We start from the raw sequence: 137,128 nt of genomic DNA on the forward strand, positions 1-137,128 counted from the left end.
GCGCACGGGCTCAGTAGTTGGGGCTCGCGGGCTCTAGAGTGCAGGCTCAGTAGTTGTGGCACACAGGCTCAGTAGTTGTGGCTTGCAGGCTCTAGAGCACAGGCTCAGTAGTTGTGGTGCATGGGCTTAGTTGCTCCGCTGCACTTGGGATCTTCCCGGACCAGGGCTCGAACCCATGTCCCCTGCATTGGCAGGCAGATTCTTAACCACTGCGCCACCAGGGAAGTCCCAGGAGACTTTTTTATAACTGCCTGGGTACAACTGCAGTGGGAGACTGGGGTAGAGAGCTGGGCAGCAAAGTCGAGGCCACCATGACAGGTTTTGAGGGTCACACTGATGCAGTTACTGACTAAGCAGCTCTTGTCCCCACGGGATCACGTGATGGCCCCTTGAGGGCCTCTCCCAGCCCACCTGCCACCTCTGATTATGGATCATGGTTTGCCCTCAAGGTCGGGTCTCTGCAGCCATCTTCTAACAGGGCTCTGTCCCTTTAACCAGAGTTCATTGGACCAGGAGTAAACTGACTGAGGGGAACCAATCCCTTCAGTGGGGAGTTGGGGAGGGTGGGAATCAGATTTTCTTTTCCAGAAATTGGCAATTAGGACACAGGCATGGCAGTCAGTCTCTGATAGAGACTTTGCCTGTCCTGTAGAGATGGCCAGCATCTTCCATTGTGGGCAGGGAGAGGCAGAGAAGGCCAGCCAGCACAGAGAGAACTGAGTAAATGTGAACACAAAGGGGACACAGAGATGAGGTGACGGGGAGAGACAGAAGGCTTCTGCTTCCTGATTCCAATTTTCATCCGAGGTCCAGGAACTGCCGGGAAACTGGGTTCTCATTTTCTATGTCGATTCTCATTGCTCAGAGTGGTGAAGGCCTTGGACTTGGACCTTGGCATCCATTAAACGGTGAAAACAGTGCTTTCTTTTCAGGTTCTTCTGAGGAATAGAGATGAAAGCATCTGACACAGCGCCTAGCTCAGTTTTAGCTGAATGCTGTTTGTTTTGCGGTGCTTATGACTGACTTTACATCAAAGTGTCCTACTAGTAGAGATTACGAGTGTCAACCATGATGTTGGATGTCCTAGGTTTGAATCCAGACTCTGATGGTTGGGGGAGGTTATTATTAGAAATGTCTTTGCTCTTTTTGAAGACTTTTTTGGGGGGAGGAAAACTTTATTCCATTCAGCATGGACATCTTTACCATCAATTGCAGAGAACCAGCCTGAGACTGAAGCCAGAGGAAAGTAGAGCAGAGAGAAAAGGGAGAGAGAAAGAGAGAGAGAGAGAGAGAGAGAGAGAGAGGGAGAGAGAATATAACTTTGCCTGAGCCCTTGGATCCAGTTTTGCTTAAAGCCAACTATTCTCTCTATGGCAATTGAGAAGATCCTGACTCAGTTTCTTTGTTCTTGTGTTGAGACGTAGACATACAATGTACTAGAAACTAAGTCTTGTATTTCCCACCCACCCAGCCCCCGCTGCTCCCCCCACATGGTCTGAAGGTGGGGTTGAGGAATATGGGATTGAAGGGTGGTTTCTAAAGGAAGTTCAGGTGCTTTAACGATAAAAATAGAAAGGGGGGCTTCCCTGGTGGCGCAGTGGTTGAGAGTCCGCCTGCCGATGCAGGGGACACGGGTTCGTGCCCCGGTCCAGGAAGATCCCACACGCCGGGGAGCGGCTGAGCCCGTGAGCCGTGGCCGCTGAGCCTGCACGTCCAGAGCCTGTGCTCCGCAACGGGACGGGCCACAACAGTGAGAGGCCCGCGTACCGCAAAAAAAAAAAAAAAAAAAAAGAAAAAGAAAAACAAAGAAAGGGACTCAGCAGGAAAACCCATCCACCCCACTTGGAAGGACAGATGGGGGACTCGGGGTGGGGTGGGAGGCGGAGGGGGAGAGGGCTGGGAAGACTGAGACAGGCCATTACTTACCCTTAGAGTGGACTCCACGAAATGCCTTGTGTGGGCATCTGGAAGCTGTGTGATGAGCTGGGTTCCCCAGAAGTTTCTTCAGAGAAATGAGACTAGACTAGAAAATTAAATTTAGTAGGAGTTGTCCCTACTAAAATCCTTTAATTCTTTAAATTAAATCATTTAAATGAATAATTTAAGTATTAAACGGTGAAAACAACACCTTCTTTCCAGGTTCTTCCAATGAATAAAGATGAATCTTTAACCATGCTTGGGCCTCCATTCTCCCAGCCCAGACCTGCACAGCCTGGCTAGATTTCCGTGTGGTCTAGAAGTTTCCTCACGGCTGAGGGGTGGACGGTGGAAAGTCAACAGTCCCATTAATTGTTTCAAACTGAAATTGCCACTTTGTTCCACTCGTGTCCTGGCCGCTGATGCCCTGTTTCTTTCTGAACAGCTTCTTCCCCATGAGGGTCACCAATCATCCCGGTTTCCCCAAGACTGTCTCGGTTGAGCACTTCGAGTCCTGCATCTCGGGAAAACCCTCCTTCCTGGGTGCACCGGGATGGCTGGTCACCCTAGAATGGGGACCTGGTGCTCCTCATTTTGAGAGCAACGTTCTGATGCTGGAAACGTAGAGCTAAATGAGCAAGCTCTGCGCTCAGCCTGGAGGGGCAGGTTGTCCGATAGCAGGGCTGGAATTGAAAACAAGTGACCTCAGATTGCTGCGTGGGACTGAGGCGAAGGCCAGCAGAGGTCTGAGGGGCTGGGGTTTTTGACCTCGATATTGAGAAATGATTATGCCTGTGGATAAGGGGGGTGGTGGTGGTGGGGATGGACATTTCAATATGGCCCAGAGCTTGTACACAGACAGTGTGATGGAAAGCCAGGCATTTTGAGGAACAGTGCCCAAACATTTGCAGGGTTGAGGGCAAAAGCACATAGATGGAGGCGTATATATCATATATCAAAATATTTAAAAGTTATAAATCAGGCTAACAAGTTCTTAATTAAATACGCTCTATTCTCGGGCTTCCCTGGTGGCGCAGTGGTTGAGAGTCCGCCTGCCGATGCAGGGGTCATGGGTTCGTGCCCCGGTCCAGGAAGATCCCACATGCCGTGGAGCGGCTGGGCCCGTGGAGCCATGACCGCTGAGCCTGCGCGTCCGGAGCCTGTGCTCTGCAACGGGAGAAGCCACAACAGTGAGAGGCCCGCGTACCGCAAAAAAAACCAAAAAAACAAAAACGCTCTACTCTCTTCCCTTGACAAACATACTTTCATAACGATCTGAAAGGCCAGGTTTGAATGTGGAATTCCCATCTCTTTGGTGCTCTGGGCTGGAATGAGGCAGCACAGGAAGGGCTGGCCCCTGGTCTTCCTCCCATACCTTCCTACCCTCAGCTCTGCTCCTCCCCACATTGCCGGGGCCCTCATGTGGACCCGGAAACTATATCCCAAACTCTGTCCAAATCCCCTTCAAACAGCTGCCCCTTGCCATCCCTGGGACCTGGCAGAGTGACACTGGCAGAGAAGAGGCCTGAGCAGGCCCTGGAAGCAGACAGGGAATTCTCAGGTCCTGGGTACTCTGACTGCGGCCTGGTGAATGGCGCAGATTCTGGGTGGGCCCATCTCTGTTGGCCCTGCAGAGTCTTTGTCCCGAGGGGAGGAGACCTCTGGAGGAGGCCAGGGCAGGGCCCTCTCACTTGGTGTCAGAATGATGCTGAGTGGTGAGCTGTTCCCAGTGGCTGGAACGTTGTCATATCAGCACGAGCAATAGCAGAACAGGAGGCTGGTTCTCACTGTGATGAGAGACGACAGAAAGCGTGGCCCCGAATTTTCACCTTTGCTCTTTAGGAGGGGAAATACGTGGGAAATGGCCCGCCACTCTTCCCATTCACCACATGTACACAGGAGCTGGGCACATCCAAGTCAATGTGCGGGACCTGGCCTTTTGACCCAGTAAAACTGAGAAGCTAGAAATTAATAGGACCTAAACTATATACTCTCTCAGGTTGTCAGGGTGAGGGAAGCAGGCCACCTGGGAACGAGTCAGCTTCTCTCTAGCAACACCCCATTGCTCCAGTGAAGTGAGTAAGCTTTTTGAAGTAGAGACGTCCTTTCCTTGTCCGTCGGTAGAGGGCCAGGACCTGCCTAAAGTAAGCGACAACCCAGACTTTCAGGGCTATGACATTGTACAGCAGGGGGCGCTGAAGGAGCTTGAAAAACTTCTCTGAGGCTGCTCTACACCTCAGTTCTACCTCTTCTGGTCCAGCTATAGGCTCCCCCCATGTCTGACCCTTTTGAGCAGATGTCTAAAAGTTTTAGATTTTAATTACTTATAGGAAAAACAACATACACACACGTGCGCGCACACACACACACGCACACGCACACACACACAATTCCATTTCTTGATTGGAGAGAGACAAGCAAAAGTAAGAAGTCTTCCATTTGCCTTGGGGCACACAAGGCCGTATTTTCACGCCCAACATAAAAAGAGCCTTGTTTAGATCATCCTTGAAATTTGGTCCAATTTGTACTCTCCTCATTTCTTTCCATTCATAGTATTTTTAGAATTTCTTCCTCTCTCCCAAACTCCTGATAGAACCCCAGGAACTCTCTGGTTCTACTATGGATAATGCTGTTCTCTTAACCACCACAACTTTGCTATGAGAGGTTGTGCTGTGCTCTTGGGCTCTAGGACCCTTTTGCCTCTCCTATCAGTTCCTCTGGAACTCAGATGCCTGGGATTAACTCCACAGCGGCGAAGCTGTAGGACCTTGGGTAAGTTATCTAACTTCTCTGTGCCATGGTTTTCTCAAGGGAATTATCCCTTGCAGTAGCTTGTCTCTAAAGATGCCTGCCATGGGACTTCCCTGGTGGTCCAGTGGTTAAAACTCTGCGCTCCCAATGCAGGGGGCCCGGGATCGATCCCGGGTCAGAGAACTAGATCCCGCACGCATGCCACAACTGAAGATCCCTCATGCCGCAACGAAGATCCCTCATGCCGCAGGTAAAACCCAGTGCGGCCAAATAAATAAATAGATATTAAAAAAAAAAAAAGATGCCTGCCATCGATCCCTTCCCTCCCCGTATGTGCCCGCCACTCCCCTATCGAGAAGTGGACTCCATTCCTCACCCCTATTGGATCTGGGCTGGCTGTGACTACTTTGATGCCCAGTGCAGTCAAGCCCTTAGTTGACTCCACCCCACCAGCATCTGACTACAACTGCATGGGAGGCCATATAAGAACAGGTTGCACTGGTCACTTCTTAAGTAACTTTAATTCAAAATAATCAATATGCCATTGTGGCATATTTTGGGATGGCCTGTCCTGAGCCCAGCAGTGTATATTGCAAAATGATCACCACAATAAATCTAGTTACAATCCACCACCATACACAGTTATAATTTCTTTTTTCTTGTGATGAGAACTTTTAAGACCATGTTCTAAGCACTGGAGACACAGCAGTGAAGAAACACCTAGATAAATACTAGAACCTGGAAACCGCGGCAATGTAAGCCTTCACTATGTGGAACATAGATTCTTTAGCCTTTCCTGAGACACCTCATGTCTGACCCTCCATTTGTGTCTGTCGGAGATTGAGGTCTGCACTTCCTTAAATTAAACCCAGGCCCCACAATTCTTGGCTACAACCCGTCTCTCGCTAGTACTCTCAACTCCCTTGCCACCTCATCCTCTGTTCCGCCCTGTTCCACCAGGTGGAATCCCAACCTTCAAACCCTGGTTGCCTTTGTCTGTCTTTCTTCTCCCCTTCAGAGCTAAGCTTCTTGAAAGAAGAGTCTCCCTCACTATCTCCACCTCCACTCTCTCACCCACCCCTCAGTTCCCACCTGCACCATCACGCTGGAGCCACTCGTGCCAAGATCACCAGTTGAGTCACTAGAGCAGGCTCATACCGGCTCTCATGAGCCCACTGGATGCCTCTCTTCCCAACTTCCTGTTTACTGACACCATGCTGGTGGCTTAAAATCATCCAGGGTGGGAGTATTCACATCACAGACCCTGGCACACACTATAAATAAGGCTTTCTCCCCCTACAGAGCTGGGGTTAACCATTTACCAGCACCTCACTACCAGTCACCTTCCAGCTGCTGAGGGCGAAAGGGCATTTCCCAGACTTTCCTTACTCGACACAACTGATCATTCTCTCCTCTCTTAGAGGTTCTTCATCTCTGGCTTCCTAGGCTGCCACGCCCCCCATTTTCCTCTGACCTCTCGGCCCCTTCTCTGGCTCAGCCTTTAAAGGCTTTTATTTAATTCATCTTTCAAAAAGTGGTGTTTTCCGGGATTCTGTCTTCTTTTTCTATGCAAGCTTCGTAGAGGACATCTTACATTCCCATAGTTTCAACAGTTCTGAAACCAAAAGGTCATCCTGGACCTTTCCTAGCCCTCCTTCCCATGTCAATCCAACATCAAGTCCTGCTGATGTTTTAAATAGCTCTCAAATCCTCCCCCTTCTCTCTATGTTCACTGCCTGTATGCAATCCACACCACCATCATCTCCAGCCTGCAGGAGCTTCCTAACTGCTCTACTCCCGGCTACTACCGTCCTCCAATTCATTCTCTACATTTCAGCAACAGTGATTTTTCACAATACAAAACTGATGAAAATACCTCTTTGTGTCCTAATCTGCTTGAAACAATTCAGTGGCTTTCTGTTGCTCTCAGTATAAGATCCAAGTCCTTAGCATGACCTGGGAGGCCGGCATAGCCTGGCTCCTATCCTGCAGGATCATCTCAGACCTATCTCTCTTGCACCACTGATTCCAGGGCACTCACTGTATTCCCTCTAGAAGCAGACTTTTTGTACATGCTATTCCCTCCACCTGGAAACCCTCTCCCCTTTCAACTCTCATTCATCCCTTAGCTCTCAGCTCAGAAGTTACTGCCTCAAGGATGTCCCTTGGACTCCCAGACTCGGTTAGGTCCCCCCATTAGATGTTCTTATAGCACCATGTAACTCTTCACAGCGTCTATTGCAGTTGTTAATTATTTAGCTTTTTTTTTTTTTTTTTTTTTTTTTGCGGTACGCGGGCCTCTCACTGTTGTGGCCTCTCCCGTTGCGGAGCACAGGCTCCGGACGCGAAGGCTCAGCGGCCATGGCTCACGGGCCCAGCCGCACCGCGGCATGTGGGATCTTCCCGGACCGGGGCACGAACCCGTGTCCCCTGCATCGGCAGGCGGACTCTCAACCACTGCGCCACCAGGGAAGCCCAAAAACGCTTACTTTTTAACAAAGGTACATTCTGAAATATGAACGTATTTACAGACGAAACGGTATGATGTCTGAGATCTACTTCAAAATAACACAGTACAGAGGAAGCAGGTGAGGGTACAGATAAAACAAAATTGGCTGTGAATGGTTGATTGTTGAAGTTGGATGACGGGTTCACTGGGGTCCATCGTACTATTCCACTTTTGCATGTTTGAATTTCTTTAAAGACTTAAAAATCATCTATCCAGAACGTGACCTAGTCTTACCGCTTTCGTTACACCCACTCTTAACCCAACCACTGTCATCTCTCACCTGTACGGTCCCAGCCTCCCATCTGATCTCCCCACCCACCCTTGCCTCGTCCTGTGGTCTCTACACTGCAGTGAGCGAGATTCTTTAAACACATCAGATGGTTTCCTCTCTGCTTAAGCCCTACAATGGCTCATCTTGCTTGGACCTGTGGCACACCTCTCTGACCTCATCTCCTGGCACTCAGCCCCTCATGCTCTCCCCCCAACCCCTGCTATGGTCCTTCTATTCTCAGGCTAGAGAGCACGCCCCCGAGGCCCTGGTGATGTGTCCTTAACATGCCTCTCCTGTCTCACCACCCCACACCCCAGGCTTGCGGGGTCTACACTCACTTGTGGTTTCTTTGTTTTAGTCACAGCTACCTGGACCTGTCCTGACTGGGAAGCCCAGGTTCCATCAGCCCCAGCTAGGAGCTTTGGTTCTGAGCCCCTAGGAGCTCAGGGCTTATCTTGTAATCATCTATTGCCTCCTTCCCCGGACTCAAGTTCCTTGAAGTCACAGGCTACCTCTTCTATCTCTGTAGGCTTGACAAAATGCCCGACACTTAAAATTCAGCACATTTTGAGTAAATGAATAAAATTCTTTGTAAGTTAGCATGTTACATCTTTTAAATATACGTACCAAAGTTTCTTGGAACAGGAACAAAATACTCATCATTACACAGAAGTCATCAAAGATGATTGAAAAACATGCTTCTGACTTCTCAGTATAATATTCTAAATAGAATTACTTGATATCTCAGCCGTCAAGAATGAAATAATAAAAATGTAATCACGTTTCTGCTATAAACGGTTCTTCTTTAGTTGTCTAAATTTGGAGGGCTGAGTTTTAAGGTTTTAAAAATTGCACACCGAGTCAACCTGCCTGCTCCCTTGACCATCTTGCTTGAAGAATCAGGGTCAAAGGATGCAAACTGGGGAGGGAGGGAGGGGTCAAAGGAGCTTGATTAACAGATGTCCAGGATGGGGGGTGGGAGGTGAGTTCTTAGGTAAGGAGGAACTTGAAATGGAAGAAGAGCTGCCTCTGCGAAAAGGAACTGATAAGAGACAGGAAGTGGAACCAAATCAGTCAATAGGGGATGAAGAAAGAGGAAGGTGAGCGATAGGAACGAGAAGACCTGAAATCATTCAAAGAATATGTACAAATAGGACCGCTTTGCGTGATGTTTTTATGCTTTTAATCCAGTTGTTTCCCAACTGTTACGAATTCTTTCAATATTAATTCTGTTGTTTTGATAGATAATTAAGTTCCTTTTAGCAGAGAGGAGTTAAGAGAATTTTTGGAGAATTCAGTTTGGGTTGCTCTTCAAATACAAAATTGATGCTATGGGCCAGCCATTAGGGCTGGAAATTTGAGTTATTTTCCCTGTGCTGCTGATGGGTTGTGCTGCCTGAGCCACTGGCCCTCCTGTCACATCACCCATTGTGACTGCCTGTATTTGCAGATAATTAGCTAAGGTTGCAAGTGATGACGGGACAGATTTTTTCTTTATGTGAAAAATGACTAGTTTATAATAGCATTATAATTTCACCCTGTATTAAAAAAAAAAAAAGTGGACAAACTCTTACAAACTGAGTTCATAGGGCAATATCCTCAAATATCAGAGAAACCAAACGCCCGAAGTACTGAGGCCTCAGTGAGCAAATGAGAGTTGAGTCCAGGGAGGCTGAGCCTCTTTACAGCTGTCATTGTGACAACTACCATCACAAGCTGCATCACAAGCTCTTTTCCTCACTCTCCGTTGAGTTTACGTTAAGCATTTCCCTCTAAGATGCTGAGAAGGAACAAAAACATGGGCTCTGGAGTCAGGCAGCCCTGGGTTGCGATCCTGGCACTGTCTGGCTGTGGGATCTGCTCAATGTCACTATAAAGTGCAGATAATGAGGTCTACTTCCTAAGGTTGTCGGGAAAGGACTGAATGAAATAGCCCACGGAAAGAACGCTGCCGAATACCTGATAGTTAATAAGTGTAATTTGTTTTCTGTGGATGTCCAGAGCAGAATACTTCCAATGCTCTGATTTATCGTTAGATCGGCCTATCCAAAGCACTAAATGATAACAAGAGTTCAGTCTCTTTTATTCTGCTTTTTTTAATGTCATATTCCATTTGAGTCCTAAGCATGTAAGCAGGTACCATGGAATGTAAACAAGAAAGGAAACAGAAATATATTGAATGACTCATATGTGAAACAATGCTGTGACTCACACAGATGAAATAGCTGCTTGGCTGCACAAAATAATTAACACTAAAACGTTTAAGAAGAGACAACATAGGAATAAGCTATTTTAATCAAGCAAAAACAAATTTATATCAATTAGTTCTAAAAATAAAATTAGACTTTTCCAACCCTTAACATCTGTATTTAATAATATCTTCTAACCAAAATACAGATGCTAAAACAGCAAATTACAATATATCTTGTACAGCATACAGTATGTTCACTGTTCACACTTACTTTAATTCTAGTTGGTCGTTATGTACTCAATGCATAAACATCACTTAGAATAAAATTTTCACAATTAACAAAAAATGCGACAAGGCTGTCTTAAAACGGCTCTGCTATAAATTGTATAGAATATACAGGATTACAAAGTCAAGTATTTTTTTTATCAAAATATACACCCCTCCCTGAAACTAACACAAGCTATCAACATTTTCAACGAATAATACAATTATAGAAAATATTTGCAAAATTATTTTTTTCATGTATAAATATTCTGCCATATTTACTTTGGTCTAGAATTATCAGCATACAAGTCCACTTAAAAAGTATCCACATGGAAGGGCTGGGAGACATCAGTACATGTAATCATTTTGTATTTGGAGTTACCTCAAATCAAAGTGACTGAAACACACAGTAATTCTCCTTGATCCATAAGCCTAATTGAGATAAAACAAATTAGTAGATCACAGGATTGCTTATTCAATTTTCTAATCATCAATTCAAAATTTCTTAGGCCCTTTGCAACTATCTTTTTAACAAAACCCAAATGAATAGTGCAGGTATACATATATACAATGTATAAAATAAAGTTGGACTCGTTTGCATTTTTCCATTTTCCTCTATTACATAATACTGTTTGTAAGTGAAAGCAGATGAACAAAAGATAAATGCAAATACAATACTGGGGTTATTTAACAGCAAAGTACTACAGTATAAAAAGGTCAGCTTTGATCATGTCCTTTTCTGGGTGTTTAAATGCTTTCTTGCCCACCCCAATCCTTATTAAGTCTTCTTCATGGAGGTATCACAACGCTTGGAGAGAGGATCTGGAGTCCTTTGAGCTACTTCTTCACAATGGTAACCTTGCAACCTTGGGTCATCTTGGGTTTCCAGCTATCACATCCCGTGAACATGAATGGCCGCAGGTCATCCTTGAACCGGGTCCCAGATTCTGCTCATACTGGTCATCAAAGGGTAAGAACGTTTTCTCTCTCTCTCTCCTATTCTGGCAGTTTAAAAAGTAAGACTCATGACTTCCAGCCTCCCAGGAACCTAGTCCACATGACGGAATAGCCTATAGGGCAGTTAGATTTTGAGGGCAGTGCTGATGGTGTGGGTCAGCATAAAAGAACATTAAAAACGGAAGTGGTTTTTAGCAAGCGGGCTAGACGTCTGCAAACATTAAGACAAGGCATCTGGTTTGTGGATGTATTTCTGAGTCATATCAGTAAGTGACGGAACCTTGTCACTCCACATTCTATCTCCCCACCCCCCAAAGACAAAGCTCTGTTCGAGGCAAGGAAGATCATCACTCCCTCTGCCCCCTCAAGTCATTAATGGGTGGGGCGGGGGTGTGTGTTTCTCTTGTCCTTTTTTTTTTTTTTAAATAGTATGTGCTTGTGGGCTGCATGATCTCCAAGAAGGCTAACAATTGTAGGGATTGGGCTTTCTGTCACTTTCAAGCGCCTGGGAATTCACCACCGTACACATGCTTTGCGCTACATTTCCTGGACACTCCTTCAGTGGCACGGAAGGCGTCAGGTTTCACTTGAACCCTTGAGACTGGTTAAATCTACCTGGAAAGACCTCCATGTCCATGGCCTTGTGATGGATGGAAGACTGCAGGGAGTTTCAGAAGAATCTGACCTTTCTTCATTTTCTGAAGTGAGGCCACTAAAAAGTAATATACAGCACAGCACAGGTAACCACAGGTAACTTCTGGGAAGGCTCTCCCCCATGGATAAGGCATGACCTATGTTTTCTGTGACTTGAGTAGACCAGTTCTAATAACAGCTCAGCCATAACTTCAAGAGAACAGCATTCCATCTAAAAGCATACACATGCTCTTAAGTAATATTCAAAATGCTTTCTACTGATTTTTACATCAGTCCTCATTATTTGCAGATCTATTGCTCATCATTATAATTCACTACAGGGGACATGGACAGTTAAAAGTTAGAGTGATTTATATATGTATTTTACAAGGTTTGTGTTGCAGAAAAGTACTTCTAGATAATGTATGAATGTCCTACTCGGGTTACTCATTTCACACGTATTTTCAACTATATTATTTCGTAGGTATCCATTAATTTAAACAATTTTAATAGAAGCTGGTTGGGAATAATGACTGTCATAGCTCATTTACCTTTGAACTTATTTATGAAGATGACATTTTCATGACATCTGACCCTTATTTTCTCCAGTGACTAAAGACAGTTCAGCAGCCAGTTCCTATTAGCACTTATTAGAAAGTTTTAAATTACGCTAAAATTAAACTCTTTTCTTTCCCCCGACTGGCAGAAATATCATAGCTGAGAACTTCATAAACTTTCACAGGTCACTTGGGATATTGGAAGATTCAGCTACTTTGTTTTTGTGTACTTTGCATGAAGTTAATGCTAAAACCCAAAGTAGATATTAGGATCCTTTTCCTGGAATTTTCACAAATGAGATTTTCTTTGTTACATTTCACTCCTTCATGACTGTTATGTGAACAAAATTAAACAGAAACAAAAGAAAACGGCTAACTTAAAAAAAAAAACAAAAAAAAAACCGAAAAACCCAAACCCACCAACTTATAGTTTCGAAGATTTTTCCAAGTATCACCATTCAAAGGACATTATCAACAACGGTTTGTCCATTATCCTTTTGGTCACTGTCTTCTGAATCAATGAAATGTGGATTCTCCAGGGGATTTGAGTTCTCGTGGCCCGTGTCACCTTCTGTTTTCTCCCGCTGACTTGGGCTTTTGAATAAGTGTTTCTTCTGGTGCATTCCAAGGGCAGCAGCTGTTTTGCAAATTTTGGGGCACTGGAAGCAGGCATAGCCCTTCCCATTATGCTCTCGGATATGCCTCTGCTCATGATTCCTTTTCGTGGAGAGATACAAAAAACTCTGAAAGCAGAACTGACAGTGGTATCGCTTTTCGCCAGTGTGGATTCTTTCGTGGATTTTGAGGGTCTCATTCAACGTGAAGGCCTTGTTGCAATACTGACAGACGAACTCCTTCACGCCCAGGTGGATGCGCTCGTGTTTCTGTAGGTTGCCTTGCACCGAGAAGCACCGTCCGCAGGTCTTGCACTGGTACGGCTTCTCTCCCGTGTGACACCTCATGTGCATCTTCAGGGTGGAGGGGCTCTGGAACTGCTTGGAGCAGAGCTCACACGCATAAGGCCTGGCCGTGAGATGCCGGTGGGGCCTCCCTTGATTCCCGGCCCCCGAGGCTTTGTCTCCGTCACAGAGTTCACACTGCAACTTGGGCATCTCTTTATTTTCTTCTTCCTCGAAGGCCTTCTCCTGGGGAGCCTTCCCCACTGCGCAGTCCAGTTCGGCCGGGTATTTACATTTGCTGCTCGGGCTCCTGTTTTCATGCTCCTTCCTCCAGTTGGCTTTCCTCATTTTTCTCAACTGTCTGGATTTCTTTTTGGGTTTGTAGTTGTAGTAAGGGCGCCACGGTTTATCCGTGGAATCCTGGTCACTGGCATCGTCAAACATCTCACTCATCTCCACGCACTCGGACTGGCAGAGCCCGATCGGGCTGTCTCTGTTGGTTTCCTGTTCACTCTCTCGTGGCGGAGTCTCCTCCTGCATTTGGTACTTGGGCCTCCTCCCTCTTTTATAGAACAATTTAGATCCTAGGATGTGCCTTTTCACAATGGCTTCGTTCCCGATTTTCACTGTTATCTGGCAAAGGGGCGCGACGTTGCTGTTTGTGGAGGTTCCCGGGAGAGCAGGCTTTGCGATGTAAGTTTCAATTTTACTAGTTTCTTTAATGATATTTGTGGTTTTGCTCAATGACCCTCCAGGATCAGCAATGTATCTGGACTCCTCTGGTACTTCTCCCCTGTTACACAGGATGGTTTTCTTTTTCTCCTTCATGCTCTTGGGTCTGCTGACAACCCTCCCCACTTTGTCTGGCTCGGGTTTGCCATCGTCTTTCGGGCTCTGACTGCCAGCCAGGTCTGAAGGGGCTGCGGGGTTGTGGCTGCTTGTGGCAGCAACGGCATTGCTGTGCATTATCACCGATGAAAACTGGCTGCTGTGCACGATGACCGAGGGCGCTGAGCCACTGTAGCTGATCACAGAGGTGGAGTTCTCACTGCCGTTACTCACAGACAAAACGGGCGCGTCCCCTGCCCGGAGGCCCGAACTGACGGCATTTTCAGCAGAAGAAACTGACACCTCTGTTGAATAAAAGTTACTGTCCAGATCAACTTTCAACTCTCCCTTCTCTCCCCATTTGGTACCCTCTGCGTTTTGTGCACTGGTGGAAGTGGGTACATCCTGACGTGCTGGTGTTTCCAGGGGGATGGCTGGACTGCTGGTCAAGGTGTTTACACTGTTTTGGAAATTCAGAGTAGGCAATTCAGAGCCGTGTGGATTCTGAATAACATAGGGACCAGGTGCAGACTCGTTCATCTGACTGTTTTCTCGAGTATTTTCATAGGAAGAATGTCGGTAGCTCTTGTAAGGAGCCCTCTTGCATTTCATGGGCAGGAGCCTATAAAGCTTATATGGATAGACACTAGGCTTCAAGCCCCCGTTTGCTGTTTTTTTACTGATGGAAAGTCTATGATCGATGGCATGGAAAGACTTCTGGTGGTTTTTGAGTATATAGTAGGTCATGAACGTTTCCAGGCAGAAAATGCACTGATACCGCCTTTCTCCTGTGTGCCAAATCTCATGTCTTGTCCTATACTCAGCCAATGCAAATACTTTGTTGCAGTAATGGCAAGGATACGTTCTTCTCCACGAGTGAACATTGGCATGTCTTCGGAGGCTGGATAAAGTCACATAACTACGTTTGCATACTACGCAGCTGTAGAGCATTTGCCCGTTAACAAATTTAACCATGTGTTCTGTTTCTGGCAAGGTACTTCCGGGACTGGAAAATTCACCAATCCTATTCTCAGATAATAAAGGCTCTGGACCTGTGAACGCACCTCCATTCTGCCCAATGGTGGGATAGTTTTCTAAGAAGCGCTGATTCCCTCCAGGAACGGGCATGTGGCTTGACCTCATGCAGATCTGCTCGTGCCGATCCAGTCTGTTGAGGGTGCTGAACTGTTTGTTGCAATGCTTGCACACCAAGGGCTCCTGGGTTGGCTTGTGAAGCTGCATGTGGGCGCTGAGCAAAGTGCTGCTGTCGAAGGATTTGGAACAACAGCTACAGTTGTAAATGAGAGGCGGCACCTCTGTGGCTGGCAGTGTGGGGGCATCGGAGGATTTATTTTCCTCTGCCCTGGGAAAATGGACCTCTCCTTCGTTGTTGCTGGGAGATTTTGAAAGGGAAAGAATTGCAGCTGGCTGTGGACTTCCTTCTTGATTCATTTCCAAGTTGGTTGCTGGAGGGGCGGGTATATTTTCTGGAGGTGAATCCGAATCCTGGGGTGCGGAGATTGTCTTTGGCTTTCGGCATGTTTTCGGTTTTGCTGCAACCGCTTCGCAGTTTTCTTTACCTGTTTTCCCAGGTGAACTGCTGTCCCGTTCCCGTACAGGCAGACTTCTGTAAGCCTCAGTCACGGAAGACACGGCGTAGGAGTGCTCGGCGAGGGTGTGCACGGGCTCCACCTCGTGGCAGACGTCAGTCCTCTCCAGGCAAAGGCTGGTGGTTCTCATGGAGTCGGAGACCTTTTTGAAACTTGCCCTCAAGTCCAGTGGAGAAAACATGTTATTACTATTTTCCGTTTCGATGATGGAAAATGCATTTGTGATCCTTGGCCCATTAGTGATGGCTGGTTCTTCATGCCTTTTTTCATTTTTTTCTTCTTTAACCACTCCCTTTTCGGTAATGCAGAATACATAAGGACCTGGGGAATTTGAAAAGTTGCGATCGGTAAGATCTTCCAAGAAGGATATTCCCAGCTTTTTTCCTGCAGCTGCAAGATCAGTGACTGTTTCTTGTCTCTTGACGACGACTGTGGAGCTGTAGATATAATTAAGGATTTCTGTAAACACTTCGGCTTTGAGATCATCCAGCTCCAGGACGTGGCTGGAAATACAGATGGTGTGACTCCAAAAGATATTTTTGAAATAAAGGCTTGAAGCAGCCAGGACATTGCTGTGGGCTTTAAATTTGGTGTCTTCCACAATGATAGTGACATCACATAAAATGCCCCGAATGCGCTGCTCATTCAAGATTGAGAGCACTGTGTCGCTGTGAAAGTCGTCCTTGAGGTCCCTGGAAAGGGACATGACTGTCATCTGAAACAAGAGGAGAGAAATGGTCAGAGACCCTGCCACAAGGAGCTCCTTTATTTGTAGGCCGTTTTCAATTTCTTTGAAAAACGTTTTTTGTATGAAAATAATTGTTTTTTTTTTTTTTAAATCTCATTCTGTTGCTGCTCCCAAGACTTGGAGTCAACCTTAGAAGTTTAATCTTTATCTTGCCCCAGCCTGTTCCTCATACCACTGCTAATAGTTGTTATAGTTGGAAATCCTCCCAGAACTCTTTCTCCTTCTTTCTCCAAAGTTGTAGCTTGGAGAAAGGTTCCCCGGCCAAATGTTAAAGGTCTCATCATCACGCAGGGCTGCTGCACTGAACTCTTAAGAGTCGGGCAATGCCATGGTCCTACCACAAGCCTCCTTATCTATTTCAGAAGATCGCCCTGATGATCTGATCCAAACGTAATTCATGAAGCAGGAAAATGATTTTTTAAAAGTCTTCCCTAAGTAAGCAGTACCTGTGAGTAAAGGCATTGGCTGCTCGGGAAAGAAGAACTGGAGGAGCCACTCCTGATTCGTGGCTCCGAAGGGTTTCTCAGTGTAGTCTCAGTCTGCATGACCAAGTCTGACCACTAGGGGCACTCTGCCCTCTGGCCCTTCCTTGTGGGGACCCATCCCGTTCCTTCTGATTTCGCTTTTATCACAGCCAAAGTAGACTGGGGTGTTCAATCAAAAAGGAAACAAAACAAAACAAGGAAAGTATATTTCTGAGTTTACAATACCGTGTCTAGTCACAGGTTCCTAAATTAGCACAATTTAAAGGCACTATGGCTCTTGTTCTGGTCTGAGGATGCTACCTCCGTTGTTCCCAGAGCTCTGGTCTTGTTATCCTCTATGTTCTATAATGAGCCTAGAATGGCCAGAGCCTACCCACTAATATTCTAGTGAGGGACAATCCAAAGCAGTGGCTTTCATAGTTACCCACAGTAAAAAATACATGGTACACAGTGACTTAAGACAGAAATGAAACTAAAACTTACCCTTACTATGTGTGATGCAGTCTGTTCTGTCCTATTCTCTTTCACTTAAAAAATGCTAACAGCAACTCACCAAACTAATTCCACTACACACTAATGGATCACTCCTGCACTTAATCTGTACCCACCCCAAATACCCGCTTTGGTCTAAAGGATATACTACCCAGCTATTCATCAAGTCTACCTCTAATCACACAATGTCCAGAAAGCCACGTACCTTGCTGCTATTTCTTTAACTCCCAGTGGCAATGTATCCCTAGCACTGGAGTATAATGTTTAGCCCACGGCATTTATTCAGTTGGAAAAGACCAGATGGCCACATAAAGGATCTCTTTTCACCTTTTTGTAAGGATTATAAGCTCTGCCCATTATGTTATTTAGACAGTCCTTTATACAAGAATCCATTCGATAACTTCCTTTTATCTCATTCAGCCATTGGAAAAAGAGCATTTCTACTAACAAATTCTTCATTATTCAGATAATGAGAACAATGTACTCACCACGTTTATTCTCTCTTAATTCTCGACACGAGGATGCTTAGAACTAACGTTTACCATCGACTGTTGTAGCCACTGTGAGCCTGGGTTTCTGGTGTGACTACTGTCTCACTTTCTTGATTTAGTGATAGCTCTTTTCCTCTTGTTTTCCCTGCCTTTAAGTGGAACCTTCCATGAATCTTTTCTAGGGATGTGGGGGATTAAATCTTTAAATAAAATTAAATGAAAAGGGATCTCTGGGACTTCCCCGGTGGTCCAGGGGCAAAGAATCCAACTTCCAATGTAGGGGACTTGGGTTCGATCCCTGGTCGGGGAACTAAGATTCCACATGCCACGGGGCAACTAAGCCTGAGCGCCACAAATACTGAGTTCACATGTCTCAATTAGAGTACAGAGCCCCTGTGCTCTGGAGTCCACGTGCCACAACTACAGAGCCCACCCACCCTGGAGCCTGCATGCCAGAGAAAACCCGCATGCCACAACTTGAGAGAAGCCTGCACGCCACAACTAGAGAGAAGCCCACGCTCCACAACTAGAGAGAAGCCCGAGTGCCGCAATGAAGATCTCGCATACCACAACTAAGACCCAATGCAGCCAAAAAAATAAAGAATATAAACTTAAAAAAAAGGGGATCTTTATGGCTTCCTCTGTGCCCCGAAGGGAGAAAGGTTCACCCCTGAATGGATAGCAGCAGCCTATCCTTCACTGGCTTATAGATCAATAACATACTTGGCTGGTGCTTATTTGGCCTTCCTTGAGGTCTCTCTGTTCCGGGCCCCTGTAGGATCTACTTTCTTTCCTGACTCGTACCTTCTCCTGTTCGGAAGGGTCAGACCAGACCATAATGGGCTCTAGAGGACTCCCCACAGCAAGTTTTATATTGTCAGTACTAGTTATCATTAAAAGTTATCATCAGATTTGAGTTAAAAAAAAAAATCACTCAGGATCACTTAGGCTGCAGTGTGTGGAAAGGATCCAAGGGAGGCCAGCTGGTTGCAAACCAGCTAGCGAGGCCGTCCTAGTGGTCCAGGTAAGAATTAATCCATCCACCCCAGACAGAGGGGGAACCTGGGAAGGAGTGATGGCTCCACCCACACCTAAGAAAGTGAGGCCGGGGGAGTTAGTATCTGAACTCAAAATTTACTTTAATTCCCTCGACCAATATTTATTGAGCAACTGCTAAGTACAAGGCATCAGGCTAAGTGCTACAGGAAGATAAGAGTTCATCTCTCCGTTGAACAGATGTTTACTGAATACCTACTTCATGCTTTGGGACAGTAGTTCCCAAACCTGGCTAGGCATCAAAATCAGCTGGGAAGCTTTAAAACAGTACAGGTTTACAGATTCCCCCTACTCCGCCCCTGCAGAGATTCTGGTTTGGAACAGCTGGGGTGAGACCCCGGAATCCGTATGTACTTTTGTACCTTATTTCGTGAATAAGTAATACATTCATATGATAACAAGTTGGAAAGGCACACCGAGTAAACACTGACAAGCCTCCTTCCCACATTGTCTCAGAGGCTCTTCAGGTGGTTTTATATCAACCAGGCAGAAGCAGGCCTGGGGGCTGACACTAAAAGCCAGGGCCGCTAGAGGAACAAAAATACTGCCCCCAAAGGTCTGTGGTACAGCAGGGAAAATAAGATGTGCTCATGAAAAGCCGTAAAACACAGATTCCCAGGGAAGGTGAAGGGTCAAGAGCGCTGGGAGAAGGTTTCAGGGGTCGGGGGGAGAGGGGCTTGGGAACGGGTGTGAGCCCAGCAAAACCTTGCAGATATGGACAAAGCTGAGGAAAAGGAATTTCAGTCAGAAAAAGGCACAGTCGAGAGTTTTACGCCCTCAAGAAGCTTGTAATCTAGGAGTCGGTGTAACACTTTATTTTTATTTTGTTGTTGCTGTTTGCTTTTTGTTGTTTGCCACACCATGCGGCTTGCGGGATCTTAGCTCCCCGACCAGGTATTGAACCTGGGCCCTCAGCAGTGACAGCGTGGAGTCCTAACCACTGGACCACCAGGGAATTCCCAGTGTAACAGTTTAGGACAAAGAATCCAAATCCGCAAATGCAAAGTGAAAAAGCGGTGAAAGTTGTTGAAGATGCAATTCCAAGCCATATTCTGCCTGTCCAACATGCAACAAAGAAATAAGTTAGAAGTCTGTAGGCCAGAGGGGACCCATCGTAGGCCACAAGCACACCTGGTCCCCACACGCTGTGTTTGACTCCCATGGTTTTTGGAACCATGGTTTTGAAAAACTGAGCTCACGTTGAAAACCAGTAAGATTTAACGTAAAAATCAACATATCTTTTCTTGAAAAACAGGAAGACTGGACAGCGAAGGGGGTGTTGGCTGCCTGGCAACCGCGTGGCTGTGTCCCTGTGTCACTGTCACCTGCACGCACGTGCTACCTGTCCAAGTACTTACCGCCAAGCGGCTTCTCTCAGTAAAAAGCCCAGCCTGGCCCCTTCAGGCAGTTTGGTTTGTGCAACTGATAAGAACATTAAGCAGAATCACTTTGCACCCACAGTTCTGAACAGACATACTTAACGATATCCCTAAAATTAGAATTAAGACATAAATGAGCTCGTGGGGGGAGGCAGTCATTCTCACCAAAAATAGTATTCTTTGACTTAAGAAAAATTAAAGTGATCTTCTCTGTTATATTTCTTCATTGAGAGTAAATGAAAACAGAAGTCTCAGGAGTTCCTGCCAATGGAAAGCCCACAACAGACTTCAGAAAAAGAAACAGAAGTTGGAAAGCAGATGAAATTCAATTTACACGTAATTTTCTAAAACGTGTTCAAAAAAGCAAGTTTCGTGCAGTATATTTATTATTTTCAGTAGTACTGCTGAGATGGAATAAATAAGCATGAAAAAGGCTAACAAAAATGATGTAGAGGCAAACATTTTGGTAAGCCAATATTTAAAAAAAAAACTAATTTGTAATTAGGTAACTGTGGTCATCTGACTTATGTTACTATTTCCCTGAGTTGGTATTTTAGCTGTAATAGCTTTTAACATACACCTTCTAAACACATAAATACACACACATATATATCCATGTGCACATACCAATAAATCTATGACTATATAACTATATGACCATATGCTGTATGTAAATATATTTTATAAGCACATCAAACAGGATGAACTTTTAATTCAGCATCTAAAAAACAGGATACTTGGACTTCCCTGGTGGCGCAGTGGTTAAGAATCCGCCTGCCAACGCAGGGGACACAGGTTCGAGCCCTGGCCCGGGAAGATCCCACATGTTGAGGAGCAACTAAGCCTGTGCGCCACAACTACTGAGCCCGCATGCCACAACTACTGAAGCCTGCGCGCCTAGAGTCCGTGCTCCACAACAAGAGAAGCCACCGCAATGAGAAGCCTGTGCACCGCAACGAAGAGTAGCCCCCGCTCGCCACAACTTGAGAAAGCCTGCATGCATCAATGAAGACCCAATGCAGCCAAAAATAAAATAAATAAATTTAAAAAAAGAAAAAATAAAAAACAGGATACTTGCGAGAGAAAGGGGGTGCAACTAATAACCATGCCAGGGCAACAGGTATACATTGGGACTGTACCCTGGGAAATGAGGATGAATGATCATCCTGTTTTCATATACATAAATATATAAACAAAATATATATCTCTATATAAATTAAATATAAAATTCTAAAGTTATAATTACATATATGTACATTTACATAAAGTATACTTTATAAATATGTAAATGATTTTAAGAATTTTATAAATATATGATAAACATACTTTATAATTATACTTCATATAAATGCCACTGGGAAATTCTACTTGATTAGCATATTTAGAATCTGCTGCTGCTTTTGTCTCCTGCCATATTCCAGCCTTATACAATACACATTCATCTCATGCAAAGGTGGGCACTTAAATAAGATGCTTTTGATGATTAAAATGACTGTTCTTCACTTACTTGTAGAATTAACGTTTTAGAAAAGTAAAATAAATCTATGCTGATGGTAAAATATGCAAACAGTAGAGAGGTGGATTAAGGTACAAGGCAGAAGGCCCCCTCCCCACACCAGCCTCCTCAGTACATCCACAGCACAGGCAGCACAGGGACTCCCTATACGGGTCCTTTCCTCATCACTCGGGAGGATTTCTACGCTCTGTATGAAGCTTTAGAAGAAAAACTGTATTTCCTCTTGAGGTGGCTCTTCTATCCTCGCCCCTAGCTCCGCTGCCGGGCAATTCCTATCATTCACTCATCTCAGATGACACCTCCTCTGGTCAGCCTCCTTCCTCACGGATTTCTAATTTGGGGTTCCTACCTTCATAGTCGCATGTAATGCTGTGCGTCTGTCCACATCTCTATCTTTCCCTGTTTGCTCCTTGAGCGCAGGGACAACCGAGCTCATCTTGGTACCCTCTGCGCCCGCAGGGCGGGTAACACACTGTTGATGTCGACAGTGAGCAGAAACGCACTGGCTCCTCAGACCCCGGGCAGCAAATGCCTTAAATAACATACTGTGCTTAGAAAGCTTTCTGGTTTAAAGCTTTAAAAATTAGACCTAGGTGAACCCAAATGCTACTCTAGAGAAAGCAAAATTACCAGGAAAATAAAAATAAATTCCTGTTCTTCCCCCCACCCCCCCAGCTTCCTTCTAACCTGGCGGTTCTCAAAGTATGTTTCATGGACCTCTGGGTCTCCCAAGACCCTATCGGCAAGCTCTTGAGGTCAAAACTGTTTTCATAGGGGCAGGACAGGAATAAAGACGCAGATGTACAGAATGGACTTGTGGACACGGGGAGGGGGAAGGGTAAGCTGGGACCAAGTGAGAGAGTGGCATGGACATATATACACTACCAAACGTAAAATCGATAGCTAGTGGGAAGCAGCCGCATAGCACAGGGAGATCAGCTTGGTGCTTTGTGACCACCTAGAGGGGTGGGATAGGGAGGGTGGGAGGGAGGGAGATGCAAGAGGGAGGAGATATGGAGATATGTGTATATGTATAGCTGATTCGCTCTGTTATAAAGCAGAAACTAACACACCACTGTAGAGCAATTATACTCCAATAAAGACATTAAAAAAAAAACTATTTTCATGACAACACTAAGATGTCATTCATCTTTTTTATCATGCTGACATGTGCATTAATGGTGCAAAAGCAAAGATGGGGAAAACTTCCGGCAACTTAACAAACATCAAGCCAGTAACATTTGGATTAAGGAGTAAAAATTATTCATTTTATTAAATCTTGACCCTTGACTGTACGTCTTCTTACTGTTGTGTGATAAAATGGGAGGTACACTTCTGGTGCATACTGCCTTGAGAAAAAGCACTTGGGTGTTTCTTTGAGTTCTGAGTTGAACTAGCCAATTTTTTTTTTTCATGGAACACCATTTTTACTTGAAAAAAATGGTAAGACAAACCATGGCTATTCAAATACGGGTACTTGGGCAAACACTTCCCTGAAAATGAACTAAGTGAGTCTGTCATTTCAAGGAAGTAGCCATTTTGTTGCCAGTAACAAAAGACTTTGAAGCAGAAACAGAACTTTGGAAAACCTGCATCTACCACAATGAGCTCAACACTCCTCAGTACATAATGATTTTTCTGATGATGTTGGTGGTGATGTAATGAAAGTGGTTTCTGGATACTATGCATGGCTCAGTGAACCGACACTTTCCAAATGACCAATGCATATTACCAAAAAAATCATGCAGGGGCTAAAATGTGTGAGAGAGAGCAGTGGATTTAAATGTAACAAAGTACAGAAAGTTCATTGATACGGATTCCATGTTGCAATTAACCTTTAAGAAATTCCCACTGGTAAGTTCTGGTGTAGTATCAAAGAATATCCACCATTAACTGAAAAGATTATTAAAAAACTTCTCCCTTTTCCAATTACCTAGTTGGGTGAGGCTGGATTTTCTTCGTATAACTCAACTAAAACAACACGTTGCAGCTGAATCCAGAAGCAGATGTGAAAATCCAACCGTCTTTCTCTGAAGTCAAATATTAAAGATACAGCGTACCCTTGAACAATACAAGTCTGAACCACTCAGATCCACTTATATGCTAATGGTTTTCACTAAGTACGTACTATAGTACTACACGATCCGCGATTGGCTGAATCCACAGATGCAGAACTGTGGATATGAAGGAAGGGAGACTGCGAATTTTCGACCACATGGAAGGTCTGAGCCCCTAACCCCTGTGCTGTTCAAGGGTCAACTGTATTTGCAAAAACATAAAACAATACCATTCTTCTCACTATATACAGATATATATATATATATATATATATACACACACACAAAAAAGATATTTTTCATGTGGACCATTTTTGAAGTCTTTATTGAATTTGTTACAATATCGCTTCTGTTTTTTATGTTTTGGTTTTTTGGCCAAGAGGCATGTGGGATCTTAGTTCCCTGACCAGGGATCAAACCCACACCTCCTTCATTGGAAGGTGAAGTCTTAACCACTGGACCGCCAGGGAAGTCTCTCACTATATTTTTTGCTTTAGAAAATAGTTATTTTTAAAATACATTTTAAAATACATATTTTAAAATACATCATTTTATCATGTAACTGGGTTTATCACAGTTAATTTTCATAAGTTAATAGTTTTAAAATTCTCATTTAAATTTTTGAATATGATAAATATTGATAGATACAATTCAGATAAACAAAAGCTCCTTGGGTCCTTAAAGATTTATAAGAGTGTAAGGGGGTCCTGGGAATAAAAAGTTTGAGAACCACTTCTCTAACCTATAAGACAATGCTCAAAATCATTTTTAAAGAAACTATTTAGAAATTATTTTACTCAATAAAATAAATCATCTATAAGCCTAAAGGAACTAAAGACAAAATAAATGAAAGTGTGTTGAAATACAAAGCAGGAACGCCCAGGAGACAGAAGGAAAATCCAAGGGATAGAGAAACAGACACACCTACAGTCACACAGATACACACCCTCTACAGCTGTCTTTAATTTTCCAAGCGTGAAGCGATTGCTATCTATCACTTGAGTTTGAACAGGGCTGAAAAACAGGTGGACCAATTTGCCTAGTGTGGGCCTGCCCCACTACACACTCAGGTGAAAATTGTTCCTTGGTATGCAGGGCTGCTGCCTATATTCTGTTTGCACAATCTATCATTGCTCGAATCCTTGCCTTCCAAATCTCAAAGGTTAGCTTGGTCACAGCATTCCGTTTGCCCTTACAATTCTATCCATTCATCTATTAAATGAGCCCCTCCCCATTATATCCTGGATACTCTTCCTGGTTTTGAACTTGAAATCAAAGGAAACAATTCCTGACAATGATCCAACCAACAAATTCCAGTATTTCCACCTTAATCAAATCTTCTCTCCCCAAATTTGACAAGGCAATTTTACTGAAATACAGAGAAGTCAAAAAACTTAAAAATGATAGTTTCCATAAAAATTTTAACTCTCACAATGTCAACCAAAAAAAAAAATTGATAAACCTCAGGTTGTTTAACCAGTGTAACTATTATATAGAACTTTATAGACCTTGTTAATGAAATCTGGTGTACTTTTATTAGCAAATCTTTAAGACATGACAGATGGAAAGTGAAGTAACCCTGTCCAGTCTGCATTCTTAGTGAGAATTCGAAGTCACTTATTCAAGGCCACTCTCCAGGGCCAGACTGATTCCCACTTTTCTGTATCTTCTGATCAGAGAAAAAGCCAAGAGCCCTCTTGCAGCACCTTGGCCGCTCAATTCCTAACGTACATAATAACGAAACTAAATCAACAGAGCAACTTTCTCCTCTTTCTACTACAAGTCTTCTATAAAAAGACACTTAGAAATAAAACCCAACTAAAAAAGAACACGCTATATTAGGATACTGACCTGGAATCCTGCAAAAGTCAAACTCACAGTCCATTTTGGGCCAGCGCAGGCCCCATACTGAAGTGGAAGCTACTGCATGGATCTGCTATTCTCTGCAGAAAGTGTTCTGACAAAGGACACTGCTTCAGTGATCTGGCTCCACCATCCCACACACATCTTTGCAGTGCATTTTCTCATAGTCATGTTGGGTGGCTACGTCAGACCTCCTCACGTGATGGGGTGTTAGAAACACACGCATCAGATCTCGAAAACAGATTACAAAACAGAAGCCCTTTATAGAGTTCAGCTACGTCTAAGAAAAGGAAAATCCTCTTGATTTGCCTTCTAAATGCAGCCCAAAAGGAGAAGAGAAGAGCTGCATTTATCAGACTTTCATGCATTTAAGCTATCAGATTCAAGAAGGTGTAGTATAACAAAGGAGGTTTGTTTTTCATCTGAAATTCAGGTGGTTGGAAAGACTAACTTCAGGAAGCTACTAGAGTCCATCCAACAGAGAGGGGGATTGACTTGAAACACCTTTACTGAATACCTTATTTTGAATAGGTAAATGTTTGGTCTCCAGACTTGCCGTTGCGTGCACACAGACTGTGAGAACGAGTATTATCAGATTCGCAGGTGATGCAATGTGCCCAGTTAAATATTTCCAGTTGCTAGTTTGGAAAGGTGAAAGGGGGAGAAGGTGCTTTCTTTTTTTCTTTTTGAAACACAGCAATGTTTAGGGTAGCCCTTGGGGTCATCTCACCATCAAGCTTGCCTGGACACCTGCTTGCTTAAGGAAGCTGGCAAACGGGCTTAGAGAGTCTATCTCTGAGGCCCTGAAGTGCTGCGTCCATTTCTTGTCTCCACCAAATTCCACTGACATTTAGAGATGCTAATGTGAAAAGGCATTTTAAATCGGAATGCTGTGCGAACTGAGTTACCAGAACGACAGGGACAGGGGTCTTATCCCCTGGAACTTCTCATTTTAGGGGTGAGCTTATCATCTAGAGTTGGTTTCAAAAGCCAAATACCATTTTCTTAAAGGGCCAGCTGACTGAATGGGCCTGTTCCTCTCAGTTGACCTCTACCTGTCAGGGAGGGTGGAGGGAAGAACTGTTGTACATTCTGGCTTCTGAACAACAATGAACCTCCTGCGGGTCACAGGATGGGTTATCCTAAAAAAGGACAGAGACCAACTGCTGCTTTGGTGTTAAATCACCTAAATCCACCTGCCATTGCACCCTTGTTCTCCACCCCAGGGTCCCCCTGCACCCCAGCTTTTGGGGGACTCCTGCAAGACAATGAATCACAGTTTGCATGGACTCTTTCTGGACAAATCAGAAATTGGGCAGAGAGGAGTGAACCAAGAAATGCCCATGAAAAGCACCACACACAGTGCTTGGCACACAGCAGGGGTTCAATGAATGTGGGCGGGAATCAGCTTGAGAACTGACTGTGTCCTCCTCACGTGTGACTACGGGGAGGACTGCTTAGGCACACAGTGCGCAGGGCGGCCTTTTAACAGCACAAAGGAGATCCAAGTCAGGCCCTACTTAGAGCCCTTCAGTGGCCATCCCCAGATGTTAGGGTAGAATCCAGACCCTTCGCTGTGGGCTGCGAGGCCCTGCACTGCCCACGGGTCCCAGCCACTCTCCCCAGACTCACCGGTCCTTCTGCCCCGCTCTCTGTGCTCACACTCAGGCCTCCCTGGGCTGACTCCACCTTTCGAGTCTCTCCTGGCCCTGGTTCCGGTCCCGCCCCGGGGCTGGCTCACTCATACTTCAGGCCCAGCTCAAATTCAACTCAGAGGCCCACCCCATCTCTCTATTTGCTCCCGGCTTTACTTGCTCTCGCATCACCTGGTTTATTTCCTTCATGTCACACACCTCAACCTGCAATTATCACATGTACTTGTCTGCTTGTTAACTGTCCACTATACCTGCCAGAAAGTAAACTCCAGGACGGAAAGGACCTTATTCGTCCCATTCACTGCTGTTGTCTCCAGGCCACAGGGCACGGCAGGCACTCGGGAAATATTTGAAAGCAGAGAGACTCACCCTGATGAGAAAAGCGACCTGCACTCCTGGCCCCCCTTATCTGTTCTGCCTGTTTCTCGTGCACAGCACTCATAACATCCCCATACACTACACAATGTGCTCATTATTCATTATCCATCTGCCTGCTAGAACTTAAGCATCGCGAGGGCAGCAATCTTTGATTTTCTGCACTGACGTATATTAAGCACCTAGAACAGTGCCTGATACATCGCAGGCCCTCAGTACATATTCATGTACTAAATGAACGACCTGTACTAGAAACAGATACACGTTTGTGAATCAGCACTATAGACGGACAGGCACGGTGAGTACTGCGAATTACAATTTTCATCTGTGTGAACTGCCCCAATCCATTTTGAATAAAATTACTTTCATCTGATACATTTCAGGTTGCAAAGCACTTCACGTTAAGTTAATCCCCTTCATAATCCTGCGAGGAAGGCGCAGAAAATGGAGACACTACGACGAACTCACAGGGTTAAAAGAATTAACAGAGTCAGGGCTCACCATATGGAAGCTGTTACTCTCATGCCCACGGTACAGATGTGGAAACTGAACCCGGAGGAGTGCCTCGCTTACAGCGGAGTTGTAATTTCTGAGGGCGGCGCCGTGCCCGGCCTCCTGCACTCTGCTGCGTCAGGAGCATGCGCACACACATAGCAGGAGGGAAGTCAGAACAGCTGACTCGCCGTCTCCAGCACACAATGGCTCTGCCCCAAGTTCAGGCTGCAGGCCGGTGGTACAGGATCACCACTGCAGAAGCCCGCGGCCGGGAACAGGCCCAGGTGAGATTTAAGAGCTAAGGCCATCGAGGGCAGCCTGCCTGGGTCCCGTGCCGAGAAGTCACTGGGAAATGTTGCCTGACATGAAGCAGAATCTGCCAGAGGGGTCCCCAGAAAGGGCAGCTGAGGATCAGAGTTCAGGCAATCAGACTCCTGGCCACGGGCGGCAGGTTCCCGGGGCAACCTGAACACAGGCAGATGATGCGCCAGGGGCTTGGGGCCCATCACGGCCGGCCGGGTGTACAGTAACGGGGAAAAAGGCGTTTTCAAGGTGCCAGATGAACACGGAGTCAGCCATGGTGTTTGCCCCACAGCCCAGAATTTGCTAAACACCCAACGCCAAGGCCTTTACGCTATACTCACACGTTGCCAACTTAAAATCTGTAGTATTAAAAAAAATCTGATTTTTAAAAGTTTGTTGCCAATTCAGTCCAAGCGCTCGAGAGACAAAAGCCAAGGATGTGCACTGCCAGGATTTACTAATCTGAAGCGAATGCATCAGGAAGATGAGCTTTCACTTTCATTTCATTTGGGTACTCACCCACCACGAGTACTTAGATTTAATCCTTTCATTATGGGCCGGGGGATGATATGGTCTCGGGGATCATAAGGCTCATGCTGGGGACTTGTCAGGCAGGATAAAGCATGAGACCAGTGGGTATGAAGCATCAGGGCAGCTCTAGAGGAAGAAAATCTCCAGGGTGGGGCCAGCTTTGGGAGCGAGCCTTCTCCATGACAGAGAAAAGAGTCTCCTGGTCGACACGGAGCTGAGACATGGCCAGTGAGGCTCATTAAAACCCTAAGCCCAAATTCCAGTATCTTTACTAAGGCACAGAAGGTCCTCTGTGATTTGACCTCACTTCCTGCCACTCCAACCCACACCGGCCTCCCTTCTGTTCCTTAAATGTGTGAGGATCTTCCCACCTCAGGGCGTTTGCACATGCTGCTTCTGAAGCCTAGAATGCCTCTGCAGCCTAGGCAGCAGCCTATCCTGATCTCTATCCAACAATCCCTTCCTCCTCAATCAGGTTCATCTGTCCTAGACTCTCAGCATACTCTTCTTTCACACTACTTACTACTATTGTAATTAAGTATTATTTGACAAATGTGTGCTTTACTGCAAGAGTATAAATTCTGTGAGGGCTGTGAGGCTGTTTACCACAGTCTCCCCTAGCTCCTAGCACCACACTTGGCACGTAACAGTGCTGATAAACCTTTATGAAATAAATGCAAAAACAAAAACCACCCAAACAGTAAGCTCTCTAGAGCCCACCATACCTGGCACTATTACCAAGCTTTCTGGATCCAGCATTAGGTCAACGTGAACTTCCCTACTATTTGTCACCTATGCTAAAAGGGAGAAACACCTTTGTTGAACATTAAAAAAATCGAAAAGTCTGTTCTGACATTGTAAAAGGAAAAAAGAAAAAAAAAACCACACACACACACATATCAACTCTGCTGGCCTAAAGCTGAGCTGGATAAGACAAGCCAGGGCCATCCACTGCTACAAAGTATTTACTGCTCACACAAGTTAAAACAATGAAACATAGCTTTGAAACACTGAAATTGCTTACTATTATTACTTTGGCTCAAAGACAGGAAAAGAACACTCCTTTAAGCTCTAATGATATGCTTTGTTCTGTTAAAGACAAAACAACAGGCCCAAAATGGAGTTGCTTATGCTAAGCCCCATGTCACCAAACGGAAACTTAAAGGTTTGGCTCTTCCGGCAAAACAACCCTCAACTAGGTATCAGCTTAAATCAGGAATAGATGATCAGTACTAGTTAGGTAATCTGCCTGACAACCCCCGTCATCCCCTATAAGGAAAGGAACCTTGCAATACTCAACCCACCTTTTTGCCTAGTATAATTTCCTTGTTCTGTTCCCTTCCTCCAGTAAAATCTCTCACCTTGTACAGCTCTTTGGAGCTCCATTCTATCTGCTAGACTGCATGCTGCCTGACTCATGAATCACTAAATATAAAGCCAGTAAGATCTTTAAAATGTACTCAGTTGAATTTTGTTCTTTTGCCTTTAAGCTCCAGGGATTTGGCCTTTTGTCTACTGAGTGCTTGGACGGAATTAGCAACAAACCTTTAAAAAGTTAACTGTTTTTTTAAATACTAAAAATTTAAAGTTGTCAATATGTGGGTATAGCATAAGGCCCTGGTGCTGGGTGTTTGTAAGGACCCTGTTTCTGTATCTGTCCTCCCTTCAAGCACTCCCAGAGGTGTCCACTCTCTGTAACCACTTTTCAGTTCCTTCCAGTGTTTCCCTCACTCAGCTTCCTCTCATGAGAAGCTGATCTGGAGAAGGTTCTGGGCTAAGGGAAGCACAGCTGGGCTGGTGGCCTGCTTCTGGGTCCCCAAACTGTGGATGCTTGTGCTTCCTGGTACACCAGTCTGTGACCCACTCCAAAGGCATACACAAGCCCTCTTCCCCCATCAGGCAACCAACAGTAAGATGGAAAAGGCATTGTAATGTGAGCTTATAATGGTGGGTCTCGGTGGAGCCGCACCTCAGGCTCACCTGTGGAACCTCAAGAAGAATATGTGCCAGGTGACACTGTTGACACTGAATCAGTTTCGGGAACAGGGTCTGGGCAGGCAGGCTTGTTGCATCCTGCTGAAAATTACCCAGGTATGTTATGCACACAAGCTGGTCCACGACTTCTAATTACATTTTGAAGAATCAGGTCACTGTGTCCCCTGCTTGTGTTGGAGCCCCTCTGGGCAGCCTTCCTGAGGGCTGCTTTAAAGTGACATCGACATCCCGCCACAAATGCGCCAACATCCCCAACTCGACTCATTCTGTGAAGGAAGAAGTTCACCTAAATACGCCAGCCACGTGCCATGCCCCCAACACCAGACGAGCGCATCCCTGTGCCCGGCACTGTTCTACACACTCCGTATACACCATCCCGATGAAACCTCACAGCAACCTTATTTTGCAGATGAGAAAACGGAGACTCAGAGAGACCTTGTAACTCGACCAAGGTTATTTAGCCAGTGAGTGGTAGAGTTGGGATTAAAATCCGGGCAGGATGCCCCCCAAACCACACTCTTCACTGCAGATTCAGGAGCACCAAGAAAGAAAACACTTAGCTTTTCCAGCTCTTTCTCGGTATCAAAGGCTCCTATGCTCACGACCCCAGCCTACCTACCGGTGTGTGAGTGCTTTGGCAATCGGTAGCCTGGACTTGAGCAGGGCTGCCATGTGCAGGGGGACAGGTCATGTCCTGTGGTACACTGTGAGGGTAAAGGGCGGGGCTGAGAGCCAGTCCGCGCTCTGCTTGGCCAGGCATGTAACCTGGGTGAGGGCTGCATCCCCCTGCCAGGAGAAGCCATTTCCCCAATATGCACAAAGACTCCATATGGACCACCAGATGGCCCTGGGGTGAACACTTCAGGGAAATTCAGAATTTTCCATAAATTTCTACTTTTACTTTCTCAAGAAAAGTAAACTTCAAAGTAATAGCTGGCACTCATAAATATTATCATTTTGCTCCACTTCCATTTGAAGGTAATATTTATCGAATGCCTTACCACCCACCAGTTATTGAGTGTAACACAGGGGCTACCACGAGAAGTGGGCACAGAAGGGGCAGAGGGGGGAGATTAAAGCTACTGAACTAAGAGAGCTGAGGGACCCCAGAGCACTGTATTAGTCCACTCCTGAAACAGGGCTCCCCCGAAGGATAATCTGGGACAAGGCAGCCCATGTCCAGTCTGGCACCATGGCTAAGAGCCTGAACTCTGGTGTCAAGTGGCTCTCGTCACATTCTGGCTGTGACCTTGGGCAAGTTTCTTAAACTCTGCACCTCAGCTTCTTCATCTGCAAAATGGAGCTAATAATAGAATCTACCAGGTTAACGTGAGGATTAAATGATAATACCTATAAAGTGCTTGGCTTTATGTCTGACACGAAATCAAGCTTAATAAACATTAGCTATTATTAGTATTACCATTACCAATTAATTATTATTAGCGGTAAATGTCAGCCGGAGCAAATACTACCAAGTCTTGGCCCCCAGGCCCCAAATCTAGGGCACATGAAATTCCTCAATGGCAGGGACAAGTATTCTATTTCACTGTGCACCCAGGGTTCCCCAGTCCCCACCCTAGTGTTTAATACCCCAGAGGGGCTCATTAACTTATCATTCTTCTTTAATGCAGAGAGCAGTTATTACATCTGAGCCTTAGCTCATATGTGGGCATTTAGTTACAAGTATCATTGAAATGATTTGCTTTTTTCAGTTGCATCATCTGTTAGCACTTCTTCTAAGCCTATGGAAGAAGGCATTAAAATTTTAAATAGAAATGATTCATGTTGGCTATTGGCAACTTATTAGCAATTCCAGTAAAAAGCTTGATAGAAAGGAAACTAAAATAATGTTTAACACAAATACTTAAATCATCTATACATTTCCAGTCTGTGCACTTGTCCTTTCAGGTCAGAAGGTCACTCAAATCTGGCTGTATAAACACGGCCAGGCGCTGGCTGCCTGTGGGGTCACGTTCCTATTTTCGATGGCGATATTCTTTTATTTCACAAGAAAGCCTCCCCTGGGATCTGCTTCGTCACCTCTCCTGTCTCTTTAGACTCCTGGCAGACCACATTTGCTCCTTTGCCCTCACACCAAGGTTTTGCGGGGATGAAGTCTCGAGACCTCCTCTCTCTTATTTTAAACTAGGAACCTAATGATAGGTCAGTTTGGTTATGATTTATTTTAGAGAACATCCTGATGTTTCAGTTTTTTGATTTAAAAGTCTTTTCAGTTTATGTCTCAGTTTAATGGATTCATTAGGTTGTGGCTGATTCAGTATAAAAACAATGTTTTTAATTTGGGTTCAGTCTGGGGTTTTGCACATTTATGTGCTGATTTTGGATTCTGGTTCAAGCTTCCACTGAAGTCCCTGATGAAAATTTTTGACAGCTGTCAGAGGTAGTCAATTGTTCCGAGCTTTCCCCTTCCTGTTCCCGAGGGCCGTCCTTTCTCCCCCTAAAGATATAGAGACATCTTTATCCTCAGAGGGTAGAGCAGGGCCCCTGCTTACATACTCCTGGGTTCAAACTCCAGTTCTGCCACTTAGTAGCTGTATGAATTTTAACAAGTTAATTAGCATCTCAAGACTTGTTTTTTTTTTAATCTATAAAATGGATATAATAGTGCAACTTAATTCTTAATAGGATTAGAAGAGACAGTCCAGATAAAATGTAGTATCTCATTCTATTGCTCTTTTTCGCCCTGATAATTTCCCATGAAAATTCCAGAAAACAAAACAATTCCTACAACCCTTTTCTCTGGCCCACCTCATTATGATAATAGCAACCAATTTAACGCTTGTTGGTTGAAAGGGTGTTGGAAGCAGGGATCATTTTGTAAGTGGGGATTTCCCTGGGGCTGAAGTGGAGAGATGAGTGGCCTGGAGAGTCCCCGGCTTCCAGGGCTTCCAGGGCTTCCACGGAGCCTGGGCAACTTAGCTCTGGGCAGGCTGGACGGTTAGGAGCTATGGGGCTCAGGCCAGGCTGACCCCAAAAGGAGGGAAGTTAGAAGAACATAATTGTGGAAGGTAAGTGCAAAAATAAATATTTAGCAAAATAAGGGACTGTGGGTAATTCATTAAGCATTCCTGTACTAAGGTCTTGGGAGAATATGTTAATATGGGTACAGAAATGTAATTGAAAGAACAAATACCTCACTTTTAAAGAACAGGTACATGCATCATGATGTAACAGTATCAACAGAGCCAAAAACTGTGTGTTAACAAATGCAAAATCGGTGACTCTTATTATTTGGGGGAGCCCTGCATGCCTTTACACATATTCCCCCAACCCCCTACCAACCCCACTGTGAAGGATAAGCAGAAAAGAAGAGGCTGGGGTTCTGAACATCCAGAGAGAGCTTCTACCCTCGAGCGGCCTCTCTAGGGCCACAGGTTGCTCTTTCCGGTCTGGTAAAGGCACTGAGCAAGGCTGCCCTCGACCGTCATCTTAGCCCTGGATGAGATTATTACTCAGTTTCTTCCCACACAGAAATAGCAAGAACATGGATGTGGCTAGCCTCACCAGCATTAGGAGACAGGGTGGGGGAAGGCAAAGCATTTTTCAGCCCGAGTGTTCTGTTCCCTTCACACCTTCAATCTGCTCCATGCTCACCTCTTGGGGAAGGGGGCCTTTAAGCACCATAAGGTAAGTTATGCTCTGAGTGGCAATCAGTACCAGCAAGAAGGAGAGGGGGCAGGGCAGAGTCCTAGACCTGAGAGATGAGGCCGGATGCAGGATACAGGGGGAAGGAGGTCAGAGGGGAAGCGGCTCGGGGCTCCCTCTTGAGGAGACCTCTGTACTGATGCCCTCTATCCCCTGCCCCAGAAACAGGACCCTGGCTGTACTGTACCACAACTCTGGGAAGGTCCGGCTTACTGTGTCACTGAGCCTGTCCACTCTGCTCTCCCAGGTGTCATGGGCATAATAATAGGGTTAGAGTCATAAAAGTAAATTCCCCAAGGCAGATCCTACCTCTGAAAGCAGGCAGCCCCTCTTCAAAACATGATCCCTAGACAGAGCCTTTCCCAGGCAGCAACTCTTTCAGGACTGTGTCCTGAGGTTCCTTTACATTTGATGACCAGAGTCCATTCCCAGTTCACAGAACCATGTCCACAAGATGGTGCTGAGTCCACACAAAGAGATGCTCTTGGGTCTTGAGTAACTGGGAATCTAGTCCGCCAAACCTTTCTCAAAATGTCAGATGAGGGAGCCTCCCTTCAAAATAAACAGACCTTGGGTGTTCTGGATAACAAAAAGCAAAGGGAGCAAGCTTCTTAGTGGAGCGCGCCTTCTAACTCCTTCCTAATTTGCCACAGATGGATTCTAGAGATTCTGCAGACCTGGGGTAAGGACCACTCCACCCAGTGTGGGAATTTCCTCCTTAGGGGAGCAGTCCTCACGGGGAGCCCTCAGCTGTCAACTCTGCCACGCGACAGCCCTTGGAAGGTTTGTATGTCCCTTTCCTGGGCTAAGCATCTCCCATTCCTTCAACTATGCCCTAGCAAAGAGAATTTTATAAGATGAGGAACTTTAGATTGTTTAGTCCAACGCTCCTATTTTAGATATGAGAAAATGGAGGGACGGAGAAGTAGAATGACTTGCCTAAGGTCTCATGCTGTGACCAAAACAGGTTTCTACACTTCTGGCTCCGCACGCCTTAAAATGCACCATACTCCTCAACTGGCAGCTGCTGGGACCCGCTCACTGACAGCAGGACTTTACAAAGTACCTGACCTCCCTAAGCCTCAGTCTCTTCACATATAAAATGGAGCAAATCATACACACCTCCTGGGGTGCTGGGGGGATTCAACGAGTATAGGAACACCCAGGCAGTGCAAGTGAACAGCAAATGGTACGTGCGCGGTAACTGATTTTATTTATAATATACAGAATTTCTTTTTGGCATGGAGCTCTTCTTTCTGTCCTCATGTTCTTCCTCTTTGGCTTGCCAACTTCCAGGACTGAATTTTTTTAACTGATACTCAAAAACTCACTTATTCGGGTCAAATTGAATGGTGTTCACTTGGTCCATTATCTCTAATCTGTTGGAATATTTTAGAACAGTTCCATCTTAAAATATACCTACTGATTCCTGAAAAATGATATGCTGACTCCCGCTCCAGGAACTTTCAGATAAGTTTAGGGTGGTGACGTCTGTGACAAAAAAGCTGTTTGCTATGCTCTCCTCTGGAGAGTGGCAGAATGGGATTCAAGTTCAGAACTGTTATACCGATGACGACTTAGAAAATATTCTTCAGTCTATTAGAATAAAAGAGACAAAGCCGCGGCTTCATCTTTAAAGAGGAAGGAGGTTGAAGCCACACAGTCACGAAGTCACCTTGACCCTGTGAAGAGAAACTCCGGCGTCTTAATACATTAATATGTTTGGAATGGAGATGCTAGGACCTCAGGGTAGGTGAGCTTTTGCTCTGAGACCCAGAAAGCCTCAGAGCTGCTGGGGGTGAAATTGCTGGGAATAACCTACGAGTAAAAGAACAAGACATCAAGCCCCTGGAGCTGATCTGTGGTCTCTGGGTTGGTCCTTGGTTACAGGTGACCCAACGCAAAACCCTGACCATTACATTCTCTCAGCTCCATTGTATCAATAAGCACAGCAAGACTCTAATTTCCAACCATCCTTCTCCTTCCACATTCTCCCTAACTAGCCTGGGCCACTTGTTTTTACCCATCCCAGCATCCTCAGACCCTGCCGCACCGGGGAATTCAGCCAGCCCGCAGCTGTTCCAGTGCCCATATCCGCTCACCCAGAAAAACACCGCCTTCCCTGTCCTGACTGTTCCCAAACGCCAACTTTCTGGACCCAAACGCAGCACAGAGACAAGAACTCCTCCCCTTAGTCCTGGTTAGCCCTGTATCATTTACAAATCACTTTCATACACACCATCTCCTCTCCTTTCTCATAACACCCCTGTGGGCTGTGAAATAATATTTCCATTTCAGAGATGAAGATGCTAAAGCTCAGAAAAATTAAGCCAAAACCCCAACACCACGTGGCCTGTAACTGGCAAGGCTGGGTTTTCAACCCTGATCTTGTGACTCTGGGTCACAACTTCCTTCCAGCACACTTAAAAGGAAGACTATATTTATGCGATTCCAAATGTTAGTAAACATAAACCACCGTCTCATTTATGATTGATACGTTTAGTGGTTGTGTCTTTTTTATGCCAAATTCAGCTTCGAATGTGTACTTGCCACTCAAAAAACTACACATTAGCTATTTTTACCAATAAAACCAGTTTTTCCTGATCAGTCGATATACCAGACATACGGCTGACCAAGTGGTCATCTACACATTCCCCTTCATATTCTCTGCCATTCTGCATTACCTGACCACACAGCATCTTGTTTAATTCATTCTGTAAAGTGGGAATGATACCTGAGATGATTACCATGAGAGTTAAACGAGGCAATGACTACAGAGACCTCAGCTAGCAAGTGTTCACTTAATGGTATTACATACTACTACTACCACCACTACTGCTACAACTTCATTACATTCATTAAAACCAAGTAGTTTTGTTTTCTAAAAAGTGCCTGATGAACCAGAAGGCAGCGTGGATACAATGATTCAGAGAAACAGAAAAATGATTTTGTCTCCTCGGCCTTGTTTAATCCTTTCTTTCTTTCCCTTTTCAGCAGCCTCCTGGAGCCCACAGTCCAATGGAGGAGACAAGACATGCAGACCAACAGCTCCTCCATGATGATGGCAGTGCTCTAGTGAGCATGCCCAGGGTTCTGGAGCAGGCAGCCTTAGGTTGGGTTTGCGGAAGGCGAGTCAGGGAGGGTGAGGTGGAACTGAGTCTTGAGAGATATGGAGCATTTTTTTGGAATCCAAGAGGGAAAAAGGCATTCTATTCTAGGGAAAGGTCAAGCAACGGCAAAGAAACAGGAAATGGAATGACGCATCTGGGGAAGGGCAAGGAGGTGGGATGTCTGTGGCATGGGGTGTGTGGGCAGGGCTGGGTGGGAGATGGAGGGCGAGAGACTGGCAGGGACCCAGTCGTGAAGAAAGCATCGACTTTGGACCTGATCCTCTAGCCCAGTAGTTCTCAACCCTTACCTGCACATTGGAATCACCTATGGGAACCTGAAAACATACCAACAGTCGGGCTCCAACTCGAGATTCTGGTTTGTTTGGTCTTGGGTGGATGCTAGGTATTGGGATTAAAAAGAAAAACAAACAACTCTCCAGGTGATTCTAACGTGCAGCCTGCACAACAGTGAGTCATTTACGAGATCTGAAGCAAGAATCATTTGACACATTTGCAGACACGTCATTCTGGGAACAGTTTGATGAGAACGATGCCTGGAGGGGATCTAGAAAGAAGGTAAGGAGACAGGTGGGGATGACAAGGAGAGAAAGAAGTGAAAGCTATTTGGATGGAAGCATCAACTAGTTGGACCTCGGAGGAGAAAGAAAGAGGGAAGAATGAAGGTTGACACACCAGTTCTGTTGCCTACACGTGCCATTAACAGGTAAGGAACCAGACCAAAGAGCTGGTTTGGAAAGAGGATGAGGTCTGTGTTCCCTCTGAGGAGCCTGTGGAAGACGCAGCTGGCACTCTCCAACAACGGGCCTCCATGACGGACTTTGATGATGAAAGGAAGCTGGGCTGAAGGTTCAGCTGTGCCGTGCACTGACACACAGGAGGTGGCTGCACACACAAGCCTGGATAATGCCCAAGGAAAGCGGGTAAAAGGGAAATAGGGCAAAAGGAGGAACTCGAGGACTACCGATACTGAGAGGGTAAATGGATCTATCAGATCACCTGGAGGATCTTACTAAAAATTCAGTTTCCTGGTGCCACCCCAGACTGACTGCATCGGAACAGCCACAGGGTAAGACCCGAGGAACTGATTTTTCACAAGTTCCCAGGCACTCCTGAATCAAGGCTAGGCTTGACACTGTATCCATTTCCAAACACTGCCGTAACAAACTACCACAAACCTGGGGACTTAACACAAGAGAAATTTATTCTCTCACAGTTCTGGAGGCCAGAGGTCCAAAATCAAGGTGTTGGCAGGGCTGAGCTCTCTCTGAAGGCTCCAGGGAGGAGAGTCCTTCCTTGACTCTTCCAGCTTATGATGGTTCCAGGGTTCCTTGGCTTGTGGCTGCACAACTCCAATCTCTACCTGCGTCTTCACATGGCCCTCTCCTCTTTATGTGTCCCTAGTCTGTGTGTCTCTTATAAGGACACTTGTCATTGGACTCAGGGCCCACCTGATAAACCAGGATGAACTCATCTCAAGAGCCTTAAAAAATTTCCATCTGCAAAGACCTTTTTTTCCAAAAAAGGTCACATTCACAGCTTTGGGGATTTAGACGTAGCTTTGGGGATTTAGACGTAGCTTTGGGGATTTAGACATAACTTCTGGGAGGCTACCAGACGCCACAGCAATAACTCATCTGGGTGGATGGGAGAGGGGACTGGGGGCCAGATCTCCAAGCTAAGTTCCCCAACAGTGGCAGGAAGAGGTGGAAGAAAGAAAGAGAGAGCCATTTCAGGAACTGCTAAGTATACAGTTCCACTTCCGAGTCTCATGTAGCCCTAAGGACCCCAGGCCACTAAGTGTCCAGTGCCTCAGGCCATCTGAAAGTACAGTACAGAAAGGAAAAAAATCACCACAATCATAAATTAACAAAATACTAGACCACATTACCCTCAAAATACAGGCGAGAGCTTTGAGGGGCTGAAAAGGCTTTTAGTTAATTCACTTCCTAAACTAAATGAATTTGATATGAAGCTAGGATTTCATCTCTAAGGTACTGTGGCCATTTTCTCCTCACCACCTTAGTAGTTTCCGGTCCAAACAATATGCCACCATGGCAGCATGGGATCGGTTATTTCTACTTTTCAAAGTGTGTCTTAGAAGCAGGCAATACTCTCGGTCACCAACATTAAAAAACGTTCAGTGGGCTTCCCTGGCGGTGCAGTGGTTGAGAGTCCGCCTGCCGATGCAGGGGACACAGGTTCGTGCCCCCGTCCGGGAAGATCCCACATGCCGCGGAGCGGCTGGGGCCGTGAGCCATGGCCGCTGAGCCTGCGCATCCGGAGCCTGTGCTCCGCAACGGGAGAGGCCACAACAGTGAGAGGCCCGCGTACCTCAAAAAAACAAACAAACAAAAAAACGTTCAGCTGTACCTCCCTTCTCATCACCTACCAGGGTCCCAAAATCTTCACTGAGACTGGCTTGCCCCTCATTTTTACACCGATATATGTTCTACCTTTAAAGTTCTACATTTTTCTATTTGTGTCGGCTCCCTGATGCACAAAGGTTGTCTGTCCTCTAATATAGGAATTTCCCTTCTTGGCAACAGGGTTTGCATGGCCAGAAGGTCAACAGGGTTGGGGGAGGAATCAGGTACTTTGTTGAGGTTAAGGTCACAGCCAGGGGACTGAAGCCTTCAGAATCAGATTCTTAGTGTGGTCAAAACCACCCCGTCATACATCCCTACTGTATAATGTCAAAGGCACATCCCTCCCCAGCGTCCACCCCTAAGACTGTCCCAAAGTACCGTCTAGTTAGCAAGTCCACAGGGACCAATCTCTATGCAAGCCTGTGTCTGTACTTCACCACGGTGTCTAGAGCAGTGCTCCCCAAACATCAGTGCACAGGAGTGAGCTGGGGATCATGGGAAGTGCATTTTCTGACACAGTGGGTTATGTATGTGTGGTCCATCTTCCTTTATGTCAGGGTGCTGGTGGCAGAGGTACACAACCAAGTCTAAGGTTTAAGGAAACCAAGTTTCCGTATCCACTGGGGAAATGACAAGAGTTATAATGGCGGACATGATGCCAGTGACAATAAAAGCTAATGTTTACTGAGCACTTTCTACATGCCAGGCCCTGTGCTAAGTGCTTTGCAGACATTATGACTCACTTAGCGCCAAGAGAGCTGACGAAAACGAGAGTGATTAAAAGCTGTTAAAAAAAAGGGAAGACGTTATAAATTCCAGGATGTGCGGAAGGTCAACAGAGTGTCAACAGAGAGAGAGGACAATTCTCACATTGTCCCAGCCTAGGACGAGTTAGGAAGTTGCTAACTGCCTGATATTTCAGAAAGCATCCTTGGGCCAAGAGGTCAATATCAGAGACCAGGTATATCAAGATATGCCCGCTGTCCTCTGCTGTCACCCTATGGCCCAGTGCCATCCAGGGTAGCCTCTGCAGGCCTGGCTCCATTCAGCTGCCCTGGGAGTGACATGGCCGGGTAAGGCGGGGCTTCCACTGGTGGGTCCTTTCTGTTCCGTCCTGAAATGGGCACACTGAGCGCTGGGCAGCTTAGTCAAGGCTGCTCTGTCTGATGCCTCTCCAGATGTCCTCCGACATACAAGCTGTGTTCTGCTGCTGCAAATCACTTTGCCTGTATGACATGGACACACTTCATATCCAGAGTAGCTCCTTTATTTGCTGTGACGTGGAGAAGGTTCAACAGCCATGAATTTTTCTTGGTCTGGGTCTCGGAGAGCTCCACGCCCAGTGCTCTGCAGGAAGACTGGGCAAGCTGCCATTGAGGAAACCCAGCCTGGTGGATGGAGTCAGATGGTGTAGCTCTATAACTGCCGTGCAGAGCAGCAGTCCAGAAGCTGAACTCGGCCTGCAGACCCGTTTCATTCAACCCCAGAGTATTTTAAAATGTTTTAATGCCCTCCAGTTTGCCATGATCTAACCATTCTTATCTTCCTATACCCAGCCCACGTCGAACATTTATATTACCCTCCTGTCCCTGGATGTATCTGAATTTTAGACCCTAAACTATAACATAAGGATAGATCACTTAAGCCTGTAATATATCAACCTCCATACAGTGATTCCTAGCCCTCCTAAAATTTAAATGGTGAGATATCAGTATTCAAGCTTTCAAAACTACCAAAGTACTCCATCTTCATGAAGAAGGGGTGGTGAGAAGCCTTAACACGGAATATATTTGGGTCACATAATATTTCTTCAGGATGCCTCCAGTTTGTTCATTCCCATGTGGGAAATTTCCTACTGAGTCCTGGGGGACAGAGGGACGGGTATCAAACTCTCCACTTTGCTTCAAAGTCAAATTTTTAAAAAATATTTATTTTTTTGGCTGTGCCGCACGGCTTGCAGGATCTTAGTTCCTGACCAGGGATTGAACCTGGGCCCTGGCAGTAAAAGCACCTAGTCCTAACCACTGGACCGCCAGGGAATTCCCTAAAATCATTTTAATGATACAGTCTGCTCAGGCTTCGAGAAGGAGATGATAACTCCTAATCAGCCCTCCACAGAATCAGACTCTCACCCTCAGAGGCACCCAGCTCTCCATTTTAATAGAGCGTTCGGTTCCATAGTCATCGTACGCAGGTGATGTAATAAGGGAAGCAATAACTGCTGAGAATGCATAGCGGCTTAGCGGGTCAGGGTATTCTGAATTGATATCATGCCCCATCACAGCGTCACAGAGACAACAAGAAGTCTAGAAACTAGATCACAGAAATGGAGCCTGGAGGTCAAATAATGGGGTCAACACAATAGAGCATACCCAGCAAGATCACAAGTGTCCTCGGGGAATCTCAGAGAAGCATTCCATGGGACAATGGCGGTCACGCCCAGGAAGCAAACCCCGCTCTAGGGACGTCGAGGGGGCTGGTGCAGAGCCGACCCACTTGGTCTGGGGAGCGGTCTAAGCATCTGTCATGCTGGGGGGACCTCCTGGAGAAGAGCTGCTGATGCTTTTTTAAAGCTATACTTTATTCTTTTATTTTATTTCCTTCTTGGCCACGCCACGCAGCATGCAGGATTTCAGTTCCCAGACCAGGGATCCCACCCACGCCCCCTGCAGTGGAAGCAAGGACTCTTAACCACTGGACCGCCAGGGAGGTCCCGAGCCTCTGGTGTTCTTGCCCAGCTCTGCCATGCCTCTTCCCCACCATCAACAGACAGCCCCACGTTCACAGTGGTTCCCCACCTGGATCCAGACACAAAATGCCAAGGCACAGAGACCACTTTTATAGACCTGGGCTCCCAGATATTTAGTTGAGTCCATGTACATACTTTCCTTGCACACACATTTCCTTCTCTTCTGTTTTCCACAATCCTTCCTCCCATGTTTTCCATCACTTCTCTTCCACCTCCCACTTTTCCAGTTTGAAGCCACTGCTGGCAATACCGCAATCTCTGGAAAGAGGCCAGCCATGACAGCACAGATCTCTGAGGCAGCACGGGATTGTGAAAGTCACCGCAAACTAGGATTCAGGAGATGCAGGTGACCGGCAGGGCCGTCAGGCGAGCCCACCGGCCAGTCTGACGTACAATCAGAGGCAAAGAAGCTTTTCTGTACTGCGGAAATGCTACAAAAACTCTGGCCAGACACACAAATGGATGCACGATGGTTTAGACAAAAGAAACTGACTGGGGAAAACTGCTGGGCGGGGATGGGGGGCGGGGGGGGGGTGCAGGGAAGAGTACGAAAGGAACTAAGTTCCAGTTGACTTTTGCCAATTTTACCCCCAAAGAAATTTGATTAAAACTAAATGAAGGTTTCTGGCAGTAGATATCCAAATAGTTCCCCTGCTCACCTGTTTTCAGAGTGAAATTATCTGGGGGTGAGGGGAACAGGGAGCAATTACATCAATAAATATGCTGTCTGCATTTAAAAAAAAGTAAAATTCCCCGAACAAACGCAAACCCACTGTAGATAAAAACCCACAATAGACTGTTTAGAAAAATTATGCTTTAGATACACTGATCTAAAAAAAAAAAAAAACATCTAAAGAACAGGCTGTTCTGTAGAACAGCTCGAGTTTCTGCCTGTGCTTTCATTTTAGAAAACAAATGCTCATAGACTCCACAGGGGGAGGAGTTTAACACAGGGATTCAAACTCACAGAAAATGGCCACCGGGTTTTAGAAACCTGAACGCAACAAACAGGGGCACTCTGGGGACCTTCTGGGAACACAGGGCACTTACCTTTCACAAGAGTCATTGTCTAAAGGCAGATATAGCCTCTTTTTCCGACCAGCAACATAAATCATGGCCTCCAAAGTATTTGTTTGCTGAACGCCACAATGACTAATCACCCGACTTTTATTTTCCTCCCTGAGTCAGGAAACCTCATGGGGGGAAAAATAGGTCATTTTTAATGGAAGGTAGCTGCTAGGATTGGATGTAAGACTCCCGTTTAAGCTTCATAAAAGAGAAACAATTAAAGGCCTCGAAAAGTATTTCCTAAAATAGAGAGACGCGCAAGTCATATTGGAAATGCCTATCATTAAATAGAAAAGAAAGTCTTAACACAGATCATTCGAACATGGTACAAAGCTCCTGAGTGGTTTCCTGAAAAAACGTCAAAAAACAAAGATGAACATTAAGAATATTAAATAGACAACAAAACCAGGTAAGAACTCACTTCGCAGTGCCTATTCATTTAGAGAAAAACACGCTGTCCCAGGCAATTTCTGAGGGAACATTTCACTCTTTTCCTGTGCAAAAAGTCAACTTGCAGGGCACAGGGGCTAGAGGAACGCCAGAATCGCTACCTTGACAGGAAAAACTTTAAAGGTCAGGCTTTTTCTTTTTTTTAAACCTGATTTAGCACAGCACCCGGGGTAGGCCAGTTCTCTAACATCTGAGAGAAACCCCATTCGGGGCTTCATTTCACTGCCACGTCATCCCTTTTTCCATGTATCCCAGAGCCTTCTGCTTCCTCAAAGTGGTCCTCCCACCCCTTCCCGTTTTAAAGCAAAGGTGGAACGTGCATTGGTGCAAAGGAAAGGGCAGAACACACCACAGGAGGAATCGGCAGCAGGCACCCGGGACGCAGCCGCTGCGACTGGCTACTGCCTACCCCCATGAGCACCAAGGGCCACCCGAGACCCCGGCACCCCTGCTCTCCGAGTTCGGGTCAAGGACCACAAGACCAGAATAAATAGGCCTACGCAGGGACAGACCAGAATGCCGAGTAGGTTTTGGAAACAGAAAATCCTCACTTTGGTCTAGAAGCGAATCAGCATTCCATCAGAACTAATCAGAAATCTCCATGCTTGCATGAAAAACGCTTATACGTTTGGGGAGACTGACTCTGAACGCCAGTCTCTCTTGTCTGGTAAGATAATAAATTCAGCTTTGTTTTTACTGAATCGCTGGTCTTATTATCTAGTGGTAATCAACTCTGCAAATAGTCAGAAGTTGTTCTAACACACGAACAGGAAAACTAACACAAACAAAACGGGACCTAGAAACAACATCCAACTCACAAAGCAGGAAGTGGCAGCTCCTATCTATCTCACCTGGCACAAAGCCGGCCTTCAGGGGTTACTGAAATAACCCCAGGATGTCCCTGTAGCATTTGTACAGCCACTGGATTTCTCGTGACAACGGGGCACCCTGCGATGAACACGCACATAGGCGTGGCCAGCAACGTGGGGTGTGTGAGCTGGGTCTTCCTCTTCATACTCCCTGAGAAAATGTTTCATTCCTCTTGAAACTACATTATTGTAGATCTTAGCAATTTTCATTTAAATAAGAGAGGGAAAGTGCTTTAAAAAACAGGAGACAGCCTTCTGCCTCTCCCAGATTAAAAAGAAATGTTCTTCATTATCTTAGTTGACAAGAAGCCCAGGGCTTCGATGGGACAGAAAGTGTGCACTGTAGTGTCCTTTTAGCAATGTCTGTGAGAAGCCCAGCAGGCATGATAGGCTGCTCTCCCCAACAGAATAGTTGTGGAGTGCCAGTGCCTCCTTAGGCTTTGCTTACTGACTGCCACCTCCTGCTCTCCTGATAATCTGTCTTAGGACAGGACCTACCTGTTTCTGCAGACAGCGTACTGGACGGGCAAGGGACACTGGCTTCTGTTCCCAGTTTGCCACTAGCGGTGTGACCCTGAGCAAATCCTATGACTTCCCTGCACTTCCGTTCCCTTATCTGGAATGCAAAGAGGTTGGGCTAGTTTCTAAGGTTCTTCCTAGCCATAAAATTTCAAACCGTGATTCCCTACCTCCCATTTTGTCACCTTTTGATTGATTGCCAGCCAGTAAAAATCCTTATTTCCTCCAAAGCAGACAATCTCTCTCACTCTTAAATTCAGGCACTTTCCTCAAAAGCGTATGGGGTAAAGGCAGAACCTGAGATCTGGCCAGTACTAGTATCTCTTTGCGGACAGTCAGAGGAAGCTCTGCAATCCGGGACCCCTGGCATGCCTCAGACGTGAAGTTGCCACATGCTCGCTTCAGCACCTCTGTTTAGGGGCCTTTGCCATCACTGAGCCAAACCTTCTCCAGTTACAGCTGAGGAAATCAAGCCTGCAAAGTTACGTGACTTTCTTTCCCAAGGTTGCACAGTGGGTCACGGGAAGAACTGCCAAGCCTCCAGTCCTGTCTCATACACGGTGGTCTTTTGACCTCTCCCCAGACCCCCTCTGCAGGGCTCTGGGCTCCTTCCCTGGCCCCCTGTAGACTTCCTCAGGGTCTCAGAGGGTAATCAACAAACACTTATTGTGCACCTCCGGGCAATCCCCTAAGGAACTGTTTTAAACTTTCGAAGTGACAGAGCGACTCTGGGAACACTTAGCCCCACACAGGGACCGGCACAGCTATAGCAAGACACAAATCTTGATCTTATCAGTGCAGAAATCCATTGGTGTTTTCACTCTAAAAGAAAAGCCTGCAGTAGCACTTGGATGGTAGATAAGAATAGGTGACAAAGATAGGGAGGGCCCACGAGGGTGGAGTCCTGATCTGGTACCTGGCACATAGTTTATATTTGTTGAACTAACTCAAGTTTGCACATTACCTTTGTCCACTTGCTTCTTGTCAAAAATTCTGAGGTTACTGTAATACCAGGGACAAGGGTCTCTAAGCCACAATCAGGAACAATGATCTATTTCATAGTCTCACTATGTGGGGTGTGGAGAGAGGAGGCTGGACTTTGGAGCCAGATAAGAGCCCAGGGCGCGAAAATCTCATCTCTACAACATCTGCCGCATTACTGAACCTCTTTGCCTCAATTTCTACCACACCGGGTTATGTGGAGATTCTAATAAGATGGCTGAGATAATGCATATAAGGTATAGAATGGACTTCATGAAATTCAGTTCTGTCTTCTCTCCTCAAGGGCTATTGGTATAGACGGAGAAACCCTGATTCTAGGCAAGGCTCCAGGACATTGGCATCCTGTTCCAAAAGAAGCAAACCATCAATGGAATGCCGACAACAGTTATAAAATGACTCAGTATTGTTTTTTAATAAACATATCCCCACTGAGTCATCTGATTTGTAAATTACGTACAAGGAACGTAAAGTGCAATTTAATATACACAAGTCAAATATGTTTTATATTCTCCATACATAGCTTAACACCAAGCATGTTTATATGTCTCAATCCTTTCCTGTGAATAAGCAAAGAAGAGAGCTGGGACTAGGAGGGGAAAAAAGGATAAATTATTCTCTCATCTATAAAATGAGGTCGGGAACAATGTGAACTAAAAATTATATGATTCCAAGATGCGGAGAACAAAGGATATATAATGACACAGATGTTTATCAACCAGAAGACACAGAGTCAGATAGACAAATGCATCAAAATATTTTAATGGCGTGATTGTGCACCGTTACTGCCATTAAATATATTATCGGTAACAACATTTAAAGTTACGCTGGTTTTGCAAACTCTGGGCATAGCGACAGGGTGTCACCACTTACTCTGCAGGGAAAAGAAGATGAGTTGGGGGCTGTATGTCACCCAGTACTGCCGTGGATATACCGTGGATGGCGATAGTGAGGTGCGATAAGACCACCGTTCCTTCACATCTGGGATCCATGTGTTTTTATCTCATTGCAAATATAATCCGTAAACATGAATAACACAAATGTAAGAATTTCGAGCACAGGCATATCTTCATGGAATTGAAATCAGCCTATCAAGTCTCAGGTTTACACCCTTCCTCTGCTTCCTAGAAACTGGCATTTGTTAACCTTCATCACAGCAGTGCTTGTTTAAAATGAAGATTCTCAGGGGTCCCACCTGAAATTTACTGAATTCGAATCTCTGTGCTAGGGACCTGGGAACCTACATTTTAATAAATTCCCCAAGTGGATTCTTATCCGTACTAACCTACTGGTCACTTGAACTCTCACAGGATAGGTTAGCTATCGTGGGAGGTATGCTCTTTCCATGACAAAACTAAGGCTTTGTGTATAGATGAATATTATGCAAAAATATATATACCTAAAAAAAGTTTTAAGGGGAAGGGAATCAGCATTTATTAATTGCCTACTATAGTATAGATCCTGAGCAAATTATATATTACTCAATCTTCAAAATAATCCTATTTGAGTTATGGATGGAAAAAGTTAGGCTTAGAGAGTAACTTTTCTGAAGTCACAACCCTGGAAAATGGCCCAGCTAGGTTGTGAAACTACATTTATCTGACCCCAGCCTTCTCATTCCATTGTACTAAGCTCATATGCCCATGAAAACACACACTCTCACTCACTCACACACACACACACACACACACACACACACACACACACACTCTCTCTCTCTCTCTCTCTCTCTCTCTCTCTCTCTCATGTCATACAACAGCCATATGGTAAAAGGCAAAATACAAATTTAATTACTGTTAGAAACCTTTGCGTCAACAGAAATGTAGTTTTCAAAAAGCTTTCTATCAATGAATCGTCTTTGGTCAATCTGTTGACAACAGAATAAAGTGGATGACTACCATTAAAACCACATTTAACAGCCTGAATTTTAGTAATCAGAAATGTGTTTTGGGGCTTGCAAGGATCAAATTTAACAGTGACTCTTCATTTGCGCAAGCTACGAGTTTTTTGCAAATGAAACCACTTGATATTCATTCTGCAAGGAAAACACCAACAAAGGAAAGGAGAACACCAACAAATGTGTGATCTAGCGCTTGTCAAACCAATGGCCCTCCTGGGCCTCAACCCTCCTCCTCCTGCGTCTAACACTCCAGGCTCCCTCCTCTGGGAAACACCCTGCTCTGGCTTCTGGAGCCCTGTTCTCTTGTTCTTCCTCACTCTCTTTTATTTTGCGGTATGCGGGCCTCTCACCGCTGTGGCCTCTCCTGTTGCGGAGCACAGGCTCCGGACGCGCAGGCTCAGCGGCCACGGCTCACGGGCCCAGCCGCTCCGCGGCATGTGGGATCTTCCCGGACCGGGGCACGAACCCGTGCCCCCTGCATCGGCAGGCGGACTCTCAACCACTGAGCCGCCAGGGAAGCCCTTCTTCCTCACTCTCTTGCCGGACTTTTCTCTAGGTCCTCCCTGGGTCCTTCTTTTCTCATAAGGCTCCACCCTCAAGCTTTGCTTCCCTAGAGTCTCCCACCGGAAAAATCTCCTCTCTCACCTCTCGACTTTTTCTCACAACCCAGTGTCTCCCAAACTAGCCCTGGCCTTCCTCCGGGGTACAAAGTCCCTGATCATCTGGGGGACATCATACCTCAACACTTCAAACTCAGCCCCTCTAAAATGCAGCCCCTCACCTCCCTCCAAGTATCTTCATGGGTGCCGCTGCTTTGGAAATCTCAGTGTCAACTTTAGCTATTTCTTCTCTACTCAAGATTTCCAATTGAGTAGATTGGAAATCAGATAACAGATTGTGTCAATTTTTCCCTTCGTGTCTGTTCCTTTCCTGTTTCACTGCTATCACCCATTTCCGGTCTTCCCTGAGTTCCCCCCAACCCTGCCTTTTCCTTGGTGGACTGTGGTCCTTGTCTTAACTGGTCTCCCTGTCTCTGCCCTGCCTTTCCTTCCGATCTCATAGTAGGTACTCGATAAGTATTCGCTGTAACATTTATAGAACTCCTAGAAGTTTGCAAAGCACATTCATACTCAACATCTCCTTTTGGAGTTTCAAACGTTTTCCACTTGGAGCTTAAGTTTATTACAAGTAGCATTCAAGGCTTACAGCCTGATTTCTGTTACTTAATGCAATCACTGGAGCTACCTCTAACTTTGTACCTTGTAAATTAAAGTAGCTCTTAAATTGCTTTACTTCTGAACATTCAGTGTCTTGTGCGGCCTACAAGCTAAAAGAGGAGAGCATTTCAAGTCAAAGAAAGCCCCCTCGCCAAACTGCTTTTTCCTCTGCCGATAGGTTAAGTGGACAAAGAAAAGGCCTCTATGTAAAGGTGACAGTAACAGCAGAATCAAAAAATTAAAAGAAATTCCTTTCTGAAGATTTTAAGATTTTAAAAAAGATTTTCCTACTTATCCAGTTGGAATCCTATTTATGGGTTAATCTCCAACATCCTTGCAGCCAATATTCTAGCATGTTAACAGAAAAATTCTAATAGTTGAACGATAATTCCTTGCTAAGAGAATGCGCATGACCGTTATCATGACTGTAAAAACACAGTCATATGTTTGGTCTTGAATACCCAAGTAAGTGCCTTGTAGGAGCTCAATAAACATTTGTTGCATGAACAAATAAACAAATGAATTCAGAGAAGCCCTTACTATTGTTTATAAATTAAAAGCGTATATATTCACAAGTGGATGGAAAGGTATGTTAAATTTGAATAAAATGAAAATTTGCATTGAAGGGCCGGAAGTATGATGTATCAACTACTCTGGTCTCTTCCGGATCCGCTCCAACTGACTGCCGGCGAAGCAGGTGAAGGGGGGAGAAGCTAATGTCAGGCATTGCCCACCTGACTCCACCTCTCTGGAGTTAAGGTTATAAGCTCCTAGAGGGCAAGCACTTTCCCTTGAACTTCACGGTGCTAGCACTGTGCTTTACATACCTAATGTGCATCCTAAGTGTGGTCTGAGATGCAAAGCCCTCTACGACCTGCCTGCATTTTCACATTTCAATCCTTCACATCTCTTCTTCCTTACTTCACAGGGTTATTGTGAGGAGTGAGTAAAAATACAGCACTTAAAGCCCTTAACACACTGCCTTGCACTCACACACAAAAGTGCTTGATAAATGGTAGTTGTTATTATCACTATCTGGGGCCCTGTCTATGCCTCAAAGGTGAAGTTTAGTGTTCTGGGCTGTCGGTACTCATCTATGCAAACAGTGTGTGTCCTGGGGACGGGCTCTTCACGCTTGTATCCTCAGCGCCTAGCACGGTGGTCACCCTGCAGCAGGCCCAGAAGCTGACTGACTGAGCAATCGAGATGCGAGCCCCAGGCCTTTCCCCACCCAGCCCACTGGGTCTCTCTGAAAAGTCATTTAACCTCTCTGGGCCTCAGTGACGTCTGTGGGTCCTTCCGGCCTGAAGAAGAGACCTACAGAACCTCCCACGACAGTCACTGACAGAACTGGAATGAGAAGCCCTTAGTTCCCCCTTCATGTCTCCTTAACAACAGCTCGCCTAAATGTCATTGTCACTTTGTAATCCCCAAACCTGGTGGATCGCTGGCAGCAAATCATAAGCTCCTTGGGAGTGGTTCAGTCCCTCAGAAAAAACATTTCCTATTTCACGTAGAGTACGGAGAGATGTAAATTCAGTTACCTCAGTTAGAACAGAGCAGGCTTAACAGAGTTAGTTTCTCGTGCTTTGGAAGAAATCACTTGGAAATCCTTGGTTCTGAGTCTTCCATCTCCACCGCATCGAGATCTAAAAAGAAGAAAAAAAGCAGTGTCCCATAACTGGATGCCAGGACTGAATAGATCAGCAACAAAAGTGATTGCAATTAGCCTGTGCACTGAACACCTACTGTAAGTAAAGCACTGGGCAAAGTGATTGACACATGCGACTTCATATAGTCCTCACAGGAGACATTCCCCCATTTTTACAGCTACATAAAGAGGCTCTGAAAGGTCACGGAATCTATTCAAGGTCACAGAGCTAGTTTATGTTAGACCTGGGACTTAAATGCAGGTTCAACTGATTCCAAACCCTGGGTTATTAACCTGTTAGTCAGGGTTTAGAAACTTTGACGGTGACCCACCGTTTTTAAAAATCATATTATATAAAATGAAACCCCAAAGCCTAAAAAACAATGCTTACTCTTATTATGTGCAATGCACTCTGATATTTTCTAGTCTACTCTATTATTTTTTATATTGCATTATATATTCTATATCTTCAAAAAAATCCGGTAGTAACCCACTAAACTGATTTCACAATCTTCTAATGGGTCTCTACTCTTGTTGGAAAAACACTACACTCAGAGATAGTACCTCACCAGAAGTTTCTCTGAAACCGCGGACTTAATCCTATGCTTTTTAACCATGAGAACCTGACCGAGCAGTTGAGCTTGTTAATTAGGAGAAAACTCTTTAACCTTTAAAATATGTATAAAGCACCGTAATACGTATCATCCATAATGGATCCTGAGAAGAGATATTCAATTTGGGCCAAAGTCCAGAATGGAATTAGTCACTTACCTATAGCAGAGGAGTTATAAAGTGGCACCGCGGACAGACTAAAATCTCAGGTGATTTATAATATACCCTGCAAAGAAGTGGCTAACAGCGGGCGGTCATGTTGTACCAATAGAAGAGACCTAACTACTGCCGAAGTAGAAGGCTGAGATTGCAAGCCCCCGGGGGCAGGGCCCTGCCTTTGCACGTCCCCTTCAATTCCAGGGGCTCTGGTGTTCGACCAAGGAAATGCTCAGGTTCCCGATGGGTCAGGACCGGGGTCCGAGTCGCAGTCCCGGAGAGGGGAGATGCGGCTGTTAGCGCAGTTCCCAAGCCAGCTGGACTGGCGCCCGTCACGTCCCCAGCCCTTGGGTGCGCATTTGTCCCCGGCCCCCCGCCTTCCAGCACAGCCGCGCAGATGGGCCACTCGCTGCGGCGTAACGTGCCCGACCCTGCGGCTAGACCCCCTCCCCCAGGGCGCGGGCCCCGGCGTCCCGGCACCTGCGGGCGCCGGGTCGCCGTAGCAGCTCGGCTCTCCGACGTCCGCGGAGCTCCCAGCCCTGCGCCAGCGTTCCCCTGCCGGGTTTCGAGGCTCCCTCCTGGGAGAAGAGGGGGCGGGCCGGCCGCGTCTCGCCCACCCGTCCCGCATACGGCCCCTGCGGTGGCACTTACAGGGCTCGGCCGCTGCCCCGCGAGCGCGTTCCCCGGGGGTCCATGGCGCTTCCGGACCCGCGAGTCAGGCCGCGGCGTCTCGCAGCACCGCCCAGAAAATGGACGCCGGCGGCTCGGCTCGGCCGGCCCGGCCCGCCCCCGGCGTGGGGTTGGGGACGCAGCCTGGCCGGGAAGAGGGCTCCCCGGCCTTAGCTGCGGGCCGGATGTCGGAGCGTCAACGCGCCCAGGACCCGGCCTCGGGACGCACTACGACCCCGCGAGGCCTCAGGCCCAACCTGGGTGCGACTGGGGGCGGGGTGAGGGGAACCCACGACGGCCCCAAACGCCAGGAATGGAGCAGCGGCCTCCGCCTCCCTCTCATGGGGGAGAACACAATTCAGAACCTGCCGCGAGGGCAGCCGAGTTAGGGGCTTTACGGCCACAGAGCCTAGTCACTATCAGAACCAGGCCTGGGTCCGCAGAGGGGTCCCTGGGTTCTGCACCCAGATTCCAGAGAACATCCAACCTTTGTACATTTAAGAGTCAGGCTTCTGAGAAGTCAACTGCAGTTTTAATTTAAATTCTCAGGAATCGAGTGTCACCTGCGCTTTCCCACGGCTGACAGGAGAGGCCTAGATTGATTTTCCTAACGTGCTATAAAAGCTAGTTCACGCAAAAGACCCGGGCCTCTGCCTGAAATAAAGCGCACTGACTGCCTGCTAGGATCTCTCGTCCAAGATTCAGGGACTGCTCATTGAGAAAGTATTTACTGAGGCCTGCCACAAACTTGCCCTGCGGAGGAGCTAACAGCCTAGTGCTCTAATGTACAGGTTTTGTTTGCTTGTTTTCTACAAAATCATCCATGTTCCCTGCCTTTTCGTAGTATGAGTCTTATTTTAAAATTTTCTTTTGAAAAGATTCATTCCCAGGTTACAATTTATCAAGGATAAGAAGTAGGTTCTTTGCACGCCTTACATCCTGTTTTTAGCTTGGAATACAGCGTACACAATTCTGCATCCTAGTTCCTGATCACGTTTTAAGATTGTGATCATTCTGATGAATAAAGGAGATTCCAATATTGCATACAAAGAGGTTAAAACATTTTAATAATCACAGAGAAATATACTGACTTAAAGTCAAATTAAAGCATCACGTAATTTAAAAATAAAGACAGGGTTTTGAAGGTTGATAGACTGGGCAACCTGCACACACACGTACACTAGCAGGTCGCAACCTCCTCAAAGCCAGTGCCCTTTATTCTTTCTCCGTGGGTCACGTTCAGAAAGAGCTATTCCACTAAACTGCATTTATTAACTGAGGATTCATCTTCATACTTAAAAAAACCCAACAATCCTGCAATGTTTTTGTATACGTAATTGCCAATCAGCTACAAAACCTGAGCGAACACGTTGTTAATCATGGATTCCAAACTAAGGAAATCTGTGGTCTGATTGCAAGTTTATGTGTTTCCACTGAGGCTTTTGGGAAAACTAAGGCATGGGGATTAGGAACTTCTAGTTGGGAAGTGCCAGTATGAGGTGCTGTTCTCTGTGCTGCCCAGCGATTGGAAGGTGGGAGGTGGAAGAGTGAGGCAATTTGGCCTTTGGATTCTGCCTGCCTGGGTTTAAAGACCAGCTTTGTCAATTACAAAGCTACTCACTGTGTGACTTTAGGCAAATTATTTAACCTCCCTGAGCCTTGGCTTGCTCATCTGTAAAATGGGGCTGATTTTCATATTACGCTTACCTCGTAGGGCTTTTTGACAGTTAAATGGGATAACACGCGTGAAGCATCTGCATACGGCTGTCGGTGCTCGAGGTCAAGTATTCAAAGTTCCTACCATCCAACCAGTAAGAATCGTAGTTCCCATATGTAAAGCAACTTTTATACCATGGAAATTTTCCATGGGTAGGCTGCCAGGGTCACATGGGGAGTGACATAAAGGGATTTTAAATATAGGTCTGACTTCACTTTCTGTGCTGCTAACATGTTTCAGGTGATACCTTGATCAGATGCTGTCAACAGCTTGCTAAGGGTGAAATCGGCTCTGGCTTTCCTAAGAGGCTTAGCAAGTGAATGGCTCCTTACATCCACTTTGGAATTCATAAACAGTGGCATTTCTTTCTCACTAGGGCCAAATGTTTCTCCAAAAGCGAGTAGATTTCCCCTAAATTGTTATTAATAACTAAAATATCACGGCAACAGTTTTAAACACCACAGCCTAAAACTTACATAATCAGACTGTCCTTCAAAATTTTCCACCCTTCCTCATAACCGGTCACAGATTCTCTCTCTTAATCATTCTTCTTAGTATGGGGAATTATCTGGAAATTTCCAAGAACGTCCCAACTTGTCATAATTTTATTCTTTTCTGTAAAAATGTATTCCTTTCAAAACAACTAAATGTGATATATTTTTATATCCTTATAATATTTGTCATTTCAATGCATTTGCAAATAAGAAAAAAATATCCTAAGACTTTTAAGATTCTCTCCTCTCTTAAATTTCTACTAGTTCTTCAACATCTCCACAGCATGGCCCCTGATCCTTTTCTAGCGGCCTTTTCTAGGAAGCTGTCCTTGATTTGTACCTCATTTCATTTAATCCCCACATGATTTCTGTTATGTTACAACTGCCTGTTTCAGCTTTCTGATTTAAGACTCTTGGCCAATTTATTTACTGCCCCCCTTCTTTCTCTTTTTTAAGGTTTCAATGTTATCATTACATAGGAAAAAATCTAAAGTGTATCCCTTTGAAACCCACTTGCTTCCTTTGTTTCCCACCATGGGTTAGGAATCTGTAACTCGTTCTGCCTCCCATTCTTCACGCACTATTAATTTAATTTATTGTTTTACATCTCTCTTCCCCTCATCCTGGGTACTCACCAAGTTCTGTCGCTTGGCTCCCTCTTATATGGCTGCTTCTCTCTTTCCCTTTAAGCATTTTAAGAAAGTCCCTGTCCAATCTCCACTACATTCCTGAAAAGCGTCCTGTGATGTCGTGTTGAGAAGTCTACCAAGGGCCTTGCAGAGGCAGTGTGCAGAATGCAGGTGGCAGCTTCCCGCCCCTGGGAGCCAGGCAGGAAGTAGTAGGAACTGGGGCCTACAGGATCATTCATGTCCCACCTAAATGGGGAATGGGGTTGTCACTACCCAGCCCCAGACCAATTGTTGCCAGGTGGTAATGCCAGATCTGCAGAATTTTCCAATGAAGCCCAAATCAGGATTTTTATATAAAATATATTCTGTGTCTTGATCAGGTCTCTAGCTGTAATGACCATTTTACAGAAAGTCTCTGAGACAGAGGAACATGTAAAGCAGTTGGGGGACGGGTGGTGGGATGAAATGGGAGATTGGGATTGACATATATACACTAATATGTATAAAATAGATAACTAATAAGAACCTGCTGTATAAAAAATAAACAAATAAAATTAAATTTAAAAACAACAAAAAACAGCACCAAGGAATGTAATCTGAAATTTCCGATTTCGGGAAACTCTATGAGTCAAATTGTTTCTTCAACAAAATTTTTATGACAATAGCAAGGATGAAAGAAAGAGAGGGAAGGAAACCTATAGATTAAGTGAAATTTAAGGGAACATTAATTGGACTGTATGGACCTCATTTGGAATTGTGCTTTGAACAAGTTTTTTTTTTTTTTTTTTTAAATGACCTAACTGGACAAATCTGAATGCTGACTATGATATTTGAAGTTATTAAAGAATTATTGTTATTTTTTGGTGTGATAATGATGCTGTGGTTCTTTTTCTTTTTCTTCTTCTTCTTTTTTTTTTTTTTTATATAGCAAGTGTGTACATGTCAATCCCAAACTCCGTAACTCTCCCTACCCCAACCCTTCCTCCCTGGTAACTGTAAGTTCTCTGTGAGTCTGTTTCTGTTTTGTAAATAAGTTCATTTGTAAAGCGATATCATGTGGTTATTTTTCTTTCTTACTAATCAACATTTTTTTTAGGATTCCATATTTTTAAAACTTTTTATTTAGAACTATTTCAAAGTTATAGAAGAGTTGCAAGAATAGTACCAAAAAACTATATACACTCCAATCATATCTTTTTAGCTATTTTTATTCTTGAATCATTTGTAAGTTGCAAACATTCTCTTCCACACCTAAATACTTTAGCATTTATTTCCTCAAAAAAAAAAAAAGCGTCTTCTCTTAGTATCCTTGTCTTTTAGAGAATCATATTAAAATATTTAGCAATAAAGCGATATGATCTGGGATTTGCTTTAAAATAATACAGGAGAGGATTTACATGAAACAAGATTGGCCAGCCATTGAGAACTGTTGAAGCTGGGCGAGGACTGTACAGGGGTTCATTAAACTAGCTTTTTCATATTGTACGTGTGTTTAAGATTTTCACGATAAAGTTTTAAAAGATCATGTTAATGAGAGACTTTAAAATGATATAAAATGCTTATGATATGATATTAAGTAAATAAAAAGAAGATACAAAATTGTCTATATAATCTCAACTATTAAAAAAATCGCCAGGCATAGATAAAGGACTGAAGGAATGCACGCCAAAATGTTAACATTCCGAATTAATTCAAAGTAGATATATATTACTTTTATAATTAGAAGTAAAAAATACAATTCAAAAAATAGAAAACAGAAAGTTGGCAATGGATTCAATTAAAATTCTTGTTAGAAGTCAAACAAAGTACATATATGGGTTGGACTGACCAATGGGCCCCCAGTTTGCAGCTTTTGTCTTAGAAAATGGGTCCGCAAACTACGTCCTACAGGCCAATTTTGCTTGCCACCTGTTTTTGTACAACCTTCAAGCTGAGGATGGTTTTGACATCTTTAAATGACTGAAAAAATAAACCAATAGTAAAATAATATTTCATGACATGAAAATTAAATGAAATTCAAATTTCATTGTCCATAAGTGAAATTTTACTGGGACACAGGCACAGCCAATCATTTCTGTATCTATGGCACTATGTGTGTATATATATAAAATATATATAATTATTATTATACTTCATATTATATATTAGTATGTTTTTAATTTCATCAATAAAGAGTTCATAGAAATTTATTTTCTTTGTTGTTATATAAATACCTACATATCATCCTCACTTTTGCCTTGATCCACAGAGCCGAAAATATTTACTATCTGGCCCTTTACGGAAAAAGCCTGCCAACCTCTGGCTTAGAACTGGGCTTCCCACGTGACCTAAAAGCACCTTGGTTTAGCAGAAAGTGCACTGGACTGGGAGTTAGGCGTGGCCACTTAACTCTCTGAGTGACCTGGAGAAATCAGAACTTCTCCAGGCCACAGTTCCCTCAATGACAGAATAAAGTGAGTCTAAGTTTCACACAGCAACTGAAGTCTGTGCTTCACGTTCCCGTAAGAGCTAAGCAAGAAGTACCGGCTGAGTAATATTCCATTGTATATATGTGACTCAGCCATAAAAAGAAACGAAACTGAGTTATTTGTAGTGAGGTGGATGGACCTAGAGTCTGTCACACAGAGTGAAGTAAGTCAGAAAGAGAAAAACAAACACCGTATGCTAACACAAATATATGGAATCTAAGAAAGAAAAGAAAAAGGTCATGAAGATCCTAGGGGTAAGACGGGAATAAAGACACAGACCTAGTAGAGAATGGACTTGAGGATACGGGCAGGGGGAAGGGTCAGCTGGCACAAAGTGAGAGAGAGGCATGGACATATATACACTACCAAACGTAAAATAGATAGCTAGTGGGGAGCAGCCGCCTGGCATGGGGAGATCAGCTCGGTGCTTTGTGACCACCAGAGGGGTGGGATAGGGAGGGTGGGAGTGAGGGAGATGCAAGACGGAGGAGATATGGGAACATATGTATATGTATAACTGGTTCACTTTGTTATAAAGCAGAAACTAACACACCATTGTAAAGCAATTATACTCCAATAAAGATGTAAAAAAAAAAAGAAGTACCGGATGATGGCGGCATTACGTGCTGGTGTGCCAGCAGGGGCGGTGCTCCCGGAGACCAAGGAATTCAAACAATCAGAATATCCACTGGTTATGGTTTACCGGGCACTCAGACCAGGGCCTGGAAAGGTGGGTGAAGAGCAAGGAAGACAGGCTTTGGGGGCTCCAAAAGCAGAGCAGCACACCTGTGAGGCCAACATGACTTTGGGCAAAAGAGTTTCTAAAGTCTGCTGCTTAAAATGGGTATTTGGGGTCTATCTCCAGGCTGAGCTTTGTGGAAAACCAAAAGCATTTAGTCACAACCCATGTAAAAATCTGCTCATTTAAAGTTTAACCCAGCTCTAGTCAAGTGACGGCAGCAGGGCTGGGGGGTGGTCTCTGGCATCCTCAGCATGTAGAATAGGAGCCTTGGGATAGAGACTTCATAAGCTTCTGGGATAAATCACCCTTAAGGATGCCAATCTGCAGGCTTTTCATAACAGTCAACGTGGGACAGTTAAGCCCTAAGGCCAACATTGCGGCCGAACCAGACAGAACATGAGAGCACCCAGTCCCTACACAGCAGGCCCGCAGCCTGCATCTCGGGGGCTCTCCCAGCCTCCTTTTACTCGTTGCAACCCCTTCCACTCCTCCCATGTACCCCACGCCCCCATCTTCAGGGTGCAGCACAGCAGCCTGCCTCCTGACTGCCCGCTTTGTTCCCTCCTTCTGATTTTCCACACACCCCTCCCCACCTCCTTGCTGCCCTCTCCCCACTTTGCCTCCTAGATGGCCCTTCCACAGTGTTTCCCGAATATCCTGCATTTTCTGATCTTTCAGTGATGCCCCTCTCTTTCCCTACTAAAGGTCCCACCCCCACCCCCACCCCGCTTCCCTTCCACAGCTCAAGAAACAAGAGAAAAGGGGAAAACATTACAAGGGCACTGCCCTTCTGGGATTTAACCACATTCTCAGCTGGTGGCTTTTGTTTTCTCCTCTCACTGACTTGTAAGGCCCTCGGGGCAGGGACTCTACGTCATGCTCAGTGCTGGGGAAGATGGGCAGGACTGTGAGGCCTTAATTAGAGTAAGGCCTCAGACAGGGTAGAAGATTTGAGCAGGAAAAAAAAAAAAAAGAATTTCAAAATATCTATTTGGCGGCAATAACCACGGGGTAAAGTAAGAGGTTTGTTTAATCATATAAAAAAAAATCATGAAAGTCTTCACAGCATTCTATGAACGCAGAAAAAATATTTATACTGGCATTTTAAAAACAAAACCAAACCAGAAAACAAACTTCCTCCACAGGCCAAATATAGTGACTGCAGAGCCAAATGCTAGTCTCAAACCCTGAACAGGAATAGCTGCAGAAGCAAGAAGGTCATTAAAGGAAAAGATGCAAAATGAATGACAAGATCAAAAGAGCCATTTTCTGGTCAATGAGATGTTTGGGCCATGGCAGTGCCATGCTGGGATCACCTAACAAAGACAAGGGCTTTGGCAATTGGTCTTTGATTTACCTGCTTCCCACAGAAGCAGAACAGCCAGCAGGGAGACCCCCACTGTCTGTCAGGGAAGGTGAAAAAGCAGAAGCATCTTGCCTGCATCACGAATTCACATTTTTGCATTCAAGGCCTTCTCAACTTCACATCTGCTCATGAATGCGAAAGAGTGGCAACCGTTATGGAGGTCACCTGCTAGGCCAGGCAGACCAGCTTGGAGAAGGGCAGCCAGACATACAGTGGCTTATCAGGAACCAGGACATTTTGGGAAGGTGATTGAGGATGAGACACAGAGTCCCAGGGAAGAACCATCTTTTCCATTGGTTGAGATGCCCCCAAACTGAAGGCTAGCCTTCAGGAAACAGTATAAAAGGCCACGAAGAGAGCGGCATGCCATTCATCTCTTTCTGGAACAGAGAGGATATACAATTGTACCTGTCCCTAGCCTTGTGAAAGTGGACATGAGCTTCACAGGGAATTTCGTGTCACATTTCCATTCTGCCTGGGTTGTAGCGGTGCTTGTCACACAGCAGATGCTCAACAAATATTTGAAGAAGTGAACTGAACAGTTGAAGCCCCTCCCCACTGATGGGCAATATTCTACTACAAAGAACTAGAACATTCTTCATGCAGTGGAATGTTTTATGGCTAGTCAAAACCAAACAAAGTATAGGGAGTCAGCCAGGCCACTTCTAACTTGTGATAAGGAAAGCCCACTAAATTGTGAATCAGGGTTAGAAGGTGCTTCTGAAACATTGAGAAGACTCTGAAGGGTCTTATGGTTTCTAAGGTGTAGAGCAAACCTATCCCTTTGTTCTTGGAGCTTTATGAGCAGACGAACCTAAAAGGCATGAAAGAGTTCTGGTTCCGAAGAATTTCCTTAGTATTATTTGTTCAAGTAGCGAAAGAACACTCCAAGCAGTGAGGTCTTTAGAAAGCCACCAACAGAGTTCTGCAGAAACTGAAGCGTTGGAGGTGTCAGAGGTCAAAGACAATTTACTGGCAAGGTGGGACAGACCCTTCCACCTCTTGCCTTTGAAAACAAAAATTAAAGGAAGTGGCTCTCTCAATGTTTTGCCACAAATTGAAGTTCTGGAGTTCTTAAGAAAAATAAAGCAACAGGCTTCCCAGAAATTTCCTTGCTCCGGGATTCCTTTCTTCTGTGGATTTCTTGGGCTAGCACTGAATCTGTGCCCAAATTTCAATACCACCTAGGACTGCAAAGTCCAGAACTTCACTGCACCTTCTGAGGCCGTGTTGCGGTGGGTCTGAGTCAAAGGCAATGACTCTGCTGGCACTGAGTCCTGGGAATCTGACTAAAACCAGCCATGCGGGCCTGGCCCACCGTCTCGCTTCGGGGGCAGCTTACCTAAGTCAGGCTCAACGCACCAAGTCCTCAGAGCTGGCTCTGATATTACGGCAGTTACTCGTAGAAAGGAGTTTTGTGGTCTGAGCATGAGCACCCCGCTTCCTGGTAACGCTCTCCATCAGCCCTTCCCCTGTCTGCATCCATGTCACCATCCAGGTCTCCACCTAAATACCTCCTCCGGAAGGAGTTCCCTGGCCAACCACTCTAAAGTTGCTCTTCGGGCTTCCCTGGTGGCGCAGTGGTTGAGAGTCCGCCTTCAGATAAAAGGGACGCGGGTTCGTGCCCCGGTCCGGGAAGATCCCACGTGCCGCGGAGCGGCTGGGCCCGTGAGCCATGGCCGCTGAGCCTGCGCGTCTGGAGCCTGTGCTCCGCAACGGGAGAGGCCACAGCGGTGAGAGGCCCGCGTACCGCAAAAAAAATAAAATAAAATAAAGTGGCTCTTCGCCTCCCAACAACACACCCTTGTTTTTTTTAATTTTATCTTCTCTTTCTCCTTTGCACTTGTCTTCTCCAATTAATTGTTTACATATTTATTTTTGTGCCCCCGGCCCCTACCACTCCACCACACTAGGGGTGGGTCTATGAGAGGCAGGCCCTGGTCTCTCCTGCTCATTACTATATTTCTAGCCTCTGGAATATGCCTGGTATGTAGTACGTACTCAATATATTTGTTGAATGTTTAATTACCAAGAAAGACATTAAGAACAGCATTTCCCTTGGAAGGGAGCTGCTAGAATGAACCATATGGTACCAAGGAACTCAAAGGCTTAGCATATTAAAGAGAAGATCGTCTTTCTAGATCCATCTCCCCATATCAACCAGCCCTAAGATGTGGTCTGGGTACCCATTTCCTCTATGGGGGATCCATGGAAATCGCTGAGGTAGATCAACATCCCTCTAGTAGCAAGAGATGCCATCTTGGTAATCTCACTGCGTTAAGGCTTGGAAAAACAATTCCTATTCTCCGAAAAAAGAGTTGAGAATTTTAGACTACCAATCATTCAGGCAGAAAACCACAGATTTGCCCATTTTGTTTTGGTGGGAACAAGGCAGTTGTTTGCACGTTCTTCCTGTCGCACCTGCTCTGGCCTGCCCAGTGTAAACACCTTAGCCAAAAAGTATAAATGGGTCAAGCACTGCCTTTCCAACAATGAGAAGGGATAAGTGCTATGCTCTACAACCGGCAGGAAATCCAATGATAATTGTAAATGGGTAAGTTTAGAAAAGCTTTGTGCCTGGTGAAATATGAAGGCAAAGCATTAAGGCGAAACACAACAACGTAATAAATGATAATTCTTCTTCCTTTCACTGGTCTATGAATTACAATGACAGTGGTACAGTATACTTCCCAACAGTCTTATTTGGCTTTCAAGCTCCTTGACTTGTGTTTAAAATTCTTTTAGGAGAGGCCAAGAGCAACATAAATGAATAATGCCACAAAAAATCATGAGGTATGAAAACCTATAAGGTAACACAACCACGCTTGAGTTAAAAACAAAAGGATCGACATTTTACAGAGAAGAAATACACTGTTGAATCTCTCAGGCATTCAATTGTAGGGTAAAACAATTCCATTGAATCCATCTAATCTTGTGATTAAGATTCAAATGGGTTCAAAATGATTAATTTGTACCGGCCTATCAAAATAGAAGACATTGAGTTGTAATCTTTCCGAACAGCAACAGTGTTTTAATTACAAATGCTGGGCTCATTATTTGCTCAAGAACGAGTGACAATTAGCTTGATCCTACTGCAACTGTTAATGCTACTGATACTGAAATAAACAAGCAATGCTGAATCAGGGTTCCGACATTTCCCTTCAGTTTACGATCCTCTGATTGATGCTATATGCAAAATGTACTTAGTCTTTTTAAGTCACAGGCAAGAAGGAAAATGGCTCCCAAACAGCAAAAAAAAAAAAAAAAAAAAAGGTATTGCAGGAAGGATATTTCATGGCAAGCCCAGAGAACAAAATCACCGTGAGATGAATCATGTTCTAATATATTGAACCAGAGAAAAAACTCCAAGCAAAATATTTAAGTTGGCCTCAAAACAACAATACAACAACAACAACAAATCTTTAGCCCATTAGAGGTTTGATTTGATAGACAGTGCTTTGGAATATTAGACAGACTGCTAAGATAAAGCAACTATTTACACAGATGGTTCTGCAGCTCAATGTTCTACATACTGGAGCAAACCTCAGGGAGGTTTTGGGTTTGGCAGCATCTCCCTCCTAACACACCTACAAAGATGGTTGCACAGAGGCTCCATGTGCACTTATAGTTGGGGCTGGGGTGGGCTTGGGTTTGGGTCCTTCTCTACTGAGAGCTCGGAGGTTACCAATGGAGGGATCAGGCAAAAACAATAGCATAAGCATTTTCTGATTCTCAGAATTTCTGAGATATCTATTGTTTCAGTGGCGCTGGTGAACTCGTGATAAGAAACTACACCTTTGCACAACAAGCCTTGACCAGCATTCTGGAGCACATGACAAAGAAAACCTTAATTTTGAAAGTGCTGAGCACAAAGGGGAAAAGAAAAAGCTCTTACTGTGCAAGGTTTCTATGTATAGAAATATGGCTTAATTTTTAAGGCTTGAAGACCGCATTTATAAATGTCTAAAACCAGTTCAGACTCTACACAAGAGGAAAAAGAACTGCAAATTTTTCATGAAACATTTTTTTTTAAAGACTATCTTTTGCATATCTGTTACTGCATTTTAAAATAAGATGTGGTTACTAAAGAAACAGGTTCTGGCCCAGTGTTAATTTGAAACTAAAATCTATTTGAGAAGTTGAGCTCAAAGGAAAGAACCCATGAATTTATTTTGAAAAGTGCTAGAATTTGGTGCTTACAGAACCACAGCTGTATGGTTTGCAATGAACCATTCTAGGGACTCTTTCATTCAGTGAGGCTATTTTTCTTCTAACAGAGCCATCTATATTTAATAGTTCCCCCTTTAAAATTGTGACTCCTCATCTTCCCAAATAATAGATATACAAATAATACATTTATTCTTGTACATTATCTAAAATTGATTTTGGAAGCCTCTAAGTTTTTATTTTCATCTCTCATATAACACGTTTAAAGACCGCTTCTTAAAATTTAAATATTTTAAATGTTTCTTATTAAGCTTATTTGCGCTGTTCAAAATTATCTCCAGAAACCCATTTATTTTTAGTTTCAAGCTAAAATGGAGCTGAATCCACAGACTTTTCAAAAAATTCTTTTGTGGTCTAATGGCGCCACACCTATCATATATATGATTTTTTAGGAAGAATCATCTCACTTTTATAGCAGAATCATTTTACAAGTTTATAAAAGCTATATATTTGTATAGTATCTGAATAGGAAAGGCCATCCAACTGAATACCCTCCCCTCCCAATTACAACTGTCTTATTTAATTTGTTTTAAAAGTCATATTTTAATCTATTTAATGTTCTTGCTACATGGCTCAAAAAAAAATCTATAAAACATGCAAATTTCAACCTACCTGTATGTATCACTTAATGCAGTGCTAGCATCACAAGACATTCAGCCATTTTTATGTAAAGCGATGGAGACCAACTGATTTCTCCGTCTTCTTGCTCTCAAGTTTTAGATGCAATTGTCACACACACACAAAACCATACGCAGAACAGCTTGAATGTACTGTGATCACGAGAACTGAATTTATCAACAGGAAAACAGGTTTGAAAAAAGAAGTTTCTCATCCAAGGTTTCTCTGAGGCTGCAACCAAGGAAGTAGCGTGTTGAATTTTTTTCCCTTCCTCCTCTGAGAGTTCAAAGCCTGGAGCTGACCACTGCAAAGGCCACTGTCACATCTGCTGAAAATCAAACCACTGATACCAGTACTGAAAATACAAATTTGAGAACCAAGTTGTTTGTACACCATGGAGTGCATAAGAGTTAAAAATAGATTCCACCTTGCCTCCTACCCGCATAATAAACATGTAAGTTTCAAGTGTTTAATTTGATATTCACATTAATTAACAATACAACATACATTATTTAAAAGACAGCAAATGCAAGAAGAAAGGGGAGACACCATCTGGTAGCAGAGTTTTGTTGTTGTTTTTGTTTTTAGTGGGTTTTTTTTTTTGCCTTTGTTAAAAAAAAAAAAAAGGTAAAATTCTATTTTGAATGTGATGAAAAGCAAACATCCGGAAGCAAATGAATCGGAGCTGAAAGGTGATGCTGAAATAGCTAAGGCTGTAATGAGGCAAAAACAAGTCTTCGCTACCAGATGATATGGCATCCCGAGCATTTACATACTCACATCTGAAATACTAGGCAACGTGTAATGAATTCTATACACAGCATGCACACACACAGCACAAGCACGGCTAATCCTGCCTGCCATCTTAGGCTCGCAGAAGCAAGATACGCACTGCAGGCAGCACACGAGCACTGGGGAAGGAGGAGGCAAAGGACAGCTCACCTTAAATGCAGTGTCTGATTAATGTTGTAAGTGACATTGCATATCAGCCTCAGAGTCTTGGTTCAACTGGGTAGGAGGGAACAAAGAAAAATGTCATCAACTGGTGATGCAAGATGAGCCCAATCACTAAACACTGTTTAGCAAACTCCAAATTCTGCAACCAGACAGTAGAAGGCATTTCATACAGTTCAGCAGAGCTGCTGCACAATGAATGTGCCCTTCTGCTTCTAAGAATCAGACAATCCTTTTGCTAAGGAAGAAAATAAGCTGGAACGAATACTGTCACATCTTCTTCTTGAAGAAAGCTTTCAATACAGTATGTATCTGGTTCGGGATGCATTTTATAGACTGTTAATTTCATAGAATGGCTAGCAACAATGACAAACACAAACCTTTTAAGCTACTGCAAAGTAAAGAATAATATTATAAAGGGTGTAGCATTTCTAGATTATTTTTCAGAATCCTAAATGGTGCCGGCAGGCTTGTAGAAGAATGCATGATCAGCTGTCTGTATCCGTGCTATAACCTCTAACCACAAGCCGTGTAAATGTATTCTGCTAAATGTATCTGCTGTACAGAACGGCAGATACCTCCCCAGTCGGAATGGTATTAAAATGTGAATGAATTTGCTTAAACTTAAAAGCAGAATAAAAGCACTTACAGAAAAATAAACTGATGCTGAGTTCCTTTCGATGTATAGCTGACCATCACGAACGATAAAATAAAAGCTGTCCTTAGGACGCTGACCTAAATAATGTTAAGTCTTGCAACAGCATACTGTACTTGCTCAGAACCTAGGAAATGCAAAATGATTTTTCTCCTTCCTCCCCCTCCAAAAGCTAGAACGTAAAGTAACAAGCCGTTAACAGGAATACCAAAAGGCTTTGTGTATATATATTGTACATAGTGTAAGGGAAGAAATGGTGTTGAGCTGACATGCAATGTTTCTTTGTTTTACTTTGAGGCTTAGCTACGCTCCCACGATGACATTGACATCACGGAGGTCAGGGCTGACACTGGGGTGCTATCTGTTTTATGAGTGAAATGTTTTCCGAAAATTAAATCTCATCTACTCAAACACCGAATTTCATGTCTTCTTCAATATCCCCTCCCTACTGCCGCTGCTCAGGATTGATGGGCTTTACTTTGGCTGTATGTAATAAATTGGAATCACCTTCTGTAGAGACTCCAATACATAATCGTAGGAATTAATTTTTTAAACAAAAAACCTTCAAGAATTCTTATACATCCCCTTTCAATCTTTCCTATCAACACACACACACACACACACACGCACACACATACACAGACGAAGCTCAAATTGCAATGAAATGTTTAACATGTGGAACAAAAAAATGTGGAAAGAGCTGCTTATTCAGGATTTTGAAGAAATGCCTAATAAGCAAAGGCTGTTTTGCTACAAAACCAGTGTCACCATGTTGCCAAAGAGAGGAAAACAGAATAGCCTGCTAGCAAAATTTCCTCCAGATCCTGCCGGCAGGTAAAAATCAGAAAAGCATTTCATTTACCATGCTGTATAAAACATGAAGTCTTTTATTTTTAAGGAAATGGAACAGATTCTTTTCTACTCTTTCTTCAGCTACAAAGAAACCATACCCACCCCCAGCCTTAGATCCTGGACATAAGCCAACATTTTTAGAAAATGTTATGAGACTGATTTTGAATATATAATATGTACGTTTTTCTTCTTCTTATTTCTCCAAAAGTCTTTAATTGCCTATTGCATCACTAAATATGCTAATGTTAATTAATTTTAACACGTGCAAAAATGAATTAATCTTTTCTGGGGTTGTCTCTTTCTTCTGTAAGAACTGGCTGCAAATAATCAGGTTAGCAACACATTTAAGTTGCCCAGAATATTTTTAAAGGAGAAAATGTATTTGAACATCTGAACTTAAGTACTAGGTTTCACAGCCGGATCTTTTGTTTCTAGCTCTCATTCTGTCTCCTTCCACCGAACCCAAGTGATTTTTTAGCTCAATGTGTGGAAAGTATCCAGCCCACCTCTATCCCGTACACTTTAGAGTCTCTGAGCTGGGTTGTCCAGATGGTCGGTCATACCTGAACCACTCCGAGCCCTCTTCGCTTTGGAGCACATCTCTCTCCCACAACTATTTCAGAAATAAACGTGGCTTTAACGGAAACAGTAGCTCCTGGTCTAATCCCGATGGTGGACCCATCTTCCCCGCCCCCACCATCATTGCTCTATGAGCTCTGGTTAGCATTGACAGCGACGGAAAATTAGGATGGAGTATCCCTAGGCTAATTCCTCCTTCACCATGGAGGTTGAGAATTAGTGAGCCTATAACGCTCAGTTGCAAGGTACCAATTTAATATATGGTCATCTATAAAGCAGGGTCCTTAAAGTGGGGCTGGAGGAGGTTGAGGTGAACACAGACATTTGATGCCCTTGGTGTCTGTCCAGATAGTCCTCATTAGTAACACTTGAAAGTTAGACATTCACATTAAAATACTCACAAATTATTATCATGCAAGCTAAATATACACGATACGGAATCTACTCTGACCACATAGAATGAAGTCGCTGCCTCCTCTGCCTGAGATAATAAATGACAGTGACAAGGACAGTAATCCAGATCAGGCTCCCACAGAATGAGTGAAGAGTGTTATGTCCGCTTTGCAGGGGCAGGATGGTGAATGCGGTCAGGTCCCTTACTGGTGCCTGTAAGCCGGATGCCAGGGCAAGTGGTTTCCAAACCTCCCAGTGGGGTTCTCTGTCTACCGTCTGTCAAATCGAGCCTAAAAGCCACGTTATCGGTTTATTTTGTGATGTTCCAAAACATTCAACAAGCAAATGTGGCTTGTTTACCGAACCTGCTTGTATTAAACAAATTTGAGCTGTAGCTGAAAGCATTTACATGGATGAACTTGTTTAGACAGACATTCTCGACTAGTAAATCCTGTTTTGCACATTAAAAAAAAAAAAAACCATGGTCATGCCTGAATTACTTAAGCTTTGTCATGATTACAAGTGGCAAGGGTATGCACTCACTTATGATTTTTAAAAATTGTGTGCTCATCAACCTCCTCAGGGCATAGGCACACACATGCATTTAACAGACAAATCCCTTTTCCGTGATGAAAATTTTAACCTGTTTTTGCCTCTTTGATGAGTCAAGCACAAGGAACCCAAAATAATCGGCAGGAGCAGCCTGGAGAAGGGCAGAGCTAGCAGTAAGGGCTGCCTCTTTCACGTTGATTAATGCCCTTACTTGCTTACAGTCTCCTTCTGCAGTCAGTCTGAGCTCATTCTCTTTTCACTCCTGTGGGTTAAAGTTAAATTGCATGACTTATGCAAAGTACATAATTCAAGTATGAACAAAGCTTGACTCTCTGTTTAAAAAAAACATAAAGTCAGGGCACTGAGTCCCCGAGGAGTCCTTGGTTTAGAAACATTTGGATTGGTTTGCACATTTCTTTGCTCCATTCACTGCATTAAAAACTACAGCTGGTTTCCGTTTATACCTAATACAGATATTCAACATTTGTGGGTAAAATTTGTTATCAGGTTCAGCTACTATAATCTTGATTTTTTTTCCTAATCTCGACTTTTAAAAATAAAATGTTTACCAGATGTAACATTTTTGTTTAAGTTCTTAGAATTTAAAAAGTTTAAACATTTTTATGAGGTTGGTTATTACATTTGTTTGTAGGATATTCATGGAAACAATATGGTGACTTAATTTATCAATGACTAAAAATGCCTCTGAATGATATTTTAGCCTAAAGTTTTAGGAAAGTCCAATGCTACTTTGAACATCTACATCTTGCCTAGATATCAGGGCAGGGGCTTCTGCTTTCTACTTTGATCAGAGCTAAGTCTATAGTAGCTACCATTTATTGAAAACCTACTATGTACTCAATATTTTAGCTATATTATTTAATTCTAACCCAATAATCCTGCAAGGTGGGTATTAGTTATCATCAACTTTAAGTGAGGAACTAACTGAGATTACCAGTCACACATAGCAGAGCTAGGATTCAAACCCAGTCCAATTGATTCCAAAGTCTGGGTCTTTCCACCAATCCTAAAAGGATAAAACCTCCTCCATCCACATTGTCCTGATGTATCGATAGGAATCTTCTGATTGTGCAGACTCCTGGTAGAGGGGACCCCTACTCCCTGGAGCCAGGACTACCCCTGTTTAGATGAACCAGCCTCAACTCTCCAAGCCCTGGGAATTGTGGGTACCAACTGGAGACAGTTTGGACCAGCAGGTGGAAAAGAATAAGAGAAGAGGAATTAACTAGACCATGTTGGAAAGTTAAGGATAGAAAGCAGGATAACAGTTTTGGTCAGAGATTTGTCATAATTTGGAAATGTTTTATCAGGCGAAATAAGTGGAAAAGCTTACACATCCATCTGAGCAAACTACTTCACCTAATGAAGTCCAGTCTTTTCATGGTACAGATGAGGAAACTTGAGACCATGAGAGATCTACATATTTGCCCAAGATCACACACTTAGTGAGTTTACCCATTTGCTGTATTAAAACTCTTCTACAAGCCTGCATTTGTGAATAAATTTGTTAACCAGTTGTTAGATTATTCTAATCTAAATTATCAAAGAGGGATTTCCCTGGTGGTCCAGTGGTTAAGACTCTGAGCTACTATTTCAGGGGGCACGGGTTTGATACCTGGTCGGGGAACTAAGATCCTACATGCCGTGCGGCCAAAAAATAAATAAACAAACAAACAAATAAATAAATAAATAATCAAAGAAAACTCAGTATAACAATCAAGACTGACCTGGTTTCAAGTACTGTATGCTAACATATATATGGAATCTAAAAAAAAAAATGGCCGTGAAGAAACTGGGGGCAGGACGGGAATAAAGACGCAGACCTACTAGAGAATGGACTTGAGGACACGGGGAGGGGGAAGGGTAAGCTGGGACAAAGTGAGAGAGTGGCATGGACATATATACACTACCAAATGTAAAATCGATAGCTAGTGGGAAGCAGCCGCATGGCACAGGGAGATCAGCTGGGTGCTTTGTGGCCACCTAGAGGGGTGGGATAGGGAGGGTGGGAGGGAGACACATGAGGGAGGAGATATGGGGATATATGTATATGTATAGCTGATTCACTTTGTTATAAAGCAGAAACTAACACACCATTGTAAAGCAATTATACTCCAATAAAGATGTTAAAAAAATAAATTAAAAAAAAAAAAGACTGACCTGGTTTCTACTCACAAATAGTGTTTCTGTCCTGAACAGACAACTTAAGTCCATATGATGAGTTCCTTCCCCAACATATTTTAAAAATGGACTTTTGAAAAGCCTAACTTTTGAGTAAGAGATTTTCCAAGCTTAGTGTTTCAAATGCATCATTTTTTTTTTTACTTGAAAATTCAAAATACATAATTTCAAATGCAACATACAATTTTCCTTTCTTGATACAATCATGCAAAATAGGATTGATAAGATGTCCTGTGACTATAAAGCACAAATCTATAGCAGTATCAAAAACATGTCAGTGTATGAAGTTGTATGATTTATGCATCCAGGTATCAGTAAGAAAATCAAACAATCATATTATAGAAAAGGATAAAATATATTTCTTGTTTTAAATTGTAGTTATCTTTGTTAATACAACTGTTGACAGATAATTTTTTAATGATTGCCTCTCTATGTGAACATCTGTACATTCTGCCCCCATTTAAGATCCCTTCCAGCTCTGAAGGTTTGTGATTCTAAACAATCCAGCCCCACTTGCTTGCTTTCTAGGTTGGTTAGGCCAAGAGCTGGACTCCAAGTCTCCTGCCTCCTGGCTAGGTGACCAGATGACTGTCTCGCTCATTGGCAGTAATTTTAAATGCCAGCCAGATGGCTTGCAAAGGGGGCTTTCAAATCAACTCCATCAGCTCCACCCTGCTCAGAATATGAGAGGAGGATTATCTCTCTCGGTGGTCCTGAGGCAGTAGAACAAAGGCTTGGGTGAATGATCATGGGTGAGGAGTTTGAGCTCCAGGAAGCCTGCTCCAATTCTTAGACATGAGGTTTCTCACTTCCATCCATTAGCACTTGTGTAAGATGAGGGCAAGCAGTACACACTTGACGGCAAGGGCCAGGCAGCAAGCCTTGGGGACCAAACTGAGGTTACCCTCGAGGAAAGAGTTGGAGGGAGAAGGGAAATGTGAACCATGTGGTTTTCAACCGAGAAAAGTGGTATGTGACTTAGGGTTGCCCGGGAGACTGTGGTAGACAACAACCCACCCCAAGCTAATTCAGCTCAGACTCTCCCATGGGAACATCCTCAGCATGGCTCACCACCATTTTCGATGTCACTACCTCAGCTTTAGCAGCAGAATAGCCCCTGCTTTCATTTTGCAGTGCATTGGAAATGTGGCACTAATAAAGACCTTGCGTGCCCACGGAGATCAAGAGCATTCCTGCATCTCTAGTCACATGTTCATTTGCAGCCATCACTGTTTGCCACTCCCCAGATGGAGAGCAAATGAAACAGCAGGGTCTTCTAGATCCTGAACTGGCAAAAGACATTCAGCAAGAAGGCTGAGTTTCTTCTTTCTAGAGAGATTAGCAGGCAACTAGGTTGAAGAGGGAAGGTGGTGACGTCAATGAAAGTGGAGAAGGAAGAATTCTTACAGATGGGTAAAATCTACCCCATGTGAGAACATAATCCTCTCCTCATATCTTTCTTCATCCTGGGCAGCAGATATTCCAAGACAACCTGGGAACAAATTCATTTGCTTTCTCTTCTCTCGGATGAATGAATTTGTAGTTCGGAAAGGTCACAACCATGAACCTCTTCTCACCAGAGCAGCCTAGCAAACCTCAGCGAATCTCCACTTCCTTTGGACTAAAGACAAAAGCACAATATGTTTTTGTCGTGTTGAATTACCTGCCTTTACTCACGTCTCTGGCTGGCATCCTGTGAGATCTCTGTATCTCCCACAGCACCTAGAGCATTGCCAGGTGCAATGGAGGGGCTTATATGGGTAGGATCTTGGTTAACCAACACCAGATTAGGGGTCCTTTCTCTGCTCCCACCACTACCAGTGGAATCTTCAGCTTTGTCCTTTGAAACCACTTCCTAAAATTAGAGAACTTGTTCCATGAGTTAAGGAACGGATCTGGAGACTAAAAATACCTATGGAAGTCTTTCAAGCTCTTAATCACTTGTTTACCAAGTCGGGGGGTGGGGTGGGGGGACAAGTTGTCTGGCCAGCAGACCACAGGCTTTGTTTACATCTGTCCCTCCTAGAACAGGGAAAGGGGACACAGAAATAAGGGTGGCTCGACGACCACACCACTGCCTCCAAAATGTGCCTCAACGTCTCCTCGGGCTCTCAATGGCATAGCCCATTTCACAGTGTTATAGGATAGGCAAGGCACTTCAGATGGTGTCATCTGAACCCCTTCTTTCTTTTTCTTTTTAGAAATAAATTTCATTTATTTATTTATTTATTTTTGGCTGCGTTGGGTCTTCATTGCTGCGCGCAGGCTTCCTCTAGTTGCGGTGAGCGGGGGCTACTCTTCGTTGCGGTGCGCGGGCTTCTCATTGCGGTGGCTTCTCTTGTTGCAGAGCCCGGGCTCTAGGCGCGTGGGCTTCAGTAGTTGTGGCTTGCGTGCTCTAGAGCACAGGCTCAGTAGTCGTGGCGCACGGGCTTAGTTGCTCCGCGGCGTGTGGGATCTTCTTCCCGGACCAGTGCTCGCACCCGTGTCCCCTGCGTTGGCAGGTGGATTCTTAACCACTGCGCCACCAGGGAAGCCCCTGAACCCTTTCTCTGAGGGAGGAGAACATCAGATTCAGAGAGAGTGTGATATCTGAAGACCTCAGCAACCAGGATAAAAGCCGTATTCCTCAATTCCTAGTATTCTGCTCTTTATGATTCAACACACTGGCTCAATTAAAAAAAAAAAAAAATCCACTTTTCACCTAAATAGGTGCCTGACAAATGGTTATAGAATAAGTGAACTAATGAATAGATTCCAGTATAGAGGGTTTATAACTTCTTGCCCAGTTCCTCTCAGAAGAAAATGTTATAGAATACTTAATTTTTTTTAAATATAATTTTTAGCAAAATAGTAAATATTAAGCAACATATCACCTGGGACCAAGTGTTATTTGAGAAGTATCCGACGTGATAGGCTTGATTGCTATATTAAGTCAATCAGATTAAGTTCAGCTGGCTGAAGTAGGCTTTTATCCTATTTGGTTTGCAAAGAAAAATCTCATGAGTTAGCATAAGCAGCTAAAAATAAGTTGCAGGTTTCATTTTCTGTTGTTCAGTATGGTTTTGAAACCAGAAGGTGCAAAACTAGGAGATTCACCAACGCCCACTGAAGATCAACAATTCGAATAGTCCCCTTTCTGGCACAGCAACCTGATGACAGCTCACAACCAGGCCTAAGACACATACACCTATGTCCCTCTCACCATGGTCTCTTGAGATGGCTGCCCCTAATGAATAAGGCATGGCAGGAAATTAGGGACTGAGGCCAGTCCTGGGGGACAGTGGCTTGTGTGTGTGTGTCTTGTCATATCCGGACAGGATGCCGCATAGACATCAGCCCCATACGCACAGCCTCAATTTTAGGTGGTGCTGGGGACCCCTCCACAAAACAAGGGAATAAATAATGCTAGAATTTCACTAGGATGAGGTCCTGAAGGTAGTGAGCACAGCGGGTACCCCTCGACCTAAATGCCCAGGGCCTTGTGCAATTCCATACTGCAAACCCAGGGGGCTCACGATAAGTTTAATTTCAAAACTGTCTTCCCAGGGCCAAGTCTGGCAAAAAGGTGTTTGACAGAGGCCTAAATGCTTCAAAGGGAAGGCAGCCGTCTCACATTGGAGCGTTCAGCTGCGGCATGGGGCCCGGAGAGAGCAGAGCTGGAGAGAGGAAAGCCCTCAGCGGAATGAGATTGAGAGGGGGCAGAGAAGGGTTAATCTCCTTCCATTAGAGGAGGGGCCATTTGGTGAAGGTGAAGAGAATAATCGTACGAAGAGCAGGGAAGACAAAGAGCCATTCCAGAGAAGAAATTACCGTGCAAGGGTGAGAATGATGATTTGTCCTAGATTTTTCACCGTGAGACCATTTCTTAGATCTGAGTCTTTGAAGTTACAGTCTCAGGGTGGAGGAGGGGAGAACATTCACACTCAGTGCTGGAAGACGAGCTGTGATTGGGTCTGAGATGGGCTGACTCTGATTAACTCTGAGAAGCAGAGGGTGAGGCCAAAGCCACCAGGATGCCGCCGTCGACGCCTAACCATAAATTAGAAAGCGGCAAAGTAAACAATAGGAGTTGCTCATGAAAGAGAAGCTGGTGGAGTGGCTGAATCCCCCTTCCGTGGGGTGAGGAACAACCTCCCCCTTTTTTTAAACCTAAAATAAAACTTTTAAAAAGTTGCTTTGAATAATTTTTGGGGAAAGAGTTGAAGATTCACAAGAAGTTGCAAAAATAGTACAGTAACTGTATGATGTCATCTGTCTTCCCAGAATGGTATTATCTTATACTGCTGTAGTACATTCTCTAAACCAAGAAAGTAATATTGGTACGACACAGTTAACTCAGGTACAGACTACTACTTCAGATTTCACCAGTTTTTACATGCATGCTGTGTGTGTGTGTGTCTGTGTGTCTAGAGCTCTACGAAATTTTATCACATGTGGAGATTAGAGAAGCCATCAACACAATCAAGATATTCCATCACCACAAAGAAACCCCTGTGCTACCCCACCATAGTCACACTTTCCACCAGCCCTAACCCCTGGCACTGATCTGTTCTCCAACACTGTAATTTTGTCCCTTTAAGAGTGTTATGTAAGTGCAATCATGCAGTCTGTAACCCTTTGGAACTGGCTTTCTTTCACCCAGCAGAATGCCCTTATGATCCATTCATGTTGGATGGGAAGATGTGCCTTTTTGCTGCTGAATAGCAATCCATGGTATGGAGGTACCACAGTTTGTTATCCACTGAAGGACACTTGATAGGTGTCCAGTTTTAAGCTATAACAAATACAACTGCTCTGAATATTCATGTACAGGTTTTTGTGTGAACCTAAGTTTTCATTTCTTGTCTGTAAATACCCAGGGGTGGGAGTGTATGGTAAGTGTATGTGTAACTTTATTAAAAACGATCAAACTGCTTTCCAGTGGCTGAACCATTTATACTCCCACCAGCAGTGTATGTGCAATCCGGTTTCTCTACATCCTCACCAGCATTTGGTAACATCAGTATGTTTTATGTTAGCCATCCTGACAGAGGCACAGGGGCTCCTTTTGATGGTGGACTGTCTGGCATTTCGATGCCAGCAATGTGGGCTGTCTGGCATTGCGATGATGGAAAATGGGGCTCTTGATATGGGGTGAGGTTTCAGGTTTGCCTGGTTCCTCTTGACGGCAGTAGTGGGACATTGCCATCTGGGAATGCTGGGCTTCTTTGAGGCAGTACCTCTTGGCCCAGCAGGCAGACTTGAGATCAGTGATACTCGCTCCCATGGGGTAATATGAAGGCCATGATATGACGGTCAAGGGGCAGTGACGGACTTTGCCTGGGCTGGCGTCCTCCTGCAGCTTTGGCCAGAGACCGTGTAAGTGCTTTTTATTCCTAAAGTTGGTAACTTATTAGCAGGATGTGTGTTTGTTCCGGATGGCCGGGGGGGACATGGAGTTAGCACAGACAGGTAAGGATGGGACCACCAGTGGCACTTGTCAGATGTCACAGGCCACACTGAACACTTCTTGCCCTTGGACCTCCTACTCTGTTGACCACTCAAGACTCTCCAGCAGCACGTGGACACTTTGTCTGGATGTCATGGAACTCTGACTTCCACCTCCTGGCAGTTAGATCTGGAGGCACTGCTGTCACCACCCCATGGATCTTCCTAGCCTAGGGATCCAGGTCCTGCCAGCAATTAGAATTCCGTGTGCATAGCAGAAGGTGTCTCAGCCAGGGAAGTTGTTCAGGACACCAGGGAAATGGGCTTTGCAAAGGGCCAACGTCATTGTGATGACTCGAGCTGGTCCAGCCATGTCTGGAAAGTCACCTTCCATCGGCTGTACCCCGGATTCAAGGGAGGCTGTGGACCTTCCCAGAATCCATACCCGTCATGACCTTGGCTCCACAGGTTTGGACCAGGAGGCCAAGAATCAGGAGGGCAGTGGTCCTGCATGGGGACAGCCAAGAGATCATGGAGATCACGCACAGAAGCAGGGGAGCTCTGTGATCCTAGGCAAATTCCTTCACGCTTCTGTGTGCAGGATGGGTGCAGTGAACGAAGGTTCTCCTTTGGCTTTTGTCTCTTGTGCTTTACCTGGTGCATTCACAGGACGTGGACGTGAACTTGGGCATGGAAGAACCTAAATGGTGATATATAGAACATGCCCGTGAACTGGGGACTGCTGGGGGCTGAGCAGACTGTGGAGGCTGAACCCAAAAGTCAAACGATATGATAGTGGCCCTCCAGAAGTTGACGTAGTATTGATACAACGAGTGGAAGGGCAGCCAGATACCATCAGGTGACCAGTGGGTATGGTCTGATGGCTTTGAGCAGAGTTATACAGACAGGGTGGATAGTCACACTTCCTCTCTGAAGGTGGTGAGAATTGTCAAATTTGGTTTTTGTTTGTTCACTATGTTCTCTGGTGTAACAGAGAATTTTCCAAGTTTCCATTCTTGGGTACCTCTTCTGTGGCCCGTTGTCCTCGTTCACCCAGGTTCCCCTACTTATCTGCTGTCAGAAGGCAGCCCAGCCCACAGCACCTTTCGGATATAATGAGGCAGGCGCAGACTGGGGCAGTACCTTGCCTGACTGTGAAGCTGGGTAATGAGACTCCATCCTCCAGGCTGAACGCACGGCAGCTCCCCCCAGCTCTGGCTTGGTCTTTTCAACTCACGCTGCTGCGACCTAACTTTTGCCACAGTATGAGTCTTGCCCTTGCCTGCCCCTGCTCTGTTCTCTTGGCTTCTGATTCTGGACCCGACCTCCTACTCAGCCCTCATGGTCTGGATCCGTGTGGCTATCCTATGTCCTCCTTGGTCTAAGTGTTACCACCTCAGGGTTCAGGGCCCAGAGTGGTCTCATGAGGTGACCCTTGCAGGGTCTGGGCTGCCCACACATGTCCTGAGGTATATGCCCTGCCTATCAGAAGGCAGATAAAAATTCCCTGGTGGAAGCAGGTGCTCACTTCAGGAGTCAGTCTTCTCTCGGCGCCTCGTCTCTACTATTGTAACAGAGAAGAACAAACCTGACTCCATAGTGGATCTATTCCTTTAGCTCTAACCTTTGTGCTCTGTGGCCTGTGCTTAGTCATGCTGGCTCTGCACCTTTTGTAAAACAATGTTGCCGATAGCCTGAAATATATGTGATAGCCCATTCTCAAGGCTCTGACCTTTAAAGGTATAACATTTCTCCATTCACATAGAGATAAAAAGTTGCAGAACAGAGAATAACATTTGTCTTGTTGGAGGTTTATGGGAACATTGTGACCAGACCTACGTGGACAGCTGCAGGACCAAAGGATTGTGGCACCAAGAAGTTTGCAACAACTAGCCACATCTCCTCCCCTTTTAGTATAAAAGATGCCTGAATTCTAACTCTGGTAGGCTGGTTGTTTGGGACACTAGTCCACCATCTTCTCAGTCTGCTGGCTTTCTGAATAAAGTCACTATCCCTTTGCCCCAGCACCTCGTCTCTCGATTTACTGGCCTGTCGTGTGGCGAGCTACTGCTACTACTACTGAGCTTGGACTTGGTAACACTACCCAGAGGTTGGGTGGATCCGGGCCCTTTGTTTATTCAAGTTCTAGTTCTACCTTTGCCACTAAATCTTTGGGTAACAACCATAAGTGAGTAAATTAACCATTCTGGGGCTCAGTTACCTCGTATTTACGGTAAGGTTTCCTAACTCCCTAGCTGATAATCTTTCAACTATACCAAACCACGATTAAGGAGAAATTAAAATTCAGAAGCCAAAAAGAGCCTTTAAGTTAAATTCCGGTTTAGATATATTAGCTTAGGTAGGGTTATCTATTTTCTGTCTAATAAGTGTTGCTGAAAATGAATGTTTATTGAATTGAATGCAGCATTAACAATAATTCTCAGGCCTTAATGTGCATAAGGATTGGGAGGGTATATTAAAATGCATATTCCTAGGCCGCCTCCTCGGAGCTTTTGATGCCACTGGGGCCTAGGAGCATGCATTTTAATATGAGAAACTGAAGGGGACTTAGGTTTTGAAATAGACTTTGGTAATTTTTTAGAGGCTAATTTATCAATATGCATTAGGAACTTTAAAAATAGGTCATTTGACCTACTGATTCAATTCTCGGAATTTTGCCTAAGGTGTCCACCAAGATTTATCTACAAGAATGTTTTTGTGTTTATAATAGCAGAACACTAGAGGCAATAAAAATGTACATAAAAAAAGAATGGATAAATTAAGATATATCCATGCAATGGAAACACAGCCATTAAAAATGAAATTTTCGGGCTTCCCTGGTGGCGCAGTGGTTGAGAGTCTGCCTGCCAATGCAGGGGACATGGGTTCGTGCCCCAGTCCGGGAAGATCCCACATGCTGCGGAGCAGCTGGGCCCATGAGCCATGGCCTCTGAGCCTGCACGTCCGGAGCCTGTGCTCCGCAACAGGAGAGGCCACAACAGTGAGAGGCCTGTGTACCGAAAAAAAAAAAAATCGAATTTTCAAAATCATTTAGTGACTTGAAAAAATGTTTACAACATAACGTTAAGTGGGGTGAAAAAAAGCATATAAAATACCATTTCAGAAATGTTTAAAAGAAGAAAAGAATATATATGAAAAATTGAAAAGAAATACATTGACATGTTAATATTGAATTGTTGCTTGGTTGTTGGATTACTAGAGATTGTTGGTTGCTTCTTGATATTTTTCTGTATTTTCCAGATTTAGATTTTGTATAGTGACTATGTTATGGGTCTTTTTACAAATTTTTTAAAAGTAAAGAAAAGGAATTTACCTCATGTAGAGTGAAAAGAGAGGGAAGAGAGGCCTCTTGGGAGCCCAGCCCAGCCATGGCCTCGCTGCTGCAAGAGGACTTGGAAGACAGATAGACTGAGTCCGGTGCTGGGGTGAATTTTAAGCTACATTCTCTTTTGCAAAGTACCTTGATATAGTCGATGCCAAGGAATTTGGGTCAATGAGAAAGTCCTTTTCACTAGATACTACTTTCCTGCTGCATTTGAAGATAACAGACTATAGGAACTGGAATGTGGAAGGGAATTCAGTTTCCACAACATCTTTACTGCTCTTGGGTTGACCTCATGCTTGTTGCCTCTGTGTGTAATCCCCCTGGCCCCTACCCAGAACACCAAGCAGAGAGACTGCACTCTGCTTAGGGGCTTCTGGACAGATGATGGGCTCTATTCCGGCTTGGGAGATGCCACCCAGGGCCAGTGCTTCTGTGGAGTGCTCTCAAAATCTCCTCTGGCCAATGCACTGGGAGCCCCATCGAATGCCAGGAAGCATCTTTTTTTTGGCAGAGAGATGGCTCAAATCTACCCTCCCTCATGGATCTTAGTGAGTCCCAGGTCAAATGTCTCTGAATAAGATTAGAAGCTTCGCGGTTAGGCCTCTGGCCTAGAGTCAAAGCTTTTCAAATGTCCTTGAAATTTTTACACCACATGCTTTGGCTAGTTAGGAAGTGGTGTGGGGACTTCCCTGGTGGTGCAGTGGTTAAGAATCCGAATCTGCCTGCCAGTGCAGGGACATGGGTTTGGTCCCTGGTCTGGGAAGATCCCACATGCCGTGGAGCAACTAAGCCCGTGCGCCACAATTACTGAGACTGCGCTCTAGAGCCTGTGAGCCACAGTTGCTGAGCCCGTGTGCCACAACTACTGAATCCCGCGCGCCTAGAGCCCGTGCTCCGCAACAAGAGAAGCCACCGCAATGAGAAGCCCACACACCGCAACGAAGAGTAGCCCCCGCTCACCGCAACTAGAGAAAGCCCGCGTGCATCAACGAAGACCCAACACAGCCAAACATAAATAAATAACATATATATATATATATATATATATATATATATATATATATATATATATATATAAAGGAAGTGGTGCTAAGGATTTCAGATGAAAGTCAATTTAGAGAGACCAAAAAAAGAAATAAATAAAAATGATGATACTTACAATATTAATAGCAATATCAAAAGCCAAACGCCAATGCTGACCATAACTATGGTACTTGTTTTCATCAACATCTTGACTTGCCACACATTTTCCTAAGTTGCCCAAACCATTTCACATATATTACCTTACTTATTCTGACAGAATCTCAGTTTTACATTTTTTAAAAATACCATTTCGGAAGCGGGAGGAAGCTGTAAAGTTCTGATGAAAACCAGAGGCTTGAGTTAAAAACAAAACCCTGAAGTCTTCAGTGTGGTGTTTTCCAACTGCGTTCTTGACAAGAAGTCAGGGGATTTCAGCATGAGAAATTACGAAGCCCCATTACCGTGAATTCTTCGCTTTGGTGTCTGTGACGTGGCCTGATTGCAAAATCCTCCAAGGGGAGTAACAGGACATTCATAATGCTGACCCAGAGCAAGAGGGGAGCTTGTACTTCTGTGCCATGAAAAGTATAAAACCTCTGGGGTTAAAAATAACCAACTGGTCCAGGCACTGCCTACGTCAGCCAGTTGTGCCCAGACCACATCTGCGTATGACAAATCAACAGGGATGACCTAAGCGCCTAAAAGACTATGACCCCAGATTTGAATTCTACCCCTCCTATGGAATTAAGAACGGAAAAAAAAAAATTTTTATATAGATAAAACTGAATCACCTTTCTATACACCAGAAACTAACCCAACACTGTAAATTAATTATACTTCAACAAAAATATTTTTTTAATAAAATAAAATATAAAATTATAAGTTAAGGAAGCTCAAGAAAGTCTAACTTTCCCCATAATGTCTACTTTGACGCTTTTTTGAAAATGTCAAAGATCAAAATATTTACAAAGTGTGTATTTGTTACCCCTGCCTTGCTGGTGGGTCCGCGGTGTCACCCAGTGTGCTGTACCAGTTCCCTGTGGAGGGTTCGTGTTGGCGGCAGTGAAATTTTGATTTGGCGGCCGCACTCCTCTCTCTGCCATGCTAGGCAGCTAGACATTAAAAATCAGCAGGTTGTTTGTCAATTCCTGCATACTTAGTGCTTTGAGGAGTCATTATCACATGGCAGTTGAAATTAACAAGCGATGACTAAAGAGTCTCCCCAGTGAATGGACCCTGACTCCTTTTCCTCCTTGACCATGGCCTTTGGCCCTGCCCTTCCTAGCAGACTCCTTTAGGCTTGTACATGCAGCAACAGATCGTCCCCACTTGGCTCCAGCTTTTGAAACCTGGTACTTGTTCTCAACTTACTCCTCCTGGCTGCTCCCTTGTTACAGGCACTGTACTCTCCCGTTCAAGCTGGTCTTATCTTTAGTTTACTCCGCTAGCCCAGCCAGCTCTCTCTGCTCAGTAGACACTTCTGGGACCCACCAAACCAAGAAAATGGACTTTCAAAGGTTGAAGCACTTTTGCAATACGTAACTTGTTTTTCTATTCCACTCCTCCTTAGCCTGCTCCAGATGTGAGGGGGCTGGGCAGAGGCGAGGCAGCAGTAATAGGAGATGAGGCCAGACGTTAGGCTGCATGAGAGCCTGAGAGCTGTGTTAAACCAGCCAGTAGCTGGTCTTCCCGCACAATGGACAATGTATATTCTTCAGGGTGTGGGTGTGAGTGCCAGAAATGTCAAGTCCAGGGGTAAAATATAATCAGAAACCGGACTGTCCAGTCAGATATTGACAACAAAACTAGAGAAGTAGGTACCAGGCAGCTCAGGCAAGGACTGGAGTCCATTTTTACAGTGTGTGCTGTTGAAGTGAGCACATATAGTCTATTTTTATTGGAGGTCTTTATGATGCCTTGGGAACATCATAAAGGCACCACCATATGGTTTCTGATATTTACCAGTGAGGGGGATATTGCACTAAGACCAACAGTGGTGAAAAGGCTACATAAAATATCAAATTAGTTCAGGGTTCTTCAGACAGGGCTTATAACCTTACCACTCATTATTTCAGTAAATGTTTTGCAACTTTTCCTGAAAAGAAAAAGCTAGAATTATATATGAAATCCTTTGGGGAGCATTAATCTCCCCAGCCAGAGCCATCTTAGTCTGCTTTTACATGTTTCTCTAATAGCTTGAGTTGAAGATCCCATCTTGTCAGGAATTCCCTCCACTACCTCCCAATATTAAAAAGTATGCCGAGATCTGGAGGAGGGTAGCTTCCCAACACCCCCAAGAGCAGACAGAACCATGAGTTAAAGAAACCATGAGCTTTCCTAGTGACCACTGGTGGAACAGAATTCTGTTGGACAATTCGAACAACCATGACTAGACCCAGGACCAGGAAACTGAGCCAGAATAGTCCTAGACCAAGAGGACCTTGTGGGGGGGAAAGGGGGGAAGAATGTCCTTCGTGGTTCACTGGCCACTGGTGGCCTGATGGTGCTCATGTAAATGCTTAGGGTCAGAATGGACCGAGGCATCTTGAAGAATCTCACCCACTGCTCCTTGCCCACTCTTTACCTAAGAGTGTCTGTTAGAGAATTCTAAATACCTGATCACTATTTATTTCTCCCACTGCTTCATTCTGCTGTCCTATCCTTGAGCATCTCTAAGTTCCTTATTATGCTCTGCCAGAGAGGACTACCTCTTCTCCAGAAGTTCTCCTGAGCTGTCACTGGCAAGTGGCTGCTCCCCACCCCAGGGACTACATTTCCCAGACCTCTTTGCAGTCTGATGTGGTCATGTGACTGGCATTTTAGCCAATAGAGTATGAGTAGAAGTGTTGTGCACCACTTCTAGGCAGGGGCCATGAAAGTCTCCATGTGCACCTTTTCACACTCTTTTTTTCTTCCTCCACTGGGAAGTGGAAACAGTCCCAGGTGACCTTGGAAACCACATACTGCAGAAGGTGGAGCCTCTCTCAACCCATGTCTCTGAATGAATGCATGAAAGAGAGTTGCCCCACTAACCTCTACTGTTACAAGACCAAGAAATAAACTATTATGTTTGAGTCATTATACATTTTTCGGTCTATTACAGCAATTAGCCTATCTTAACTATTCCTATTACCCTCTTTGATACAGCTGTTATCATTGTGTGCAGAAGTCCCTGTGCCTTCTCCCCTTTCCTTAAACCTTACTGCAAAGCAAAAGAATAGATTTAGTAAACTAAGCAGCCATTAGGGACAAATGACACTCACCAAATTAATGGTCACAGCATTCAGCTCTTACAGCCAGAAGAAGAGTGGTTTAGCAGAGCCTCACTTCAAGACAACCTGATATACGAAAATAAAACAAAAAGTAAAATGTAAGACCTACAAAACAGATATATTGGTGTGCCGTGGTTCATTTCCAAAGAGTGTTTTCAGTTTATAAAGGAATCTGCCACTCTTTTTCAGTAAGCAACGAGCTTCCCTATTGCATTCATAACATAAGATACATTTTAAAATACCCTCCCACCCCATCATTATAAAACTGAATTTATAAAGAACAATTCTCCTCTGCTAAGTAAGCTGTACAAAGACTAGATAATGACTCAGGAGATGACTTTGGAAGCCAGAACTGGGTATGATTTCTATCTCTGTGTGCTCTGCAGTTCTTATGTGCACGTTAAAACTTTTCTCTCGGGAATTTAACTCTCTTGGGTAGAAACTTCCAGAGCTTGTAAAATTATAGGCTATGCAAAAACTTAAGATTTCTTTAGGTGAAATTAAAACAGACACCAAAGATACAATATAATCTGTCTTTGTGCTTAATATCATCCCAGATGCGATGGCACACGTAGGAATGAAAATAAGCTCTCTGTAAACGGGGCAGTGAGACAGTGGAGGTGTACACACCAGAACGACCACAGGCAACCAGAAACGCGCTGGGTAAAGGCAGCTGGTTGTGGTCGTTTTCTTACCAGAGCTGCCATCTTTTAACAGGTTAGGTGCGAAAATACCATTTGACGGCATAGGGCACGTATTTGCCTAGAACAGGGTTTATTTTTGTGTCGGATTACTTGGTATAAGATCCAGGAAGCAAATAGTTCAGAACTGAACAAACATTCTGGCTGTCCAAAACAGAGCACTAGGGCAGAAGGAGGAAGAGGAAACAAAACAAGAGCAGTGACGGGGTGGGAGGCACGACGTGGGCCATTTTCCCCAGAATTCAGCCTTAGTGTGTGTGTGTGTGTGTGTGTGTGTGTGTGTGTGTGTGTACACAGATACACACACACACAGATATATATATATATGTGTGTGTGTGTATATATATATATATATATTTTTTTTTTTTTTTCTTCTGAGAGGAAACGCATTCTTGTCTGGTCCTGTGGAGAAGAAAAAGATCAGAGAGATCCCTTTGGTGCCGTATTCGGAGGGTCTCCCAGATGCAGCCCTCATCCTCCCCTCCGGGCTGGGGCCTGCCAGACACAGGTGTCAGGGAACAAGATGGCGCCCCACAGTGAAGGGTGCTGAGTGAGGGGGTCTGGGGGTGGCCTTCACTTACTCGGAGGCGATGGCTCCTCTGAAACCCAGACGCTGCCAACTGCCTGGACTCAGGAGTTATAACCGCCTTCTTGCTCTGGGTTCTTCACTTCTTGTCGAGATCAGCTCCACATATCTTTCTGATGATGTCACCCATTCTGACTTCCTACATTTTGAAAGTTGATCTATAAGTAAAACCTTCCGTGAGGCTTCAAAAAAAAAAAAGAAAAGAGCAGCAGCAGAAAAGAAAAGAAAGGTGTGCTGTGGGGCGATGGAGAGGAGGAGGAAAGAAGCAGTTGCCTCCTTATTTTGAGATTTGCTGCAGCCTGCGAGTGCCACTCCCCAGCCAGTTTCCTGGCTGCAGAGGGAGGCCAGTGGCCGGGCGTGGGTGACGTCAGGGCCAGGCCTGAGTCATCGCCAGTGGCCGGTCTGCCCTGCCACTCGGAAGGGGACAAAAGGAATCTTTGATGTCCAGAGGCCCTCCTCTCGGGACACTCGCCTGGACGAGCAGCAGGCCAGAACATTCCTGCCGCCTCCCCACCCCCGGCCGCCCTTCCTACTTCCGGAACCATCCCAGGCAGATTCAGCAAGGCCTCCCCAGGGGACATCGCCCTCCTGCATGGCAGAGGCATGGCCGCTCTCTGCCAAAGAAGAAGCAGGGGAGGGTATTTCTCTGGGGATTTCTCACCTCACCCTCCAGCATCCCCCCCCCACCCCGCTTCCCTGTGGTACCACCTTACGCAGGGAGTTGCCGTGGTACTCAGAGAGATCTGGAAAGGTAGCAAGTGCTCTTGTCACCCACCCTGGGCAGCAAGCAGAGCTCAGTGTCTATTCTCTGTCTTCGTACCATGACCCTGGGCCTCCGCGCTCTGCTCCCTGGCTGGCAGTGTGAGCTTGTACACCCTGGATTGAAGGGGGGCCCTCTCTTTAAGAGGGGTATTTATATCCCAGTGCCTGCCACGGGGCACAGTAAACACATGATGTATAAGTGAATGATCATTTTAAAATAAAATAGTAAAGAACATGTATCGAATACTTGCAGTGAATGTTGGAGCCTCTGTGCTAAGTGCTTTAGCGATTATTTTGTTTATTTTTATCATGACAAAGCTACGAGGTAGGTACTATTATTATTCCTAGTTCTACAGATGAGGTGCTCAGAGAGATTAAGACACTTCTCTAAAGTCTCATAGCTAGTTAGTGGCGGAGTCTGCATCATCTGATCTCAAATCCTGGGTTCTCAACCATGATGCTGAGTGGCTGAGCGAACGAATGAATATTGACCAGAAGTAGCCTGTCCAGGTGAGGGGAAATGAGGGTAATGATGGGGCTTGAAACCAAATCCTATGAGGAAATAGCGGAGCAATTAGGGATGATCTGTTTAGGGTAGTAGGCCTCAAGCTCTTTTGATGGGTCAATACGATGTCTGAAGCTTGGATAACTCAGAGTGGCCAGGGGGATGGGGCAGGGGGCGGGCAAGTCTGGTCGGGTTCAAGCGGCGGTCAGGAGCTAGAACCAGAAGACAAAGCTAGGGAGGTCCGGTGGTGCGTGGTGGATGCAGTGTCTGAGAGCACAGTGGACAGAGAAGCTCAGAGGAGCCAGGCCCAGACTTGTCTTTATTGCCCCCTGGCCTCAGGGGTGTGGGTGGGAGGGTGAGGGCAGCTAAAGGTACAAGCCTGCGGCAGACATGAAGACAACGGGGAAGAAAGACACGAGAGCATTCTCAAAGACCCCGAGACTTGGAGAAAGAGCTGGAACTGCCATGTGGTTTCAAAGCACCAGGAGGGGCTGGAAGTGACAGGTAAACGGAGCTGGACCTGCCAATGGCAGTCACTGCCCTGAGCGCCGCCCTACCAAGAATCAGCTACCTTTCTGGGACGGAGTGAGAGTCCCATCAGTGGCTGTACTCAAGCCAAGGCGAGGAGGGCTGGCAAGAAGAGAACATCCATTTATGGGGGTATCTGGGCCCTGGATAAGAATGACCTTGGAGGTACCTTCTCCCCCTATGGTTCATGATTCTGTGGTTTGTACTTTTCCATGATTCCAAGAGGAAGATAAAAGCCAGGACTTTCCAGCTCCTTGTGGCAGTGGGCAGAGAGGTTCTGGCCTCCTCAATGATGCCACTCCGCGGCTCTCCTTTCCGCTGTGGGGCAGGGTGTCTGGTCACGGGATCCCTCTCCTGGGCTCAGGAAATCAATCCCTCTGATCGTTGGGGACGCCGTTACTTTGTTCCTGGCACTGCTGCCAGTTGCCACTCTGAGGACTTACACTTGTGCTGTGGGGTCTGACTCCCCAGGCAGGAGGAATCAGCAGAGGTGACTTTCAGAAGAGAGAAAGCCACGTGCTTTGGATCAAGGCAGCAGCAACCCGGGTCACTGTCAATGTCCGCACAGAGCCTGACCTTGGGCTGAGGAGAGCGCTTTAAGTTCCAGGCATTTCTGGCAAAGGCTTTTTGATGCTTTTCTTCTCTCTGCAGAAAATGCCCCTGGGCACCTCCCTGCTGTTTCCCCAAAGGCTCCATGGCCTTGCTTGCTTCATATACACGGGTATTTATTTCTCTCATTAGACCAACGGAGTCTGATTCTTTTTCAGTCTACCTTGTGGGACCAGGATAATGTGAGGAGAAAGATAAAGCAAAGGAGAAATGACGAATAAGCTTAAGTGAGATGCAGCTCCTTGCACTGTATGCTCTGGGGTTGATTCTAACAGTGAGGATAAAATCAGAGAACTGGGCAAAACATCTATTTGAGGACACAGAGATGTAAGTACAGTGACACCCCTAACCTCTACGCCATCTGGAGAACCCTCCTCTTTGGTACAACAAATGCAGTTATATACTGGCAAGTTAAAAAACAAGAAAAACTTAGAAGACTTGTCTGTACTTGCTGCCTCCAATTTTTCTCATCTCAATCACTTTTTAAAAAACAATTTATTATTATGGTATAATTTATATGCCCTAAAGTTAACCTACTTACAGTGTACAAGTCAATGGATTTTAGTCTATTTGTAGAAGTGTGTGATCCATAACCTCATGTTGGAACATTTTTATCACCCCAGAAAGAACCCTTGTGCCCACCAGCAGTCATTCCTCATTTGCCTACACCTCCCCGCAGTCCTGGGCAAACATTAATCTTCTCTCTGTCTCTGTAGATTTGCCTCTTCTGGACACTTCGTATAAATGGAATCATGCAGTATGTGGCCTTTTGTGTCTGGCTTCTTTCATTCAGCATAATGTTCTTAAGGTTTGCCCATGTTGTAGAGTATATCAGTACTTCATTCCTTTTTATGCCTAAATAATATTCCATTGTGTAGCTATAACCACATTTTGTTTATCCATACATCAGCTGATGAACACATTATTTTCATTTTTGGCTGTTACAAATAGTGTTTCCATGACCATTTGAGTACAAGTTTTTGTGTGGACATATGCTTTCATGTCTCTTGGGTGGATACCAAGGAGTGGAATTGCTGGTCATAAGGTAACTCTATGTTTAACATTTTGAAAAACTGTCAAACTGTTTTCCAAAGAGCTGTACCATTTCACATTCCCATCAGTGATGTGTGAGAGCTCTGATTTCTTCACATCCTCACCAACAATCTTATTGTCTGTGTTTTAGATTCTAGCCATCCTACTAGGTGTGATGTAGTATCTCATTTAGGTTTCGATTTGCATTACCCTAATGACTAATGATGTTGAGTATCTTTCCATGAACGTATTGGCCATTTGTATATCTTCCTTGGAGAATTAGACAATTCAAATCCTTTATTAATTTTTTAATTAAATTATTTGTCTTTTTATTTTTTACTTGTAGGGGTTCTTTATATATTCTGGATACAAAGCCTTTGTCAGTTATATGTTTTACAAATACATCTCCCTGTCTCTAGGTATTTCATTTTCTTTATAGTAGTCTTTGACGGAGAAAAAAATTTTAACTTTGATGAAGTCCAACTTATCTATCCTCTCTTTTATCATTTGTGCTTTTGGTGTCACATCTGAGAAACTGTTGTCTAACCCAAGGTCATAAAGATTTACACCTGAGTTTTCTAAGAGTTTTATAGTTTTAGTTCTTACATTTAGGTCTATGATTCACTTGAAGTTAATTTTTATGTAAGGTAGGGATCCAAATTCATTCTTTGCCCACGGATATCCAGTTGTTCCAGAACCATTTGTTGAAAAGACTATTCTCACAAGAATTCTGTATATCTAAAACAGATCTAGAATTTTAAAAGTTATTTAAATATAGTCTATTCTTTCCCCCAACGAATTGTCTTGACCCCTTTGTCAAATCTCAACTGACCACAAATATTAGTTTATTTCTGGACACTTAATTCTGTTCCACTGATCTAGATGTCTGTTCTTACACCAGCACCACACTGTTTTGATTACTGTAGCTTCATAAAAAGTTTGGAAATTCAGAAGTATGAGTCTACCAACTTTATTCTTTTTCACAGTTATTTTGGCTATTCTGGATCCCTTGCATTTCCATATGATTTTCAGGATTATCTTTTCAATTTCTGCAAAAAAATCCAGCTAGGATTTTGATGGAGATCGTATTCTACCTATAGATCAACTTGGGGAGTATATTCCCAAATTTATTAGCTATATGAGTTTAATGTTACTTAGCCTATACCAGCCTCCTTTTCTAGTCTGAAAAAAAAAAAAACCCCAAACCAAAAAACAACACCACCTCATGGGTTTGTAATGCAGATTAAATAAGATAGTGCTTATGTAACCCTATTAAGTCCATGACCCACCTGGGCCAGTGTCAGGATGATGTTATAGTCTGAGAAATCCAGCCCAGTCACCAAAAAGTAACTTCAAGTTAACTTATATTCAATACTTGCATTTCTCAAACATCATACAGAGGCCCTTGCAATTCTTCTTAACAGCCTTTTCCCCCTCATATCCAAGCCCTTTATACCCCCACAGCATTAGCCTCCCCTTCTTTCTCCCAAGCTCCCTACAAAGCTTTTTCTCCAGCCCTAACCAGTGTTCTTCCAGTCCCTCTACTTCTGTCCAGTTCTTCTGATGGGGCAGGAAAACAAACTGAACAGGCAAAGCCAGAACTCTTCTTGGTGAGCAGGAAGAAAGGAAAATCAGGGAGAACTCAAGCTTAATTTTTGTCCCATCACTTATATAAAGTGTTTTGTGCAATGTCTGATGTATAAGAAGGGCTCAATAAAGGTAGGGGTTTTATTTTTTGTTGTGGTGGTGATTACACCACGCCCATCCAGACTTTATGTTAATGGTATGGGGTTTAGATCAGGACCTCTGAGAATCAAGCCTGGAGGCTACTGCTCAGTGGCCCATCCTCACTCATTTAGGTGAATTTGGGATTTTTGCTCTTTTTTCTTCCTCCTCAAAGAATCAGGCCCTAGAAAAATGTAAAAAGTTCATCTTTGAGGCTCCCTGAGTCATGTTTGGGGGCCATATCTCTATTTCTTCCCTTACCCAGCACCAGGACCCTATGTTTCCTCCTCTTCTCCCATGAAAACTTCTGGTACAATGCTTTTAAAACTGGAAGTCAAGACCCACTGTCTATTGTGTCAAAACGAGCATTGGTTTCCAGTGACAGAATAAAAGAAAACAGAATAGAAAATTTCCAAGTGCATTACACGTAAGACTTCTGTTTCAGTTTTATAACGTGTGTGAGCTGGGTCTCTCTGCGAAACCTATTTCTTACTGTGGTTCAGGGTTTTTACAAAGTTTAAAAATCAGTGTTGGAGTAGATTTCTTTTTTAATTAATTAATTAAGTAATTTTTGGCTGCATTGGGTCTTTGTTGCTGTGCGCGGGCTTTCCCTAGTTGCGGGGAGCGGGGGCTACTCTTTGTTGTGGTGCGCGGGCTTCTCATGGTGGTGGCTTCTCTTGCTGTGGAGCGCGGGCTCTAGGTGCACGGGCTTCAGTAGTTGTGGCACGTGGGCTTAGTTGCTCCGCGGCATGTGGGATCTTCCCGGACCAGGGCTCGAACCCGTGTCTCCTGCATTGGCAGGCGGATTCTTAACCACTGCGCCACCAGGGAAGTCCCCTGGAATAGATTTTTCACTTTCATTAAGGTGTTTAAATATCTCATAAGAGCGTAAAGTAACACCCCTCCAAGTGGCCTGTTCATTTTGATGGGGATTGAAACCTTATGTCCTGTCAGTAGTAAAAGATTTGGGGACATTGAGGCCTTTCCCTGTCATTTATAACACTTTGATGGAGGAATATCTTCTGTAACCTCTTTGGACCTACCTTCACCCAGTTCCCTCCCCCCATCCTCCACCCCCACCAGGCTGTCTCTTAGCTATCACCTCTTCTCACTCCCACAGTATCTGCAAATCCACACCCTGAACTTGCATGGTGGTTTCTATTTTTCAGAACTCTTTCACCTACTCCATCTCATTTGATTCTCACCACTATTCCAGGAAGTCGACAGGTCAGATCCAAATCCATGCTTGACCATTTAACTCAGTATTTAACCTTAAGTAAGTAACTTCTCAGCCTATCTCCTCAGCTCTCTTATATATAACCAGAAAGGTTAAGAGACTTGGCCAACATCACACAGCCTGGAAGTGGCAGGACCAGGAAGAGAACTAGATCTTTCACCTTTTAGCCTCGTTGTTCCACAGACTCTCCTCATGGAGAGGCACAGCTTCTTTTTTGTGGTATGATTCATCTAACTGCCTTACAAAGAATGTTGAAAAAGTAAAGAACATTTTGCACTCTTCCACCATATCTAAAACAACGACTTTTATGGCTCAAATCACAAGACAAATAGCTCTTCATGCCTCGTGGTTAAGGGTTATCACTCTCAACATCAAAGGCTATTTATTAAAGGCTGGGGCGTTGGGAACCGACAGCAAAGTCCAAGGAGGAGGGGCAAACAAGTTCCCCCAGGCCCTGTTTTGGCCTTTGTATTGCAGAGTGCTCCCCCTAGTGGCTCTGGAGGAAAACAGCTTCTGGAAAGCACATTTCTAGATTCCATCCAGGTTGATGCCATCAGGGAATGCTGGTGCTTCAAGGGAGCGTGGTGAGCACTTCGTTCAAGGTCTCCCGTCACTGATGAGAAATTGAGGACTAGAGCAGTGATTCTCATCCAGGGTCATTCTGCCCCCAGGGGACATTTGGCAACGTCTGTAGACATTTTTGGCTGTTTTTTGGTTGGGGCTGGGGGGATGTTACTGTCAGGGATACGTAGAAGCCAGGGATGCTGCTAAACACCCTACAATATGCAGGACAGCTCCCCCATACCCCCAATAAAGAATTATCCAGGGGCTTCCCTGGTGGCGCAGTGGTTGAGAGTCCGCCTGCCGATGCAGGGGACACGGTTTCGTGCCCCGGTCCGGGAAGATCCCACATGCCGCGGAGCGGCTGGGCCCGTGAGCCATGGCCGCTGAGCCTGCGCGTCAGGAGCCTGTGCTCCGCAACGGGAGAGGCCACAACAGTGAGAGGCCCGCGTACCGCAAAATAAATAAATAAAAAAATAAAATAAAATAAAAAGAATTATCCAGCCCCAAATGTCAATAGTGCTGAGGTGGATTAGAGAAATGGTGTGACCCTCCCAAGAACTTGCATTTTTTCCTCCCCCCACCCACCGCCCCGCCCCAGCTGTATTGAGATATAATTGACACATAAACAAAGACTTGCAGCTTATTCACAGCTTTTGACAGCTCAGGCTAAGTGCTCTCATTCATTCCTTTTAAAGCGTTTTTATTAGAATTGAGAAAAATTCAAAAGCAATACATGCTTATAATTAAAAGCAAATGTAATAAAAGATTTTCCATCACTGCACATAATCAATGTTAACATCCTTAGTGGTTTATTAGGTGGGACTATATTAAAATGTCAACTTTAGATCATTTTTGACTTACAAAAATGGCAATGTCCTGTGGTAATACTTAAGGTATTCATGGGACTTCCCTGGCGGTCCGGTGGTTAAGACTCCATGCCTCCAGGGGCACAGGGGGCACAGGTTCGATCCCTGGTCAGGGAAATAAGATCCCGCATGCTGAGAGGCCAAAATAAATAAATAAATAAAAGCTCTTTTAAAAAATCATATTTAAAAAAATGATATTCATCCACTTCTCCATGTGCTTACCACAACAAACTTCAATCCATATACGCAGGGTTCTTTTAACTTTGCTTGTTGTACAAAAGCTGGAATTGACGACAACTTGCTTTTTTTTTTTAATTTAGTAAATTGTGAATCTCTCTTCAGAGGCTTCAGATAAGGATCTCCTGTATGTTTCCAGAAGTTGGGGATGCTCGCTACTGTGGGCTCCAAGGAGATTAGATGGCCTATAAAAGGGCATTTAATGACACTGCGTCACGTGGTGTGTGTCTTTACTATCTCTCTGACACTTGAGAGTTCACTGTTTTGTAGAGAGCTGGGCTCAGCATTAAGATCTTCTGTAGGCCATGCTATCTAACTAGAAATGAACAACATCCTTTTGTTGTTGTCGTATTAATTATTATAGATACTTTCTAGTTACAGCAAGTAATATTGGTTTTCTATTGACTATGGTGCTATAAAAACTTCATTTCATAACAAATTCCCACGTACTGGTCAATTTTATGTGTCAGCTTCACCGGATCACAGGGTGCCCAGATATCTGGCTGAACATTATTTCTGGGTGTGTCTGTGAGAATGTTTCTGGATGAAATTAGCATTAGCATTTGAATTGGTAGACTGAGTAAAGCAGATGGCCTTCCCCAGTGTGGGTGAGTATCAGACAATCTGTTGAGGGCCTGAATAGTACACAAAGGCAGAGGCAGGGAGAATTTGGCCTCTCTCTGACTTTCTGCTTGAGCTGGGTCATCGATATTCTCCTGCCCTTGGACTGAGACCTATACTGTGGGCTTTCCTGGTTCTCAGGACTATACCACTGGCTTTCCTGGGGCTACACCTTGCAGATGGTGGAACATGGGACTTCTCAGCCCCCATAATTCTGTGACCAATTCCTTATAATAAATTCTCTCTCTCTGTGTGTCTCTCTGCCTCTGTCTCTGCCCCCCCCCCTCTATATATATGATAATATAACTCCTTTCAGGTTTGGGAAACAGTGGTCTAACTCTTGGTATGGCCAATCATATGTTACTCACTCATTCTGATAGACAAAGAGGTTTTTCTTCCAGATATTTTTGTTCATTTGTTTGTTTTGCCATTAGAGTAACGCTGCAATAAATATCCTTGCACTTATACTTTCATATTTTATTCCTACGGAATAGATTGTCCAAAGTGAGATTGTTGACTCAATTTTTTCGTGTGTATTTTTAATTTTATAGATATTTCCAGATGGTTTTCAAAAAAGCTGAAGCAAGTCGTACTCCTACCAGCAGTATATGAGACTGAACATTCTCTCACATCTTTGCCATCACTGTGTATTATCACTCTTTTTAAGTTTTACCAATCTGATGGGTAAAAATTGGCATCTCGCTTTTGTTTTAATTTGCATTTCCCTGACTCTAAGTATAGTGGTTAAAAGCAGAGTCTGAAGCCCAAATATTGACACTTAATGGCTGTATTCCCTTAATCAAGAGTCTTAAGATACTTTTCACATCTGTCAAATGGAGATAATCGAAGTACCCCCTTACAGGGTTGCTATGAGGATTACGTGAGTAAATATATGTAAAGCTCTCTGAAAAGTGCCTGGCTTATAATGAGCACTGTATAGGGGTTAGTATTATGGGTGAGTTTGAGTAACTTATAGTAAGTTTATTGACCATTTTTATGTCTCTTTTGTGAATTGCCTTTCCATATGCTTTGCCTATTTTTCTATTGATTTGTCATTTTCTTATCCATTGGTAGGTGCTCTTTGATACCTAATATAGGTCTCTTTAGGCACATATTAGCTGTGTGTTGCAAATACGCACTTTTCTCTATCATTGGTCCTTTTTTTTTTTTTTTTGCAGTACGCAGGCCTCTCACTGTTGTGGCCTTTCCCGTTCCGGAGCACAGGCTCTGGACGCGCAGGCTCAGCGGCCATGGCTCACGGGCCCAGCCGCTCCGCGGCATGTGGGATCTTCCTGGACCGGGGCACGAATCCGTGTCCCCTGCATCAGCAGGCGGCCTCTCAACCACTGTGCCACCAGGGAAGCCCTATCATTGGTCTTTTGACTTTGTGTGTTGTATATATTTACATATACAACACATTTAAATCTGTATGTAGTCAAACCCTTTCCTTTATGGCTTCTGTGTTTCATGTCTTGCCTAAGATCCCTTTTGCTTTTAATGTTAAACAAATGTACTCCTAATTTGGAAATATATTTTTAATTATTTATTTTACTCCACTATTTAAATCTCCATGATCATGACCTATGGTAGTGAGAACAAAAACCACAAATTAGCATCTCAATAAGTTATCTTGTTATCCACAGGAATCTTCCCATCTTTAAAAACACTTTTCATTTGATCCTGTTGCCCGATTTCTCTCCTGCTTTCTCTTTAAAAGGTCCCATTCTTTTTTGCCATTTATCTCCTGTCTTCTCAAAACTCTAATTTACTATCTTCCTCTTTCCTGTTACTGGAAGATAGTAATTAAAGGTTACCAGTAACCAACTACTAACCAGTTCCATCACCTTTTTCTTGGTTTGATCCTTCTTGCCCTCACTGTGGCATTTGACCCTACTGGTCACTCCCATCGCCACTGTCCTTTGTTGGACTAAAGATGCTGGTCTATCCTGACTCTTCTTTGGCCCTTATAGCAAACATCATTGTTTGCCTACCCAAGAGCACCTCCATCTCCCTTCCTTCTTGCTGGCAGAGACCACCACCCATCACAGAAGATGATAATGTCACATAGGCACATCTTCGGCCTACCTAAGCTAAGGCACAGGTATATGCTGTGGTCTTGACCAGTGGTCCATGAGGGAAAGTCTTTTGGGTGGGCTACAGGGAAAAAGTATGCTCTCTTATAAAACAAAGATGCATATTTTATAAGCAACTATATGAAGAGGTGACACCTTAAAGAGCAACAAGGCATCTTGCAACAATGAGGAGAAAAGTCAGAGCACAAAAGCCACGACACTAAGATGATAGAGAGAAAGATGGAAGAATGTGGGTCCTTGGCAACACTGGTAAGCCATGGATCAAATCTAGAAACTCCCATCTCCAGATTTCCTGTGAGTAAGATAATATGTCCCTGTTACTTAAGCCATTTATAGTTCAGTGTCTTCTTACTTGCAGCCCAAAGCTTCCTTACTGAGCACTCACATGACCCCATAACAGCTACTTACTTTTATGGTCTCATAATGGCTCTCCTTGGCCTTCCAGCCCCCTTCTACCCTCCTGCATCTAGAACATTCTCTCTAGAGCCACTTTGATTGGAGAATTCTGTTGCTTACACCATCACTGGTAATATTATACCAAGCAAAAGAAGCTAGTTACAGAAGACCCCATATTATATGATTCCTTTCATATGAAATGTCCAGAACAGGGAAATCTATAGGGACAGAAAATAGATTAGTAGTTTCTTAGGTCTAGGATGGGAATGGAGGGTTAGGGGGCGACAGACAAAGGGTATAAGATTTCTTTCTGAGGTGATGAAAATGTTCTAAAATTGACTGTGATGATGGTTGTACATATTTGTGAATACACTAAAAAACACTGAACTGTATACTTTAAGTGGGTAAAGTGTATGGTATATGAATTATATCTCAGTAAAGCTATTTAAAAAAATAAAACCTTCAGTGGTCATCCATTACCTAGAGAATAAAGCATGACTTCATTACCTTGGTATTCAAGGCTTACCATCCTCCAGCCTCAAACTACCATCTAACTTAATCCTTCGCTACTTCCCTATAAGGCAGACAATCAAACAGATCATGAGTGGTTCCAGAAATACAACCCATGCTTTTCTGCTTCTCTGCCTTTGCTGCTATGTTCTCTTGGCCTAGAGGCCTAGAACCTCTCCCACCACCTTGGTCTCTCAAAATTTAACTTGCCTTCAAGGTCCAGTTCAAATGTTCTCCCTCATCTTCCCAGGCAGAATTGTCCCTTGCTCCTCTGAATTCACAGAATTCAACATACTTCATGTTTATCTGTCCCTTTTACAGGCTTATGGACACACAACCTCATTGACTGTATTAGCTCCACAGTTTCCAAATCCAAAGTTGGGTGGTAACAATGTGTCAGGAAGAAAGAGTATTGCAAATCAAGACCATTTCAGAGAGTTTAAGTTATGCGGTTGCCTTAATAGTCTTCCCACGAGAGCGGACCATCTCTGTCAGACATAGACTAGTGCTACATATCCTTTCCTCCCTTGCAGAGTGTTCACCACTGTCTCTCAGGTGGATGAAAGAGCTTCGTTTCCCTTTTTCTCCAGGATGCATGGAAAAATGGGCTTAGGTGCTTTTAATGAATGGTCTGTGTTAATGAATGGTCTGGTGGTTAATGAACCCCTGTGTTATATGCCACATAAGTAAAAGCTAGGTTGATTATACACACAGTTTTAAAGACTATAAAAGCCTTTAAAAAAATAAAAGAGAATATTTTTTATAATCCTATGGTGGAGGAGACCTTCCTAAATAAATCACAAAATCCCAGGTGCCATGAAGAAAGTCAGTGATGGGGGCTTCCCTGGTGGTCCAGCAGTAAGGAATCCGCCTTACAATGCGATCCCTGGTCAGGGAAGTAAGATCCCACATGCTGCAGGGCAGCTAAGCCCGTGTGCCACAACTACTGAGCTCGCGTGCCTCAACTAGAGCTGGCGTGCCACAAACTACAGAGCCCACGCACTCTGGAACCCGCACGCCACAACTACAGAGCCCACGTGCCCTGGAGCCTGTGGGCCACAATTAGAGAGAAGCTCACATGCCGCAACAAAAGATCCGGCATGCCTCCATGAAGATCCTGCATGCTGCATCTAAGACCCGATGCAGTCAAAATAAATAAAATAAATAAATAATAAATAAATATGGGGGAAAAAAAAGTCAGTGATGGATTTCTCTCCATAAAGACCTAAGCCTTCTGGATGGCAAAATATACCATAAACAAAGTTAAAGGACAAATGACAGACTCTGAGACGATATTTTCAAGAGTTATAATAATTAAAAGATGAATATCAGTACTAACTAAAAAACAACACATTAAAAAGGGCAAAGAATATGAACAAGTGATTCATAGAAAAAATAGAAATGACAGTGTATGAAAGATGCTCAACGTCGTTAGCATCAGGGAAATGGAGACAATGCAATGAAGGTCTTTTGCTTGTCAGATGGACCACCATGGAAAAGATTGAGACTATCCGTAACTGTCAAGCATATGGGGAAAAGATCAAACATACAGTAGTGTTGCATATATATTTTAATATGTATAATTTTGTGTGTGTGTGTGTGGTACGCGGGCCTCTCACTGTTGTGGCCTCTCCCCTTGCAGAGCACAGGCTCCGGACGCACAAGCTCAGTGGCCATGGCTCACGGGCCCAGCCGCTCCACTGCATGTGGGATCTTCCCGGACCGGGGCACGAACCCGCGTCCCCTGCATCGGCAGGCAGACTCTCAACCACTGCGCCACCAGGCAAGCCCCTAATATGTATATTTTTTAAAGAGCAATTTCGTAGGATCTGATTATTTTCCGCCACGAACAGGTATTACATTCATAATTCCCAAATCAACTTTTAAAAAACCATTCTTGATGGTAAGTGAAGGAAATCTCAAATCCTTCCTATCCCAATTTCCCCATTCTAAGAGGCTTATACTGAGTACACTTTTTCCTTTCTCCCTTTCTTTCTGTCTTTCTGCGTTGGGTCTCTGTTGCTGTGTGCGGGCTTTCTCTAGTTATGGCGGGGGGGGGGGGCTACTCTTCGTTGTGGTGCACGGGCTTCTCATTGCGGTGGCTTCTCTTGTTGCAGAGCACGGGCTCTAGGAGCATGGGCTTCAGTAGCTGTGGCTCGAAGGCTCTAGAGCACAGGCTCAGTAGTTGTGGCTCATGGGCTTAGCTGCTCCGCGGCATGTGGGATCTTCCTGGACCAGGGCTCGAACCCGCGTCTCCTGCATTGGCAGGCGGATTCTTAACCGCTGCGCCACCAGGGAAGCCCCTAAGTACACTTTTAAAGATAATTTTCAGGTTGCTTACAATACTGAATAAGGAACCCTGGCAGGATTAATCGTTTTGAAAAGCCCTACTCTATTTCTTTAAGTGAGAAGTTAATTTTAAAATTCTCCTTTGTTTGCCTGAACTGATATTAGCCATATTACCTGGCTGCTTCTTAATATGGTGCATAACCAACTGACTGACTCTATGGGGAGGGGCAAGGGTGGGGGAGGGACCGGGGAAGAGAGGGAGGAGAGGATGGGGTAGCTACTGTGTCCCAATTTCCTTCTGCCTGGCTTCCCTTGATCAAGGGTCAGTTGTATGGATGCTTTTCATTTCCCTGCTGTTGGTTTCCCTGCTTTAATATAAGGTTGGGTCTCAGTAAAGAGGTTTATAATCTTTACCGTCCACCAAGTACACCGACTTTTCCTGAGCCTGGTATATTCCTTTATCCCACTGTCCTTCCTAAATAGGGCCATATCAGTCCTGTAACACATTTGATGAGCTAGAAAAGGGTGTCCCCTCAGGCACAGCCCCCTGCCAGGCTGCAGGGCTCTGCGAGTGGAGCACAGGGGGTCTTCAGGCCCTCCTGATCCCCGAGCCACTATACTAGCAGCCCTTTTCCTCACACCAGCCCTAGACCAACGGCTGCACAGGAAATCTTTGCAAATTGCCGTTTCCTCATTTCGAATGGTCACAGGACACAGTGGCACCTGCTACAGTTAATGCTGCAGACACGTGGCTTGGGTTTCTTTCCTGGCTGCTCCTGCTAAGCTGCCCTTTGAGATTTCATCAGGAGTCCCAATGTCCTGCGTTAATGCTTTTAGCCACTTCACTGCTCCCCCCAGCACACACACAAACACCCCCCCCACAGGCTCAGTGTTCACCCATGAAACAGAGAGTGACGGAGAAGTCAATCGGTGTCTTATCCTTTTTACTGTTGTGCCCTTATCAGTGAAAAAGAATGATAAGGTAATTTTCATCTCAGCCTTCGGTTTTAAGTTCTGGGCTTGTCTTCCTCAGGGGAAAAGAAATAGTCCTTTGTGCTTCGGAGTCTTAAACAGAGATATTTCTAGGTCCCAGGTGAAGGTCCTTCACTCAGATCTTCGGTTGGAAACCAGTCATATTAAGAAGAATTTTTCAGGATGGCGGAAACAGTTGCTGTTTTGAAAGGAGGGATATTTGGCCCAGGCTTATTGGTGGCTTCCCTGAGATGGAGAATTGTGTGTGTGTGTGTGTGTGTGTGTATGTGTGTGCGCATGTGCATGTGTAGAGGTAGTGGGTGCAGGTTTCCAGGGTGGCAGGAGGGTCTGTGTCCCACCAGCCCTGCAGGAACTCAGGTGAGAGGCTACCTGAAAGCCAGCGGGGGCTGGACACCACACACTCCTGCTTTGAGAACCTGGATGGGTGTTTCCATGGATACCTGTAGCCAGTGGCAAGAGGAACATAGCAACAAGAAGCCTCTCCATGGTCCTCCAAGCCAGAAAAGGCCAGCACATGGGGTTGCAGAAGAAGCAGTGGTAACCATGGCGCCCTCCATGGCCTACGAATCAGGATATCCCCTCTTTCCCGGGCCTGTGAGAGTCTGGGAGCCAGGGACAGGGAGACCCAATAACCATGATATTGGACTCTTCCCCAACCTTGGTGAGTAAGAAATTTGAAGCCAAGTTTAATTTGATTTTAGAGAAATAGAAAAATGTAGCATCCTTTGCACCTGGGTATGGTGGAGCAATTCTTACCTGTCACCTGCATTTCTCTCTATAATGTAATCTATGGAATTTCCCCTTGGAATGAGAGGGGCTCCTACGTTTTGACCAGAGCTTCCTTAACTCCTTCCTCTGATCATAATCTTCACCTCTTAGAAATTCTCTCTTGTCTAAACAACATGCAGGGGACTTCCCTGGTGGTCCATTGGGTAAGACTCCACGCTCCCAATGCAGGGGGCCTGGGTTCTATCCCTGGTTGGGAACTAAAATCCCGCATGCTGCGCAGTGCGGTAAAAAGAAATAAAAAGAGAGTGAGAAGAATCATGAAAATGGGGTCTGGAATTGGGGACACCAGCCTAGACCTAGATCTTGATGACACTAGTAACTCTCCCACTGCCCAGGAGGTACAGCTGGGGACAACTGGATGAACTGCAAGTCCCTACACAAAGGGATTTAGTTCCTTTGAGTCAGAGTTTTAAATTAACACTCACTGCACAAAAAGGCAACGTGGTACGCACTCTGCAGATACAGAGAAGTTAAAGATATGGTCCTTCCAGGAAGAAAGCACCAGCTCACTGGAGATATAAGACTATGGGCCATGAAATGCAGAATGGGGCCGAGGTGATAGGTAAAACACAGGGAGCCCAGGGAAGCCACAAAGACTGGATGAGTCAGGGAAGTCTCCCTGGAGGAGGCGTCCTGGGAGGAAACCCTTGTCCCATCCAGTTTCCTGATTTCAGTTGGCTGGAAGAGAGAGGTGAAAGGGAAGGAGAAGTTTCCAGGGACTTGAAAAAGGGACAGAGGTGAGAATGCTCACTGCTTCGTTGTGAGATAGATGGTGATGTTGGGAGTAACAGGGGAACACGGGAGTTCGATCTGGGGGGTGGGACCAGATCGTGGATGGCTTTCAATGCTGGGCAGCAGAGTTCAGACACGAGGTGGTTAAGTTTCCAGCACGAGAATTATATGATGAAAGCAGAGTTTAAGGTGGATTAGCAGGCAGCTCTCATGAGAGATGCCAAGTGTTAGAGGTTCTCTGGGTTAGTAACGATTTTTTTGTAATGATGCCCCTGGTATTCAAAAAAAAAAAGTTGACTTTGAGACGCAAGCATTGTGTGTGTTGTGCATAGAACTTCTAAAGAGGTTTATTCCTTGATGTGACTTAATCCGTACTATTAGTAAAGGAGAGTAAAGGGATTGTTGATTTAGGAAATCAACAAGTCCAATCAGGAGGGTCTGGGTTGGAGAAACCTGAGGACTAGCCTAAGACCAAGTGCCCCAGTGTTAACTTCATAAGGTGGTCATGAGAAACTGCGGAAGTTGGCTGATGACCATGCTGTTCTGCAAGACCACACTTGAAGGAGGAATAAAGAGAGTGTCCCTGGAGACAATTGCTGGAGTCCAGCACAGCTTCCGAGAAACCACCCCAGCTAAAGGTGAGTAAGTGGCACTTGGGAGCAACCTCACTGCACTGTCTGATTTTGCATGTGACCTTGCTCATTCACTCATTCACTCAAATGCACTCCTTCATTCAGGTATTTATATGCACTAAGGCGCTATGGAAGGTGCAGATTCCAAGAAGGAGACAGACATGCACAGGAATGATGGTAGCTCAGAGCCACTGTTCGCTCTTTCCTTCTTCCCCCTCTCCTTTCCTCACCATCTCCACCCACTGGAAAACTGAAATCACTCTTGTATTGGTAGGTGATTGGTTCCCAGTTTTCTTCCATGAGTTCCAATGTCAACTCTTGCTTTCTGTCTAGTAACGTAAGTGAAGACATTCAACAAGAAGTTTCTAGAATTCCTTCCTTCTCTGTTCCTTCTAAGGGGTGTGGGTAGGAGGAAGGGTCTTTGGTTTGTCTGAGCTGAGGTAAGGGATGCAAAATGGAACAGGCTGGAGAAGGGGGGATTCACCCTTGGGGGAACGGGGTCAGATCTCCCTGAAAGAAGAGAGGATTAGGGTTGAGTAAAAGAGGGAGAGGAAGGAGGGAGGAAGAGAAACAGTGAGGGTGATGGAGACAGAGAGCTTGGCGGGGAGAGGAAGAGAGAGAGCGTCTGAGTAGTCCTGGTGAGTGAGCAGAAGGGTGGGGGAAGGGACTGCTGTCTCTCTGGAGGAAGCTTTGCTGTGTTATGCTGTGTTGCGCTCCCACCGTGGCCTGCACTGGGCTACTTTTCAAGGCTCTTGGGTGGGGAGGAAGGTTTTTCCATTGTTTGGGGGGGTTTTGGGGGGCTGCAAATCAGTACTAAGACAGAAGGCAGCTTAGTCTTATTTGGGGGTATTCCTGCTTCAATTATGTGGTCAAGTTTCCTCAGCGTTCTCTGTGCACGTTTGATGTCTGAGGCCATTGGCCTGTGGGCCTGTAATGATTACAGATATGACCTTTATGACGACAGCATGGCTTGAAGTTCTTCCCCAGGCCCCTCACACACCAATACTGTTGTTTCTGCCATTTTTTTTTTATCCCTTCCCTCTGCTCAGTCTAGCCAGCCATCCCTTGATGAATGTTTCTTCCACTTCTGTTTCCTTCCTCATCTTTCTTTCTACTCGAAGCCCTTCCACTGACCTTCTCCTCATCTATATATCTTCACTCTGCAACATACTTTGAATCCTAGGATTCCATGAAATTTGGATTCTGAGAGGTCAAAAGATCACCTGGTTCTTTCATAGCCTATACACACCTCGAGGACAGAAATATAGACGTTTGTGTGTCCCCAGAAGCAGGCAAGGTGCTGGGATGATTCTCCTTCCCCAAGACGACCACATGGCTCCTCCCTCACTGCATTCCAGTCTTACGGGCGAAAAGCAGCCCTCCTGCCCACTCCTCAGCTCATTTTCCTGCTTTATTTTGCTTTATCACCTGATATATTATACATTGGTTTATTAAATTGCTGAATATCTGTCTTCCCTGCTCCCCTAGAATGTAAGCTCTGTGAGGGCAAGGACCCCATCTGTACCTCAGGCCTAGGAGTATATGAATTCCTGGTAGTTTCAGGTACACAGTCAATGTGGAACTGAATTAAAGAATTAGAAGTCTACTTCTTGAAATATGACCTCATAAAACGAGGCTTTCACTTTGTGTTGAAATCTTGAGCAACCTGAGGCTCAAACTGCATCTTCTCTTTCTTTTCCATGGAGATTTTGAAAACCCTCAAAAAGTATCAGCTTAACTCAGATAAAGATAATACATGGTTAGATGAAGATTACACTTAATACTTAATATTTTCAGTTTATGATATTGAATCTGAGAGAAACAAAAAGGGGAGATGGATGTTATTTATAATTTTTTCTAATTGTTTTGTTTTGTATATTGGACTTGGACTATGTATTTAAATTGGCCTTTGGAATGAGAGTATGTCATATGCCTTTTTTTAAAAAAGTGTGACTCATTTGTCAGAAGAATTCATGAAACATGTAAGTGTAAATATAAAGCAAAGACTTTATACTTATAAAGGATAAGTGTAAGGCAAGCAACTGGTTAATCGCCCCCCCCAAGTCAAACGGCAGTGAGGTCAGCTCTGCAGGAGCCCCCAGCATCCCCTTCCTGAGTCCTGGGCACAGCTCTCTCCCTGACCCAAAGGTAACACAATTCTGACTTGTGTGATCATCTTTCACCTGCTTTTCTTTACAGTTTTGCAACCCATGTCTTATAATTTTTAAAGCTTTGTCCAAATAATCATGCACATTGTTAAGAAAAAAATAAAAGCCATGGTTTTCTGTCTTTCCCAGTCCCACTCTGCAGAGGCAACCATTTCTTACCTTCCAAGACATTTCTTCTGGTAGACATCTCCATATCTTTTAACAATATGCTTATGTTGCTATTGCATAATGTACCCATTTTAAGAGGGTGAGAGTAGAGGAGAGAAGTGAGCTTACCAACAGAACAAAAATTTGAATTATATCTGACCTGTCATTAGCAACACTGGATGCTAAAAGACATTGGAGCAATTTTTCAACATTCCCAGAAAAAATATTTCAACGTAAAAATCTCCTCCTAGCCAAGGTATCAATTAAATGTGAAAATTGAATACAAGGTGGAAGAAAATTGATTGCCTACACATCCTTTCTAAAGAAGTTACCTGAGGACCTGCTTCAGTAAACCAAGGGAGTAAGACCATAAAGAACAAGATGTGGGGTCCAGGAAGCAATTGAATCCAGGGAAGATACCAAGTGATTCTGGTGTAGGAGACTGGAGAGCAAACTGTCCAAATAGGAGTGTCTCAGGAGCAAAGAAGGGGATTTGAAAGAATGCCTGATCAGGTAAGGAGATTAGGTAGACTTGAGAATTAAATAATGGCAAAGATTCTCACAAAGGCAAATACAAACTCCAGGGAGGGAAAAAAACCAAAAAGCTATACAGGAAAAGACATATAATCAGAGAGATTACTAGCCCAATGGCACACAATATTTTCACAGTCACAGTAATGTAGACCCTGTTACTCATTTTCAACTTCTAGACTATTGAGAGAGCATGAAAGACTTAGTTTTGGTCTCAGAACAGATTATAAACATCATAGAGGACCTCTTCTACAACCTCGATGTGTAAAATTTATGATTATATGTCTAGAAGTCTCATGCCCTTCACCTCTGGGAAACATCTTATATTTCACATTATCTAATTTTTCTTTCTGTAACTTCTGTTGGTCAGATGTAGCCTCTAAGACTTTTTTCTCTTACGAATTCGATCCCTTTGTCCTTTCTCTGGGAGATTTCTTTGAATTTATATTCTAATGCTTCTGTTGAATTTTTTAATATAAATGTGGTTTTTAATTTGAAGGGGCTATTTACACTTCTCTGATTATTTCCTTTTCGTTCATTGTGTCCTGTTCTTTTACGATGAAATATCTTTTCAGATTTCTCTGAGGACACTACTTGGAGGTTTCTTTCTTCCTTTGTGTTTCGTGTCTTTACTCTTTCCTCTGGATCACTCCTGTGTTTATTTCCATCTAGCTTTCATGTTGTGACCTCTCTTCACAACATCCTCAGTTGTCTTTACTTCAGAATGAGGCAATAAGATGCTCATTGGTACTTTTTTTTTGCACGTGGATGGGGCTTATTAGTTGCGCGTTTACATTGTGGTGATCTAGCTCTGCCAGTTACTTGCTGTGCGACCTTAGGCAAGTTATCTAACCACTCTGTTCTTCAGTTTCTCCTAGAGTAGTTGTGAACATTAAATGAATTAATATGTAATGTATTCATTACAGTGTTATATAATTATTTACTGCTTCTATTACTTTTACTATAATTACCTGGCAAAGACCCAGCTAGGGAACTCCTAAATCCCAGCATGTCAGGGTCTTATCTCTGGGGCCATTACATTTTGTAGAGAGAAGAACAAGGTTGTTGTTTTTTATTGGAAGGGGGAATATGTCAGGGGCGGCCTATCTGGCTGCCAAGTGGGGTGAGAGGCCAACTGCTCCTTTGTGCCATTTTATCAGTCACCATAGTTTCAGCCCCATCACTCTTACAGCTGCTGTTTAAGAATTGCCTAGTATCCCAGGTTCTGTCTTGCAAAAGATTTCCTTCTCTGTTCTATCTGCCTTCAAATTCCCACTCACATAATATAAGTTTAGCTTCCCCTATTCTCTTTCTTCTGCCATCACTCCTCTATAAACTATCTACCCTCCAGAAATTCTTTGAAATCTCTTATCTGCTGAGAGTCCCTTTGCCATTACTGAGTACTTATCACTATTTTAAATGTCATTATTATCATTTTAGTGGGGTTTTTGGTGAGGATAAAATCAAGCATGCTTCATCTGCCATCTTTAATCAGACATCCATACTCGCTCTTGATAGATACAGTGCCAGTTTCTGTGTTTGAAATCCTGGCTCTTTTACATGCGTTTCTTTCACTTGTAGGGTCCTTTAAACTTGGGCAAGGGACTTCCCTGGTGGCGCAGTGGTTAAGAATCCATCTGCCAATGCAGGGGACAAGGGCTCAAGCCCTGTTCCGGGAAGGTCCCACATGCCGCCGAGCAACTAAGCCCGTGCACCACAACTACTGGGCCTGCACTCTAGAGCCTGCGAGCCACAGCTACTGAGCCTGCATGCCATAACTGCTGAAGCCCGCACGCCTAGAGCCCGTGCTCCGCAACAAGAGAAGCCACTGCAACGAGAAGCCCCGTGCACTGCAACGGAGAGTAGCCCCTGCTTGCTGCAACTAGAGAAAGCCTGTGCACAGCAATGAAGACCCAACACAGCCAAAAATAGAATATAAATAAATAAATAAATTTATAAAAACCAACCAAACAAAAAAAACTTGGGCAGGATGCAGAAGGGAGGGAAGACAGGAAGTGGTAGCCAAAGTGACTTGCTATAGTTCAAGGCTCTTAGAAGATAGTCTACTAATGCGTTCCCCTCCTGGAATGATACAGTCGATCTGAATTTGCAGTCAGCAGCAGAGAGGGTTTTAGGCAAAGGTTCAGGAAGGATATTGCAAGTAGTGATAAACGTAAATCACTTAGAGAGGGAGATATAAATTACTTCCCAGTTTCAATGTAGTTATTATGAGTATTTCTTTTACTGCGACTACTACCAGATCATTCCTCTGTGATATTATTGCTGGAAGTCAGTATGTACATTAGCTCAAGAATGAACGTGAGCTATTTTTGCAAAATACAAAATAGTGGTAGTTCTATTTTGAAAAACAATCATTCGTGGGCTCATGATGCACTATTTCCATTACATTTATCCTATGAATGTACTGAGTAAAATTAGGCCACTGCTTTGAAGCTCAAGATGGTAGAATTCACAACCATTTATTTACTTAAGCATTTTAAAATGCTTATTACTGGCAAATGCTTATTACTGGCAATAATAACTTCAATAGATTCTGAACTGCTCTTCAAACAAATAATTACAGATAATAATACATTGGTAACCACAACCCTAATTAAAGAATTTGCTAGTGGCTAACTTACGTTAAAGAAAAATACTTTTTTTAATTGAAGTATAGTCGATTTACAATGTTGTGTTAAAAATACCTTTTAACCGTGACATATGTTATCAGTCAGGGTCTACCCGGAACAACAGAAATTACCACACATATTTATAACAGAGGGAATTTAATGCAGGTAATTGGTTACACAGTTGATGGACAATCTGAGAAGTTTAGATTAGTGACCGTGGAAGTCACTGCCAAGCTTGGGCCAGAGGGAAAATCAGAGGAGGTGTTGTTACCAGAGCCCAGCGACTGGGGTCACTGATGTCGGCTGGAAGCACAGCTAGCCCTCCTGGCCGGAGCTGGAGCCTTGCTACAGCTACTGTCAGAAATGTCATAGAAGGGCCAGAGGCTTCCTGGGAGAGAAACACCCTGGCCTTTCCCTTCCCCCGGCCCAGTGTTTCTCATTGGCTGAACCCAGCTGGAACACAGGTGACCTGGCAGCCTGGAAAAGCCACAGTGTCCAGTCCCCCTGAGACACAGAGCAGAGCAAGGGAAGGTAAGGAATGGATCTGAAACCAATGGGCCCATGACATGAGCAACATGTACATAGCATTATACATAGTATGGACATTCTTTAGGTTAAATATATGTGTCTGTGTATAATATGAATATATATGTGTATATCTCTGCAGCTCTGTTTGCACTCAGATTAAATTGGAGCCATAGTCTTGGCCAGTCGAGCCAGAGTTATCTTAATGTGTTAAGATCAGGTTCAAATGGGCCATAAACTATTGGTAATATAAAAACTATTGCCAATTAATTGACACTTTTATTTTTTAAATCAGAAAACATATCAACCAGCCTTTGGACATGGAAACAATTTCTTTCCTCTCGTTTTATCTCTAATCCTAATTCTAGGAGCATATAATCTAAGATGCACAACTACAATTTCCATGATGGCATAAATGCCCACCCACACAGAATGCACACACCGTATGACTTCTAAACCAGCACCACCAAGTTTAAGATTCTTGGGGCTTCCTTGGTGGCGCAATGGTTAAGAATCCACCTGTCAATGCAGGGGACACGGGCTCGATCCCTGGTCCGGGAAGATCCCACATGCCACAGAGCAACTAAGCCTGTGCACAACTACTGAGCCCTAGAACCCGTGAGCCACAACTACTGAACCCGCGTGCCACAACTACTGAAGCCCATGTGCCTACAGCCCATGCTCTGCAACAAGAGAAGCCACTGCACTGTGAAGCCCGCACACCCCAACGAAGAGGGGCCCCTATTGCTGCAACTAGAAAAATCCCACGCTCAGCAACAAAGACCCAATGCAGCCAAAAATAAATAAATAAATAAATAAATTTTTTTTAAAAAGCTTCTTCGGTAAATGTCATGAGACTATGAAAGAATAATATTCTGAAACCCAGGCTTTGCAACAAAAATGAAGGATAATTCTTTGATTCTTCCTTTATAAAAGCTAGTAGTGGAAGTGCTGAGCTGGATGTTTTCCCACACTAATTTCCTCCTGGCAGACAGCAAAATAAAACATTCACAGTAGACAGTGCCTTCGTTCAGAGACTGTGAAATCTACCGGGTATGTGTAGGAGCCTGGAGCCTTAGTCTCCTTCAGACCTGAGCACTACGCCATAAAGGAAACCCCGAGAGTTTGAGACATGTCCTTGGCCTGTGCTTTCTAGAAAGTTGATGGTTGGCTACATGGAGCAGACCAGGCTGGGCCAGACTGGACATTGACTCATTTCCTATTTACCCTGAGTCTGAGTGTCTCACCCCAACTCCCCTCTGCTCCTTCAGCAAGACTTTCAAGCCAAGAGGAAATAAAAACGTTAAGAAGCTGTAGACTGTGCTGCCTTTTTTCATCCTCCCCCTTTGTTGCAAAGGAACAACAGCTTGGATGAACAAAAGGCAACTGTACAATGAATTCTAAGTAATTATAATAAAAATGGGTAGAAGGGAGAAAAGGAGAAAGCATAGAATAAATGAAAGGGGAGGAGCTAACAAAGAAACTTCCCAGCTAATGGGAAACGTTTATTTTAATGCTGCTACCCTCGCGGGCACCCCAGCCTCAAGGTTATTCACAAAGAAAGTCTCCTGGTAACTGGTTAGCCCTGCCGCTGATCCCAGGAAGCCTTAGCCAAGCCAGTTAAGTGAGAGTCTCTGGGGTGAGAAGCCAGGTGTCAGTATCTTTAAGGTCCCTGTGATTCTGCCGTGCAGACAGGATTGAGAACCTCTGAGGTGAGCCCCCGCCTTGGGCAGAACGTGGTCAAAGGCTGAACGGCAGGAGTTTGGGAGGTGATTGCTCTCACTGGTAAAATAATCAAGTCACTATTTAGGGAACTGGCTGCCGGTCGGGGGTTGTTTCAGGAAATATCTTCCCACACAGTGGCCTCAGTAAGCCAGAAACTGCCACCCCAGCCCCTGTGGAGGACAGGCACTGCCCTCTGCTCATGGGCTCTGAGCACAAGTTCTCCGTGCGGCTGATCTCGTCCCCTGAGAGGCCTTTGGGAACTCCACGGGGGTGTTTTCAGTTGCCACCAAGATTGGGGCTTGGGGAGGAAGCTAAGCGGTTGGAGTGAGTAAGGGAGGGATGGGGAAGGAACTAATGTTGGAAAGCTACTGCGTGTCGGGCACGGGGACGGGCACTTGCGAGAGGTGCGGGATCCCAGCATCCCACGCCTCCGGCCCCCAACACGCACGCACGCACGCATGCTCACCCACACTGCACACCCTTCTACAGATTTTCTGACTTCAAGGAGAATTAATAATGCCAACGCATGCCAGCTCAGAGATGGAACCCGAGGGGGAGATGGGAGAATACTCTCCTTGCACAATGAGGCAGGAGAATTAGTTCACACGAAAGAAGCTCAAAGTTGAATGAACAGAAGCACCGTGGATCGCACATGCAGGCAGACGGGGCTGGGAAAAGAGAACTCTATCCTCGCACCGTGAGGTCTGCTTGGCTTTAGATCTCGTGGGACCGAAGAGCGGCAGCCGGAGCAGAACTCCACCTTCTTCAATGCTCACAGCCCTGCAACCTCCAGTGTTTACCTCTTCCCAGCACAGGTGGTCCAATACCAGCTGTCCAGGCCCAGACCTTCCATCCCCAGGGGGCACCTCTGTGGTCACACCACACCTGTGTCCGCAGGACTGACTCTGACCAGCCTTCTCAAAGCCTTCTCTCTCTCTCTCTCTATATATATTTTTTTAATGTTCTGCCTTCCTAGGAGCACTGCATCTCCCTTTCCCACAGAAACCACCAGAGCTTCTTCCCAGACCAGACATCTATCCAGAGTGGCTGCCTCGTCCTTTCAACCCACCCAAATACGGTTTTACCCAGCTACTTTCTTTTGCAAAAGTTCTCAGAAGCCCATCTGGGGCAGGGGGAGGCAGTTGCTAACTCTTGGCAATACTCAGTGAAGTCTAGACCCTTGATGACAAGAAGTGTCTAGATATATACCAGGCCTAGCTACCTTCTTGGGAAGATGGGAAATCACTTTATTTCTTCCCTAGGATTGACAGAAGGGCTTCTGGCCTTACCAACTCTGGTAGGCAGAACAGTGGCTCCCCCCCGAAGATGTCTACGTCCTAATCCCTAGAACCTGTGAACATGTCACTTTACATGGCAAAAGGGGCTTTGCACAAGGGATTAAGGTCATGAACCCTGAGAGGGGGAGATTATGCTAGATTATCTGGGTGAGCACAATGTAATCACAGGAGTCCTTCAGAGCAGAGAGCCAGTGAGAGGGGGGCGTGACTGTGGAAGAAGGGCCATGCGGACACACTAGCCCTGGTTTTGAAGATGGAGGACGAGAGCCACAAGCCAAGGAAGGGGGCCAGCTTCTACAGCTGGGGAGGGTGGGGAAAAGGGTTCTCCCCTGGAGCCCCCAGAAAGAAACACAGCCCTGCTGACACCTTGACTTTAGCCCAGTGGGACCCATGTCAAACTTCTGACATGCAGAACTGTCAGATAATAAGTATGTATTTTATCAATGATTGTTCAGCAGTTAGCTGTGATTTGGGTGTTTCCGTAAGAAGAGGTGAGCTCACGTCCTTCTACTCTGCCATCTTGTCTCCTCTATCAATAAGTATGTATTTTAAGCCACCAAGTATGTGGTGATTTTTAGAGCAACCGTGGAAAACTATTACAGAACTGACTGAAATGTAGCCAAAAGATGACCACAGTTTAAGGTCTCCTGTCCTGCTATTACTAGAATACAAGGTACACCCAGGTTCCTAAGGTAAATGGAACACATGAAGCAGATTTTATGCTCTGGACGTACTATTTAGAGCCACGTCTGCCAGAGTTTCCAGGATCCAGGTTTTCTCTCCTCTACTGTTAGAGGTTCTTGGATCTAAATGTTTGAGAATCACTGACAAGAGAATCCATTGGCCTCATTCATGGAATTCACACAATGGAGCATGCCATGGGGCATACAGACAAAGGAGACAATGGCCATGAATTTGAGCCTCGCAACCTTCTCAAGGTCACACCACGTTGGAGGCAGCCCGTTTGTGAATATGCTTTTCCCAGAAGGAGAGTCATACTTTGAAGTCCGCCTGGCCCTGGCTCCACTGTGCTTGCTCCAGATGTCAGTCCATTTCTTTCTCTGCAGTGGCCCCAGAATCTTCAACCTGCTCTGCCCTGGAATCGCCAACCAGCAGGGGGCCTAGGATACCACCCTCTGCTGGTACGGACCAGAAGACCCTGCGTGGCCTAGAAGCCTAAGCACGCTGTGGTCTTAGGTGCTATCTTCCAGCCTATGTGGCCACCAAGGAAGAGGCCATCCACCTGCTCGGCCCTCTTTGCTCAGAGTCCTTCTCCACCATCTTCCCTCCCCTACTCCTGGGAGCTGTCCAGCCTTGCGGCCTGGTCAGCTTATGTTTTGGCCTCATGTCATCATCTAATCTCCAAGGGCCCTGTGACCGCTCCCTGAGGCTCCCGCCACACTGACTTTTATGACTTAACACCAAGCCCCAAGCTCCCCAATGATGCTGCTGCCCTGTTCCTTGGATGGGACCCCCTGGAATTCTGAGGAAGGTCACAAGATTACACTGGAGTCTCACCCCACTACTGGGGTCTTAGATGCTGTGATTTGCCAGTTTTTTTCCCTTTGCCAGTTTTTTAATTGGGTTATTTGTCTTACATATTCTAGATACAAGTCCCTTCTCAGAAATATAATTTGCAAATATTTTCCCCTATTCTGTGGGCTGTCTTTGGATGCTTCTTAATCATCTTTACACCCATAGTCTCTAGCACAGTAGGTATTTAATAAATCCTTATTGAATTCAGTTGAATTCCTCTTAGGTCTTTTAGGCAAAGTCTTTCACCATCTTTTTTACTCTCCACTCCACTTCAACTTTCTTTCTTAGAGTATAAGAAAATATAAATAAAAATGAACAATATGAACAATGTGGACTGGACATACGCATTTTTGGAAAAAATCTAAAATGTAAGCGGTGGGTTGTTGTTTGTTTTTGTGTTTTTGTTTTATTGGCCACACTGTGCTGCTTGTGGGATCTCAGTTCCCCGACCAGGGATCGAACCCGTGCCCCCTGCAGTGGAAGCGCGGAGTCCTAACCACTAGGCCTCCAGGGAAGTCCCTTAAAATGTAAGTGGTTTCTAAACAACAGATTTTAACAAAGCACTTGACCTCTCCAGGCCTCAGTTTCCTCCGCTATAAATTGGAGAGCGGTTTGGGAGCTTGAACTTGGTCATGCCTAAGCTGGCTTCTACTCTAACATTTAACAAATTTAACAATAAAAGAGGTCAAGACCATTCCTGGTGGCATGCTGGGCTTAAAGCGAGTCACTTAGAGTAATTACCACATCTGTCTTGCTTGCTGTTATATTCCAAGCACAAAGCACTGTGAGCTACACATAGTAGATAATCAGCTAGATGAATAGTTCTACTCAATTCCCAGTAAACTCATTAAGCGCCACACTTGTAAATGTATCAATGACTCCCAAATGTATCTCTAACGTGGATTCTTTCTGATGTATCCATTTGCTGATTCAACACTTCTGTCTTCAGGTCTAACAGTCATCACAATGCTGATGCGTCAAAAATAGAACTCTTGATTCTCCACACCTCCCCAGATTTGCTCCCTAACTCCCTGCCCCATACCAGGCTTTCTCATTTCAGTAAATGGTACCATCTCCAATGAGGTGCTCAGGCAAAAACCCAGGAGTCATTCTTAAGTGCTTTTCTTCCCCCTTAAGGGTTATCCAATTCATCAAAAAGGCTTATCGGTTCTACCTTCAAAACATACTCCTAATCAGCCCACTCTTACCCTCTCCCCAGCTTACCACTCTGGGCCAAGCCACTATCTTGTCTTCCCGGGATTCCTACAGTGGCCTTCTAACTGATGTCCTTGAATCTACTCTACCCTGCCTTCAATCTTCCTTCCTATAGGAGCCTGGATGATTCTCTAAAAATTTAAGCCACGTCATACCACTCCCGTGTTCAAAACTCTCCAATGACTTCCTATCACACTTGGAATACGTCCAAAGTCCTGACCATAGCCTGGAAAGCTCAAGTGATCAGGGCCTGTCTTCTCTCTGATTTGACCTCCACATCTCCCTGCCTCACTGCCTCCAGTCCAGCCTTGCTGACCTCCCTATGCTCCTTAGACATACTCAGCATGCTCCACCTCAGGGCCTTTGCACCTGCTGATGTCTCCCTGGTTCACCTGAGATTGCAGCATGGCTCGCTCTCTCGCTTCGTTCAGGTCTCTGCTTGAAGGTCACCACCTCAGGGATGCCTTATCCAACACCCTTTCTAAAGAAGCCCCTTCTGGGACTTCCCTGGCGGTCCAGTGGTTCAGACTTTGCCTTCCAGTGCAGAGGGTGCAGGTTCCATCCCTGGTTGGGGAGCTAAGATCCCACATGCCTCGCGGCCAAAAAACCAAAAAACAAAACAGAAGCAATATTGTCACAAATTCAATAAAGACTTTAAAAATGGTCCACATCAAAAAAAAAATCTTAAAAAGAAAAGAAGCCCATTTTGCAACTCACAGTCCCCTTATTCTGCTTTGCATTCATTCACAGTACTTAACGTCCTCTAAGTTACAGTATCTGTGTGTTTACTTCTTAATCGTCTCCCCGACTAGAAGGTAAGCTCTATGACAGTAAAGATCTCCTCTTTGTTTATTGCTTTGTTCACTGCTGTATTTCTGGTGCTGGGTACCATTTCCAGCACATTACAGATTTGTTGACTAAATAAGTAAATCATTGGTATCACAGTTTATCATCTGAGAGCAAGCCCTGGGTTTGTGCCCCAACTCTCCACTCGACAACTGAACAGCTTGGGCCAGTTGTCTAACTTCTCTAGGTCTCAGTTTTCTCATCTGTAAAAATGGGCTAGTGATACCTATTGTGAAGGATGTTGTGGAGCTTAGAGATAAGGGATGAAAGTGCTTAGAGATAAGGGATGAAACTGGTATTAGGCACTCACTGCATAGACCTACAATTACTCGTAAAAATAAACATCCTTCTTCATGCATTGCTTCGTTCAGGGACAAAGCTGATCATCAAACCTGCTCTCTTAGAACCACAACTTATGGATGGAAAATGGTACGTGAGAGGCTGAGGAAGGAAAGGAATCCATTGCAGTGCAGGAGACTCAGAGAGCTGGGATTATCCACTAGCCAGAGTAGCCAGGCTTAGAGATGCTACTTCCAAATTCAAGCCAAGGCACTGCTTTGTCCTGCGGACAATGATTCAAAACGACCTCAGCCTTTGTCTCATCTGGTCCTGTGGTCCGGTCACAGGACCAGAGCAAGCAGTTTCCTTTGCTGCTGTCTGCTGAGAGGCCCACCGACACGGTGAAATACTGCGAGCCGTTGCAATGGAGAAGGCATCTCTAAGCGTGCTGACACGCAAAGGCCTCCAACACACGTTGCCGAGCGAAAATCTCAAGTTGCAGGTGAGATGCGTGTGTACAAACACACACCAGCAACGCTCTACTAGACTTGTATACAGGTTTCTATATACGTATGGAAGCACATAGAAACCGATAGAAACCATTACCCTCATTTTCACAGAGAAGTGGGCAGGCGACTAAAACTGGAAGTAGGTGTCAACGGAGACTTCAGCTTTATCTAAAATAAATTTCTACAAAGAGACGATTACTTCTGTAATTACAAATTAATTTTTAAAACTTCCCAAACAAGCTGATGCTAAAATACCACATTTAAGGTCAAATGAAGCAATTTACTTTCCCCAACTAGCGGTTCTCAAATGGGTCAGTCTTACCCCCAGCGGGTGTTTGGAAATGCCTGGTGGCACTTTTTTGACATCCAGGGTATTGTCATTTAGTTCCCCAGGGACGAGGGATAGTAAATGTCCTAGTGGGTGAGAAAGTCCCACACCACAAAGTAGGATCCCGGCCCAAATGCCAACAGCGGTCTTGGTGAGAGACACTACAAAAGCTTGGATTGCTTGTACTTATAAATTCATCTGTGACTCCCCATTAGGAATTTTCTGTCTTTGATTTGAGCTACCGAGATACCCAGCCCATGATCCATCTGGATATCTAAAACAGTAAATCTTATACCTGACAGGCTAGGGAAGGAAGTTGAAAAGCATGCCAGTTGCTCTGGCCGGGAAGCCCACATGGCTCGGGTTCTACGTCTCCATGTAGAGCGCGTGAATATTTCTGAGAATGAGGGTTGTCTAAGGCACCAGCCAGTGCCGCTGTACTCAGCTGAGGCCTAAAGACAAATGTCCCACCGGTCTGCAGTCAGGCCAGGGCTGACAGCCTTCCAGGGAAAGTTGGCAGGGGTCCTTTTCCAGGGGTTAAGTGTTCCCATACAGGACGGGCTGCCCTCAGATGCCCAGCCCTTGGGAAGCAGCTCCCAGCTCCCAGTAATGAGAGCTAGAAAGATAACGATAGGCAAAAAAGAACGAATGTGTTATATTTTCCCCTTCAATTCCTACTCTGTGACACCGTCGTGGTACATGCATTCATAAATATTAGTTGGGCATCTACTAGGTGTCAAGCATTGCGCTAGGCACAGGATATAGCAGACAACGAGACAGCTATCCTTACGTTCTAGCAGGGAAGACATCATAACTAAACAGATATACGTAAATCAGATCATTTAAAATAGTGATGACTGTTAGGGTGAAATAACAAGGGGTAATGTGATTGACAGAGACTAGGGGTGGTGTCAACATATGACAGAGGCCAGCAGAGACCTCTGTGGGGAGGCCGTCTGAGGAGGTGAGCTGGGCCCTGGGAAGAATAACTGTGCTGGCTTTGGCAGCCATGTGTCTGTAGGGGCTTTTCTTCCAACCCAGCCGCCTAGGACAGCGGATGTGGACCACACCTTTACCTGCTCCATGGCAAGGAAAATTATGATGAGTAATATTCACACTTCTTATTTTGTTTCCTAGCTGTCTCCACCCAGGATTTCACCCGCGTCTGAGAAGCTGATTTCATTTGTTTAGGAGGTGTAGAGGTAGAGTGTACTGGCAGACAACTAGCGTGGGATTTTCCAAGTTACTGTTACCTATAAACACCTCTATGGCGCTTACTTTGTGTCAGGCGCTGCTCTGAGTGCTTCACGAACGTTAAGCCATTTTGTCCTCACGACAAACCTATATACCAGGCCCTGGGGAAGAGTATTATCCTCAGTTCCTGCGTGAGGATGTGGGGCTGTTTCTCCCATCACAGCCCCTTCCGTGACGGTGAGGTGTGGTCCTGCATCAGCACTGGGCTGGGGGACATGGCAGCAGCGGCCATGTGTCAGAAATGCAGATTCTTGACCTGCCCAGGCTACTGAATCTGAATCTTTCCTCTCCAGTGATTCTTACGGATGGCCAAGTTGAAGACCACCGATCCAGCACATCTGTTCATTTTTAGGGAAATGACCTGAAGGGTGAGCCTTCCATTGTTAGCTAATTGTTCAAAATCTGCTACGTGTTTTGTGTTAAGGTACCTTTTCCCTTTCCTAGTTAACGTTCACTTCTCAGGTAGAGGAACTAAGCATGGGTGGAATCAACCAGTTAACCAAGGCACGTGTAAGCAGGACAAGGTACATGCAGATGGCTGGGGTTGCTGGTGCCTGGGTTGGGGAAGGTACAGGCGAGATGCTGCAAACTACGAGATATTGTTCCTGCCTCAGAAAGCACCTTGTCCCCGTGCGGAGAAAAGATAACAAGCGCCAAATGGGGGACAAATAGAGGTACTGTACTTTTACAGCGACATCCCATCCCAGGAACAAATAACTGAGGTCAGTGTAACCATAATATATCCTTGGAGGAAAGAAAGAAAGAAATGAGGCAAGGGGAGGGAGGGAGAAAGGGAGGGAAAGAAGGAAAGAAAGAGAGAAAGAGAGAGGGGGAGGGAGGGAGGGAGGGAGGAAGAAAGAAAGACAGGAGGGAGGGAGGGGCAGCCGGGGAGAGGAGGTTGGGGAAGAGAAGGGAAGGACAGGGGATGATCTTAGGTTGTGAGGTATTCCCCCCACATTCCTATGAGGAGATGCCTCAGAGAGAACATGCACTTGCCCATGGAGCTCTCTAGCTGAGAATGGATCTCACATTTAGAGATTTTTTTTCATAACACATGGCTCTCTGAATGCACAGTAATCACATCCCCTGGTTGTCAGCCAAAAAACACAGTCTGCTCTGGTGCTAAAGGAAAAACCGTCTGTGTCGGGTGAGCTGAGAGACGTATGGGTCCCATACCTTATGGGTGATTTACAGGATTTTCCAGAGACGTTTTGATGACATGTAGTTTCATCTCATGGGCTGGCTTCAGACCCTGCCCTGTATGTAAGATACCGCACTGTGTAGGAAGGCCTCCTGTGTTCTGACTTCCTCTACTGCCAAAGCTGAGAAGCTTGTTAACCAGACCCTGTCCCATGCTGCAAAGTCCACCCTGGGGGAGAGGAAACGAGGCTGCAGCCTCCGGAGGAAGCAAGAGACTCACAGTCGTTGATGGATTCTGACAGTGCAATTCCCCCCTGCGACACCCCTGTGCTCGCACAATGGACATGTGGGCTCCGAACCCCTGCAAACTACAGCGCAGGGTCTGCTGGCCGCTTGCCCTGTTGGGCCTCCTGTGGCCAGCCTGACCCCCTGGCGACCCCTCGCCTCCACTCAGCGCCGGCTGGACCCAGTCAGCCCCAGGGTCTCCCTCTTACAACGTGGCCTGCGGGGCAGTGGGTCAGAGGGCCGCAGGCTCTGGCGCCAGGAGGACCCAAGGACTCTGGGCTGGTGGCCACCTTGAGGACAAGGAAGGGCTGACAAGCAGAGGCCGGCAGAGAGAAGTTGGGGTTGAGGGAGGCTGAGCTGAGCGACCAGGCGGGTGGGTGGCTGTCCCAGCCTTCCTCCCCTGAGCCTCACACCGCCTGCCCCTCTCATTGGACCGGTCCTCTCCGTTCTGTCTCCCGCATCCACCCAAGGCTTCACCGGCCCTGGCTTCATGCCGACCCCTGGGGGCCTCAGAGGCCTGCACGGAGGAGACAGGTATAACCACATGGATGATTCATGTCAGAGCTTCCATCACTTGTGACCTCTGGTGACCCAAAATGCAAACTTCTAGAATTTAGATGGTCTCAGCAAGTTCATTTGTCTCTTTCTTACAAGTCAGACTTTTTTTTCCTGGTTCTGTGTAACATGCCCACTCTTTGAGACAAACCCTTCCTTTTCTGATGGTTTCTCAGTGTTACAGGTGCACTGTTCAATGGTGGGCATGAATTTTTTCCCCACTGTTTATCACATAAGCCATGGAAATAATAACAGTGGGATGCAATGGTTTTCAAAGTTTCAGCACAGATTTTTTTTTTTAATGTTACTTGAGATTTCCATACAGCAGAGCTATAAGCCTAGTTAGCTCTGGGTTCCTTCTGTCTGAGCCCCTCCCCTACTCTCAGCTGCAGGCTCCCCTAAAACCCAAGGGCCCTGGGAACAAACATTAGGTGCAGTGCTCAGGGCGGCAGCTTGTTTCATCCTTATCGCAGGCAAACATCAAGGAGCACCCGTTACGTATTATAGACATACTACAGCCTGCCCCAAGCTCTGGAAATGCTCTGGAAACACAGCAAAGTGAAAGACCTGTCCCCAGCACAAAGGGGAGGGAGGGCAGATAAGATGTCAGCAGCCATCAGCCCGGCCTGGTACAAGGGTGTCACAAGTACACTTAGGGCTACGGGCTCAGAGATGGGAGGAGAGACCAGGTGGGGCTTGGGCAGGGTTTCTGTGTATTTACATAAGAAGAGAGAGTAAAATCTGAGGGGTGGGAGTGATGGGTGCATCCAGACAAGAGGCACAGGCAAGGGTGGAAATATCTGTGAGGTGTCCAGGGAATGGTTAGCTGATGAATTTGGTTGGAGAACAGGGCGTTTGGAATGGGAAAATGGGAAGGAGGCAGAGTTCGAATGAAAGGCCAGGAAAATTCAGCTCACTTCAGAGGCCATGAAGAGCTGTGAATGATTCAACTTAGGAGAAAAAAAACATTAGGAAAAAGAAAAACAAGATAAGAGCAAGAATCAGACGTCGAGCTGCTCAGATGTGCTGTTTAACACGGTCTGCAGGAAAAGAGAGCGGTCAGCAATGGGAAACGATGACACATTTCCCGCTGCTGACCCTCCCTCAAAAGAGTCACACGCCTTGAGATCAGTGAAGGCAAAATGCATTATCTCCACTTATTCATCAGACATCAAGCAGCGTGGTGACTCATGTGAAGTCACCCAGCTGAGGACTCCAGGGGTCTTGACTCACAGGCCTTCCCAGAAGAATCCTCTCCAGTAAGAACACATGATCTCCAGACACTTGTGCAGCGGCCAGTGAGAACAGTTTCCCAGTAGATCTGTGCTTCTCAGACCTTCCTCTTTCTGCCCAAATCCAGGAATGGGGAACCCCCAAACTCTCTCCCAGCTCAGCCTCAGCTTATGACACACAGCCAAAGGAATTCAGAGAAGAACAGCCTTATGTTGAAGCCTCTCCAAGGTCATCACAGTGAAACATCCACACGTGACACGCACACACAGGCATTCCTGGAGCAGACACGAGCAACAGTGATGAACGGGTCCTGGAAAGGTGCAGGCTGCACTCGGCCTGCCCTAAGGGAAGGGCCCTGATGCTACAAACTTCCCTGCGGATGACGGTTTAAGATGCTCCCTCACCAGGCACAGTTTGATGGTAAAACATTTGGTCTGGCCAGCTCTCTCTGCCTCTGTGTCCCCTGCGTAATCAAGAATCCACAGATGTGGGGAAGATGGGAGGGAAATGAGGTATAGAGCTGAGTATCCTGCACAGGGTTCCCGGACAAGGCGGTACGTGTCCCCCCACGCATCCTGGCCCTCCAGGTGCAGAGGCTGTGCTCTGTCCAACAGCTCCACAGGATGGACGAGAATGATATCATCAGAAAAGAGGACAAAGAGGAAGGAGGACGGCACCGTACATCCCCCATCGGGTGGAGGAAGGCTTTCCGGAAGGTTGTGCTAGACTTCCCAGCACCTCTGCTGAATTCCTAGGAGTCTGTTCCTGAGGCTCTGGGGGCCGAGGGGGGGCCACCATGGTGGCCTTAAAGTCAGGACTGCATGTCAGTCTTAGTTCAGCCAGTGACTCAGCACTGACGGGAAGGCCAAGGCTCCCTGAGGTCACCGGCTGCAGTCAACACTGGGCTCGTTCACCTCCCAACGCCCGTCCCCGCGAGGAGGGAACACAAACCACCCTCCTGGTGACTGTGCATGCCACACACACAGTATACATGCCTCTTCCACAATATGCATGCCATTCCTTCACTGGTTTGCTAATCCAACTAGTTTTCTAAATTTACAAATATAATAGCGTGCACCTAATTAAAAAAAAAAGTCTCAAACAGTACCACAGGCTGTCCAATAAAAAGAAGCAACAGAGGTTTAAGGATAATTTTCTAGTTCTTGACACATCGGTGCAAGGCAGCTTCACTACACTTCCGCACTTCCGTTTTTGTAGCCGAGGAAACTAACCCACTTTGCCTGTCCTTCCACTTCTGCTCTCTTCCGCCCCATCCCTAAGCTCCGCCCCCTGACTATCATGGCTCCATGGCAACAAAGTTTAAAACGTCTTTGTTCTCTTCTAGAAATAGAATTGTTTGTGCTTCATCTAGAGCTTGATTCTTAAAATTAAAAACAACCTGCATTTATGATATTCTGATTGTGTAGGAATTGTTCCTTCCAGAGGCAAGTGGACACCCTCAGAGAAGAACAAGCAGACGCGCCACTAAACCGCTGCTGCTCTAAGGGAAATGAACTGATTGGGAGGATTGGGGAAGGGATGGAGTGAGGCATTCAAGTTGTTTTTCCGTGGCACGATGAAGGCATTCCTCTAACTCCTATCCTTGAGTTGGCATGAAGGATGGGAGGAACAAAATCACGGGCCTCCATTCATGGACTATTCATCTGTGTTTTTTGAGCACCAATTATGTGCTGCGTACTATGCTAAGTATTTAAGATGCATATAAGAGCAGTTCTCGCCTTCAAAATCTCCCTAGGGAGAAGGAAAATCAGAGGCAGTGTGCAAAGAGTGAACACTCCAGGAAGACAGGGTTTTTTGTTTTGTTTTCTGTTCTGTTCACTGCTGTAGTTTTAGTCTTTAGTCAATTACTGAATTAATGACTGAGCTCGATGCCTGAGTTATGCACAGTGGGGGTGGAGTGGGGGGCGGAATAGGGACTGGATTGGTAGGGGGGCACTTAGAACACTAAGGAGGAGACCTTAAGGCGCCTGCCTCAGGCTTAAAGTCTCAGAGAACGTTGCCAAAGAGAATTTGGGTCGGATATTGAAGCCCAAGTAGGAGGAGGGCACGGAAAGAAATTGGGCAAGAGAATCCCAGTCATATGGTAGAAGCAGAAGGTGAGTTTGGGAACATGGCATGAGATGAGGGGAGAATGACAAGAGGAGGCTTGTCATTCACAAAGGGACTTGTGTGCCGGGCTGACGAATCTGGCCTTTATTCCAGGGGTGACAGGTAATCTTGGAGGGCGTCTGCAGGGGAATGGTGCGGTCAGGTCTGTGTGTTAGAGACACCCCTGTGTGGGCAGGGTGAGGGGTAGATGGGCTGGAGGTGGAAGTCTGGCAAGGGGACGGAGGCTGTCTCTGGGATGAGACATGGTAAGAAGCCGAGCTAAGGCTCTGAGGTTGGAGAGAAGGGCTCAGCTCTGAGAAACATTTAGGAGGTAGAATCTGCACAATTCAGTAGCTGAGGGGCTTTGTGGGATAGCTCAGCACAGGGTGAGCTCCTGATCGGGGTGCCTGAGGGGTTGGTGGCATCATTCACAAAAAGAGGGATTAAAAGAGCACAGGCTCAGCAAGTTTTGAGGGTCACTGAGCACCACTGCGTGCTGTGCATGTGGGGACGTTTTAGACAGGTGGATCTATTTGCAGGTGAGAGAATTATGGCAAGTAAGTGGTAGATGAAGCCGAGGACAGAAAGATGTAGGGCAGTAGGTACATGAAAGTGTATGAGAAACACCACCTGTAAGGATGGATAGACACAGAGAAGTCCATGGAGACTGGGAGAGTTGACCAGGAAAGAGAGTGTCACTGTTTCATCACAGGGGTGTGTGTGTGAATGAATGAATGTGTATATTAAATGATTTATCCCTGCCTTTCTTCCTGGCTCCTCCCTCTTGAGGTAACTTCAAGCACTAGACTGTACAACTAGAATCTGTCCCCATTCATCCTGGGGTAACAGCCGCCAGAGGCAGCACCTAGTTCTTGATGTGGTTACAAAGTTTCTCTTGGATTTTCAGGAAATATTGGAAGTCAGGAAGAGTCTCAGTAGTTTTCCAACCTGTGGTTTCTCTGTCAGTTAGTTAGCATTTTTTTAAATAAACTTTTTATTTTAGAATAGTTTTAGGTCTAGAGAAAAGTCGATACAATAGCAGAGAGAATTCCCATGTACCCAACACCCAAGTTTCCCCTACTGTTAACGCCTTACCTTAGTGTGGTAGGTACATTTGTCATAACAAATGAACCAATACTGATACATTATTATTAACGGAAGTCCATACTTCATTCAGATTTCCTTAGTTTGTAGGTAATCTCCTTTTTTGGTTCTAGGGAAGCATTCAGGATACCATATTACATTTAGTTGTCATGTCTCCATGGGCTCGTCTGTGCTGTGATAGTTTCTCACACTTTTTTTTTTTTTTTTTAATGACCTTGACAGTTTTGAGGACTGGTCAGATATTTATAGAATTTCCTTCAGTTTGGGTGTGTCTGATGTTTTTCTCATTATTAGACTGGGGTCATTTGTTTTGGAGAGGACGACCACAGAGGCAAAGTGCCCTTCTCATCACCTCACATCAAGGTGCACGCTATCGACATGAGTTATCACTGCTGACCTTGGTCACCTGGCTGAGGTTGTGTCTGTCAGGGCTCTCCACTGTAAAGTCACTCCCTGCCCGCTTCCATACTGTGCTCTTTGGAAGGAAGTCATGCTGTGCAGCCCACACTTAAGGAGTGCAGAGTTATGTTCCCTGTCTTTGAGGGACGAGACAGTTAGCTCTTGAAATCTCATCCTGCATTTCATTTGAAGAAAATCTCTTCAGCTTCCTTTCCTGTCTTTCAGATACTCTTTTAGGAGCACACAGACCTGTCAACTATGGAGTCCAACTTTAAAGGGACCTTTTCTAGGACTTGACATTTCTACGTACGAGGCTAGAATAAGTGAAAATCCCCCACAAGAGGGAAGAATCAGAAAGGAAGTACTTGAAAAGAATTATGCTGTTTCATTGTATTATATAGAAAAAGTCCTACTTTGTTACAATAACAGCACTCACATCTATAGACCAAGAGTATCACAGTAAAGATACACAACATGGTCAGAGATTGCATCGTACAAAGGAGGTAAGGTAAAGAATTTTACAAGACTGTAGAAAAGAAGATTATTATTTAAAGACATAGTGAAACTCCAACAGGAATAAGTGCCACGTGAGTCAGGAAACACAGCACTTGTATCTTAGCATAATAAATTTTTATAACTTAATTGAAAAGTACTGTACTCTGGTAAGACAAGACCCCATCCCCCTGCTTTGCTTCTCTCCAGTGTCTGTGTGCTGCTGCCCCCGGGGCCTTGCCACAGGGTAAGGAAAAACAAGAAGTGACAAGCCAACTGTTTTTTTCTCTCTCTCTGTTTTTCTCCTTATTGCCTGGACTTTGAAGTTCAGTGTCATATAAACATTAACTTGCTTCTTAAATAAAGCCACAAAAAGCAAACTGTAATCTGAGCATATGATTTATCCAAACTCTTTCCCATGAGTTCTAAGGATTCTAATTTCTTCTCTCCCAGTATGTCTCTATCTCATAGAGTTAGTTTTGAAATAGTCTTAAATTATTATTATTATTAATAATTATTATTTTGTTATTGAAGAGTTTTCCAAAGAATGCCTATCACAGATGACATTAGGTGGTAATATCCACTAAGTTTCTTTTTAAATATATTTAAGTTAAAAAATAATTTAATTTAAAGGAAAAAAACATGTTAAATGGTGGTATGAGTGGCAAAAAAGCACGACAAAAATGATCACTGACTGAAGTTTGGGACCCACTGAACTCTTGCACTGATCAGTTTCACAGGTGAAATTTATTGACACAAAAGCCTGAATCATCTTATTATAACTTTGGGAACACCCCACAGCAGCTAAGCTAGTACATTTTTTTTTTCTTTTTCTTTGGCCGTCACCAGTCATCATCTACCTACATTACCAACAGTTTTCTTTTATAATACAGTTGCGCTGATCATAATAGTCTAAATCACTCTGGCAAATCCTTCAAAACAAATTACATGCCTCATTAATACAATCTTTGCAAGACTGGTATCAGAATGGATGTTTCTCTGAATTTGTTTTGGAAATGTTTTTAGATTTTTCTCCTATGTTATATTTTATTTTCCCCAAATTAAAATGATATAAAATTATAGTGACTTTTCCTAACATTGAGAACTTTAATATACGTCACTATCTGAATTGCTGAAGAAACAATCCCTTTTGAGATCTTGATTTTATAAAAACGATACAGCTTAATTATTCCCCTTCTACCTCCATCACGGTGGTGTGTTCTTTTGCCATGTATGTGTCATTTAGAGTTATTTTGCTGGACCTGAACTTTGTAGCCTGTATGATCTTAAATAAATGAAAGACTGATACTAAAAAAAAGGCTAATTTCCATAATCTTTTTCTTTTTCTGCACTGAGATGTTTTTCCTTGACACATAAGCAAATACTTTTGAGTGGTTAATCCCTCTCAACAGCAGGAAGTCTAGATATTTGTGAATTTATTTAGTGCACATTAGTTTCTGATTAGTTGACCTTTTCTAAATTAGTTGACCTTTCTGATTAGTTTCTGATTAGTTGACCTTTTCTAAATACCATACTGACCAGTTACAGTCAATTCTCTCACCTCCATGATTGGCTTGCATTTATCCATAAATAAAGTCCTTGATTGTTTTAATTTGCTTTGGAGAATTGGGCATAGACAGAACAAATGGCTATTACATTACAGAGTTTTGAATTTATCTTAAAATATGAGCAGTGCTGTTTATGCTTAAGTTCCAAAGAGCACTTTGTTGTTGTTGCTATTCTGGTTGTCTACTATTTATTTTATCTTTATAAATACATCCTTCAATTTGTAAAGTGATTTAATTTGTTTTATTGATTCTAAAATCAATAAAATGCAAGGTGTCAGTGACAGTGCAACTAATTAGCTTTGAAAACACAACTATGTTATCACCATATTATTTCTAAATAATAAATTAGCATTCTTTCCATTCATGGCAATCTCCAATCCTTTCCTTTTTCTCTCCTTCTCTCCTATCTTTCTCTCCTTCCTTCATCAAACATTTATTAAGTATCTGCCCGTCTGGCACTATGCTAGATGTTGAGAATCAATGATGGATAAACTCTCAGTCCCCCATAAAGCTTACTCTGTTGATTTAAAATTTTTTCCTTCTTGTTTCTTCCAAAGGTCATTTGGACAAAACACACTAATGAAATGCATGGGAAAGAAAGCAAACATGGACAGCTTTCACTGAGCTGGAGGAAAAGTATGTCACCAACCTTTAGCTGTTGCAGAGAAATCTTTCTTCTTTGGGGGCTCAGGCTATATCAAGAATTCTTCTTTTCCCCAAGAACTGGCTCTGGGGTGGGCATGCTTCCTCCTCTAGCATAAATAACCTTGGCTGGGAATATTTGGATGGACACCAATTGGATGAGACCCAGAGCAGCAGGGGGACCCTCCTGGAAACCTTAGGTGTCCACACTCGTTTGGTGCGGCCGCATGAGGCCTCTGGTACAGAGCTCCTGTAGAAAACCACAAATGCACAGGAAATTGGGGAAAATCAGATAAAGGCAAACCATTAAATGACACATGAACAGAAAGGAAACAGTTAAGAATTAACCCAAATTAATTTAAGGCTATAAGAGCGAGTGGTGCAACGGTTTAGTTAATAAGTAGCTGGTCTCCAAAGCTAGGGCATTTGAGCCAAATGACTAAGGGCTTTTAGAGTCATCAGGGGGCAGGTGGAAGGAGAAATGGACCCACCACAAAGAGAATCACAAATTGCTGTGGGAAGTAGGAGCAGGTACTGCATCTTAGACCCAGATAGATTCATACACACACTCATCTACCCATACATACATCTATTGATCCATTCGGCAAATACTTGTTGAGTACCACTGTTCTAGATGATGGTGCTGAGGATATAGCAGTGAGCACAAGCTTGAAATTCAGGAGCCTGCTGGAGGCACAATGAGCAACTGGCTGGAATTTGGGTAGGCATTATACAAAGAAAAAGGCAATGCTGAAACTTGAGAATGGGACCAAATATTTGCAAACGATGCGACCGACAAAGGCTTAATTTCCAAAATATAGAAACAGCTCATACAACTCGGCAACAAAAAAAACAAACAACCAATCAAAAAATGGGCAGAAGACCTAAAAAGACATTTCTCCAAAGAAGACATACAGATGGCCGAGAGGCACATGAAAAAATGCTCAACATCACTAATTATTAGAGAAATGCAAATCAAAACTACAGTGAGGTACCACTTCACAACAGTCAGAATGGCCATCATTAAAAAGTCTACAAATAACAAATGTTGGAGATGGTGTGGAAAAAAGGGAACCCTCCTACACTGTTGGTGGGAATGTAAGTTAGTGCAGCCACTGTGGAAAACAGTACGGAAGTTCCTCAGAAAACTAAAAATAGAATTACCATATGATCCAGCAATCCCACTCCTGGGCATATATCCAGATAAAAACATGGTTTGAAAGGATACATGCACCTCAGTGTTCATTGCAGCACTGTTTACAATAGCCGAGACATGGAAACAACCTAAATGTCCATCAACAGATGAATGGATAAAGAAGATGTGGTACATATATACAATGGAATATTACTCAGCCATAAAAAGAACAAAATGATACCATTTGCAGCAAATGGATGCAACTAGAGATTATCATACTAAGTGAAGTAAGTCAGAAAGAAAAATACTATATGATATCACTTATATGTGGAATCTAAAATATGACACATGTGAACCTACCTATGAAACAGAAACAAAATCAGGAACATAGAGAATAGACTGGTGGTTGCCAAAGGGGAGGTGGGTGGGAGAGGGTAGCAGTGGGAGTTTGGGATTAGCAGATGCAAACTGGTATATATAGAATGGATAAGCAACAAGGTCCTACTGTGTGGCACAGGAAACTAGATTGAATATCCTGTGATAAACATAATGGAAAAGAATATGAAAAAGAATGTGTATATATGTATAACTGAGTCACTTTGCTGTACAGCAGTAATTAACACAACATTGTAATTCAACTTTACTTTAATAAAAAAGAAAAAAAACCCAAAAACCTTGAGTCTGCTGAGTTTGGCTAGTTTCTCTGGAATACCAGGGTTCAAAGAACCTTCTGGCAGAACAAGCTGTCACCTACTCCCTCATCCTTTCCCTAGTCTGAGGTTGTCTCCCCCTTTTGTCATTCTCTCAGCCTCGCAAGGCCATATCACTATCCACATCTTTAGGCTCAGGACCATCTATACTCAGGCCTCCAGATGGGTAGCTTCTTGCTGTGTCCTTTGCTCTGTGTGTGCACATCCCTGGAGTGTCTTTTGTGTGTCCAAATTCACTCTTCTTATATAATAAAACCAGTCAGATTGGATTAGGAACCACTCTAATGGGCTCATTTAACTTAATCACCTTTTTAAAGGCCCCATCTCCAAATATAGTCACATTATAAAGTAACAGGTGTTAGGGTTTTAACATATGAAATTTGGGAGGATATGATTCAGCCCATAACCCCACGCCTCCACCCCCTGAAGATTCTTGCTGTTTGGTTGCCCTGTGATTCACTGTGTGGAAAATAGCATGAACCACAGAGAAAGCCAGTGACCATAGGGCCCTCTACTTGTTAAAAGGATGCATGACTCAAACCAAGAGAGAAGAGAAAGAGATCTGCACGGCCTTATGCATACCTACACTCAATTGCAGAGAGAGCCTTCATTCATGCCCTCCCAGGATCTAAAGCAACTTCCCAAGTTTTAAGAGTGATGGAGGAAATTTCTGCAGCTGAAATGTCTATTTTGTACCTAGGATCACATGGGAAAGAGTCACACCTTTGACGGTCAGACAAAGGAGTCTTCAAAGATCTCAGCTGATTTAGAGGCAAACTACAATGTAATAACAGAGCCAAGACAAGAGGAAGTAAAAGAACTCTGCAAGGCACAGTTGGTAGAATTCTGAAAATTAGTGTTTCCTGTTTGCGTCAAACCTCCTTCTTCCACAGGAGCCTTGCTCAGTGTTAACAGGTCCTGTTTGCCAGGGGCTCTGGGTCAATTCACTGAAAGCCAGTTGTTTCCATTTTACCTTCCTAGTCCCTGCCAGTTTCAGCCGTTCCCCTGAAGAAACTAAAGTTTCTCCAGTTGTTTCTAATACTAATACAGTTGTTTCAGTCCTCCCACTGCCATTTGTTCTCACTTCCCCCAGTCCCTTCAAGCACCTTTTGTTTCCTCCAAACCCTCGACCCTTTCCCCCTCACCCATCAATCCCAGTCTGGCCAAATCACTCCCAGTCCCACAGATCCCTCCCCTTACACTCCAGTCTTTTAGCCCCTCCCACTATGTCATTCCTTAGCCTCACCCACTCTGTCCTAGCTCCCCCTACTACCTCAAAGGAAACACAAGTGTTTTAATGGTGATTTTTAAAATTTTTAAAAAAATTTTTATTTTATACTGGAGTATAGTTGATTAACAATGTTGTGTTAGTTTCAGGTGTACAGCAAAGTGATTCAGTTATACATATACACGTATCTATTCTTTTTTTTTTTTAACATCCAAGGATATTTTATTTTATTATTATTATTTTTTGTGGTACGCGGGCCTCCCACTGTTGCGGCGTCTCCCGTTGCAGAGCACAGGCTCTGGACGCGCAGGCTCAGCGGCCATGGCTCACAGGCCCAGCCGCTCCGCGGCATGTGGGATCTTCCCAGACCGGGGCACGAACCCGCGTCCCCTGCATCAGCAGTCGAACTCTCAACCACTGTGCCACCAGGGAAGCCCTACACGTATCTATTCTTTTTCAAATTCTTTTCCCATTTAGGTTACTACAGAATATTGAGCAGAGCTCCCTGTGCTATACAGTTGGTCCCTGTTGGCTATCTATTTTAAACATAGCAGTGTGTACATGTCAGTGCCAAACTCCCTAACTATCCCTCTCCCCCATCCTTTCCCCTAGTAACCATAAGTTCGTTCTCTGAGTCTCTTTCTGTTTCATAAGTTCATTTGTATCATTTTCTTTTTTAGATTCCACATATAAGCGATATCATATGATATTTGTCTTTCTCTGTCTGACTTACTTCACTTAGTATGATAATCTCCAGGTCCATCCATGTTGCTGCAAATAGTATTATTTAACTCTTTTTAATGGCTGAGTAATATTCCATTGTGTATATGTACCACATCTTCTTTATCCATTCATCTGTCAATGGATATTTAGGTTGCTTCCATGTCTCTGCTATTGTAAACAGTGCTGCCACAAACACTGGGGTGCATGTATCCTTTTGAACCATGTTTTTCTCCAGATATATGCCCAGGAATGGGATTGTTGCATCATATGGTAGCTCTATTTTTAGTTTTTTAAGGAACCTCCATACTGTTCTCCACAGTGGTTGTACCAATTTACATTCCCACCAACAATGCAAGAGGGTTCCCTTTTCTCCACACCCTCTCCAGCCTTTATTGTTTATAGATTTTTTGATGATGTCCATTCTGACTGGTGTGAGGTGATATCCCACTGTAGTTTTGATTTGCATATCTCTAATGATTAGCAATATTGAGCATCTTTTCATGTGCCTCTTTGCCATCTGTATGTCTTCTTTGGAGAAATGTCTATTTAGGTCTTCTGCCCATTTTTTGATTGGGTTGTTTGTTTGTTTTTTTTGATATTGAGCCACATGAGCTGTTTGTAAATTTTGGAGACTAATCCCTTGTCGGTCGCATCATTTGAAAATATTTTCTCCCATTCTGTGGGTTGTCTTTTCATTTTGTTTATGGTTTCCTTTGCTGTGCAAAAGATTTTGAGTTTAATCAGGTCCCACTTGTTTGTTTTTATTTCCATTACTCTAGGAGAGGGCTCAAAAAAGTTATTGCTACAATTTATATCAGAGTGTTCTGCCTATGTTTTCCTCTAAGAGTTTTATAGTATCCAGTCTTACATTAGGGTCTTTAATCAATTTTGAGTTTGTGTATGGTGTTAAAGAATGTTCTAATTTCATCTTTTTTACATGCAGCTGTCCAGTTTTCCCAGCACCATTTATTGAAGAGATTGTCTTTCCTCCACTGTATAGTCTTGCCTCCTTTGATGTATATTAATTGACCATAGCTGCGTGAGTTTATTTCTGGGCTTTCAATCCTGTTCCATTGATCTATATTTCTGTTTTTGTGCCAGTACCATACTGTTTTGATTACAGCCAAATTGCCTACCAAAAATTCTGTACCAATTTTCACTCACATCAACATTGAACTCTAATGAAAATTCTTGATGTCAGAAACACCTTCACCAACCCTATTACTTTTTAACTGATAATATGTTGTAAAATTAAGCATATTCCTGCTGTCATAGCTTGTATTTATCTTGTATTTTCTACTACTAATGTTGAAAACCTTGTCAAATGTATTTCAGTCAACTGTATTTCTGAATCTGTGAATTGCCTGTTTATATTCTTTGTCCATTTTTTAACTAGGTTGCCTTTTTCTTATTGATTTACATATGTGGGCTATGGCTTTTATCTTTTATATGTCTCATGAATATTTTCTCCTAGACATCTCTTCTCTTCTAACCGGGCTGTGACAGACTGAAGAGCCCTTAAAGTGCTGTTATGCAGATATAATGGAATACTGGCTTACTTAGATTTTGGCTAGTATTCCAAAACCTTAGAAATGTTCAAAGGTTGTTTTAAAAATTCCATCCAGGGCTTCCCTGGTGGCGCAGTGGCTGAGAGTCCGCCTGCCGATGCAGGGGACGTTGGTTCGTGCCCCGGTCCGGGAAGATCCCACATGCCGTGGAGCCGCTGGGCCCGTGAGCCATGGCCGCTGAGCCTGCGCGTCTGGAGCCTGTGCTCCGCAACGGGAGAGGCCACAGCAGTGAGAGGCCCGCGTACCACACACACACAAAAAACAAACAAAAAAATTCCATCCAGTATGAATTGCTGTAAATTGTATAAACAGGCAAAAGCATAAAGTAAATATGGTGCATTGATCAGTAAATTGGGTTTCAGCAAATGGGTCTGCTTCCTCTAAGCATATCTGTCTCAATACCTCAAAATGTGGCTGCATTTCTTTGTTTTGTCTATTTCCCCTTCATATTCATTACCTTTATTCATTTTCTTTTTTAGTCACACAGCAATACACTTTATTGTAGAAAGATTTAAAATATACATATATATGTAGACAATTGTAGCAGACATGTTTTGTACCTGGCCAATAGGCATTCCCCCTTCACCCATGATAGCCAAGCCCAGATTTCGTTCAGGTATCCACTCAAACCTAATTGGATTGTTTAATTCTCTAATTTACTACTTGATTCATGAATTTCTGAGAAAGTTACATTAAGAGGAGGGGTAGGAGAAACCCAGAAACCATGGTTTCATAGCTCTAGGTCCTTCAGTGTGACTGCGGGTTGCTGGAAGCACATGGGTGACCACACTGGGAGAGGGTCCACTCACTCAACAACGGTGTAGTGAGCCTGCCTTTGTACCTGTTGTGGGTTCCATTTAGAAGGTGCTCATACAAATTCTAAAAGGGGTCTAAAGTGGATTCAGTGTGTGGTAGTTTGCAGAACTGGTGAGCTGGCAAGCCCAGTTGATATCTACTCTTGTAAGGGCCTTAGGTGAGAGAACTTGGCAAAGATGTGATGCATGACAGACCTTGGTATCCTGCTTGACCTTAAGGGAGAAGAGACTAAACCAGAGCAGAGAAGGTCTTTTTATGAGGGACTTTGTACAACTTGAACTGACAGCCTTGTGAATGTGGTGAGATTGCGTATGTGGCGAGAGGTCTGGGGACTCTCAGGTTACAAGTCAAATATCACAAATATGTTGTTGATACAGGCTCAGAGAGCCATGAAACACACACAAAATTCTTCAGAGCCCAACAGTGCATACTTGGGCCCAATATACCAATTGAATATGCTGCAAAACAGACACAATGCTTACATAGAGGAAGAGGAATCTTCTCTTACATGTGTTCTTTTAATTTTTTGGTTATAAAATATTTCACATACAAAATAATTTAATATGTAAGAGATAAAGAAGGTGAATAAATATCACATATCAATCATCTAGCGTAAGAAACAGAATATTACCAATCCCTTTGAAGACCCTATGTATGTTTCCATTTAATACCCTGAACTGAAAACTGAACACAATGCCTACACCTCACTTCATGTGTCATCGGCCAGAACTGCACCACATGCCCATACTTAAACATGTCATTTCAAGGGTGACCAGGACCATTGTGATTGCTTAGACAGTCATTTTCAAACTTTTTGGTCTCAGAGCCCCTTTACACTCTAAAAATTATTGAGGATGCCAAAAGGCTTTGGTTTATAAGGATTTTTTTAAAAGATTTTTTTGATGTGGACCATTTTTAAAGTCTTTATTGAATTTGTTACAATACTGCTTCTGTTTTATGTTTTGTTTTTTGGCTGCAAGGCATGTGGTATCTTAGCTCCCTGACCAGGGATCAAACCCGCACCCTCTGCATTGGAAGGCAAGTCTTAACCACTGGACCACCAGGGAAGTCCCCTGTTTATATGGATTACATCTATCAGTAATGACCGTATTAGAAATTGAAACTGAGAAGATTTTAAAATATTTAAGTCATTTAAAAATTACAATAATAAATCCAGTACTTGTTAATGCAAACACACACTCACTTTTTAAGAAAAAAACAAAAATTAATTACTGAGAAGGGCTGCACTGTTTTACATTTTTGCAAATCTGTCTGGCCTAATAGAAGACAGCTGGATTCTCATACTTGCTTCTGCATTCCAGTCTGTTCTAATATTGTTTTGGGTGAAGTATATGAAGAAAATTTGGCCTCACAGAGATAAGTAGTTGGAAATGAAGGTAGTATTTTAATAACCTTTTCAGATAATTTTGGATATTCTTATTTGATACTATACCAAAACTCAACAAATGATAGCTTCTTAAAGCTTAGTAGCTACATCAATGAACTTTTCATACTCTGTTACATTAAAAACCAGCTGGGCTATCTTGCAATTGAAATAGATTTTTTTTACCCATGCATCGTGGTTTTGTAACATCATGCATTGGACATTTGGAAAATATTGGTTCACTAAATGTAGTGCTATTAAAATATGTCCACGTATTCTTTGGTCCTCCTCCCTTTAGGAGGTGGAGATTAATTTCCCTCTTCTTGCATATGGGCTTTACACATGACTCACTCCTAATGAATAGAATGAGGTAGAAATTACAGAGTGTGACTTACAAGGGTAGATCATAAAAGACATCAATGCGTCTGTCTTGCTCCCTCTCTCTTGGATCACCTGCTCTGGGGGAAGCTAGCTGCCATGTTGCGAGGATACTCAAAGCCCTATGGAAAGGTCCACATGGTGACAAACTGAGTCTCCTGCCAACAGCCATGTGAGTGTGCCACCATAGCAGCAGACAGTCTAGCTCCAGTCACACTTTCGAAAATGCGAAAAGGTGAAATCGGCAGTGGGGCCCAGACAGGCGTTGCTGGGGTCTGAGGGATGAGGCTGGGACTGGAGGGTCTGAAGAAGGAGGCTGACTTTCTCCAGAATCCAAGCAATTAAGGACATGTGCTGGACGGACCCTATATAGCCATAAGGCTGGGGCCACAGGAAAGTTATCCTCTTGGGAACCGGGACAGCAGGTCAGGAACCACAAATTTCCACCCCCTCCCCCCCGCTACTGTTCACACCTGTCCCCACTGCCCACAGCTTCGACTCTTGCAGCTACTGCTGGAAGAAGCAAAAGAGCTGTGGGACCCACAGGGGGAGCCTTGTGGGTTATGCCCTTACGGCCGAGGTCTTCACTTCTTCCCAGTGGAAGACAGGCAATGCAGGATTGGGAATAAGGGGTACCTGAGACCATCTAGCCTTCGGCCTCTATCCCCAGAGACGTCCAGAGATGGGAAGAGAGCACGCAGCGGCGGGAGGGCGACAAAGCCGCAGCGGGCAGAGCGCAAGGATGCAGCGGGCCTGACCATGCGCGCCAGAGGGAACGGAACAATGCACTGAGGGATCTCGCCAGGTCCTTTCCTTCTGAAGTCCCGGTTTCTCTGACTCACGAACGACCCCTGGAGGTAGACAATACTCAAAACCTCGCACCGTTCTACTCCCTCCGAAACCCACTCCACTGCCAGACTCACCCTAACTTCCGCTTTCAGGAAAAGAGCGCAGTTCCGGGGTGGGCCCCGCGAGGCTTTGTGGGAAATGGAGTGTTGGTCAGGAGGATTCTGGGGGTCGTAGTTCCTGTTGGTTCTTATGCGCACGCGCATTTTCGTCTGCACGTCCCGGCTTCCAATGCTTCGCGGCGCGGGAGAGAGACGTGTACGCTTGTGCGTGGTGGGCTTCTGACCTACGGCGGCTTAGGCTTTGTCCTGTGGGTAGGGGTCCCGAGGTGGGACGTGACAGACAGACTTGGGTTCTCTGTCAATTACAGTTGCCAATTGTAACTGGGCAGTTGCAGCAGCAAGTGATAATCTCCGCGATGTGAGGGTTAGGAGCAGGGCCTAAGGGCGAAAGCTCGGGGTGTGGCATAGGACCAGGCCCAGGGGCGACGCATCTAAAGCCCGGGGCCTGAGAGCGCAGAGTTCCCAGTGAGCAGGGCTACGGCCATGCAGGGACCCTCGAGTCACACGGAGGAGATGGGCGTTATCCCCCGACAGTGTAAATCTGTTGTCGGTTTTGGGTGGGGCGCACTGCCATCCTAACTTCATTTTTTAAGGTCACTGTGGCTGCGGTTCGGAGGAGTGGCGAGGGGAGAGCATTGAAGACCGAATAGTAGTCCAGGGAGAGGTGATGGGAGCCAATGGTGACAGTGGACTGAGGGGATGACGGGGGTTCAAGGATGGGGAGGAGTAGAGGATTCCCAGATTTCTGGTGTGGGCTGCTGGCGTGTCTGTAGATATTCTCACTTAGTGAAATTCTTACCAGAATGTTTCAGCCTCCCTTAAAGACTTGAGGGGGTCCACAAGTGAGCACACATGTGTAGATAGTCACAAAACTATTCAGATGTACACTGACCAAAGGATATTCACGCACATAGCAACACGGCTCTGTTAGGCCCACCCTTGTGAGCACACTGGTGTGTAAATACACACAGCCACATAGCTCGTAAT

General features: G+C 44.6%; 1 protein-coding gene and 1 non-coding gene across 12 annotated transcripts; both read right to left on the reverse strand.

The window, feature by feature from the left end:
• Window positions 1–9,725: 9,725 nt before the first annotated feature.
• Window positions 9,726–85,972, reverse strand: ZBTB38 (zinc finger and BTB domain containing 38). Of its 11 annotated transcripts, XM_033402794.2 has the most exons (5): window positions 85,649–85,972; window positions 84,358–84,432; window positions 66,054–66,119; window positions 51,307–51,411; window positions 9,726–16,102 (listed from the first exon to the last, which is right to left on the reverse strand). In XM_033402794.2, exon 5 carries the CDS (start codon window positions 16,100–16,102, stop codon window positions 12,509–12,511), a length of 3,594 nt encoding a protein of 1,197 aa, XP_033258685.1. In that variant the 5' UTR covers window positions 51,307–51,411; window positions 66,054–66,119; window positions 84,358–84,432; window positions 85,649–85,972; the 3' UTR covers window positions 9,726–12,508. The 11 variants fall into 11 exon arrangements, with proteins under 11 accessions (XP_033258685.1, XP_033258690.1, XP_049565840.1 ...); XM_033402799.2 differs by lacking the exon at window positions 66,054–66,119; XM_049709883.1 differs by lacking the exons at window positions 66,054–66,119; window positions 84,358–84,432; window positions 85,649–85,972 and adding exons at window positions 17,601–19,715; window positions 52,833–53,046.
• On the reverse strand, window positions 19,542–19,614 carry TRNAD-GUC (transfer RNA aspartic acid (anticodon GUC)). Its single transcript has one exon. It is a non-coding gene; the product is annotated as a tRNA-Asp (tRNA).
• Window positions 85,973–137,128: the final 51,156 nt, after the last annotated feature.

The sequence above is a fragment of the Orcinus orca genome, chromosome 5 (assembly GCF_937001465.1).
Source record: "Orcinus orca chromosome 5, mOrcOrc1.1, whole genome shotgun sequence".
Taxonomy (NCBI): domain Eukaryota; kingdom Metazoa; phylum Chordata; class Mammalia; order Artiodactyla; family Delphinidae; genus Orcinus; species Orcinus orca.

Bases quoted from the DNA above. Each gene is read 5' to 3' on its own strand.
- ZBTB38 (XM_033402799.2), bottom strand. From the start codon at position 16,102: ATGACAGTCATGTCCCTTTCCAGGGACCTCAAGGACGACTTTCACAGC.